A 144,179-nucleotide genomic window follows, 5' to 3' on the forward strand; every position below is an offset into this window, starting at 1 on the left:
CAGAAGCCAAACTTGGCACAAATCTGCTCTCCTGTCTCGTTCACAGTTTCTCAGGCCTGTGGCCCCCTGCAGGAAGGGGAGACCAGAGCACGGCCCCCTGAGGAAAAGTCTTCAGAAAAGTACAGCAGGCAGGACACCAGAAGAGCTACACTGCTGAGGCAGAGTGCGGCCTTGGGCCCAGGACTGTGCAGCAGAGGGGCTGCAGGGAGCCAGCATGCAGGTACACACCATAGCCACTTCCTCAGCACCTTCCCCAGGCCATGGCCATAGCTCTGGAACAGGACTCAGCGACAGGGAGGCCCTAGGGACAACCTGCCACCTCCAACTCATCCTGCACAGATGAGCTCTGGTCCCAGCTGCACCCTGGTCCATCCACCAACTCCTCACGTCACGCACAGTGCCAGTGTCCTCAGCTGGGAAGGGAAAATGAGGAAAGAGGCCTCATTTATAAAGCACTTTGGGATGTGCTGGTTAGCTGCACTCCAGAGGAGTGATTTGTTCTTCAGGCACGGCTTCCTCCCCAGCAGCAGCGGCAAGCAGGCAGGCTTTTCTGCTAAACTGTTATTTAACATTAAACACCTAATGTTAAGGTGTACTTAAACAAAATAAACCAGTGAATGAAAGCCTCACCCTCTGTAGCTTGGAGCCCCTTCAATCCCCTAATTCCCCTAACAATTTGGCAGCCTAGCTGGATTTTGCCACTGCCAGAATACCTTCACTGTCCAGCGACGTTTACAAAGGGTAGAGCAGAACCAGAGGTCCGAGTTCTCAAACACAACTGGATCAGATAGCTTGGGCTGTTACGTATACTGCAGAACCGTCAGCACATAACAAGCACCACGCCCGTGAGCACAGGCAGGCGCGCACCTCGCACTGACTGCGGAGCCAGGGGCCCAACCCCAGTGCTTGTGCATGCAGGCAGCTTCAAACCGCGCCACGTGCCGGCACAAGGTCTCATCACCTTCCTCGTGCCGTCTCTCCCACGCTGGTGACTTGAGATCTACCCTTAAAATATTTACATGCACACTTCACACACCAGACCAGACACTGTGAAGCGAGGCTGTGGGTACACATAATGCAGCTTGCTTCCTATAGAATTGTTACGAAGTAGGAGGTGAGATTATTCACATATTAGCCCTCAGTCGCCAGGGAACTGCCTGTGATTTCTCTATTCATACTTGCAGGGCAGTCACACAAAATAGCACGAGAGATTTTGATCTTGAAAACTGATGCAAGATGAAAAAAACACAATAAATCCAAACATCTGTGGCATTTCCACCCCATCCTCAGGCTGAGGGAAGCAAAGAGAGGCTCCCTGATTTTTGCTTTCCTTTTTCTTAAAACAAAAAGACAGAGTAAAGCAGCAGGAGGCCATCACATGAATGGCAATGATAAAATTGATCATGCTATCGCACAACTGTCATTAAGAAGCAGAAAACAGACGAATGAGCGTTAGTTATTGACTGGTCGAGCAGCCTGGCAACAGCTCTCCACCACCTCCAAGCAGCGCAGGACCTCGTATAGCACCGCTCAGCGCAGCTCCGGGGCTTTGCTCTGCACCACGTGCAGAAGATGATCCAGTGCCAGCAGCTGCCTAAGCATAAATATTCAAAAAATTGTATTTCTCTATTAAGAAAAACGTGGAAATCCAGACTGAAGAATGCACAGCTACATTCCAACAGTTTTTCACTACTTGCTGTTTTAGAGAAGGCTGCCCATCCCTTGCCAAATGGAAGTGCTGCAGGGCAGGCAGCGAGGGAGTGGGGCAGGGATGGTGGGCAGCTGGCGTCGGATGGGAGAGACAAAACGAAGGGTACTGGGGAGATCTTCAGAGAGGAGGAAATGCAGCCATCAGGCTGGAGCAGCCACTTGTGCAGCAACAAGAGAAGCGAGCTGAAATGAGACCTGACAACTTGCTTGGGGAAGGGTGATGTGTGGAGCTGACAGAGGATGGAGAGGACCTGGATGAAAGAGGTTTATTTATACCCAGGTTTAAAAGAAAAAAAAGCAGCAGCATCCTCTCCATGTGCTCTGGATGCATTTGGCAAAAACATCAAACTGAACAAAAATATCTGTAGATAGCCCAAGCACAGACCGTAATGTAGTCAAAGCCAGCATCAACGGTTCAGGTAACTCCAAAGGGCCACGCTCACCGAGACAAAACACCACAAGCAAAGCAAACTAAAGCAATTTGCTCTGAGGTCAATGAGATAAGAAGGTGTGAAGAAATCAAGTTCTGTTCCCTCATTTTAATCCCTTACATTTTCCTAAGCAAATAAATCATCATAGCCCAAACCACCGCTTTTGTAACAGGGACAACACCCTCCCAGGTTCCCTTTTCCCTTCCCCAGCCTCCTCACCAGCGGTGCATTTTTCTCAAACAAGTAAGAATGGGGGTAAAAATATCCCTACAAATCCACCAAAAAGATAATCCCAGCTCCTGGGACTGCTTGCACTGCCGGCGTCCCCTGACAATCTGTCACAACGAATCACTCTCCGAGGGGGAGCTGCTGCGGGATGCTGACGGACTGCAGCACTCCCAGCTCCCATTTGGGACCAATTGGAAAACATTTCACTGCGGATGCAGAATGTGCCCCAGGACAGCCTTCAGCCCAAATTGTCAGCAGAGGTCCCGGTGGCTTTTACACACTTGGCAGCCATTTCCCCTCTCCCCACTCTTCTGCTTCGAGCTTCACATTTCCACAGAGAAGAAATTACTGAACTCAACCCCACAAACCATTTCATTTATTAATATGCCACATTCTCTCCGTTTGTTCCCTGCTTTTCCCATAGCTACTGCAACGCTGTTCAGATGCCCTCCTGCTTGTGTTATCAATGTATGACCACATTCCATTTCATTCAGTTATGAGTGAAAGCCAGAGGAAGCCAATCTGACAAATTCCACCAAACAATCTTCCACCTACCTGCCACCATTCCACCCATGAAGTCCTTTTCCCTTTTGCTTCTAGACTGCTGCCTGCCTCCCAGTTCAATTTGTTCCTCTTCGGAAAGAGAAGCTGTAATTTGCCTTTTTAGTCATGTCAGAGATCTTTGGATGTACAAAGAAATAAATCAATTTTTGAGATACAATATTTCTTAAGTAGTTGAACATTTGCTTTTTACAGTGTTAAATTAGAAAGAGTAAATGGTTAATTTTCAGCATCAGGAAAGACATTGGTCTTGCTGAATGCTTTTAACAGAGAGAGGCGTACAAAAAATCACTATGCATTACACAAAATATAAATAATTGAACTAAAATAAAGCTATATAATTATATTGCCTTTTAATGGGATTTTACAATTATATAGCATTTTAATGAGACTTGAACAATTAACTCCCTTCAGCTCTTTGCAAATCTCTGCTCTAGGCAATAGCCTTGTGTCAATGTCCAGCCCCAACCAACTCCAGCGTGACTCACATCTCCGCTGCAGGATGCCCACCTGCAGGATGGCAGCGCCTGCAGAGACAGAGCGCTCTGTTCAGCATTAGCCAGCGGGGATTCCCCCACAGATGTAAGGCCAGGAGCCCAGGCTAAGGAGCCCCAACCCATCCTTTTCTTTCTGCTGCACAGTGCAGCAAGGCTGACTGCGTGGAAAAGTGTCATTTCATGAGGCTCCACCACCCCATCCCAACCCAACCCGGAGCGGGACGCTGCCTCGGGAACCACCCCCCGACACCAACCTATGCTGACCTGTTTCTTTTCCCAGAGCTGGTGAGGCAGGACAAGCCCACAGACAAACTTTCAGGAAACCTAAACCCTCCCTGAGAACTGCCTTTCCAAGTAAAACCCATCCTTTCAGTGCAGTGCTATTTATAAGGGCTGCAGTTCATACCGCTCTTTCCCTTTTTAGTTTAGCCTTTCTCTAATATTCATTATCTCACTCCTGACTTCTCGCTGTCTGCATATCCGTTGTCACCTCTCATTTGGGAGTGACTCATTCTTAAAAGGATTTAGTCAGCTGTGAACAGCCAAACTAAGTACTGTGCATGGCACAGCCAGGGAAAGAGAAACTCCAGAAATGTCTGGATTGATCTATTTAGATAAGCCACCCTGCAGACAGAGCACACAGGCAGTCCAAATAACCCACCTTGACTCTGGGAACTGCACTCCCAGAATTCATGGTCCCACCGCAGCTGCCATGCTGCAGCTGGTGAGCAGAGGCGCGGGGCCCACTCCTCCACCCCACACTGTGCCCCTAGAGCAGCAGCCACCTATCTGCCTCAACCCTAGGCAAGAAGTAGGGCATATTTTACCACCTGCCCAGCAGTAGTGTCCAAGAGCAGAAATCCTATCTCTTTGGATGCTACAAAAACCCTTCCCTGAGGAACACACCATCTTTTGCCACAGTTGGGGCTCATTGCAGGCAGGGCCGGGCTGCCTTCTAGTGGGACTCATCCGGTAGGTCTCCGCTCCTTGCTCTGTGGTTCTCCTCACCCTGAGGAGCAGGATGGTGAGCAGCTCCCAGGCTGGCTCACGGCACACCAGGTCACGGAGAAGTGGAGGGCTTCTGCTGGGGCACTGAGGGAAGAGTGTGCTGGGCAGTGCTAACATGCGGGGCCACGAGGAGCCAGCCCCCAGGTCCACGAGCGTGGGATGTCCTCTGCCCCTGGCCCTGTGCTCGCTCACTTGTGAAAGAAAAAAGAAGCCCTACAAGAAAGGAGAACTTACTTGAAGATTTAAGAGTGTGGCTGAGGATCATCAGGGCATTCAAAATGATGCTCTAGCAAAATGCATCCAGCTTCCTCCTCAGATGACTCTAATAAACTGGGAAAACCCTGCCATGCTGAATACACTGCGAGTTAGTGAGGTGCACACATAGTCCCCTGACAAGGCTGGCTTCAGGCTGCAGTCGTGTGCGGTGCAACCAAGCAGGACAACACATCACCGCAGCACCTTACTTCGCTGTGGCATGAGAAGTGTCCCTGCTTCGCCTGCTCCCACTTTTTGTTGGTTTTTTTTCCATCGGGACAAATTAACCCCACCTGATTCTGCACCACCCACATGCCTGAGCCCACCCAGCCTGAACGTACCCCCCGCCAGCCCCATAGCCATGGAGCAGTTTTCTGCAGCCACAAGGTCACGCATCTGGGGCTGGCAGGACATTCCTTGGGACAGAAAGATCAAGTCTGCCGTGCACATTTCAGTCTGCAAGATAAAGCCATCCCACAAAAGCCATCCCCAAATAGCAGTAAAAGATGGGAAGGAGCAAAGGTTCATCCTACACTTAACTTTCTTACCAGAAAAGGAGAGAAGGCAGAACTGGTTTAGATCAGGGCCCTGTTCTAGCTGAAAGCTGTATACTTGAGGCAGGCAGATAAATGGATCTAATTTTGGCACATTCCGCTTCTTCCAGATGCACCACACAGTATATCAGTCCAAACCAAAGCAGACACCAGTATAACTGGTATCACAAGAGCAATGCTGAATCCAGGCTGTGGTTTTGTTATTTACGCCGGAAGAGAATGCTGCACACAGATGCCCACAGCAGCACGGTCATTTGGATGGTGCTGATGCTTCTTTTGCCTTCCCCTTGTCCGCATCTCTTGGCACACGATATTCCTGGGAAGAAAAACAACAACTAAAAAAACCTAGATCGTGAGGGTACTGAAAAGTAAGGGTTGCATCTGCAGAGATGAGTATTTCCCTGCAGAACTGGTTCCAGAAGTTATTTTCATCCAATTAATGAAGCAAAACAAACTGTTGCTAGGCCTGAGCAATTTGCCTAGCCAATCTACTTGGTTGTTGCTTCCGCAGCTTTCACTATGAGAAGTTGGCAGCATGAGTCCCTTCCCTGAAATCAGTCACACCAAATGAGAAATAACTTCTCAAGGATCACAGACACAAGGACAGCACCCATCGCCATCCATGCTACCCAGCAGCACAGCTGGACAGGTGCAGTCAGCCAGAACGGAACTAAGCCTGCTTCCAAAAAATGAAGTGGGTTTTGTTGAATGCAGTACAGTTTGGATTTAAAATCCTTAAGGGTTTATCGCAGGGTATAGCTCCACCACATTTCCAAAACAAAATAAAATTGAGGAAAATCACTTGTCCTACAGAAGCAGGGAAAACAAACAAGGGAATGGAGAACCAATTCCTGAAACAAGAGCTTCCTAAGAGTGGTTCCGCTTTCTCCCAGCACTACAACCTGGTACTTCAACAGGCAAATCCCGTGGGTAAGAGGTGGGACAGAACCACCACCAATCCCTCTTCTCCCTTCTCCTTCTCAGGGCGGATTTACTTTTCTCAGCGTAACTAAACCAAAAAGCAGTGGGCAGGCAGCTCACCAGGGAGCTGCCCTTCCTGCTCCAGCTCTTCCTGCTGCTATTGCAAGGGCCCAGGAGAGTCCCAAAAGAGACAATGAATCTTTTCTCACCGACCTGTCGCATTGTAAGGAAATCCTTAACAACTCAGGGTGTAGATTGCATCATGAAACAAAATAAGACCTTGGAGGAGGAGTGCTTTTGAACTGCAGAACAGTGGCTGCCTCAGCACAGGATCGAGGAACAAAAGTCTGTTGGGAAGCTGAACACTGAGATCATCTCTTTGTCACCCAATAATCTGGTTGCATCTTGAGCACCAGCTCAAGATGAGCTCAAGATCCTGCCTGGTTTCAACTCCCCACACCAGCAAACAAGCACTCCTGAGCAGCAGGGGCTACTTTTCTAATGGAAACTCCTCTCCCAACTCTTACACCCCTCCTCCAGGTAATGATTCAGAAAGAGTTTGAGAAATATTCCTTGTGATTACCAATCCAGTCAAATTAGATTCACGTTGTTTCTCCTTTAGTTAAACTACACCTGCAATCCTGGCTTTAGCTCTGGTTAACCACTGTTTGTAAGCCAGGTCCAGGATCCAGAAGGGAAAAAAAAAGGATCCGTGCAAAGGGAGATCCTCTCTCAGGAGCAAACACTGCAGCCAAACAGCCTCACGAGTGGCTGCCCTGCTCACCTCCTCTGCTTCAGAGATGCCAGCACTGCTAACGTTTCACTACTGCTTCATATCCTGCTGGGTGGTTTGCCTCAGACTCCTCTGGCAGACAGCTCCTATAGCCCAGCCTACTGATTTGTGTGCTGTAAGGTCCTTCAGCTGTTAACCACGGGCCGTTTCTCAGTTTAAATTTCCCCTTAGAGAAGGGAAGGTCTGATCAGATTTCCTAATGAGACTATTCAGACCACATCCTCCATTCCCGTGCAGGCTTTAGAAGCAGGTAATAATAATACAGAAAATGAGCAAACTTGTTAGTTCGCTCCACTTTTCTGAGACACTGCATGCCAATCGCTCCTTTCTCCTCATTTGGGTCTCCCTAATGCCATTCCTACAAATGAAGGGTGAAGCAGTCAGGTTGAATGCCCTTCCCAACATACTGCTGAAATGAGCAAAAAAACAGTGTGGGTGGACTTGCGGGGAGATCAATGCCTTGCTTCCAACAAGTCCATTAATTTATCATTGCTCATTTCAAAAATAAGCTTTATTGCAGCTCAGTACCTTTTGTTTCACTGGAAATGCAGGGCTTACCTCGCCTCTCCTATTCAATGAGAGGAGAGAGAACAAATCTACCAAAGTGATGTGACAGCTCTGAGCGTTGCTAATCATACTGCAGCTTCGTGATTCTATCACCTAAGCAGTAACTGATAAAGGACACCGAGAGGCAATATGCCCTGGGGAGATTGGGAGCACCAGGTAAGTTCCTACATGCTCTGAAGTGCCCAGGGATTACCAGCTAGGCCAGAGGACCACGTCACCTTGATGGGAAACACTCAGAGCCACAGGGCCAAAAGGCAACAGAGTTCTGCTATGTAAGCCACTCAGCAGATGCCTGCCTGATTATGATCCACCAGTCACAGGGAAGGTTCCCCTGCTCCTGGAGCACACATCCGTGTGGGATCACTGCTGGGATCGCATGGGCTCGAGCCTCTGCTTCCCCTGCAGCACAGACACAAGCAGCACAGCAGCCGTACTTCATAGCTTCTTCTCTGTGCACTAGATGAGAGATGGGCCCAAGGAAAAGTCTAAAAATTAAAGGCCACATTTTCCACACCAGAATCCTCCCTTGGTTTTCAACACTTCCGAGGATCAGCTCAACATGTCCAGCACCAGTCTGGCACAAACCCTGCCCACCACAAGCCAGAGCCGTCCCCTGTGTCCTCCTGTCCAACACAGAGAGCAACCAGGCCCAGCCCCAGCCCCAGCCCCAAGCCTCCATGTAGCGAGCGGTTCCCAGCTGTCCTCCTCCACCTCCTCCTCCCCTTGGAGGCTGGCAGAAGCAGGAAATCTTCCCTGATCTTAACAAGCCCCCTGTCACGAACCCATCTTCCAAGGGCCAGGGGGAACACTATAATTAAAGGAGCAAATCTGCCCTGGTTTTGAATACGCGAGGCTCGGTGACACAGCCCAGCTTCCCAGCCAGCTGGCTCATTGTGGGGCCAGCAGCTGCCCGATTTGTCAGGCTTCGCTGCCTGCTCAGCCCAGCGCCCTGCTGCACACACAGGCCCCCACCAACACATGGAGAATCTGACTTCCCCTCCATCAAGCAGCCACATAAGCCATCCTTTAAATGGGGTCAGTGCTAATTAACCCACTTTAAGCCCCATTATACAGAAAAAAAGAATACTTTTCTCTGTGTACACAGCTTCATCTGCCTGTTTACCACCATGCTGTACAAACCCTAGCTCTCCTATTTGCAGGGAAGGGGATTTTGTGAACCCTCCACACTTGGGAACATCCCCAGGAGACAGAGAGAGGCTTCATACAACAGGAGAACACGTAGGTGGAAATAGCAGCTTATGCCACTGAAAAGCAAAAGAATTGTGGAGAGAAAGGAGCTCATTGAGAGCACTCTGTTAGGGAGGTTTGGCTCTGCACTGTTCACATAGGGACTTTTGGTTTTGGTGTATAAATATATTTATTGGAAAAATGAGTGGGTAGAATACATCTCCTGCAACCACATTAAGGGCTCTCCTTCCTCCACTGCTATTCACATACTCCGCTTTCTCCCATCTTCACTCAAAAGCCGTCATCTTCTCTCCTCATCAAAAGATCTGCACAGCCCACAGAACCTGCTGGAAAGCACATTTGTTTTGTACCATCTTTTAAGCATAAAAGGTATTTCAATGTAAAGACTGAGCACGTGATTTATTAATTGGTTGCCAATAGCTCAAACAGATCCACATGCTTCACACCAAACTTACCTGAAAAAAAAAAAAGAAAAAAAAAAGAAAAAAAACAACCAACTATACTGAGACCCAAAATTTTATGTCAGACAATATCTGGCATTTTATTTGTGTTATAAACTTTCAGGCTCTTTTAAAGCTACAAAACATTTAAAGCTTTGACTGCTTCTATTAATTCTAGTAATTTGCTGGCCTTGAACCTGAGCTCTCACCGAAGCCTGCCTTCAATGCAAAAAGACCAAAATGTGCATTGACTGAGAAACTGTTATCCTCAGACTAGAGTCCAGCAGAGACACAGCACGGCAGCCCTGACCTTGAGATAGCTGAACGCGCTCACCTCCGCTGGGCAGCGTGCACAGGTTCAGTTAGTGACCTGGGGTACCAGCTGGGATAACGCTAAGCCCCAGCACCTGAAAAACCAGAGTCAGGCCTCAGAACAAACACACATGAAGAAAGAGCAGTTACAGGGCTGGGGAGAGGGAAAGGTTCCTCCTCTGACATGCTGCTGGCTCAGGTTTCTACTTGTTTTTTCATGGACAGGAAACACAGGAAATGATTTTCTTAAGGGATGCTGAGAGTCTAACCTGAATTCAAGAGCTGAGGCTTTAAGATAAACCTCAAAACACAAACATTAACAATAAAATAACACTGCAAGATGGGCTTTGTCTCCATGAGGACTTTCCACTGGTATCCCCATGGCCCTTTTTTCAAATAAGAACAAAATTCCCAATTCACTCGGACCAAGATACTCGGAGTAACGTCCCTCCTGGCTTCCCTCTGCTATTATGTGGTCTCTCTCTACTGCCCCCTCCCTTCAACCTCATTTGTTCTTCAGATTTAAATCTCAGCTTGGTGGATTTCCCAACTAGTTCATAATATTTCTTACATTAATATTTGACATTCTAAGACCTTATGAAGAAGCCCCTGCTGTTAGTTTTTGCCACTGCTTAATGTAGCCCATGCCTGCCATGGCACACTGCGGGCATGGCAAAGCTCTAGGCATGCAGTGGTGCCTACGTGTCTTCTCTCCACCCCCCAGCTCTGTGTGTCTGGCTGCTGGACCCCAGGCATGATTTTAATGGGTGATTTTGTAAAGGTGTGACAGCTGGAGTAAAGTACTTAGCACTTGCAAAAATCAAGTCTCGTCTCCAAAGCCAACCTGAGCATTCAAAAACCATTAGTCCGATCCTAAAAAAATAATGAGACTGGCTTAGAAAACAAGATGCTTTTAGAAACAACATGCTTTATTTGCCTTATGGTGCTTCTGCATTTTGCTGCTATGTGTTCAAGTCTTCCTTTTTCCCCTTCACAGAAAGGACAACTAGAAATGTTCTTTAAATGAAAACAAAGAATCCTGCCCTAAATCATCGGAGTCCGGAGGCTGGGGTTTCAGGACAAATATCACCAGATTCGTGATAATTCGCAGAAGTGAGTAAGGGTGCACATCCCCATCAGAAGCAGGCTTTGTCGTACAAGCTTCTTGCAGGTAAAAGAGGTATGAATATGTTTTCAGTCCTCGTGGATGCTACTGGATGGATTTAATCTGTTAGTCAGGTCTCTCCCAATTACCCCAACATGGACACCTACATTCAGACTTATATGAAACATAATTCAGAGGGAAACTCTGAAGGTGTGCACACTCTTGCACTCATTTCACGCAGCCTGCAATACTGCAGGAGACTTCGTCCCTGCTGGCTGCATGAGAGAGACCTCAAGGCTCTACCAACCCTGCCAGTGTCTCCCCCACATTCAGCACAGGGTAAGCAAGCAGCCTCAGGTCTGGCTCTTCAGGAGGCCTCACCCGAAGCTCTGGGGAAGGCTCAAGGCAAGACTTAGCTTTGAATCTTACTCTTAGGAGAGTGGCAGATGGAGGAGAGCAGAACACTAAATATATATCTCACATTACGCCGAAACCAACCTAACCCTCCAGCATTCCCAAACACTACAGGGCAAACCAGCAGCAATATGTTTCTGAGCCCTAAGCTGGTAAAAGCCAACCAGACATCTGGCAGGCTGATATGTGGCACAACAGAGATGGGCTTCTCAGTCCCCCCTCTGAATTAAAACATGCAAATACTACTATACAGAGAGGGAGGGGTTTTGCTTATATCAATATATTTGCTACACTCTTTGAGTTCTACTGTTGAACTCTTCCCTGGGAGAAGGGGGATGGCAAGATGACATGCTTACTAGTGGGAGTAATCAAGTAAAAGCTTGGCATGAGATCAGAGCCCATCCTCTCATGACCTCAGACTGGTAGGAAGGTGACACATCCATCTCCTCCCTCACTGACTGAAAAGTAACACCCCATCTCCCATTTAAGGAAGAAAGCCATGTACCTACAGTCTTGTTGGCATCAGCACCTGTAAGGTACACTACTCAGCAGCAGCCTGAGCAAACAAAAAGCTCTGGTGCTGCCATCACCCTGGGACACAAGGTTTCAGACTCTTGACTCATCAGCCCGAAAGCTTTCAAGAGCCAGCATAAGTTTTCTCAAGATATTCTTCCAAGGTATAAGCCTACCTCTGCTGCCAAGGTGTTTTCTTAGAAGCAGAGCAGAAACGCACCATCATCATAACGACGCAGGGGACCAGAGGTCAGGGAGCAGGACTTGGTAGCTGTTCACTGATGCTTCACACCTTGCACTGTAACCAGGATCAGTTTTGGCTGGAGATGGTGCAGCTAAGGGCCAATCATGTTCCTCCAGAAGATCACAGGAGTTAACTTTCCTACCAATTCCACCTGTGCTGTGTAACATCAGGACACTCAGCTATCATTGCCATCAGAGATGGAGTTGTAAAGGGTACAGAGTGGGATGTACAGGCACTGAGAAGGAAAAATGATCGCAGGAGCAAAGATCATCAAAAGCTGTCCTGCTTAAGATAACTGGAGAGGCCTATCTTTGTACAGCATATTTTTGGAAGAAATATGCATACTCACTGCCTTTCATTTCTCCCTGCAAACTCCCCATGCCGCTCTAATAAGAGTTTCTGGTAAAGCAAACTAAACAGACATAAATTTTCAAAGGCGGCATCAATGCCCTAAAGTAAATAATCCTTTAAACCCCTATGCACTGCAGCACTTGCTGAGCCTGAGGCGGGGGGAAAACAAGTCAAACTGCAGCTGTGAAATATGAAATAAGACAGGAATGAGAAAACATTCCTTTCTCCTGAGGAAGCGTATGTAGAGTTGCAAGCATTTTGATCTACCAGTTCAAATTAGGCCTTGCAAATGATTTGTCTCATGTACACGCAGAAGCCAAGATGCAGCCCTTGCTGGTGCATGTAGTGGGGTCTGTAAGCAGAAGTGGCCCAGCTGGGCTGTAGCAACACCACCATGTGCAGGGGAAGGAGTGGAGGTTTGCTTTCCAAAGCGCTCATTTAACACATCTCAGCACCTTAAAATGCCTGCCCAGGAACCAAGAACCTGGCTGAGATCAGATCAAGTTGGAGGCACAGCATCTGAACCAGCAGCAGCAGCCAGTGTCTCTAGGTGCCATCCCTGTCCTCTGGCCTCCTCAGAACCGTAGCAGAAGACATCCAGTAGCTGCTGACAGGAACAAAGGAAATATGCTGTGGCGCTGAAACTACTGTGGCTTGAAGGAAACTGCATTAGGCATTCCAAAAGCAAGTAATTACATGACACTTAACTAAAGCTGTCACTCTACAGAGCTTTGCACAGGAAAACCAAGACTTATCCATGGCAGTCCTGCCATCTCTGGATACCCTTCTCTTCACAATTTCTTTCTAGCTTCTTTAGATACAGACAAACTTCCTCTTGCCAGTGTCTGTGTGTGTGCGTGTGACTTTCTCAAAGACAGAGCCTGCCAGGCTGTGATGGAAGGCTCACGAGGCTGCCTAGCACCCTGCCATCTCTCCAAGAGCTTCAGCATCTTTCTCGGAAACAAATTCCCAAAGCACCTCAACAGGTTGCAGCAGGTATCCCTACGCCTCACGTGAGCACCAGCATGCTAAGAGCACTATTTTTCCTAACCAGTCAGCAATGGAAAACATGCAGCAAATGACTCTAGTGTCACCAACTTGGACCTTCTATCAGTACTTGGTTCCGGCTGCTCCTGACTTCCCTGATGATCCTGGTGGATCCTTTCCAACTCGGGACATTCTACAATGCCATGACTCTAAGCTCTGGTAAGACAACAGTCTTACTTCACGGCAATTTTTAAGCTTTCAGTATTTCAGTGCCCTCTACAATGAGATGAAACCTACTCCAGCCTTTTAATGCAGCAGAATCACTCAAAAGCATCATTCACATTTAAATGGGAGCCTTTCCAATCAGGACACGCAAACCCAGTGATTATTGTAGTGAGCTGAAATGTGACAGGTTCAAGTATCAGCTCTGATGTGAGATGAAAGCGCCCTGACAGATGAGAGACCTTGAACCTGTAATACCTGGTTCAGCACTTGCATTAGGTCTGCATATGCATCTATAGTGTCACTTTCACAAGTAGGTGCACCTACACACTGAACAACTTCAATGCGCCCATCGACCGAAGTACCGCCAGCAGGCTGCACCTCCAGTCAGGCAGTGCCCTACTTCAGCAGAAGCCGAGCCTCCTCCATCTCTGAGAAATCCACGGGCAATCAGCCATCTGTAAGCTTCTCTTACATATTCAGACCTCAGCACAAGTTCAACACCTCAGCTTAGAAGAGTGAAAGACAACATTCCCACCTGCTTCCCCTCTGCCATTTTGCAGAAGGTCACACCTTCCCCTTGCTCACCTCTGCCTTACACCAGCACTCCATTTACAGAGGGCTTCTGGAACAAGGACTCTTCTTTCTGCGCCAAATGCAGGAGTGGCAGAGAAGCAATCCCAGAGAGTGAGGGTGAGGGATCCAAGGGTGAATATTACCTACAATGATTTCTAAAACTGTCCTTCATATCACACTGTTCAGCTCAGAGCTCCGGATAACAAATATTTTCTCCGCTATGCGTGTCTCAGGGACTTCCTTCTGCTTCTTACAACAAGGACGCCAAAGCAAAACCAGCTCTTTTTTAAATTAAAAAAAAATGCAGATACACCCAGAACTTCAAGGAGTGCATACACATTTTTCATTCTGCTAAAAAAAAAAAAAAAAGACATCTGTAATATTAAATTCACTTCTGTTGGATTTTACTTGTCCTTGGCACAAGTGGCACATATACTGAGCCCTGAGAGCCTCTCTCCTCTGTCTTCATCGCAGTGAAAGAGTCCGACTCCATACCTGCAGCACCCCAAAGAACACGCAGGACTGAGGAACACCTGCGTTAGCTCTGCTGTTCTCTCAAACACTGGAGACAGGGATGGGAAAGAACAGCATTGTACAACAATCTCCACACACAGTGTAATTAACTCCCATTTTCCCTGGCCCTGGAGTGCTTGTCTCCTTCACCCATAACTGAAAGCAAAAACAGAAAGCTCTGGGGGCAAGGGAGGGGATAAAAGCAGCTATGAAAGCTGCTCTCCCTGTTGGCTGTGTTCTGCTTGTTTAGGTAACTGGAGATGGTTGGCTTGCTGTTGATGTTTTTTTCATCACAGAGGTCACTGGAAATAAATTCTGCACGCACATCATGCTGAAACGGGGAGATCAGGACCCTCAGACTCGCAAACCCCAAACTATGCTCTCCCTGGACCACCAATAGCCCTGTGCAATCCGTTCCTTTCCCACTCAGCCACAAAGCACTCCCCCCCCAGGACACCACAAACCTGCCTCCAGCAGGGTCTGCAGCCCATCGCATTGCTTTTCCACTGCCTCCTGTTCACGCTTCTATCGTGGGGCCAGACTTGACAAGCCACGGTGCCTTCAGGCCTGGGGACCCCAACACAGTACGCCATGCCCTGCCTGCCCAACGCAGAAACACGCGGGTCCCTGCAGGGAGCTGGGTGCCAGCTCAGGACCTGCCCCGTGTAGCCATGAGGATGGGAAAGGACTCTGCTCCATGGGCTCAGCCTCTTTTGAGGCCACAGAGCGAAGGCAGCAGCTCGGAGGGATCCGGCTTGCTGGCTGCCATCAGAACATCCTGCCCCGTTCCTCACGGGAACTTAGAAGGAGCAGTTTAAGTACTCAGGTGCCTGAACAAAAGGAATTGCTTTCTAATTGGAGCCACTGACACCAAAAGAACTATGCAGCTAATAAGCACAAACAGAATCATCATAAGAGGAGACTTTATTAAGATACAACTGAGACTGCAGACATTTGTTCTGCCAATAAGCTCGGTATGCTTTAAACCTTGACTGGTTTAATTAGACTAGTTAGGGATATTTGATACCCCATCACTTTGGCATTTCTAAAAATAACCACATCATATGTCCTATTTATTAACTTTGATTTATACCAAGACATGCCTCTACTTCTCTAGGGGACATTTACGAAAGTTAAAATGCAGAGCCAGCCAATAAATCCATCCTGCACGTAAGGAAATGACTTTCCTTGGAAGCAAAACCCACCTCCCTGAGAAGCCAGAGAGGCCTTTGTTGGCTTTGCTGGAGCTAACCGCAGCCTGAAAGATGGCATCTTTGTCTAAGGGCTTGGAAAAATGGGTAGCTATCACGTTAGAGTGTATTATTAAAAGTGACAATTATCTCTGTATGCTTACAATTGGAACTTCTGATTTCATAGACTCTAACAAATGCACCGCTGCTGTTCTGGATGGCCTAGCATTAATAAAGCAAACCAATTTTGAATGCCCAAGGCTGGGACGTCAGGGACAGCAGATGGTGCCCAGGATACCCATTCTCACATTAGCATAAGAATAGCATGGAGTGGGTCACAGACTGCCTTTAAGCAAGCTTTCAGTTGTCCACACAACCTCTGCCTCCTACCAAATGAGACAACAGCATTGTTTTGGTTTTCTAGCTTAGGTAATCAGTGCCTCATTACGTAAAATGTATTTCAGAGGCAAGCCAAGCAGGAAGGAAATCCACCTTCTTTGTAACAAGTGCACTCCCTATGCACCTCATTCAAACTTCAGACACACAACAAAAGGAAATGAGCAGTACCCAATTCCGATCCACAAAAACTTATCTGGACAAATGGCTTAGAGCTCTCCAAATTAGAGGGGTTTTTCCTTAAATTGCCTTTTATTTTGTGCGCCATCAGTCGCAGCTGTAATTGCTTGTAAGCACAAATGGGAGCATTTAGAGATTCAGCTTACTCACTGAGAACCAGAATACACTCCAAATACAAAATTGGAAGCTGTGCCTCGGATTCCTTAAAATTGAATGAAATCCATGTGATTACCTGGATTCAAAAATATAATTGTCCAAATCACAAAAAAAGGCAAAGCTTCACCCCACTGCTAACTGCAGCCTCAGCGTTAAGTAAAAGCAGCAAGGCCAGGTCGCCGCAGGCAGAAGCTCAGATCAGCAGTTGGGGTATCCTATGCAGTCAGGAGATATTTTGCCCTTCTAATAAGCATAGTTAAGTTTCACTTTAAATACTGCGCTCCACCAAACGCGTGCTTGCTATCTTACTATTAATAACAGACAGAGCTTTGTGTGTTTATATGTCTTCCAAGCCGAGTTAATACAGGTTTCTGAATTAATTAATTAATAATTAATTTCTGAAAATACAATTTTGCAGTTCACAGTGGGCGCCCCTTGGACAGGACTGCTAAGTCAGTTTGATTTCCTAGTTGTTTATTAACCATCAAGAGACTGTTTCAGCCCCACTCATCAGCCACATCATAACTGGAAAATCCTACGTGACAAGTCAGTCTATCAAAAAAAGGGAAGTGCATTAACTGAGAGCTTGCCTGCACCTCACAAGTGGAGTGCTCTGCATGAAAGGCACAGAGGGGCACAGCTCACTTCCTCTTTCCCCATCCAAGAAACAGGAAGAAGAAAAGGGGAAGGGTGTAAGTTCCACTCTCCAACAAAAGAGGTTAAGAAGAAGAAGAAAAAGAAGAAGAGAAGGCAAAGAAGAGCCAAAGCAATCCATGTGGAAATCTTGTGCCCACACAGCTCTTCCTTACCATCACAAAATTGCAATCATGGCTTCACTTCCTTGAGTCGCTCTTGAGATCTCCACAATGGGAAATTTGGGAAGTGAAGACTGGTGTTAAAAATCAGCAGGATTGCAAATAGATGGTTAACCTCATTCCAAGGAAAAACTGCAAACACCTAGGGATCACTGTGCCATGGACTCGCCAGAACGGGTGCCAGCAGGCTGTCTGAGCCCTTCACTCCCCAAGCTGCTTCCTGCAACAAGCCTGCCCCTGACACAGAGCTAGCAAAAGCAAGTCACTCCACACCACAGGCACACCCCAGATTCCAGACATGGGTGATGGCGAGGCAGCTGAGAATTACACATTTACACACAACACAAACTGGCAGCAGGAACAGATAAAAATCCTTTGTTGATGCTGCTGTTTCTCGTGTAACACAGTTTTCATTCCCTAAAGCCAAGGCACTAACTGCCAACTGAAAATAAGTCATCTCATCATTTTACTCAAAAAAATACCAAGAGTTCTTGAGCATGACTGGAAAATTCAAGAAGTCGTATCTGGACAGTGAAAACATAACTATTTCTGTATCTTGCCCAGCATAATTCTTTTTAAATGAACTCCTTGAAAATTACGAGTTCTCTGGAAACATTTTACAACCGGGGAAAACTTCTGCATAAACTGGAGGATGCTTCAAGTCACTGGGTCACTGGGCTCTGCTGAATTATGGGTGACCTTCCTTGGATGAGGAGTTTGGAGGAAGGCTGAGGGCTTCATGGTTGACAGATGAAATACAAGAAAACACCACGGGCAGGGACTGAAATCTGGTTCCCTATGTAATCTCAAGCAAAGCTGCACCGGGCTTACTTTTCAGAACTGCTGAGCTTCAAGAATTTCAAATTTCATTCTATTTCCTTCCAGTCAGGTACTTTCAGGGATGGAAGTTCTAAACACAATAACAAATGATAGTTCACAACCGTGCCAGTGGAACATAGCCTACTGAAAAGAGCACAATACTCAGCACTGTTTAAAGGAGAGGAAACATGTATCTAGCAGCATGTCTTGACACTACCTTTGGGGAAAGAACCTTCCACCCTTGCAGTTGACTCCTTGTGAGTGGTTCCAGAAGGCGAGCAGATGCGGAGAGGTAGTAACACTCATTGGAGGGAAAGTGTCAACCTCTGCTGTCAGTGCTAAGACTTCTCACACTCATTGCGGAGAGAGAATGAGGGAAAGGAAGAAGACAAACACAAACATTCCAATAAAACACTGTATTTGAAGATATTATCCTGCATTTGTGCTAGATGTTTGTTGCCACAGAGCAGGGATGATGTCCCTCAAAGCATTATTTTTAAATTACCTCTAAAGTTTAATTTATTCTTCTCAGATTCCACTAAGTGGCCAAGCTGGGGTGGTCTACAGGAAAAAAAAAACAGAACTGTGGCTGAAGCACTGCAGGCAAATGTTGAACGTTCTGTAAAAACATAAACAATTTCTTGCCTGCAAATCTCCACTCTCCCTCAGATGTCTCATCTTTCACCCCTCAGTTCCCAAGATACTAGAATTTCCTCAGTTCTGTGGTTACCTAGAGTCTTCTCATGGAAACAAGCACCAAACGCACTATGAAGAAAACAAACAACAGGCAAAAATCCCCTAAAAACAGCCCTTCAGCTTATTCCTCCCTTATTTTTCCTGTACAGGCTCAGAGCCAAAGATACTCCAATCACAGCTGAGATCGGTGGTAAACCTTGTTAGCTGTTAACCCAGGAAAAATCTTAAACAAGTTTTAATAAAAATTAAATATAAATATTAAAGAAGGGAAAAAAAAAAAAAAACAAGTGACCTTCTTATCTCCTCTCTTCATTAATTAATAATATAAACAATAAGCTGAAAAGAAAAACGGACAGCTTCTCTGACCCAAAGGGAAAACCCAAGGATACGGGCAGAAGGCTTCCATCCCGTTTGTCACACGGTTGCCATGATTTGTGGGTGGTATGGCAGAAATGAAACCCCACACTGCGACAAAACCTCAAGTCATCTCTCACAGGCACGTGCTCTCCCAGCGCACGCTGTGGTGGACAACCAGCTGGGCAGGGGCCTGCCCAAAGTGCCTTGCAGAATATGAAAGAGGACGATGTTCCCCTTCAGGCCCTGCAGTTATTAAGGGGTTCCAGTGAAATGGTAGTTAAAGATCTGTCAGGCCAAAATATGCTGCACTTATGGAGCTTTTATGTTATTTGCCTCCGGATGTCTCTGCACAGAGTCAGACATTTAGCATCATTTTTATGAAGATCTCAAAGAGATAAATAAAAATAAGTTTCTATCTGGAAAAGGCCAAGAGCAAAGAGGTTAATTGAACAATCTGGCCTCCCACAGCAAGGCAATGGGAGAGCTGCGGACAGAATCCAAATCAGCTGATTACTGTCCTGTGATCCTCCAGCACTCACAGTGCTCCCTTGGAGAAGCGTTCCTTGTCCATGCGATGCCATGGCGGGGCCGTGCGGTTCTGTGAGCCCGTCCTGCAGAGCTCGAGGGACAGAGGGGTTGCTTCAGTCCCAGCCTTCTGAGGCTGCTGTCTCACCGCCTGCTTTGCTTTAGGCTCTTCCTGGCTTTTAATTTAATCTGAAAGATTGGATTCATTATTTCTTAGCAATAAACTGTTTTTCTTAAAAGGACTGACCAAAGTTTGATGAGGCCCTTGTGCAATGGAAAGACTGATGAGATATATTAAAGGGTAGGTGTGGAGCAAAAGTGAACATGAAGGCAAAAACTCCCACTGAGTTCAATGGATTACTGTTGTTTTTATGCATATTTTTCCCCATTGCTCTATCTCGTATTTCAGTGTATTTGTATAACTACATTTGGCAGAGGGAGATGGTAACCCCTCCCATGCTTCGCTTAGCTTCTCTTTGTTTGCCAGTATCACTGTGAAACATTTCTCTGGCTGCTGCAGTGTGCCCTCACGTCAGTGCTTCAACACACTGCAAAACCAGAGCTCCCACAAATAAATGGGCAGACTGAAGTAAATCAGACGTATTTTCTGCCTCCATAACTAAAACCCAGAACTCATCAACCAGGCAGTCATCCTGAAGCTGGACCAAGAACCCAACAAGATTAAAGGATCAGAAGTACATACAAAGATTGCCCACCAAGGCATCCTGGCAAGCTGTCACCAGCTCAGCCCATGCCATCCTTCCCGCACCGCGCCGCTCAGCAAAGTCAACCAGCAGAAGGGCTGCTGTGCCCCAGCCCAGCTCTGCCCACGTCGTGCACGCACCCACAGACGGTATGGAAGGGATGGTTCTGATGGCAAGAACTAGAAGAAGGGCAAGGAAGAGAGGTGGTCCTGCAAGCAGCAACTGCCACGCATGGGAGAAATGAAAGTTCTCAGCAATATTTAGCAGATAGTGCAGACCTGAGTCCCTCACTTCAGCACCTCTGTCCTAAGCAATACTTGCTTTCTTACTCCTAAAAATCTTCAGCAGTGGAGACGCTGCAGCCTCCCCGGGCAGCCTGTCCCAGAATTTAATATCACTTCTTTCTAATGATAAACTTAAGCAAAACAAAGTGCATGCTGATCTCTGAAGGCAAAAAGGAGCTGTGGTGTGAGGAATGGACCTCACAAGGACCTGTGGTATGGTTTCTATGCTGTCCCCTGGGCCACCTAGGACCAGTGATACCAGGCTAGGACAGCAGAGGAGGTGACCTTCAGACCTTCTCTAATATGGCAGTTCTTAGGCTTCCACTAAAATAAAACAGTTCGCACCAACTGCCAGCCAGCAGGTCAGTTTTTCCAGCTGATCCTCTGTCTTATTATGTAAGATACACTGTCTGATTATTGCCCTCTGCTAACCTCTACATAAATTAGCCATTAAGGACTAGAATAGAAATTATTACTGAAAATTCAATCACTGTTAACTGATTTATAATACATCATCGCATATAGGTCAAAGTGTGTTAACCTGCTTAAGCCTATCGAAAAAGATTTCATTAACACACTACACAACCTAACAACACCTCTCCTGCAGAAACATGTCCCTCCAGCACTGTTTGATACCCGTGGTCACAAGCCAGCCTGCAAGAACTGCTGCCAGCTGCCAGCAGCAAGGGTTCAATGTTTGAGAACTTCAGCAGTGCTGACACTGCAGTCTGACTGCTTGGGGCACTTTTGGACAGCATAGTATTAGGAGAGGAAATGTCTTTGTCTTATGCCATATGAATATTAAGGGATGGATCCACTCCAAAAACATATGAATCCCTTAAAGGACAACATGCCAACAAATGGATTTCAAGCAGGATGTCCCCAGAAAAACACCTAAGTGAAAGGAGCCACATTAATACCTACGTGAAAGGAGGCACATTAATTCTGCACTTATTCCAGTCCTGTAGCACCATCCCCAGTCTGTCACATAATGCTGGAACTGAAGGCATGGCTTAGCAGACTCTGATACGTCACACAGGATCCTCACAGAGCTACAGCTGTGCTCATCTTCACATCAGAGCAAACCCCATTTGGACCTCAGAGTACTTCATACACTCTCACACTGCTAACACCGGCTCCAAAATCGAGCCTGCAACCAGTAGCAGCTATAAAAACACCTCTTTCACATCTCTCCCAGTCTCGCTCTCTATATATCTTTACCCAGCAAGATGGTATTGGAAAAAAATGAGCCAGATCCTTGGGAGAGGTGCATAATGGAAGATAATAGCCAAGACATGAGATGAAACACAGGAAATTCTGATTAGATATTGGCTTTTTCATGACGACGGTCAAACAGTGAAATGGGATCAAAGAGGCTGTGGGATTTCCTTTTTTTTTTTTTTTTTTTTTAAGTATTCTTAATTAACTGATAATGTCCTGAGTAACCAGCTATAAATTAGCCCAGTCTTGCGCAGGAGGCTGTGCTAGGTGACTTCCAGAGGCCCTTCCATCCTACATGACTCTATGATTTGTCCTGGCTGTACCTGGGGACACACCACAGGACCCCAGTAAATGTTAGGACATATTTATAATACTCAAGCGGACCCTCTGCACTGATGAAGAATGGAAGCAGACCGCTGGTGCTCAGCCAGGACAAATAATAGCTCTCCCCACGGAACACCTCCAGCGGTCAGCACCCACACTGGGGAGCTTTACACTCAGAACCCTTCTCTCTGCACCCTGCCAAAACTTCATCCCCTGTGGTCTCAGCACCTTGAGGGAGGTACTCCACACACCCTGCTGGGGGTTCCTTAATCCCATTCGCAGTGAAAGCTTCTGAAACACGGTGCGCTGGAAGAAACTTTACTGCGGAGATCAACTGGAAGAAAAAATCCCACAGGTTCTCAAAATTAAGTTCATTCTACCTGAAGGGCAAAGGCTTCAACTACGAGGACAACTTTTAGAGCCTAATCTCAGAGAGCACTGTGAGAGACTGAGTACTTGCATTAACTGGAATAGCTACGATCTGATGATTTAAAGTGATATCTACTGATGCCCAGAGGTATTTTCAGGTCCAAGCTTTCTTTGCCAAGCGTATGTTTCATGCAGTTGTTTTTCCAAGCAGTGACAATCTGTTTGGAAGTATCAGGGAACATGAAATCTAGAGGTATATCGGTGTGTGAGTGTCTGCTCCAAAACCTCGGTGAAAATAACCCTCAGGAACAGCAATCAGACAGCGATGCAGTTTGGAACCAGCTGAGATGCGAATAAAAACTCACGTCAGCTGAGGATTTTGGACTTAATGCCATTCTGCCGATGCAGATATATATTCAGATTTCCTTGGCCTCAGTAGACTAAACCCGGTTTAAAAGAAAAATCTATATAATACCATTTGAACAATGTTGCTGCTGGTGGGGGCTTGGGGGAGCTGGAACAGGGCTGCTATCCTCACTTTCAGAGCGCTGAATGAAAGCACTAGAATTTACATGACCATGTTAGGAGGACTCAGGAGTCACACTTCCCACTGGAGCCAGGATGACTGCTGCCCGTGGCACAGGGACGGGCCTACCCATGCCACACTGCTTCAGCGTTGTGCTGTTACCTACCCGGCCACATTTCACAACGAATAACACACAACTCCTATCTGCAGAGAGGAATGTTTATGTGGTACACAGGCCAGGCTCCCAGCTGAGTGTAACTAGCTACAGCGATGATTGCCTTTGCAAGACTCAGTTTACACAAGAGGTGCATACAGCTGTCAGACTTCACCGTGCTGTTAGCCACGTTACAGCAGTGGCTCTAACCACCTCACCAGCTTCGAGCAGGCTTTCCCCTCCAGCCAACCAAGAAGCACCTGCTGTGTCCTGTCTCCACCACAGGCTGCAGTCACAGTGCGAGCAGGAGGGCTCTCAGAAGTTACTCAAAGGGAAGCAGAACAAAAGAAAACTATTTCCCTTTCTCTGCATACTCACAGGTAAAAGGGTAACTGTGCTCTATGGCCCATTCTCTGAAGTCTCATAACCAGCCACCCCACCTGAGCCACGTGTCCGCCAGGTCGTGCTGGGGAACCAAAGGCAAGTCACTGCACTGATTCACATGCTCCACAACAGGAACTTTTAAATCGTGTTCAGCACACCTTTAGACTTTATGGAAGGAAATGAGCAAGACAGCAGTCTTAGTTATACAGCACTGTTTGCTTTACCTCACTGCTTCTTATTCCTCCTGTCTTGTTTCCAAAAGCAAGCACACTGTGTCGTACTTTCATTTCTGTAGACGATGCAGACTCAACAATTTGCGCTTTCTCTTCCCTCTTGTGACTGGTTTCTGTGAAAGGGCAGCAGGGTAGTGCTCCAGCACCGCACGTGTGGCTGGGCAAAAAGGGGCAATTGGAAAAGAATGGGAAGTGCGGCCAAATGGCAGTGACAGGCCAGGGTCTTCTCCACAAACTTGTAGTAAACTCAAGCACATCCCTTCTCTTACACATTGCTAGACATCCATGTAATATTAAACGGAGCAAGCTTCTGGAGAGACCTCCAAAATAAAAGGCTCAGTGAGCAGTACACAGGCTTGAGGCACTCTGGCATTGAAGGTGCTCAGCTCTCCTAGATATCAAATCATATGAGGAAAACAAGGGCAAATATGAACAGAATCAGCACGCTTATGACACAATGATACAATATATATGGGCACAATAGTGCAGCTACTTCTTAAAAAGAGGCAGGGGGGAAGGGAAGCTGGGATGCGCTCCAGCAGCCAACAAGTCATCCTTGACAGAGCCCCCAACACTAGTGACCTCGTGCAACAAAGATTCTACCTGATGTCAGCACTGTCTCGGCTGGACAGCACGCACAGTCTGACAAAGCCCCTGTGCTGCACTGGAGGGACAGCGACAAGGGCAAAGGGCAGCTCTGCACCCGACCCCAGCTGGGGGCTAATGTAACTTTTGGGTTTGCTTCAGCAGAAATCCGTAGAGCCCACCTCCGTTTCTAGTGTTCTGTTCACCAGCCTCTCAATCTGCACAGTGGGTTTGGCGGTGCTCCCTTCAGCTGGGGCCCAGCTCCCAGACCCAGAGCAGCACGGCAGGGCAGGCAGACGGCTTGGGCAGCAGGAGGAGCTCCGGGCCGTCACCGGCCCCAGTCACAGCCCGCTGCGGCGGCCGCTTCCTGCGCGGCTGGGAGCAGCCGATCCGTGCCGGTGAGCCTTCAGCCCAGTGACGAGCCGGCAGCCTGCCGTGCGAAAAGCACCTCCAGATACCGAGGGGCGTCACTCGAGGCTGACCCGGGGCTGTCCCTGGCCAGCCCGCAGCCCGCTGCTCGGGGCGGCTCCCCGGGCCCGCGGCAGCGCACCGCCCCACGGCCGCCAGTGCCGGGCACACAGGGCGTGCGAGCTCCCGCCGTCAGCGCTCCCGGAGCTCCGCGCCAACCCGCCCCGCGGCCCGGCACGGGACGGCCCGGGGCGGCGCGAAGGCTCCGGGCCGGGAAGTACCGGGAGAACGGGGCGCCGCCGCCCCTCCCAGCCGCAGCCCCGCGGACGGCTCCGTGGCGCGGCGGGCGGACTGCAGGCCGGGCCGCTCCCGCTGCCAGCCGGGACGGGGCCGTGCCGGGCACGCGGGGAACAAAGCAAAGGACAGACCTGCTCTCCGGCCTCTCCCGCGCCGGAGGCCGCGCCGCTCCTGCCGGCCGGCGGTGCTGCCCTCAGCGGCTCCGCATAGCTCTGCCCGCCGCCGTGCTTCGCCTCCCCCTCCTCCCTCCTCCCTCCTCCCTCCCTTTCCAGGGGGGACAAACGAGGGCCGGCGGGACCCTTCTATTCTGATTATTCTAATATATTCTGGGGGCTTGTGGTTCCTGCAAGCGGCGGAAGTGAAACCCGTGCTCGGCCCCCTCCTCCCTCCGCGCTGCGGCGGGGCCGGGGGCGGCGGGGCTGGGAGCGGCTCCCCCCCTCAGCGCGGAGCCCCGGCGGCCCGAGCCGCGCCCTGCCCGAGCCCGGCGCGGAGCCCGCGGTGGGGCCGAGGAGACGGGGAGGGAGCTTTCCTAGGGCCGCGGCGGGGGCCGTGATGGAGCAGGCCGGGCTGGAGCCGGCTCAGCGGGCACACCTGGCCGGGTGCTGCGGGCGGTGACGGCTGTCAGAGGCGGTAGGAGGCAGCCGGGCACGAGTGTCCGGCGGCTCCGCAGTGACATCCTGCGGCGCGGGGCCACCACTGCCCGCTGCGGCCCGAGCTCCGCTCCGCGGGGCTGACGTGGACGCCAGCCAGGCCGGGCCCGCACGCAGCTCGCCCGGTCGCTGCCCGGGGCACGTGGGGGCTCGGGATACCGGGGCTGGAAAAGGTTCTTCTCAGCTGTACTGCAGAAGGAACTCCCAAGAGGCCGTGCAGACGTTCATCAGACAACCGGGACGCCCTTCCCTTGGGTCCCAGGCGCCCCACAGCCACCTGCTCGCAGCAACACGGTGGAACTCATCCCTCCTAAATTTCGGCCATTCCCCTTTCTGCCACGTGGGAAAAGGGAAATTTTGGTCAGTGATGCTGACATCTGCTTGTCAGCTGGCACTCGGGTCCTGCTGTTCTGGACTCTACAGCTCCATCTCTGTGCTCGAGTTGATGTTAAACACTTCCTCCGCGTCCCACCTGTACCTGTCCCATAGCCTCAGGACATCTGAGGTGCCCTCCTGCAGGGGGGGCTGGCCATAAGGTTGCACGTCATCCTGAGGAGTGCACATCAAGGCACACTGATGCACGAATTTGTGTCTTGCAGCTTAATTACTGCAACTCCCTATGCTTTGAAATAAAGCACAGCTGCTGTAAAACACAGCAGATGTCTGCTTAGCAATGGAGATCAGCCCGGTGCTTTGCTCACACAGGTTTCTTACTCAGAACTTTGGTTTTCTGTTCTGATATTCAAAGCCTTTTGTAACCTTCCACAGCCAGCTCCTGCTGGAACACAGCAGCCAAAGGCAAAGGGCTAGGACCAGTCAGGGAGTTTAGCTTTTCCCAGGCAGCATTTTTCCACTGTTGAACTGGTTTTGCCCCACGGAGATAGAAATAAACCAGATCCCGTAGCTTTCAGAAGTAAATGCAAAATTTCTCTCCTCGGTTTCATTTCTTCACGCAGAAACATGCAGGGAATGCCTGTCCAATAACCCCAAGCCATTTAAGCCAATCAAGCTATTCCTCTTACGGGCTAGATGGAAAGCAAGAGAAGGAAACAGCTTTTTTCTATTTTAAAACACTTGGGAGGCACACAAGTCCCACAGAGATGGGAGCCATCTAAATATATATAAAGCCACAGCTAGATAAACGCATCCATCTGTTGTAATCTAGCAGTTTCAGAAAACCAATGAAAAAAATTGACAGTTTCATGAAAGCACTGAAGTGCTATTGATACTTTCAAGTGTTTAAAATTCTTCTCAAATGTGTACAACTGTAGGAAATCAACCATCTCCTATTCCTGAGATGAACGGGAAAGGAAAAGGACTGAACATGAAGCTGATGCAAACAAATCCACAACGTAATTAATGTGAATTGCCATTAACAGTCTAACACAGACTCCCCAAAATACATGCACACGATACATCAGCACACATGTGTACCACCACCCCTCTTCAGACCCAGGGATCCCAAAGCATCTCGTAGATGGTGCTTAAGCGAAGCCATGCAACACCTCCACGCCACTTCTCCACAGGGGAGACAGAGCACAGGGGATTGCTATCGACTAGCAGGGAGTATAAAACAGCCGGAAAGGTGTAGGTGTCCAATCTGCACATATGCCTTGCTCTCACTACTAGACAGCACTTCCAGGATGAGTCTGCTTGCAGTTAGAGAAAGCTGTTCTTTTACAGACTGCACTGAGCAATCCACTGACAGCCTTGCAGGCAGAGGAGCGCAAGAAATAGTGTTTTGCTTCAACCCAACAAGCAATACCTTTTCTCAGCTCTGTGCCTGAAGAGCCATGTGGGAGCTATGGAGCACTGCTCATTAATACACCACAAATTCACACCAACTTTTGTTTGTTTCAGACGTTCGTGCGTCAGTAGAGGCAGGGGACAGGTATGGAGAACAGCCAAAGTTCCCACACATCAGGGAATTCAGCAAACATACAGCAGGAAAATCCATGCAGGAGAGTCTCCCTGAGCACCCAGTGTACCTGCCACCAGCTCACAGGCACGCTGCTGTGTTCTGAGAGCTGCCAGCAACGTAAGCTGAGCCAATAAGTGGGAAAGCAAATAAGCATTAGCCATTGAGCTGTACGAGACTGGTGGAGAATCCCTGGAAATGCTTCCCATGGAATCTGCGAGCAGGATCTGCTTCTAGGGGCCTTACTGCCTTCCCTTTATCACAGCTCATCTCAGTGCGATTCATGTCCAGTCCACCTATGATCTTCCTCTGGGTAAATCTCTGTGCCGCAATGTAACCGGAGGGTAAGAGCCTGAGGAACTGGCAGCAAAGGAGACTGGACAGGCTAAGTCCTGAAACATTCCCCAGCGAAAATACAGATACCCACAGGCCTCAGGGAGCTACCAAACAACTCCAGCAACACCGTTAACTAAAAAAGGCATCCTCTGTACTACTCTGCGTGCTCAGTTTATCTTCCTTGGGGAGAAGTACCCAATAGCCAGTCCCCTCGTCACACAAAGTCCTCACTACATATTAACACACATACTGAATGCAAGGCTCCCTGGTGGCTGTGGGCATCATGTATTGCCATGGGCAATTTAACGCTAGTCAGAATTGGCCGTGGCAGGTCACTTCTGGAGGTCATGTCTTGGTTACTATTTCAAGTACTCCTCTGTTTTCCTTTTATTTCATTTTCTTCTGGACTTTGGTAACTGATGTCTCACTTCCATTACCAGTATTTTAATAGCAATATGCTGTCAGTGTGTATAAAAATTATGTATTTCCCCCCATAAATGTTACAATATGAAAAAACAGTCTTCTGTTAATAAAACAGAGACAAATTCCCTGAGGAGGGGAATGCTCTTAAAAACCACAAACTTGAAGTAAAAACCACTCTGCTGCACTTGAAGCAATTACAAGAGAAAAATGAAGAAGACTGTTTCTCCTCAAAACTTGGCCATTTTTATATCACGCTACTGATATTCTTAATGAAAAATGGTGCTTTTATTCATTGCCACTTCTTTTGCTTTGGCCAGTGCTGTAGCCAAACATCTGCTTGTTAAGTTAGCAGAGTAAGCTGATGGTGAGTATGTACAAGTTTCCAAAGATCCCCACAGCCATTTCCAAAGGAAGTCCTGCTCTAAAGCTTTGTAAGGATGCACTTATGACTGGGGAAGACTGTGACAAAGCATCCATGTGAATGTTCAAACAGGTTCAACTCTTCCCCTAAAAAGCTTCAATGGATGGTTCGAGATGAGTTGGCAGCTGAAGGCAGCTGAGTGCAAGATTTACACTGAGTACAGAAAAAGCCACCGTGCCTGGAGAAAGCTGTGAGCACAGGAAATGAGGCTGAAAGCAGCAGCGAGGTGCAGACAGTGCACTGCTAAAAGGTTCTGTTTCTTTTCCTTTTCTCTTTAGAGAGAGGAAAATCAATCATGATTATTTTAGTTACACCTTCTGAGACTGCTCCTGCTAACATTACGTGCATACATTCTCTACAGCAGAAAAAATCTTAGGAGGCAACCCAGCTATACCAAATACATCCCAGTACGCCGAATCCTGTATATCCAGGATTAAGACAAATCCCCAAAAAGCTTGCTGTCCAAGCAGATAGAATCCAGGCACCCTGTCTCCCAGGCCCTATGCTCACACTGGCTCCACATGCTGTGCCGCCGTAACTCAGAACGGAGACTCGGGGACCTCCTGGGAGCAGGTACAAACAGGGACTGGCTGAGCTCTTGCAGCATTCCCACCGAACACCCTTCCCTTCCTGTTGATGATGATGAGCTGTCATACACCAGAGCCGAAACAAAATACAACCACTGACAGAAAACACTGTATGGCAGAAATACAATTTTGAGATCTACAAGAAGTTACACGAATAGGCATGTAAATAGGCTTAGCATCCTCTAACACGAAGCAATTGGATCCATTAGGGTGAGGAGCAGAAAGCAACATTGCTAGCAACAAAGACATCCATCACAATGTACACAGTAAGACGAATAAATAATTGCGGAACTGCTCTAAAGCAATACTTCCTTATGACCACTAAGGGACAGTGTTTCCTACTTTTAAACTAATGAGAACAGCTTATCTGCAAGTTCAATTTTAATTAGTAATGGCTAATGCCTCCTTTCAGTGCCTGAAGAGTTTCATTTTCTATGTTATGTTTGTTTAATAAGTTGCTTTTTCAGGACAGTGAATAAATAACAGGCCCATTTATCATGCTTTCACTACCACCAGCAGGCTACACTAATAAATGAAACAAGTGTGTTAGTCAAAGTAATTCCTCCTATGAGGAGGAATTATAAGCCTAAGAGAAAGGCTAGTCTAAGATAACGGGTTTACATTCTGCTTTTAATCAAAAGGCATCAATGGCTTTGCAAAACATGTCACTTTGTTTCGTTTTGTTTTTTAAATTTCATGATTCGTGTCTGTGAAAATCTCAAACTGTCCTCATCTGTATCAGTAATTCAAATAGCAGTAACCCTGCACACCGATGCTCTTTGATAGGTACTGGTTCTGCTTCCATTTATAGCAGAGACATTTCTGTTATTGACTTTACTCAGAGTGAAGATTGTCTGCTATTTTCAGAGACAAAATTTCACTACTGGTTCCATTCCTTCAGCCATATCTTGTGTTCTGGAAAACAATTTGTGCAACTTGATAGACTCCACCAGGTAACTTCTGGATTTGCGTTTCTGAAAAATACTGTGAAAGTCCTGCCCCCACCAGAAGGAAATACATTTACTGTCAGGCTGTGGCTATCTTGGAGGAAGTGAAGGTTTTATAGGAGGATACAGCAGAGGTGCCTGGTTTCCCCTCCTTTCACACTCACACAACTGAGAAATATCCATGAAGTAGTGGTTAGTGGCAACATATGACTGTATCCAGCCCAGTGCTGTACAATTTCAAGACCATTTTCTGACGTCTTGTCTGGAGTCTCACTCAAAGACAATCAAATATGATGACTACAAGATCAGCAGCTGTACAATCATGCTGATACTGTATCTGCACAGCCAAAATTCAGCCTCCTTGGGGTCTCTTCTGTGAGAGAAAGCATGACACCTCACACCCAATTAATACAGAGCATCCTAAAAAAAAAAAACAAAACCCTACAACACATCATAAGTCCCATGAAGAGAAGGATGTCCAGATTCAGTACTCCAGTGTACAATATATCTAATCTTATCTGCACAGATAATCCAGTGCAATTAGCCCCTAGTGGTGCTAGCAAGAAACAATGATAAAGCCAAGCAACAGATTTTTTTACTACCCACCATCTAACCCTGCTCTGTAATTAACTGCAGAGCCCCTCAGCTTTCTGTCTGATTAGTTCTTTCAGCTAATGAGAGGCTCCAGATTCAGGCAACATGAAGTCTGAATTACCTGCCACTCAAGGAGCAGCCTTTGTGGCCGCATGCAGCAAAGCACAGGTGCAGAGCTGCGCTGGAGAAAGGACACAAAGAGGAAAAGGGGGCCCACGTACAGACCATGCTCAGCTCCTCTGGCTTCACTCACACACACTGAGCGTTTTGGATGGTTACGCACATAGGAGCAAAACCCAGCAGTCCCTGTATGGCCATTACCCAAGATATAAAACGTTTGACTTTTTAATTAAGATCTACAATATCGATGTCACAAAATGAGTCTGAAATTACAAGAGCGGGATCTGATCTGACTGTAAAAAGCTCAGCTATTCAATTGAAGGCCAATGCTCGGTCATAACCAGAGAAAAGTTAAGGTCAGGAGTCCAAGTTCAGGAGTGGAGAAAATAAGGAGCTGAAGGAAACATTATATCCTCCAATAATCCTTGCAGGAGATATGATTTCAGCATGAAAGGATGCAGCCCGGCTTTAAAGTTTCCAAGCAGAAATCATTCTACTATAACTCCACTCTGAGATAAAAGCAGACATGTGATCTAGTAATACTGGCCTCTTTGACTGGTGTTTTTATTGGTGCTGCCCTCCATATTAAAGAAAACAAACACTCCACTTTTAATATTGAAGATAATTCCAACAGGTCTACTTTAGGGAACCTTTCTGTGCTGATCCATTCCTTGTAACGCAGTTACCCTTGCGTAGCTTTGGAAGGTGGCCTGTAAAAGGAAAGCAAACAGTGGATTGGTTCTTTTTAAGTCTTTTCCTCAGTTTGGAGGAAGTATTGTTTGTTGGTTGTTTTGGTTTGGGTTTTTTTTTTTGGTTTGTTTTAATATCGCCTCCTTCTCCTTTCTCTTTTAAAGATTCAAGGTAGAAGAATAAATAGTGCTGTGAGCTCACATGTGGTTCTCCCATTTCAGAGGAAGAAGGAGATTTGGATCCTCCTGAGACATGAAATACCTAAAGGAACACATAAGTACAAGAAGGAGCATTCTGAGTGGGTAGAAACATCACTCAGTTGGTAGTACACCAAGCTGAAACTCAGGCAACGGGATCTCAATACACTGGAGGGAAGGGAAGCCATCCAGAGGGACCTGGACAGGCTGGACAAGTGGGCCCATGTGAACCTAACGAAGTTCAACAAGGCCAAATGCAACGCTTGGGCTGGGGCAATCCCAAGTATTTATACAAACTGGGGGAAGAACTCCCTGAGAGCAGCCCTGCGGAGAAGGACTTGGGGGTCCTGGTGGACAAGAAGCTGGACATGAGCCAGCAGTGTGCGCTGGCAGCCCGGAAGGCCAACTATGTTCTGGGCTGCATTAAAAGAGGAGTGGCCAGCAGGGAGAGGGAGGTGGTGGTCCCCCTCTACTCGGCTCTTGTGAGGCCCCATCTGGAGTACTGTGTCCAGCCCTGGGCCCCAGCACAAGAAGGACGTGGAGCTCTTGGAAAGACTTCAGAGAAGGACGACCAAGATGATCAGAGGGTTGGAGCACCTCTCCTATGAGGAAAGGTTTGTGAGGATGGATAGCGACAGGACAAGGGGGAATGGTTTTAAACTAACACAGGGGACATTTAGGTTAGATATCAGAAGGAATTTTTTCACTCAGAGGGTGGTGACGCACTGGAACAGGTTGCCCAGGGAGGTTGTGGACGCCCCATCCCTGGAGGCATTCAAGGCCAGGCTGGACGTGGCTCTGGGCAGCCTGGTCTAGTGGTTGGCGACCCTGCACTCAGCAGGGGGGTTGAAACTAGATGATCTTTGAGGTCCTGTTCAATCCAGGCCATTCTATGATTCTATTCTATGAATCTATGATCTCCTGTAGTTCTCCTCTAAGCCTGACTGGTAACTGCACACAGAGCATTTCTTCTTATTATGTCTCAGCTTCTTCATTTTTTAAGAAGATAACATGAAACGCAGACAAATTTCCACATTCCTTGAGATAAGACACTGCAGTATAAGAGCAGGTGTCACTGCCAGCCACAAATTCACCAGACGAGCTGAGAGATGGTTCCTCCATCAGCAGCGTTCCTTGTAACCTGATGGGGCACATACGTTTCGGCAGTGTAACACACAGCACTGAGCTGCTGCAGCTCGCACTCCCTTCTCCCTCTTCATAATGTGGCTGGATGCTACACCAGCAAATAATCATTTTGCTCTGGCTTTATTGCCAGACAGTAATGTTCGTGTACTTACATCACGCAATCAGATATTTTTAAATATTCCTTAAGCCAATTCTGTCAGCTTGTCAAAAACCGTGGCACTGAAGAACCAAAAAGCAATCAATTGCTGACATTAATGACTTCAAGTAAACTGAAGAAAAAAATTTTCCTACCCATTAGCACAAGCCACAAAGTTGGAATGTAAAACCTCTCACGACAAATCACCAGTAAAATATTGGTAACTTCTGAATACACAGAGGAGGATAAAGCTCTTGGAGACAGAATCAGCAGGTAATTCTCTCCTTACAAACTGAGATGAATACACCAATTGATGAGACATGTTTGGTATTGACACAAGTCAGCTAAGAGTTTAAGTTACTGAATGTTACAGAATAATAACAAAGAAAGGAGAGAAGGAGGACTGGCACCAGTGTCAACAGAAAAACAAGGTGCATTTGCTGAGACAGAAGTTGGAAATACTGCCTTTCTCTGGTGCATGATCTTCAGCTGCTTATAGCAACAGACATCATCATTTGTATTAGTTATCACTGATAAATATTTGGATGAGCTGGAGTGCAAGAAGAGATGCTGTTGACTCAATCATTTCTGCAGCTGGAATAGGTCAAGTGCAACTTTGCACCATTAGTAACACCAGGCTTCCAGTTTTACACGATGGAGTCCTCATACACAGCCTGAGGACAGTTTTACACCACGTATCTGCCCATCCCGACAGAAAGAATTAACAAATGAAAACATTCAGGAAACCATCTTCTCTTTGGTATACAGCACCACCGCTGCTGCCCTGAACCATCTCCTCCTACAGAGGGAGATATTGGCTGGTCATTAGCCAGACATCAAAACCTTCCTAGGGAACTCCTCCTCCTGAGGGGCACAGGCAGATCAGAAGAGGAAAGGCTGTCTAAACACAGCGAGCCTCCTCTCCCTTGCTGGGTTATTTTCTTTGTCCCTAGGGGAGCTCCAGCCAGGGAAGCTCCAGCCTTAACAGAAGGTGGCTTGGTTTCCTCCCTGTTTTTATGGCAAGAGCAAGCTACAGAGGCACCCTTTTGATGATATCCAACCCTACAAAGTCAAATTCTCTGCATCTTAAACTTTGCTTTTGCACTCACTGCAATTTTATTTGGCTTCTGCATTTCTAACACACCTGGCACACCAGCACTCTGACCCAAAAGGTACTGATGTCAAACAGTGAAAGGCATTTCATGACTCCCAATTCTGTGCTCACTGCAAGGAAACATCAAGATCCCATACCAATACTGCATACATTCAACAAGTCAGAGATGCAACAGCAGTGGTCATTACAGACTGACACTGGTTTTGCCAGCACTAGGAGAGACAGGGACCCAAAGGGATAACGGTTTCGCCTCATAGGAGCTGGGACAGTTACTGAACTTGTCCACTGCAGTTCAGATACAATGCCTGAAGGTACAGAGAAATTGTGTGCATCAGCATTAAAGATGTCAGAACTAGAATATATTTGGACGCATGGTGGCAGAGTATTTGCAGTAGATTTAGAATAGCTGGGAAAAGGCCACAACCATATAATATCCCTAAAGTTCAATAAATTTAGCAGCAGTTAATCAGGAAACTTTGCCAACTTCAAAGCACTACCCAAAACTTGGGCCAAAACGATGCACTGGCACTCAAATGCTCCGGAAGGGTTTTTGCCTTCTACCAAAGGCTGTTGATCATATAAGCCAGGCTGTGGCCCACAGGAATAGGGATGCTGTTGCTAGAGAAGGCTGGGCTTTGGGAAAGAACCTTAGCAGCAAAAAAACTAAGGAAGCTGTGATCAAAACCTAAAATACTTGCAGTTCTGTGTGAGGGGCAAAGGATGGGGCTGCAGGGGCATCGGCGCGTCTCAGATGAAGAGCTCTCTGGGCAGTGGGTGTTGCTCAGAACAGACCTCTGCCACGCTCCCCTTCCCACCTCAGTGGGTTCCTCACTGGCTGGGGGCAGTGCCCCCAAACAACGACCCATCACCCTACATGGCCCACTGGAATGAGGGGAGTGATCCCCCAAAGCCACCACATTGTGCGTGAGCCTCCGCAGGAGAGGCGCAGCCCTGCAAGGACCCTTCCCTCTGCTGCGGGCTGATTCAACGTGCTATTTATAAGCTTCTCCCCATCTCTTAGAAGTGCGGGGGGGGGAGGATCTGTCTGATTGTATCTGTGACCCTGGCAACTCTTCACAAGCAGAGACAGCTGAGTCACTAATATTTAGAAAAATAACATAATTGACTGTATTCAGCCCTGCGGAGGACCCCTGCTGGGTATTCACAGTTAAACATTAGCAACTCGGTCATTTCTGGCAGCCTTTGTGAAGGGTTGCCAGGGCTGTAGATTCAATTAGATGACCTCCGACAAACCGATTTCCACTGCAAATATCTTTTAAAAAATACATTAAATCCCCAATAAATACAGTGAAATTGGAGGAGACAGCCCTTCCTACCTCATTGGATGTCCCAAATCACCCTACAGAGCCAGCGAGATGTCTTGCCTGGATGTCATGCATGCACGGGCTCTATTATCACCACTGCCTAATGTGATTTAGCCCTGTCTGTGGATTGCACTCTTTAAATCTGAGAATGTGACAGTGTCACAGTTGGATGCAGATTAGGATATAAAATGATGTTGAAAAGCTAAAAACATTTGCATGTATTTCTCTTTTCCTTTTCATTGGGTAGGAGTAACAGTTTTTTTACCACTACTTTTTATCCTTAGACAGCTTTTTTCCATTACTAGTCCTTGAATTATTTTGATGTAAGAAGTATTAAGATGAATTGCTAGATCCAGTGTTTTGTATTATCCATTATAATACACTGCAGCAGTGCATTACATCGAGTTGTAATATTTACTTTCTTCTCATAAAATCTATACTAAAAGTGATTAATGTACCACTGAGGAAAACAGAAACGAGAATTTAAAATTCTGGTTTATATATAGGGTTTTATGACAAGCCCTGCAGTAAAACACCTTATGTGGACACTATTTGTTAACACTATCATAATGAAATCAGCTAACACCTTAATTACACCTTGTAACCGCTTCTCAATGCGTGTAAGACATTCCTAATTCAGCTTTTAGACATCCCAATTGCAAAAGCTCTTGTCTGTCCGCTCAGACTATAGGACTTCATTTCAGGCAACATATTCTGCCTGGTAAATCAGTTCTTAACTCAACCGTTCTGTTTGCTTGGGTTTTGTACCCCGAACAATTCCAAGCAACCACCAAGCCCTCACTTTTCTCACACATGTCAACAGCTGGGGGAAAATAAAGAAACAGAGCAGTGCTGGATGCTCCCCGTGTCCCTCCAGAGAGAAGCTTAACAAAACAATGTTTTAAAATAATACATCCTATTGTGTGGGTTAGAATAAGATATGAATTCCACATCAGAAAATTATAACTGGACAAAAGCTATTATGAAATGATAAAGAGAGCCACAAACTAACATTTTCTCAAATGGCATTGTAATTATTCTTGGTGCATGGTGCAAAATAATACACTAAGGGTAGTTAGAGAGAGGAACTTTTCTTTACATATAGTGTAAATTGGGATATGGAACAGAGACACTGCACGGAGTTTAGTCCTGATTTTTTTTTTTCTGAATGTTCCCTGCTGAGCAGTGCCACAATTAATCAGGCTTTCTAGGTTTTAGTTAATTGCTGGACCCCAATAAATTGGTTTGTACTGGCATTGGTCCAGGTCTGATAATTTCACAGCCTTGGAAACTGCTGCATGTTCACACAAGAACCTTGCAAGTGGGGAGCTGGGATAAAAAGAATAAAAGAAACTCTTGTTCTGCGAGGTTCCAGTAATACTTAAAAAGCCAGCCCACTAGCAACAGCGTCTTCACTGTTTGTTTATTTTCTCCATGTGTTTTATACTGCTTTTTTTTTAACAATTAAGGGAAATCCCCCCTTTTCCTTACTTTAAACTACAGATAATTGTTCTCAAAGAGCTATTTCCAATTTCAGCAGTATCCTCTTGGAAATTTCCACTCTACTCATCCTCTGCTGAAAACTCATTGTGGCTTTTTGTGGAAGCTCAGCTGTTTTTTCCCTCTTTCTGCAGCTTTGTTTGTGTGGAAGAATCACCACCCTCTAGGGAAGAAAGGCTCAACACAGGCTGGCTGACCTAGACAGGAGAGGAACGGCCCCACGCTCTGGGTCCCACAGTCCCCTTGTGTTCTGCGGGAGGACAACAGGGTTGTCCCAGTGCGTGGGCAGAACGAGGCAGGCTGGTGTCATGGGTTGGTGCCAGTCCAATGCACCAGGGCCTGTCACGAGTAAGCACACGGTGCTGTTATCCACATGAACGGCAGCTCCACAGCCACCAGTTCATTTTACAGTTGGGCTCAGTTATGTGAAGGACTGTGCGTCCCCAACTCTCACTGGTAGCCATGGGATCTGTGAAGGCTCAGCCTCCGGCAGACGCTGGCTCCATGCTGGCACACGTTTGACTTTGTTCCCCCCAGAGAAGGCTCATTTGGCAAATTCAGTTTTAGTAATGAGTTTCAAAAGCACTCTCACACCAGTGAGTTTCTGAGGAACAGAATTACATAATACCTGAGGCGTTCGGTAACCTCACTGTTATTGTCTTTGGCTCACCGAGGCGAGATTAGCAGAGCTAATCACAGCTTTATAAAAGTATATCTGAATTGCGAATGGAGCCTCATTCAGTCGGCCTGGACTCCCTCTGCCATGCCTTGGAAAATGACTGAACAGGGCTTGTCTGGTGGATCCCAGCTGCAGAGAAACACGTCAGCAAGTGGGTTTTTATCATGGTATGGTCAGTCTGTAGGACTTGTTGCTGCTTCTCTCCTACACAGCCAGGTCCTCAGCAAGCACGAATCACCGTGATTCCTTCCAACTCCTGCACATGTCTAACCGAGTGAGATCCCAGGCAGTGATCCCAGTGGCGGGATGAACTACATCACTTGCTGCTGTTTTCAGGAACGTGAGGCACTGAGAAAACAATCCAGGTGAAGCTCCTCCCAGAACTCGGAACTGATGACTGGTAAGGATTGTTGGACGCTCCTTTGCACTTACTGACTGCAGTCATTGAGTGCTGCTGCACTCCAGACAGCGCTGCACTGCGGTACAAGCAGGAACTGTGTGTTGTGCAGGCTTCCTCCCAGAAGTGCCGTCCATACAGGAGTTAGAGATGAGCGTTTGGAATGAAGATATCCATATTTTTTGTTATCTTTAGCAAAGGAATGTCTCTCTTTGTGTGCTGAGATACATGGCGTCACCTAGTGATGTAGAGATCTGCTTTCAACCGCTTTATCAATGTTGTGCCCTCAACACCCATTACAAGATTAAGTAATGCAAAATAAATTAATTACTACCTTTAATACTAGAAAATAAATTAAAAAATCTGTCACAACTCAATTTTCTTAAAAAAAAAAAAAAAAGTAAAGTAGATGGATAAGAACAGAAAGGGGATAAACCAGAAACCAGTGGTTGCATCCTGGGAATATCACTGAGATCAGGCCTCTCACAATTTCATTGTTGTTTATGCCAGTTCCTTGGGCTCACTCGAAAGTTTGAGTGATAATTGCTTCTACAGGTCGTGGTGATGACACTGTATACATTTTTATTACTATTTCTCTGTCAGGAAACCACTGAGTACAGATGTTGAGACACACTGTGTTGAAGGAATGCTTTATACGTAGCTCATAAAGATACAAAACCCTGTACTGCTACCAATGGTCCTGCTGACTTTCTTTGACATTACAGGTATGAGAGAGATCTGTGGGATCAGAGTTAATGCTGCACACACTGCCCTGGTGATAGAAATAAATATCTCCACTGGGTTGGATTAGATTAGATTAGATTAGATTAGACTAGACTGATTAGAAACAGCTGCAGATGGGCACTTTGAGATCAATGCAAAATCCAGTGGTGTTCTCAACACATCACCCCACCGAGAGCTCTTTGTGCTTAGAGCTGCTCTTCAGTTTCAGATGAATAAGCCTGCGTAAAGGTGAGGAAAAAACTGGGCCCCACTTTGACTTTTTATGTAATGTTGCTGTTGTTTTTAGCAAGCCATATCCAAGGATCTCCGACTTACCAAATCCATCTGTCTCTCTGCTAAATAATTAATTTCCAGTGTCTGAGGACTGAAACCCCACCACAGATGAAGTCAGCGCTACAGGATGAGCAGGAGGGTGGAGAATGCTCGTGACCATCCTATGCCATAATCGCTAAATCATGCACATCTGAAGCCCTTTTTGTTTAATAGCGTATGCGAAGACTGCTTGATGAACATCCAGATTGTACTCCCAGTATGACAGTCGCAGGGCTGATCCAAACCACAAAAAGTAATTTAGAGATTATTATAAAATCCTGGGAAGAATATTTAGCATTTTAAGATACATTTTCCTAAGGGCTTAGCAGAATTTATAAGAACGCAAAAAATGAAGAAATTCATTAAGTTTAAGAACTTCCTTCCACACTTTTTCAAAATTGAAAAGTTGACCATAAATATTTTTTTTCTTGAAAGGAATGGACAAAAACAAGACAGGGAGGTAAAAGGCGGTTGTGTCACATGTCTACCATCTCTCAAAACTCCATATCTAATCCAATTAAGAGAGTTTTACATGGCGTATAAACATGTTAGCATTGGCCTGAATCTTTTATCTTTTTTTTTTCCCCCCACAAGAGCTGAAGAGTAACAGTAGAATATCTGCGTACCACGCGGCCACTGCGAGGCACAGCACAAGGAGATGGACTTCTACTCTCAGCATCACAGCTTGTTAGCTGCATAAAGTCTGTTATCTCCAGTGAGAGCTGCATGGCTGCATTTCTGTGCTCTTTAAGAACTTAGGGCACCCTCAAATTTCTAATGCCCACTCCTGGAGCTATTTTTTCCTTTTCAGACACCAGGACACAGAGCACATTGAAGCAGTGAGCTCTGCCTGAGCACATGATGGGTAAGAGCCACATCTCCAGCTTCTCTGGAGCTCTGTGTCACACGTGTGCAGCAGAACTCAGCTTCAGTCACAGCCCAGTGCTGAGCTAGAGCTCAGGGAGGGGTGGTTCCTCAGTCACGAGCCTACAGGGGAGATTCCCTAACTCAGGGCTGCGTGAGCTGCAACATGAGGCAAAGCACAGCAGGATGTGGAAAGATGCAGAGAGGACTGCATTTAGTTGTACCTATTCCTCAGTGGCACTTGGGCAGAGCTGGGAAAAGAGGAAGGGCTCAGGCATGGGTGTAGCACTGCCCATACCCAATGGCATGGAAAACTCTGTGAGCTCAGCAGGGGTTGCTCACCATCAGACCACCTGCAAACATCTCATTCACACTCAGCGTCCAGGATGCGTCACTCTGCCCTTTGCACCAACAACCGTAACTCTTGCTGTGCCTCTGTGCCCTGTATGGCTAAATCCAGCAGCAGCCTTTGTGCACGATTAAACACGCACAGCCCTGGGTGAGCAGCAGCAGCAGGAGTAAGGCCGGGGCACGCTGCCAACGTCAGGGTTCCCACCACGTTGCCATCTGAGTCTGAAGCCTGCACTCGAGAGAAAGGCTCTTTCAGCCAATTCTCTTCAACCTAGATCTGCCAAAGGGTGGGAGAAGGGCTCCCTTTGGTCTATTTGCGTGGTCACCAAAGCTCTCACACCTGAATCAGTATGTCCACAGACTGCCAAAAAGCCCCATCTCCTGCAGCAGCCTCGCAGCACACAAAGTGCTGGCATCTAACACGACTCTCGCAAGGCACACTTCAGGCCAAATAAGGAATTTCTCTTCAAAGAGTCTCTCTGCAAAAGAAATCAGGTCACTGTCTACAGAAAATATTTAATTTCTCATCACTCCTACACCGACTACGCATGAAGAGTTCCACAAAGACTTCTGCTGTCCTTACCCGCACGCACTGGGCGTTGTAGCGGCACAGGGGAGCAATGCACACGAAGGGCAGCAGCCAGAGGAGGTGTGACAGGTTGTGCTGGGGCAGGCGGGCTGTTTGGGAATGTCCACGCAGAAAACTGAGCTCTGCCCCAGCACAAAGCTACACCCGCCGAGGTCACACTGATGCTATGAAACCAAGCTCTTCAGCCTGCGTACAAGGACGGTGAGTTCCTGCTCGCAAAGATCTGCAATCTCTTTTCTAGACAGACTTACACATGGCGTATGTGCTTTTCAGCTTCTAACATTACTGCAAGGTCGCACTTTACAAGGATGTGAGCATACCTGCAGCTGTCCCTGAACATGGCTGTACCTCTGCAGGACCAGAGCTCACACCGCTCAGATCCTCTGCCTTCCGGTGCCAATGACAAGCTTATTCCTGATTCAGAGCGTCCTTTCCTTTTTCCCATTTGCCCATTCCTGTGTCATGTGGTGGCTCCCCCAAAGCCATCAGCCTGCAGCAGAGGCCACCACATTCAGGTCTAAGAGCTCTAAGTGTTCCTTTTATTTCTTAGCAACACGGATTGTGCCTGTGCGTAGCAGGGCAAAGAGTGGCAGAGCAGCACAGATGTAAGCGCAGGGCAGCGTTTTCAAAAAGCTCAACTCCAGAATGCAGCTTCTTTTCTTTCTCTTGTAATTCTAAAAGCTACAAACTTGTTTTTCCTTAGCAGGCAGCACTGGTAACTCATGGAGTCACACCAGAAACCCCTCCGAAAGCCACATGCTCTGCCCACACCGCTGCTCCTCGCACTGTCCTTCCAGGATTTCGCCCAGCCCAGCTAACGTGGGAGAGATGGAAGTTCCGCTCAGCGCTCTGCCCTCGGGAAGGCAGTGCCGCGCCCGGAGGTGTGTGCTGTGACCTCCCAGCAGCGCTCCCCGAGCACCCGCTCCCAAACCGGGGGAAATGGGCTGTAATTTGTTTCTCCACATGGTGTCTTTTCATACCTCACCCTTTTTCTCAGATCATTTGTCAAGGGTTCGCTGATCTCTTCTTATTAGTTACAGGGGCTACAACAAGACGGAACAAGAATGTTTGACCGAGCATATAATGTCATGAGTCACGGGTTTAATTTAGTCCCACCAGAATCTCCGTGTGACCCCCAAACCTTCTAACACACCAGATCAGCGCGGGGTCTATCAGCAGAAGGTGCCTGCCAAACCCCGCGGACGGCGGCTCCCGGCGTGAGAGCGGCCGCAGGATAGCCTCCTGCCGCTGCGCGGGGCGGCGGGGTGCGGGGACCCGGGGGCGGGCGCGGGGCACTGCAGGGGCGGGCGCGGCTCTCGCCCCGCCGAGCGCTGCCCCCAGCGCGGAGTAAACTCCACCCCGGGCCGGGGCCGGGCGGCGGGAGCGGGGCGCGGGAGAGGAGGGGGCCGGGGCGGGAGGCGGACCGCCGGGCCGACGGCTGCACTCCGCCTCCGCCGCCGCAGTGCCGCCGGGGCTGCGGGGCAGGACCGGCCGCCGAGCATCCTCGGGCCTCCGGAGGCGGCAGGTGTCCCGGGGCGGCCCGGGACCTCGCGGAGCGCCCGCCCCGCAGAGGTTCGAGGGATCAGCGGAGCGCCGCCTCTTCGCCCCGCACTCTACGGGGCCGGGGGCCGCCGGCGGCCGTCGGTCCCCAGCTCGTCCCCATCGCCGCCGCGGGAGCGAAGAGAAGAGCCGAGAGCCCGGCCGAGCGGCGGGAGAAGATTATGGCAACGTGAGCGGCCGCGCAGCCCCCGGCCCGAGTCCCCGCTCCCCGGCACGGCGCAGAGGCTCCCCCGGCACCGCCGCAGCTCGGAGCGGCCTCCGGCCCCGCAGGTTTGTGAGCCGCTCTCTCCTCGGGGGGAAGGCGCGGCGCTGCCGTCGGAGCGCGGCTCGCCCCGGCTCGCCCCGCCGTCCCGCTCCCGGGAACACCGCTGCCGTGCCGGGAGCCTCCGGCCGCAGCCTCCCCAGCGCGTCCCCGCCGGCCCCGAGCCCCGTGCGCCGTCCGAGCCCCGCCGGCCGGGACCCGCGGCTCGGGGCCCCGCGGACCGAAATCCCCGACGGGACCGGACCGGCCGCCGGGCTGCGGGGCCGCGGCTGCGAGAGCGGAGCGGGCCCCCGGCAGCGCGTGCCCGCTGCTGGACAGCCGCCGCTCCGCCGCTGCCGCTCCTGCCCAGCGCAACGCGCGCACCACGAGCGCTGCCGGGGCCGGGCGGTGCGGAGCCCGCGTCTCGCGTCGGTGCAGTGAGGAGATCGCTTTCCTTGTTTCTGCTAAGCAGAAAGCACACCAATAATTAACAGGTTAATCCTAACTGATTATTTAAATCTAGAATATTTTTAGGACGTTGCCCTTTGGGGAAATAAAGGGAGTGTGCTAATAGTGAAAAGTATGTGTTTATATTTGGAGTAACAACAATGCAGAAATTAAAGAGAATTAAGGAAGACATCAAAAGTCCCCATCCCATTACAGTTATTAACTCCTCCATTTCACTACCTGCAGCCTTTCTGAGCATTAGCAGTCCAAGTTTTAAATATTCTTCCTTCCGAAGATGTGGCACTGAAACGGGTATTTACTGAAGGGTCTCTGAGCCCCTTCTAGCCGAGGCGGCCCAGCTGGCCGACAGGTAAAGCGCCACACAAAGGATGATTGTGCTCCCTCTATAAATACGCTTTGCCCGCACACCCCCCGAGAGGGCCGGAGCATTCAGCGTTCCCATTTCTGCCGGAGCCGGGGATGTGCTGCTGCTGTTCTCCACACACGCGTGGTGCCCCGGGACTGAGCTGCGAGGTTTTCATTTTAAACAAGTTTTTAGAAGTTTGTTTGGCCTAAGAATGCCCTATGTGACTTGAAGATGTTGAAAGGAAAAAATGACTTACATCTTTCTTGTGAAATTGGAATATTATTCTCGGCTTCCAAAATAAATGGAAAGTTTTATTTTCTTGCTGCCATAGGGAGTGTGCTTTTAAAAAGGCATTATGTTTTTGAATGTTTTCAGATGGAATTTGCATTATTTTGAATGAGCCCCTTGAATAGAGTCAGAGCTCACTAAATACTGACATGTGTTAAGGAAGATGTCCGCTCTGGTGGTGCTTTGGGACTGTGCAGAGCACCCCTGAACAGCAAAGGTAATAACGCTCTGATAGGAGCAGGTAATCTACTCTTTCTTTGTTAAACTATCCTGGATCACAGCAGCAGTTTTAATAGGAAGGTTTTCTTCTTAAGTAGCTGTTAACTTCAGTGACTTCCCCACAGTTCATATAAAATGTACTTAATTTCTCTAAGCTATCCACCCCTTAATTCTGAATAAACATATATGAATTATTACTTCTTCTTTGGTTATCTGTCAACTAAAACACATTCGTGTGCAGTTCTATTATTTACATGAAATCTGAAGAGGTCAAATCAGTTTACAGAGCACACTGTTTGTTTTTCCAATGGTGAATCTTTTTTTCAAACTTTCATAAAACTGTGAAACCACTTCCAAGACTCTTAAAATCAAACCCAAATCTTTCAGCATTGTAAGCTGTGGACAAGTGTATTCCATACAATGAGCAATGATGAGCAGTAACATCTCTACAGGTTTCTTAACTTGGAATCTTAAGTTGGCTATCAAAAACAAATGGTACTTTAGTTAATTATTTTTCCCTTTTTTTTCATTATAAAATAAATCATCTTTTAAAAGCCAAAAAAAAAAAAAAAAAAAAAACCGTAACAGAATGGAGCTTGCAGCAAGTACAATACCATCTCTGCACCTCTCGGAGAGTACATTAAGTTTTGCTCCATGTGCAGGGGTTTGATACGGAGGACCTACTAGAATGAAGGTGGCAGTGTGCTTTCAGACTTCAGGGCAACAAAAGGGTTAACTCTAGAAAAATTAATTGTACCCAATCCCAGAACAATAGTAGCTGGGAGATGGGAGGAGGGGTGAATCACACAGTTGGGGGAGCCTGTTAGATTGCATGAGGAGGACTCTTGTCCCACAGCCTGGCCAGCACTCCTCCCTACACATGGATTTCCACGCTGCAGGGCCAAGGTACCAGCTCAGTACAAGGGGAATCTAACGATGAAGGCAGAGTATTCTGCTTTGGAATCAAACAAGACTTGACGAGATGTTGTATTCGCTTTTCAGCTTTCATGAATGGGAGTGTGGTCTCTTTTCCAAAAATGAAATGATTTGAAGCCAAAGGTGTTTCCACGAAATGAAGATCTCTGGTACAGATAGATTTTTTGCTTTGGGCAGCTTAGGATCTCTGGGTGCTGGCTGAAAGCACGTCAAAGAATTTAGGTGTATTGCTGGATTTGAGTTTAATTCATCTTTTGTTTCCAACAGCTCAAACATTCTCTACCTTGGAGGTTCTTTCTCTCCCTTTTGTTGATAAAGATGAGAAGAAAGTGGAGATTGGAGGACTTTCATTTCATCTTTTTTGGCGTGCTCTGTCTCCTGTTCATAGATGGAGGTAAACTAGAACAAGTAAAACGTAAGTAGACTTCTAACAAAGCTTTCACATTCCCCTAGCCCTGACATTTTCCTTCCATTTGACAAATGCGGTTCAGAAAAGATTTCTAAGCAGGAATGTCCTGAACTGTGGAGCTGCATTCAAAGCTTTGTGCTGTTCTTCCTCCTTCTAATCCTACATTTAGTCGAATCGGGTCACACCCGTGTTTGGGGCACGTTTTCCTAAAGCCATACAGGTTTATAAAGACCATAACGCATCAGTTGCAGAATCTGTTTTATTTCAAATACTCCGAATCGAGAGAGTGCTTAATTCTATTTTAGTGACCTCTGTAAACATCTGACAGATTATCTGGATTTTGTCCCCTGTGTAAGGCCATTGTGCTGAGGTTTTCAGTTAGTGTAAATCTTGTCCAGGACTGTTCTGCTCTGTTCCAAAAACAATCTCATATGAACTGGATTAGATACATCTTTTGAGAAAATTAAGAGCCTAAGCACTGTCAGAAACGTGATGAGAAGCACTGAAAAGAATACAAACAAAACAAAGGAATATTTCTACAAAGCCTGTCATCTGCGGGAGATGCTAGCACATTTCAGGAAGCGTGACCGGGGGGAGCAGCCGTCCCAGCGAGCGCGTCGGAGCCGCGGGCGCTGCAGCCGTGCCCCAGGCTGTGTGCGCTGCTCTGCCCACCTGCACCACTGAGCTTCGGCCTTCTTAGAAAGCACGTTGCTTGCCCTTGAGAAGTCGTTAACATTTTGGCCTCAGTGTCAGCAGCTTCTGCTTTTAAGAATGTAATGAAAAAAAAAAAAACAAAAAGAAGATTTCATTCCAAAAAGGCTGAACTTAGAGAAAAAACAGCATGCAGGGATCCTCATTCAAGGGAAGCGTGGGGTGAGGAATGAGCAGCCTCTGCTTCAGCCTGCCACTCTCAATTCCTGCATTTCATCTGTCATGCTTCTGTAGCAGGTTACTTCACAGTTGCTACTGATAATCCCTACCTCTTGTTACCTTCTCTTAGCCCAGCACGTGTGAAGGATGTTCTTGCTTAGGTTATCTCTTGGAAGAGAGGTATTGTGCTTGATATGCTGAAGTATCATCCATACAGAGAGTGATGAATTAAACTGAATTCAGACATCATTAAGGCAACAGCAAGGATTTCTCTCATGGAAATACAGAGAACAGCATCCTTCTATTTAAGAGATTTGAGTTTTTAATATGAAACTGTAATGTGACAGGGAGAGAGGGGGTGGTAATGGCTGATAACCAGATGGATATCTGCAAAGCTACCTGCAAGATGATGAGTATTTAATGGCTATTTTGGAAGCTGATGCACGTGTAAGACGGCACCACTTGTTCTGAAATAGGAGGACAAGCTTCTTTTTATCAGGTTTTTAAAATATGGAGATACTGAACATGCAGTGAAAATGCAGCACATGTATATTCCTTCTGTAGTCCCCTTATTTACAAATCTCTGCTGTACAATCTCAGATTTTCTGCACGCAGCCAGTTGCTATGGTTTTGTAATGACAAGGTTTTGTTTCCTATCAACCTGTCTGAGCAATCAAGCGCTTCGGTTCTGTTACCTGAGTGGGATGTGAGCCTATACCTTAGCAGGTGAGGGAATAAACCCACCCTTATGAACCACATTTTCAGCTATTTCAGGACTTGCAGTTTGGGAATGATGGGATGCCATTTCATTTACTTTAGATTGAGAGATAAGACACAACAGCGTGTGAAATTAAGGGTATTCCACTTCTAAGTGTCATTCTCCAGGGAAAGAATAAAAAGGAATTCTTTGCAAAATGTTCTGTTCTGTCCACAAAGATAGTTTACAGAAAATATTGCACCTGTAAAAACTCTTCTCATCTTTGGAGTGGGATTATTAATTCACAACTCTTTCAATCGTTCACTGTTTTACAGATTCAGATACATACTGTGTGTTTCAAGACAAGAAGTACCGTGTAGGAGAAAGATGGCATCCTTACCTAGAACCCTACGGACTTGTTTACTGTGTTAACTGTCTCTGCTCAGAGGTAGGACCACTGAGTTACTGATCCTACAAATTCTACTTGCTGAATTGACTGGAATCCTCTATGTTGTGTCTACAATTTAACAAAGCCCAAGCCTGTTTTTGCTAGGGAGTACTGATCATGCTACAGGAAATAGGAGCAGCGAAGGGAAAACATCCTTGTGAAGGGAAAATGTTAACAGAGGAGACCAGTGTTGTCAAAAATACTTGTGTAGGGCAGCCACAAAAACTTCTTAACAAGCCACAAACTTTGCCAATGCTGAGTGTTACACCATGAATAACTGGGCCCATTAACGACATAAAATCCTTGCACTTTCATCAATATGGAGGATTATGTTGAACCCAAATTTTGTTATGTTCTGACGTATGTACAGTGCCCACATCTTCCAAAGGGCATTTCTGTAGTCAAAGCACCTCCTGCCTTAAAGTGTTGAAGAAACAGGCTTTGGTAATAACATTTGTACAAGTCTAGGATGAAGAAAAATGAGATGATGAAAAATGAGAACAGGACACAGGGAGGAGAGAGAACCAGCTGGGAGATGAAAGCATGGGCCTTTGGTTACCATAGCTGGTGCTTGGCACTAGGATGCAGCTGTCATAGACCCTCTAAGTGTGTTGTGTAGTGCTGGGGAGGGACAGGAGAAGAAGCAGAATACGTCCCTTAGAGTACTTCATAATGAGTAACACATGAGACACGCCAGATGCTGAGTTCTGTCTCCTGTATTTAATGTAGAATACATTTTTCTTGGCTATTTTCCCCCCTTGCAAGTGTAAGATATTGGGCTCCTGTGCAGCATTTGCTCTGGGGGATCTGCTACTACAATTTTTGCAGAGATGCACAAACAGTAGTCCCGCAAGCTTGGCTGCATCTCACATCTGTGCAGCAGAGTGCATCTGTAAGAGCAAGAGCGATGTACTATGAATAGAAATCCCTGGTTATAGCAAAAAGGAGTTCCTGCTCACTTTTGCTGCTCTATGTGCAAAGTTGCAAACTCCCTCAGTCAGTGTGTGGTAAAACATGGAACTGCTGGAAGGTTGTGCCTTGGTGGGGATGAAATTCCCTGGAAGCCCTAGAGATCTGGATAGAAGTCATTGCTGAGTGGTTTTTAGGAAGATATTAGTCTGAAGAGATGAGAAGGTGCATGGAAGGCTCCTGTAGAGAACTGCATTACTCCAGGCAGACCCATGCCCTTTCAGGCTCCAGCAAATGGGATGTGCTTTATCTCTTCCCTTCTCACGTGGCCATGGAAGACCAGAGTGACAGTACAGGGCAACAAGGGAAGTAAAGAAGAAAACTGCTTGTGGTAATGATCAGGGTGCAAGGTATTACTAGGGCCTATCTCAGCAGTGAGGATGCTGAAGGATCTCTGGGATGCAGCTCCTGCTGCATGGAAAGAAGACTTCAGACAACTGCAGCATCCAGCCATTCTTGTGGGCTTTGTCCCAGCCAGCAGAACTGCCAGCAGAACACTGACCTCTATAGTAAGGGCTCCAGATCATCACAGAACTCTCAGCAATTCATAATTTTGACACATTCAAGACTACATAAAGCATTAGGAAACATAAGACATAACATAAGCACAGACCTTAAACTAAGTATTACAGCATAAAATAATGAAACTACAGTGTACCACAGACAGCAAATAAGAGAAACCTGAGTGGCACTCACCCATGATTCCCAGGCAGGAAATCAGTTAGGCAAAATATGTGTATGGACAGAATCTGGAGCAACAACCTACTCCTTCACGATTGAGACAAATGCAGCAAAATCCCCAGAGGTCTACATAGCCAGGGTGACCAGCATTTCATTTCTGGCCTCAAACGTTAGGATCTGTATGATCTCCACACAGAACAAGTAACAGCAGCCAGGAAACAGAGACAGATCTCTGGTGCATCTCTGAAAAACAGTCAATCCATCCATCCACCCAACACACAACTAATGTGTGCATACTTAAGAAAAAGGCAAGACACATTAACTAGCTAAACAGAGGCCAAATTATTCAGCCTGGGATTAAAAAAAAAAAAAAGCATTCCTGGTTGTGTGTGTGTAGTATTGTAGTTTAACAAGTTACAATTTAGGTACTCAAACCAGAATAAATCTAAACATAATTCAGTGTTCTTACCCTGATCCTCCTTTCCTTCACACGTACCACCAGCCACCCCCCTTTCCTGATCGGTGGGAGCTGCACACTTTAGGGGGCTAAAGTGAATGCTGTCCGCAGTCAGCACTCGGAATGCAGCTGGGGAAGAGCGCTGTGCTGTTACTTTGTGTGCCTGACACTAAAATGCTTTCTGTGGCCCTGACTGACAGAGGCGTGCAGCTGAAGTCCCACAGTAATCCACGGGGCTTGGACTCCCAAATGTCCCTGTGAATCTAAACAGTAGATCAGTGAAGAAGGTCTGCAGAATTTTTATCACAGCTGATCATGCACCGAAAGTAAACGTTCACCTAGGAGATTTCACAGGACTAGGAAATAAAAAGGGAGGGAGGCCATGGCACAGGTCAGGTAAGCAGCGTGGAGCCAACCAGCAGACGGAGCCGGCCCTTCTTCATGGGAGAGGCTCTCAGATGATGGTCTGCTGGGCAAGGAGCCATGCAGACCAAGGGCAGCCCTCATCCTGCAAAAAGTGGCTAGAAATGCCTACACATACAAAAGCTAAGGAAGTCTGCACCTCCACTGGGGACATTTCAGTGCTCCACAAGGCACATGAAAATGAAATGGGTTTATTCCCAACACAACCTCAACGTACATAGCCGTAGCATTATCATAGCATAGTATCAGTGTTCATGCTGAAAGATCCTTCTTGCTATAAACAAGAGCAACTCAGAGCTAAATTAGGAGGAAGAATTATAGATGGGAAATGGGAATCTGAAATGGATAGTCTTTTCTGGTTACAGGCACTGGAGAAAGAAAATTCCCTGTGTTTTAATTATAAATCAAACTTAGATGTGGTCAAATAGAATATTATGTTAATGACATGAATAATGAACTGTATTCCCAAGACTTGCTCATATTTCTTAGAAAAATGGCTACTTACCAACTGGTGTTCTTTGTCTACCGGGGAACCCATAAAATGAAAACAAAGGACTCTCCACAGTTTTCAGGAATAATTACAGACACTATTGTCTCCTGTGGTCTTGAACTAACCCTCAGTAGGGGATATCTCAGAGACCTACCATTCATTATCTTGTCTTAGTTTTGGAAATGGAATTCCTAAGCAGAAGTGAAAACAGAAAGGAAGATTGTTGCGAACCGTTTTTAGGCAGTTCTTCTGATTTTAAGGTTTGCATGTGTTTCTGCTACATTCTGACCCCCGACATAAATTCATAGGCAGTTAAAGTAGTCTGGGCTTACAGTGGTGTGACATAAACCAGAATGCTGTAAAATGGCATTTGTTTTTAAAATATCCAAACGTGGAATAGATAACACAGAGATTTGTAAGGTAGTCCATTTCATTAAAGTATTCTGTTATGTTCCACCTGCAGAATGGAAATGTACTGTGCAGCAGAATAAGGTGCCCAAGCCTACACTGTCCTTCCCCTGTGCACGTACCACAGCTGTGCTGCCCACGATGCCCAGGTAATTTATATTAATGCCATACAGTCCTTTCTGAAATAGCAGTTCAACGTGTTCAGTAACAGCAACATGAAATGTCTGTGCTAGAAATCTTCTGTGAAGTAAACATCCTTCTATATCCATTTAGATCATGAGAAGCTTGTCCTAGTGTAAAAGTATTTTCTGTGCTGGTTTCTTTTTAGGAGAAAGGTTTGGGAAGGAATTGGGCAGGCCCAGCTGAGGCAGAAGGTAGCAGAATTTTCATTGATGAGGTCCAGGGACTACCTGCTCCCCACCCTTTTCCTTATATCTAAACTCTCTCACAATAAAACCCCATCCCAGAAATTTCCTAGGTCTATGCTTGTTGCGCTTTTCATAAGACCAGGCTAAAATACAAAGTTATTTGCAATGGTTCTCTGTTAATAAACAATTACAAATTGCTGTGGCAACATACACTAATGCACATGCATTTGTATAGTATCACTGTACAACCAGCCTGGTAAAATTTGCCTTCTGCATCTCATATCCAGGCATAGCTTCGTTAGTAGGGACTGTTGTAAATCATAGCAGCAGTGCTGTGGAAGTTTATGACTACATAAATCCAATTGGATACTGTATAGTAAATTCCTCCAGACTGTACGCTTATTATAAGCTCATTATTAAGAGCCACTGTATGAAAGAGACTAGGCAGGATCTTTCATGAGGCTGTTACAGCATTCCCGACATGGCCTAATGGCTGGTAGATTTGACTGGAGCTTTTCCCTAAACGTCTGTCTTCATGGCACCCCCCGTTTCTTATAAGAAAGTATTCATGCAGCATCACAGAAAGGGGTTTTATTTGACTTTCTCCAGAGAGAGTTTCATTGTCTGAGGAAAACAGCTGTTCTCTGACCAAAACCTGGGTGCAGGGGCAGCGCGCAGTGGTGGAGGGACAGGAGCGCACTACTCAGGTTGTGTTCCGCAGGGATTGCAGTGTGCTGGTCACACTTACTGGAAAGCAAATGGCACCCACAGGTAAATTTTTGGTAGGATTCATTTGTCGTGACAATCATACACATCTATCAGATGTACAAGGGCTGCTTCAAAAGTAATGCCTCCTGTTTTATTCTGTTGGCCCACAATGTCAGAGGTGGATGTTGGCGTAGCAGAGGCTGAACCTTCCCACCAATATCCCGTTACATTTTGCTGCTGCTATGTGACAGATGGCAGCAGAGGGGCAGTCTGACAGCATGGCGTCTGACAGGGAAGTGCGGATGAAGCAAAACTGTGTCACTGAGTTCCTCCATGTGGAAAAAATGGCACCCACTGCCATTCATTGATGCTTGCTGAATGTTTCTGGAGACCAAGCAGTGGGAGTGAGCACAGTGAGCAGTGGGCAGTGCGTTTCAGCAGTGGTGACAGTGACAGCGGGGCACTTCTGCTGGTGCAGATTAGTATGAGCACAGTATGCAGGCTCTTGTTCATCACTGGTGAACATGCATAGCTAATGGTGGTGACTATGCTGAAAAGTAGCGTTTAGTAGCTGAGAAGTTGCTCTATCAAATACTGTTATTGTGCTCTTTGTATCTGTTGTAGTTTCTATGGAAATAAATAGGAGGCATTACTTTCAGAGCAATGTATATATCAATATCTGACCTAAGTATCTGGAATCCTATTTTAAACAGTGGTGAGGAAGAAAGATGTGCATAACTCCTCTGATGCCATGATAGAAATCTAAAACAGGTGGCTGAGCTGTATCCTGGAAGTGCTGCTATCTTTCTGTGGACCATAAACAGAACCAGAATGCAGCTTTGGTCTCAGAGACTGTACGAACATCAGGGAGGTGACTCCTGTCCTTCCTGTCATTTATTCTTGCATTTGTCCCAGAGTGCCAAGAGTGCACGTAATGTAAGGTAATAACAGCTGTCAGCCCCCAAGGATGGTGTTAACACACACTGCAGCAGCCTGTGCCTTTAAATGCCAGTTATTCATTCAAGAGATACAGCAGCTTCCTAAACTAACATGATTAATTCCTGCTCATCAGCACAGGACTGTTTCCCTGAAGACATTTCCTAGTGTTCTGTTTCTTTTACATTTAAATCCCAAGCAGTATGACTTCCCACATGCCTCTGCATAGTCATGGAAAGCAACCTGATCACATTTACAGAGGAAACAGACATACATCATAATTAGAGTCACTGTACCTTAATGGCTTTCTGATCACAAGGCCGGTCTCACAACAGTTCTCAGAACAGGCCTTTCCACAGCGATCTTCTCAGCCACTGATGTACACCAGCAATGAGCCTGATACCTCCAGTCTGTTTCTCCTGCCCTAGTGTTCTTCGCGTTGGCAGCTAAGTAGGGCAGCTAAGTCTCTGGAGCAGCTTGGAGGTCCCCCAGAGATTTGAATGAACTTACACTGCAGCTAGACTTCATCTTTCTGACTTCCTGGGATACTGGTTGCACTTGCTGTGGGCAGGCTGACTGTCACTTGGGCAGGCTGGCAGCCACTTTTTGCTTAGGATGTAATATCGTCATTTTTGGTTGAGATAATTATTGGACATTCTTATTTTCACTCTTCCTGTGTTCTGGGATGAGCTTCATCCCATCCAACTTTAGATAAAAATTTTCAGCATCTAGTTGATGGTAACGTTTTAGCTATGATGGTCTAATCCATAAGAAGGAAAGGCTGTAAGATAATATCTTTTATTTGCCCAGCTAGCACAGTTAGGTAAAATAATAAGATGCTAGGAAGACGAACAACACTTGTTTGCAGATCAAAAGCAGGACTGGCTTGCCCAAAAGCTCGTCTGTTTTTCCAACTAATCTAACCTCCAGTTGGCAAGGGAATCATCTAGATACCCTTTATAGCTGTTGGAAACGCACTGTCCCCTGAGAGTGATTCATCCTGTTATCCAGAAGAAGAATTTTTCCCTGGAGACGCCTGTCTGATTGCTGCCTCCACTGATTATTGAGGGAGCACAGGCAACTCGCGTATGCTAGATGCTTACTTCTTTTGACAGCTAAAGTTAAATAGCAGAAATCCCACTCTTGCTATGTAATTAATGTTTTGGGCAGGAATTGTTGGTTGAGGTTTTTTTTATATGTCTGTACAGTATTTGGTATTGAAACATAAATGCTTCTGGATTGACTGTTTTTGCTTCAATTGCTCTTTGGCACTGAACTGTTTGTCTTTCTTCTATTTGTGGGGCTGCAAACCTGATACCAATCAAGATTTTAAAACATTCTTCAATAACCCTGTAAGAGTAAGGGGCCCTGTAAACTCTCAAATCCTTCTAATCAAATTAAATTCTTGCTATTCACACAGTCTGCAGCTACAATTTTGTAATTTATATTCAAATTGATAAATTTGGATGAGCCTTTCCTGAATTGTGATCCATTATCTTCAATCTTAGAATCTAGCAATAGTCTGTGTGCCACGTGTGATGGGCTGTTAAACCGCTACCTGGCAGCAGCTCATTACAAAACAGGAGTCCCAGTAAGCTTTATTTTTTCCCTAACTGAATCTGTAATGTAGATAGATCTGCACCAATGTGTTAAGCAAAAGATGACAAGGAATCTCTTGTGATTTCAGGGATTGTTTGCATTCTGCTTTCCACAGTGATTACGCATTTCATATTTGGATGCTCTGTCTTCAGTGGTAAATGTTCATGCCTGATCTGAATAGGAATTTCAAGCATTCTTGCACATCTTGTGCCAGCTTTCCATTTCTACGTGTCCAGCACATGATGCCCTTTGTGCAGCATCTCTTGCTATGTAAGAGTCTCACTTCTCTGGTTCCCGTATTATTTTTTAATGGAAGGTGCCTAAGCACTGCCCTGTAGCCTTTCATCTGCGTTGCCCTCCTAAATACTTATTATGTGCTGTCACCCGTGTTTCCCCTCAGCTCCTCAAGCTGCATTTCAGAAATGAGTAGTGCTAATCACAGTCACTTTGGGCTCTTCCTCCTTGCTTTCTGCTGGCCTTGTAGAGTGCAACTGCACAAATAAATGCCTCCTTATTTAATCAAGCAGAGGTAATGCCAGGAGGCAGCAACTTTCATTGGAAACTGACCCTCTTAAGCACCTAAGCAGAGGAGCTGCTGAAGGGATTCCTTTGAGAAAAGTTGGCACCGCTCTCCCCTTGGAATTTGTGTCTCCTGCATCCATAGTGACACTGGACTTGCTGACACAAAGAGATGCAGTGTTTGTATCCTGTCTCCCTGGCACCAGCCACCATGAATCTTAAGTAGTTGTCAGACATATATTATGAAGCATCTTCTACTTTTCACCAGAGGTTCACCCTACCAGCTTCTACCACAGATTCACTGTCAACTTTTTTGCATCCTTTCAAAACTTATCCTTACTAGCATTGGCAAAATCCAGACCCTGTGTCTTCCATCCTTTTGCAGCTCTGAAAAGTATTTTCATTTACTATCTGAACTGGATTTTTATTATCACACCGCGTAACCAAAACAACTATCTTTGCATTCATTGAGACTCTTCTTACACATTAGTGAGGCCCAAAAGGATATCACCTGCTCGGTACTCTTTCTGACAACCCACAATCAGAGCGCTGAGCTGGGCCAAAGAGTAATCCGCTCCGGTGGATTTAAAATCATACATCTGATCATAGCAACAGAGCTTGAATTCTTTCCTTCCACCTCAGGACTGCTCCTGGCATATCAGGGGAGAGGTGATTTAGAGACTAAGGGAGATAATTCACCACCATACTTAGAGCTGGATCAGCTCTGGAGCTAGAAAGGATTTCACACCTGCTGCTCTCTGCCATGAAAATAAACTTCATGTACAGCTTCTGAAAGCATTTAGTTGCAGCTGTCTTCTGTCACTACTGTGGACAGTGCCTTTACAAATGGAACGTTTATTGTAAGTTGTATCACCTCTGTATGGAACAATTGCGACTCAGAGATTTAGAGTCTAGGTTTAGATTTTAAAAAATTGAGTACTCTCCAGAAGATGTAAATACAAGGCGGAGAATGCTGACATCAGAAGTAAAAATGCACACTGCAGGATTTAGAAAGGGTTTCTATATTCCGCTTGCTGGTTTGATTTCTCAGCAGATAAGGCAGCATGGAGAGGTATGAATCAGCCCATCTGGCTGGAGTACTTTTTAAGCTTGCTGCCCGGACTAAACACACAGGCTTCCAGGAACGCTCATGATTAGTAACACATTTGTGTTTGAGCTCCTTTGGTACTATGATTTTTCTGTATCAAATTCAAACCACTTTTCTGATGTACTTCTTATTGTTCTCTAGATACTGAAATAACAAAATGCCAGGTGGCACCTATAAAGAGTTGACTAACTGCAAAGACAAACCAAATCAGGTACCTTACGGTAGTGGTCTCAGAACATCACCTACAATGGATGAGTCTATGTCTGTATGGTAGTCCCCAGCATGACTTTCTAACACCCATTATCTCTGAACTTGCTGTTTGAGCCCCTGGAAGCAGCCTAGCTAGGACAGTGCAGAACTCATAGCAGTGCAAAATTCATCAAGAAGCAGGAAAAATAAGCCTGCAATGAGCTCAGTGCTGTCTTCACTGAGTTCCTTCCAGCAGCTTCCAGTTACCTTCCAGGAAACACACTGCATCCTGTAGCACTGATATTCTTAAAGACTCAGTCTTGCAACACGCTGTATACATACTCCTTTTGACCCAGTATAGATTACATATGTAAACAAAGAACCATGTGTATAATACAGTGCATCTTGCACTGAATTACAACCCAAATCTTCAATGTGGGCAGCTGGAATGTTCTGGAATGTTATGCCTAGCTTCTGTTCTCTACACAACTCTTGTTGCTACCACCAACCCTCCTCATAGAACTGAGTGAGAAACTCAGCCCAAACCTCAGTGAAGTCACAAAAATTTGTAATTGCCTCAAACAGATGGGTTGCAGTAGGAAAGAAAAAAATTCCATATAAAAATAGTAATATTAAAAGATGCTCAGGTAGTCTCACTGAACAGACAGCTTTCCATGCTGCTAGTAAACAAAGTTGTTACCTCCCATATAAGATGTATGTCTATTGACTGATGCTACACCATCTGAAATTAGAAACACTTCATATCCTGACTTCCAGACTGAAACAGACTATTACAGTGATACTCAAGATCAAAAATTTTTATGAGTAACTTGCCAAAGTGCATATCATCCTTCTACAAATATTGCCTGAACCAGTATGCATGGTTCAAATACCTAAGCACTTCTTGAGAATTTGGAGATGGATCTAGACTTCTTGTGTGACTTGTGAAACTCTCTGCTGTCCAATCCAATCTCTGGTCTACCATAGAAGATCTTCAAGGTTCTCAACTCCGACAGGTTTCAATCACACAAGACCTTTTCCATTATGTTAACCTGTCCCTCTAAGTCCCTGAGCAGAATTTCTTCAGGAACTGTTCTGCCAGAAAGTTTGCTTTCCATATTATCCAATTTTTTCCATATTATTAGATTTGAGACCATTGGTCATGCAGTAAACAGTCTCTGAGCCTGTGACTTCCTTTCCTCCACACAATGTGAAAGGATTAAGGAAGAAGGCTACAGGGAGATTGTCATGAGAAGAATGATATGCAGATAACATTTCATTCTTTAATGATTCTTAATGAAATTTCAATCTGACGGCAGCAAACATTATAGCTATTGAAAGTGGATAGCTGCTGTATTTTGAGACAATAACAACAAAAAAACGCCTTGCAGACCACCCAAAGGCTGAAATGTAGCCTGTGAGATGTAAAAAAAAAAACAAAACAGAGCAACAACAGCTGTCATTTTACAGAAGAAATTGTGGAGAAATCTTATAAAGTTCATCACTTGTGATACCTGTAAGAGATTTTGATACTGAATTCTTAGTCCATTCCACACAGGCAGTGGGAGCACTGTGTGTGATGCGTGATGGGCTCTCAGGCTAGCAGGGATTCAGGAATGGTGGGGAATCTCTGTAGAAGTCACTGGTTCAGAATTACTAAACCTTGTCAGGAATGTTCAGATGAAAAAAATCAAAGACAGCATAAGCATCAGTAAAATCAGGTATTGGAAGTACAGTATTATAAGAATAATTGTGTTTCCCTTCATAGAGCCTTCACGAAGCTCAGCTATATTCATTGATCATTAGCATTGGTGGAGTTCAAACATCTGACCTAAGCGTCACCTACAAAGTCCAGTCTACCAGTGATGGAGTAGTGTACCACATGTACAGCTGAAAGTCCTTGGCAGTGTCTCCATACAAAACACAATGCTAATAATGTGAGGAAAAAGAAAACTTAGTACGCAGAAAGAGTTTTATGCAGAATCACTGTGAGAATAAAAGAGTAGGGAAATTTAAGTAATTATCAACATCAATCAAACAACTGCAATGCTTGGAAGTCCTACTGGTTTTATTCTTTATCCATTCTACATTGTCCACAGTTATGGAAGCAGCTGAGTTCTCTGACAGATACTATCAAAAGTTAGACTCTTGAAAATCCTGACCATCTGAAACCATAATTCATGCTTGTCTGAGTTACTTATCCACAGAATAATATCTAATTATTCTGCAACAGATGCATGGCAGAGGATATATAAGTTCATAACCACCTTTTCAGTGAGTCCTACTAGGACTGCTTTATTGACACCAAGGAATAGACAACTGGCACTTGAATAACAGTCAGCTGGCAAAAATATTTCTTTGAAGCTACAGGCACATCTCACATTTTAGAACAACTGGCCGCATTCTCAGCATCCTGCCCACAGGTCTGACATAAGCCTCAGTTCATGGAAGAAATGCTGCACATTCAGTTCCCCTTCGGTGGTGTTCTCCGCCTTCCCTTGTTACTTTACCTCAGCATCTGGATCCCTTAAGACCTTCAATCCACGCTTTCACACTGCTTGCAGGCCCTGTAGCTCCACCACCGCCTTCACTGCCCACCTTTCCACTCTTGAGATGATGACAAAGAAATCAGAAATAACCTATGACCCAAGCTCTCATTGGTCATAGCACAGAAGGCCACAGAATATGTATGCTAACATGCACAGCAGCTGACAGCAATAACTGGAGAAATACTATTCTTTATCAATAAGAGTAATTTTCAAGTTTTTCCAGTCTGCATTTGGTTCCCGTGGGCTTAGGTACGGTTACTCCACATAGGCAAACAAGTTGGATATTCACATCTGGAATCTGAAGGATGCACAGAATGCTGCACAGTGCCAGAGAATAGTGAGATGTTCTGTTTTTTGCATAGTCCCAACAGTGGGTTACTGCCAGATAGTTCAAATAAATAGCTTATTTGAAAATAAATTTTATTTGGAAATATAACAATATAGGCATTCTTAGGAGGCATTTATTTTTTTTTGTATTGACCTGGGCTCAAATAATTTGGTTTGATTTGTAATTTGCCTTTGTTACTGGCTTCATAAAGGAATGTTTGCTATCACAGCCAGATTGAGGCTATGACTTGTTCCCATTCTGTTTCTTTGAACATTAAAAGTTCAAAAATCTATCTGTAAGTCAGCATCCAAATTGCACTGAAAAATAACAACGTATCTGCACACATGGATGACTGGACTAGAACTTCCATTCTTTGGACTGATATGATAGGGCAGGGTAGGCTGCTCAGAATTTTTCCAAGACAACTTCCAAAAGCTTCAAAAATGCTTCAGAGAGGGTTCAAAGTCCAGCAAAGCTTAATTCAATTTGTTTCCTTGGCTGGGAAAGTGACAGATAGAGTCATATAATAGTTCAGCCTTAGACCAGGAATTAAAATGGAGCAACCTAGAAAGTGTTATAAGACTCCTTCAGAGTTTTGCTGAGCAGTTTCTTTATGCCGCTATAAAAGAAAACACAGGAAATTAAGCTGCAGAAAATATATTAAAATAATGTGAAGAGCTTGACTTTAGCCCTAGAAAGTTAAAAAACAACCAACAGCCTTTTGAGGGTTTACGGTGAAACTACATCTTTGCCTTGAATCCGTATGAAAGTTGATGCTGTCTAGATAAGGTGCTACTAGTTCCTTCAAGCAATGAGTTTCATACGCTCTCTACCAGCTGACCATATTGAAGACTGGCTGCTGCCATTACCTCTGAATTACCTTGGAGTTTTTAGAGCTTAACACAGTTCTTGAAGTTATTTTAATGTAAAGCATTTTGTGGCTTAATATCTTTGACACCTGCATCTCTGAGAGGCACATATGGATTTTGTTTAGAACTTGTGTTTGCAGTTTTGGGATACTGCACAACTTTCCAAACCAAATTTATTGTCAGCCACTGCTTTAAAAGTCATACCACTGCACTGTTTTTGTTGTTTTTTAAAGTGACCTTCACACATCATCTATGCTTCTTTAAATCATACATTTATAAGATTTTGATGGTGATGCATTGCTGAGGAAAAAGGCTGATCCACGGTCTACTGTAGTCAATCAACAGCTTTCCTTTAGATTTGATAGTTTTTTGATGAAGCCTTTTATGAGAACAGATGCAGTTATTGACTGCGATACAGTCCGCTCTAGAAATGCTAAGGAGCAAGCTAGAAATATGAGACAGAAGATCAAAGAGGAAACTGCCTTTATGCTGTACCACACAGAGTAGGTGTTTGGGCCAAGTTCCAAATCTCCTTAGTTCAACGGACTTCAGATCAGACCTTGGGGTGACACAGTCATGTGGAGTGGAAACAAAAGCAGTAGAGGGAAGAAATTAAGTAAAGGAATTTTTTATAGGAAGGAAATCCATTCGCTCTCTTACACTGTGCCATAATCCCCCAAGAACCTCCAGCCACCAAATAGCTAGGTGAGCCCTAGGAGATAACCCTGCACTGAAACAGTGGGCAGCTTCTCTCACTCTAAGGTTCCTGTATTCTCATGAGATGATGGATCGGGATTTAGTTCTGGTGATAGAACAGCTTTACAATATTTGTGTTCTTTACCCTTCTCGACATGATAGTGGTAAAAACACTTGCTCTTTCAGCACCTGTTGGTTTTGACCTTATACAGCCAGTTTGCAATGGCAGTCTGTCAGTTTAGTTGTACAGCCCTGAAGCTTCACTAGCAGCAGATCAGGAAGAAGTAGTGCTGATAAGTTTCATGCTTTTCTTAGGCAAGTGTATGCACGGATAGCAAGGGAAGTTTGGCAAGTGTCTGGAAAAAGGAAAAAGCATGCATTATCCCAGGTCACCATGATACTTGCCTTTCACAGCGCTCTGTGCTGCTTATAAAACAGAGATCCCCTGCCTCCTCTGTTTTCTTTATCCCCTCTGCATTTGGCTGTCTCTTACCAAGAAGCCCTGGCACAGCACACACATACTAAGGTGGCCAAGACACGACTATGGAACGCCTCCTACACTAAAGGCCTTTTTTGGGAAATGAACCACCCTGGCAGAATAAAAATCCAGATTTCCAGCTCTGTGCTTTCTTGCACAGGCCCCTCTGGTACAAATGCATCAGAAGATGAGCATGAACTGAATCTCTGTGTACAAAGCAAACCTACTGCTGTCATTTAACCTTAGTTTCACTGCAGGAAAATAGGCAAGTGCTCTGTGTTATATGAAAGCGCTGGTATTTGTGAATGAAATGCACTGCATAAACACAGATATATATTATTTATGTGATCCTTCTCCAGTATAAACATGAGGATCTTTTTGAAAAGAATATGTTAAAAAATAGTTTGGATTGAACAGAGCATCAAGGTTAGTCCAATCAGCAGAGTTGTTCCAGATTTATTCAATGTAAGTAACGTCAAAATCTGTCACCCTTCTAGCAAGCTGCATAATCCCTGTCTGCAGGATGCTTCCCTCACTTACTTAAGTGTTAGGCTCTGTTCTGAGTTTGTAAGGATCAGATTATCAACACATATTCATTCCTCTTTTCCATATATGTGTCTCACAGTAAATAGCTGTTTCATATATGTAATAACCATATTCCGCTGGCTTATTGCATAGCAGAGGGAAGAGCCTAGTACAGAGGATTTCTGCCTGGAGGCAGGTTTCTTTATCCTCTGCTTGGAGTGTCACTAGCACTTAGCTTCTTTCCAGGACTGGGAAGAGCTTTGGCTGAACCCCCTGGAACACAGACACCAAGGCAGCAGGAGTCAAAGTACTCATTACCACTTTTTTCAGAGCTCTGATTGCTTAGGTGACAGGATGAATCACAGAATCATAGAATTGTTAAGGCTGGAAAACACCTCTAAGGTCATCTAATCCAACCATCCATGTACCACCGATATTGCCCACTATACCACATCCCTAAGTGTCACATCTACACATTTTTTGAACACAAGGATGCTTCTAATTAGAACAGCTGCATGATTGCTTGCATCTATGCATACTATTCCAGCTGTTTTTCAATACTGCTGTCCCTAAATTGAAATTAAAATGTGACACCTTGTTTGTTAGAGTCCCAGCCTCTAGATTTATTCACTGAAGAGCACTTCATTTGACCAGTGATTCTATAGTTCATTTCTTTCAAATGGATCCCAGTGATGCTAATCTATGCTGTGGTGAGAAAGATGCTGTACACCATGTGCGGAGAGGATATTATTACCCCTGAAGTTTTATTACTTCACCAGAAACTCAAAAAAAAATAAAATAATAAAATAAAAAGCCAAGAACTGCGTTTGCTGCTGCCAGTCCCAGCTGCACCTTCAGATAAGAGCTGAAGTCAGGATGGGAGGCTTCCTACCCAGGACAGAGCTACAGTCAAAAGCGACAGTGCTCGGGTTGGCTAATTTTGGGAAGTCTTGCACCACACACAAACACAAAGTGAAATCCATTCTGAGACAGATGCACAATCCCTATGAATGATGGCCCATTTTGTCTTAAAAATATTTCACTGGCAGAGGAAAACACTGCATTTTTCACACCAGTAGGCCTCTAGCAATTGTAGCCTGCATTCTGGGAGTAGTGGAAGAGAGCTAGAGAGGTAACAAAGAATGCTTCCAACATCTTATCTGCAGCTCTGTCCTCCCTGCATTTATGCTTCCAGCTCTTACCATGAATTGCTATCAGTGCAAACTGGCTTTTTATTCTACATTGCTGCACGGACTTTTTTCAACTCAGTTTGTAATCTGCAACTTCACCTGCAAGATTTTACCCAGAAATGCACTTTCCTGCACATGAATAAATGATCCCATTACTGTTTTTCTGAGCTACTTCACTTCGTATTTTGGGGCCTCCTGGGATTTGTTCTTCACAGGTTCCCTGCAACCTGACACAGCCATTGTGTCAGCATTAGCATTGCAGTAAAAATCCACCAGTATAAATACTCAGTAAGTAAGAATTAGCCCTGAATCTCTCTACTGACACTTGTGTAAGTTACTGTAGAGAATGGTTTTGCTTATAGGGAACAGACCTTGACTCCATGACGGTGGAGAAGTAACAATAAACTTTTATCAGGGAGACCTAGAGGTATGTGCAACTCCTACACAAGCAAACAATGTTCTGAAAACAAATCTGAGGTCACTTTAAGTGCTGCCCACTGTGTTGGACAGCGTGTGGACCTAAGCTGAGTCAGGTTTCAGGTATTTTTCAATAAGCAAAATATGGAAAAGTACTCTCATACTCTAGTTCTGCTCCCCTTTGGCACTAGAAATGCTCATGATCGGCACACTTCCAAGAATTGTTTCATTTTGATTAAAGACCTTCATAATTGCTCTTTGTATGTTGCTTCTGAACAGTTATCCTGCAACTCTCGTGCCAATTTTAAATGTCAAGGCGAGTAATATGGTCTCACATGATGTTATGTTGCAATTTGGGGTGACTTGATTTCTGTACGGAAGCACAGTGTGCGGTGGCCAGTTAGCTGGTGTCCAAAGACAGCTTCCTGCACCGGGATACAGCCTAGAGAGCTTTGAAGTAGCTGTTGCAACTAAGCTAATTCCTTCAGTTTTCATCAGTAAGTACTTAAGTCCGCTGGGAATATAAGTGATTATGCAGGAGAGATGTCAGTGGGAATACAAGTGATTATGAAGGAGAGATGTCACTGCAAACAGTGGCCCCTGAATTATAGCAGGATTCAATTTCTTGTCTAGTGAGCAGGGTTCCAAAACAAATCCACGTCTTCTTGGTCTGTACATGCTTATGCTCCATGTTGATTCAGAAAACATGTTTCATAAAATCCTCTCTGGATTGAAATTCATTATCTATCATCTATCCACTTACAACAGACCAGAGAGACTATCTGCAGAACAGCTCCCAGTATGGTAAGTTTCTTAAGGCATTAAACCTCATGATTAATTTCAGATTGTTTAGCACTTGCTTGTTTTTATAAGGGTGGTTAATAAAACAGACAAACTGCAAAAACCAAGCCAGGCTGAGTGCCTAGCATTTCTGCTTGATGTTAAAAGCCTATCTTTTTCAGTAAATGACACTAGGTGACTCTGAATGTTGCAGTTCAAAAATAGTTTCTAAGTCAGCAAGCCAAGAGTCTGTAGGATTTTTAAAAAAATGATCTTTGCCAGATGTTCTGATACTAAAATAAGCAATAGTGAGAGTGTTAAGGAAAATACTAACAAGAACAGCCACAATATTGTACAAGACAGTATCACATGGAGATGCAATAAAAGCCCACAGACCCTTACTGAGTGATGTGCAGGGTGCTGTCAGACCCTGCTAAGCAGTATGCAGAAGCCAGAGTTTTGCTTACACACCTTTGCCTAATCTGTACCATCTCCACTTCGGGAGTACACTTGGTTACCATTTCCATCTAATATTGGTTGCAGATCAGACTTCATGTCATAAATAGCTCACTGATTGTCAAGCCACGACTATACTGACTTAGAGTTCACTTTGCCAGTTTGTTAGCAAGTGTATCTGTATGTACAGAAGGATCCAAGTTGCAAGGCTCACTGACTGTAGTGAGGCCTGGATCCTGAAAGCCCTTCCTCAAGCAAGTCACCCTCTGGTAACATTTCCCAAAAGGTTGGTCTGCCTGTAGCCAGTTACTGCTTTTCACTGCCTACACAGAAATACTTTCAGTGATGTTACCACTGATCCAAAGAGCAGGAACCGCCAGTGGAATTTGTCTAAGCAATTCAAGGGATTAGCTGCAGATAACTGATGCTCTTCTGCTTCATATCCAAGTAAGGATAAAGCATCTCAGGAACAAGCTTTTATAACAGTCCAGGAAGAAATACAGATGTAAGCAGAAAAGGCTAAAAGATGCCATTTTCAAAGTTGCGTGTGATCCACGTGACACTGTTCTGTTGCTCCCAGGAGACTGAAAGCTCCAGAAGCCAGGAAGCCCCTGGAAGTCTTGGCTAGGGTCCGTGCACATCATGCATACAAATACCTCCCCCCAGTTATCCGATGCAGGTTTCCATGAAAAATCTGTGATTGAGCCAGAAAATCTCCACTGAGCCAGAAGATTTCTGTGGTTTATCAAATTCATATCTAATTCTGTTACGTCAGAGACTGTTAGGAAAGCACTGGCACTGCACTTCACGTTAAGTTAGTGTCCCTTCATGGCAAACATTTTCCCATTACAGTTTCTTCATGCTTCCTGTCAAATGGACAACAGTTCATACAGTAAGCAAGCTATAGCTATATGCAGATCTAGTTCAGAGTGAGCGTTTATATCAGGCTTTACTATAGATCTGAATGGATTGAAAATCTTGTTTTTCCTACATCAGCAGTTCCTCCCAGTACAAGCTTCCATCTCCCCAATCAGAATCCTAACGAGCAGAGTTAGAGCAAGCACCTAGGCTGAATCCTGAAGACAAGCTTTCTGTTGGCTTCACTGAGGCCAGGATTTACCCTGTGTGTATGACACACCAGTGAAAAACAGCCTAGATAGACAACAGAAGGTGGAGAGAATCCCAAGCCTGGAAGAAAGGAATTCTTGGTATAAGAATTCAAGCATTGTCACCACAGTATCCAGTTGCTTTTTAAAAAAATCAAATTTTTGAAACAAAATCAATTTTTGATATGGTTGCATTCTGTTGCCTGCTTGTAAAACCTGAAACCTTCAGCCAGGCTCAACCTTTAAAGACACCTACAGGGTCAGTTCAAATCCATAGCAAGTCATGTGCTCAGCCTAGGCTGCACATTTTAGCTCTTTGCTGTTACCTAATGCTAAACCTGTGATAAGTCAGGCTATCCATTTTACTAACTCATGGTCTTATCTTGAACCCTCTTAAATCACAGGCAGTGCAAGCATAGCCTGTCAACCTCTATTTTCCTCTGCGCCCTTGGTGATTAAATGGCAGTCACAAAAAGAAAGATACTTCCTTTTCCATTGATGCTATAACATCTTTAGCCTATGTTTTACATTGCTTCCACTGACATGCTATGAATGCCAGAAATAATGCCACACTGAATCTAGTTAATTAAAAGGATTCATACAGATGGTTTGCCTGGTACTTTATGGAGGCAGCTAATTAAAGCAATGTTAGTCAGCACTGTTAAAATGCCAGATAAAACTTTAGGAACACTCGTGATTAAGAAACAAGGTTTACAAACAGGGATTTGAGCAATGCAGGGTGTTTGCAGCTAGTTAACCCAATTCTTACTTAACTTAACTGAGGCACAGAGTAATGCATGCCGATATCAACATTAACGGCAAGATTTTTCAAAGTTCCAACCTGGCACTTATTAGAAGAATATACAACGTCTACAATTTCACAATCTACAGGAGAATATGATACGAGAGAGTTTGAACTCCTCTAACTAGCCATGATTTAAAGAGCACTAGAAAAGAAACCAAGGCAAGCCCTAGTTGTGGAAAGTCACTCAGGCTGATTTTCTCTCTCCAGAAGCTATGTACAGGCATGCGATACAAAGCTTCCTTGCAGCTTCAGATGCTGTGTTTGGAGGAGATAAATTGTGCTCGTCAATATGCTCTCTCCAGTATATGACTGGATGTATTTTTCTACAGTAAGAATCATGCGTTCTCAATCTGAAACTTCTAAACCTTGTTTTATGCAACCAAATAGCCCCATTCATTTAATGCGCTCAAAGATAATCACATGCACAGGTATGTTGCAGCATCAGGACCAAAAACAATGTCTTACTGCCTGTTACTGAAACTGACTTTTCTTGTAATTATTACATCAAATAAGACTTCCAAATAGCAATAGAATTGCCTCCCACGTTCCAAAGATAGTCAGGCATACGTGTGCTTTGGGCTGTATGTTATGATTTAGCTGTTACAGGCCTAACCTCTATGATCAACTTCAAAAGAAATCCAGATGAACAAAACTACATACTCCAACCACCTACTGTTGTTGGCCAAGCACTTGCATTAATAGCTCTGTTGAAAAAGGAAAGCTTGTCTTTACTAGCATCTGCATCATGGTTGAGAAAGACACAGCCTCTTGATTCTTGATACAGAAAACCTTCCTGGCTGCAATAACTCCATTCCCAGCTGAAGTGTATAATTGCATTGTAACTCTCCCGGTCCTCTGCTGATCTCAGATGGCCACCCCAAATCATCTCAGATACATTTCTAATAGTCTCACTTGATTTTCTACCCCTTCTGTGCCAAACCTGAAGAGTCTCAGAGAGAGAATTATAGTTACCAAGGAGTCTATCTATCTTCTGTGTGAACTCTATTATTAACCAAAAAATACAGCAGCAAATTCTGAGATGGTCCAGAGCAAGCCATCCTATTACTATCTGTCCTTTTCCTCCTTGAATAATACAGCAGTCTAAAGCATCATCTTTTTAAACAGTTGAGGAGATTCCTTGTGATCATTTAACCCGACAGTGTGGGAAACTAAAGCAGAAGTCAGAGAAAGCATGGGCTATGTAAGAAAAGGTTTTTTTTCCCCTCTACTATTTATCTTCTTCTAATTAGAAAGGCAGCAATGGTTCCTCACTCAGCCTTGCATTCCTTGACTCAGCCATCATATACCAGAGCTGTAACCCTGTAATCCAACAGGAATCCTACAACAGTTCAAATCCTGCTGGAGATAAATAATTGAGGATACGGAATAAAGAGAAGTATATAAATTAAAGTTTACCATCCTCCTTCTCTTATTCAAAAGCTACTATTTAAAGGCATTTGAAGATTTCATAGTGAGCTGAGCAATGTGGCATGTACCAAGGTAAATCTGCAGTAAAATTTACACTCTCCATCCAGTATTCTGGTGAGTCATAACGAGTCATTCAAGCAGCAGTCTTTGCAAACATCTGCAAACCACAAGCCAAACACTGTCTTTGGACAAGCATCCTACATGGGCACAGTACTGCCCGGCATGGGCTGCATGAACGGGCTCTCATATCCAGGCAAGAACCATCTGTATTCTTTCATTTCTCCTTTAATTTTCTTCCCAGTTCACCTGCTCTTCCAGTTACCTGAGGTACAGAGGACAAGAAGGGTTTATAATTCCTTTTTCTGCTTTCTTAAGCTTTCCAAGACATTGCGGTGGCATAACTTGTGGGAAGTGGCACGGTCCTGAAAATTGGTTTCCAATATTTGTGCCTAATGAGACTGGTGATTAATTTGTTACTTGAATCTTTTGCTGATGACTTTCAAATTTCTCTTAATTAGAACATGCATCTTGCGATTCCAGAATACGCATTACTAGTAAATCAAAATACATTGCATTTTTATGCCAAGCACGAGTGTCAAAGCTTTGTGTAGGATGTTGGCAAGGTACCACTACACGTCTTTGACTGCACTGAAATAATGCTGCATTTGTTGCTTCGATGCGCACTCTGAAGAGAAAACAAATATCAGGCCCGGGTCCTAAATGGCCCCTAAGTGGATAACTTCTGCCTTTCTCCCACAGGTTCTTTGCTGACCCACTAGATTTTCAAATGCTGCAGTATGTGTACGTTCCACAGTCAGATTTGACATTTACCATTCAAAAGATAACTAATATCTGATGAAACCAATGCAACAAAACATATGCTTTTATCAAAAACTCTAAATGTCAGTGTTTAATGCCAGAATGTATCACCAGAAAACTGAGCTGAGAAATTTGCACTCTGTGGCAGCATAGTTTCTCAAAAAGTAATCTCCCCAGTTTCACCTGATAGATAATAAAAGGGACTACAGCAAAACCTGAATTTTCAGGTCAGGTTTCTTTTACGTGAAAGTCCAAACCCACTGAATGAAATTTCAGCTGCATTCCTAGAAATCTGCAGCGATTCTGGCTCCAGAGAACAAACACTCCACTGTTACTTCCATAGAGCTCTTGTTCAGAATGCCTCTTCCCATGCTGAGATGCTAAATTCATGCAAATGTAAATGTATTAGAGCCAAATTTGCTGCCCAGTATGTATCAAGTGACTTACATTTCATAGGTGAAGTATAATCCCTTCGCAGAGTTTGTCAGCTGTGTGATAGTTAAACAGTCTAGGGAATGTTTTAGCATAAGATACGGATAACTATAAGTCTAAGAAGAAAATTTGACCCATGTAATGCAGAATTCCATATGATCTTGAGTTGAAACAAGAGGTTTCAGGATTGAACGGACACTGACATCTTGTGCACTTCATTGTATGCACTCAGTTCTGCAAACAAAATGCACTGATTCACACATCTCACCTTGTAATGTATGTAAGAAAAACATCAGCTTTGGGTGGCTTTTGCAGTCTGTCTTTGAAAACTTTTGCCCATTCTGAAAACAACAGCAACAAAGGGTGGAGGCCATTGGGAACAAACAGTTATATAATATGTAGTACAATTATTCTTAGGCCTGTTTGCTATTAACAAAGTTCCATCATCAGTATCAACCCTCCTGTACACCTGTGCTGTGGGTAGTACTGGAGCAGCTCTGTGCCTGCCCTGCAGTATACCTGGCTGACCTGCAACTAACTCCTATGTGCTACAACACTGCAAATCATTTATAAAACAATACCAGTCCTAAGAAGGGGGAAACAATGCTAGAAAGGTGTTACTGACAGTGGAATTCTGTGTGGATACAGGACCTCACACCTTCTACACTAAAACAACAAAAGCCATGTAAATTTAACAAGTGAGCACATAACTGCACCTGCCTATCCTAATTGTAAATGCTGTGGAAGACAGGGCAAGAGAAAACACAGCAGCATGTGAGATGGCAATCAGTGCTGGCCTTCACAATCAAATCAAAACCCAAAGATCAACTGGGACAGTCAACTCAAAGTGTGAATTATGAAAGTTCAGCAAAACAGCAGCATGATAATTTCACTCATATTTTGTAGCATGACAAAACTTGTCCTTTTTTAATAAAGAGAAACAGGGGAGCAGGGAAGCCTGTACTTGCCATACTGCTAGTTGTCAGGACAATTTGCATGAAGTGTTCCTTTCCCATTGCTTTCAGAAGATTCCCTGTTCTCAGTAAGCAGCAAAATCACTGGGAAATCCTGTGAATACAATGGCACCACTTACCATCACGGCGAAATGTTTGTGGCGGAGGGGCTTTTCCAAAACAGGCAAGCAAACCAGTGCGCCCAGTGCAGCTGCTCAGTAAGTACCACAGCTCGTCAGAGCCCTGCTCAGTCTGAGCTTCATTTCACCTTTCCAGAAGGCATGGCACTGAAATGCACGCAGTCCATAGCACACAGTAGAGGCTGGGAACTGGGAGTTAATGCAGAAACTCGCGAAAGCGCTACGAGCCAGTCCGTGGCACCTGGTAAATGCCAGGCTGCCTCCTGCTCAAACACAGAGGACAAAGCTCACCCTGTCAGACATCTGCCGTAGGTAAGCGTACAGTGCAAGGCAGCAGGAAAACAACTGCTGCTTGGCATTTATAGAACTCCTCACTTCAACCTGACTGGAAAGTACAGCACTGAGTCACAGAATGAAACTGGATTCATTTGGGCTGAGCTGATAAGAGCCCCACGAGCCGGGACTGGACAGCTCTGTAAGTTGGCACCCGGCCCCAGACCCATTCCTGAGGTGCCACCAATTTAAATGCAGCATATTTGAGCAGTCACCCAGTGACTCTTTGGAGGCACTTTCTGAACTGAATCATCCCTCTCAATCCAATCCTTTGATCAAATTATCGTCATATTCAGTATTAATGACAAACTGAACAGGCCAACTAGTGAACAAATTTGTGATGGCAGCTGTCACTGCCAAGTTCTTCCTCCAGGTCAGCAGTATGACACAACTTAGGGAGAGCATGGGGAAGAATTTACACCAGGTGTAAATGTTAGACAGATTTGAGGCCTATAGTAATTACAGTTATTTCCCTCTCCACACTTTTACTTCTTTACCTTTTCTCCTTTTTGTAAAACAAGGGGATGTCCCTCTGCATGACAATACATTTAAGAACCGCTATTCAGACTCTCCACTGGTTTAATATTCTGCTTTTGGCTACTCGAGTGGCATATATATGTAAACACCCATACTAGATTTAAATATGTCCATAGAAGTGCATATACGGTACCATATGAATTGGTGACTCCTTCTAAATGCTCCTTGTGTTTTACTGGCAGGAAGGAAATGTGTACTGTGGGCTGAAGACCTGTCCCAAATTAACTTGCCCTTTCCCAGTTTCTGTTCCGGAGTCCTGCTGTCCAGTTTGCAGAGGTAAGTGTTACACATGCACAGGACACAGATTGGCATGTACTCCTTCCCCTGCCTGTGCACCAGCACTGTCACTTAGGATGCTGTCTGCAAGTTTCTCATTTACTCACAACCCAATGCGTGTGGGGAAATTAAACGTCAAATTCCAGCAGAGCAACATTACTAGCTTTGTTTTCCTAAACTGAAACAAGGAAAGAATGCACTGATGATAAAGTTGCATTCCAATGACAGGACAATCAGGGCTTCAAATGATGAATTTAAATAATTGCCATTGCTTTGGATAGACAGGTTTTGAAGTAAAAAAAGAGCTTCTATCTGACGAGTTACAAGACCTGCTCAAGTTATACGAGACATAAGAATTTCAATACAGAGGTTAATTTCAATTCAGTTTAAATTAGGTGTCAATCTGTATTCAGCAAACATTGGTATTTTATTAGCAACTCCATTTTAGATCCTGTAAGCATGGAGAACTTGGTTACAAGGAAGCGTACTGCCAGCCTTACCAGCCCTTCCAAATGTCTGCACTTACATATCTGTCTGTAAGCCTGTCTAAATATCTGAAGATTTCTAAATGTATTGTACCTCACTATTGGTACTGTGGCATTTGAATCACCACTTCTCAAGTATCTAAGCACCTGTGGCCAGTTCTCAGAAGCGCAGGGAGCCTAAGGCTGCCTGTGGTTTTCAGAAGCGGCACTCTGGACCCAGTCCCACAGTTCTGCATCCATCTCGTGGTTGAGCTCATTGCTGTCACTGTCCTCCCAGGCAGAGTAAGGATGAGAATTTCTATGTCAGGTTTCAGCTTCCCCTTAAGTTAACTGGAAACTTCTCAAAAAATGCCATAAGGTAATGGAACCACGATGGATCTGACTGAATGAAATCAAGTTAACTCCAGAACTGGAGACACAGCTGCATCAGCACCATGGCTCTCCCAAGCCAGGATCACGTGCCACTGCTGCTATGGCAGCTGTCCTGCCTCAGGGGCCTGAGCTTGTGCCTGTGCCTGGCACTGCTGTGTGCCATTCGTGTAACCCAGCAGGTTCATGATGTGGCAGTACTGCACTGTGTTCCAGAGTAATTGCTTAGCACACACAGAGCTAGGCTTCGAGCCACTAGCAAAACAACTTTATCGGTACCTATATCTGAATTCCAAGGCTGGGATAAATTCCAAGGTCAGCTCCACAGTAAATGATTTCTCCTACTCTTGTACAAGTTTTCCAAGAACCAGATATCAGTTCAAGTTGTTCCATGGCTTGTCCTATCAAGGAACACCTCTAAATATGTCTTTAACAACTCTCATAGCCACGTTCTGTCTCTAGCCTGAAACTGACGTTTCCCTGCTGTAATGTTCACGTGGCTCATACTAGTTATGCATGTATTTATGAAGCTTGTCTTTACCCAGAAAACAGCTGGATGTTACTCCTGAATAAAATTGAGAGTTTCTTCTTCTTTCCAACTTTTTCTGTGAATCACATGTTTGGCTGTGGGGGACCAGAGGCTGGCTCTGCAAGACCCTCACACTGATTCCCAAGAGCATTCATTACTTCTGCATTACATGCACAGATTGCAAGTGCTCTAGCAAAACCTCTTCTATTTAAAAGACAAGTCAGCATGCCCTTGCTTTGTTATGAGGGTCATTAGTGTCATGAGCCTTAATTCTGTACTACTTTTATGGACCCAATTCAAAAAAGGAATGCTCCAACATTTCATACTTTCTACATTCAAATACAGCATCCTGTGAGCTTACATGGGATCCAGACTTAGTGGGCCAATTTCTCATATATAACATCTCTGCTGTAACTCAGTGCAGTTAATTCACTGGCTTCCATGCAAATTGTGGATCAACATTTTTTTTTTTAAATGAAGCATAAATAAGGAAAAAAACAACCATATATAGGGGTATAAAATGTGCAGAACTAAGTATGGCTTACATTTTCCTGACATAATAGAATGTAAATTGTTAGTGGCTACACTTCTGAGTCGAGTTACAGTCAGTCAAGTTACATACCCACTGAGCAACAGTGACTGCACTTGTGGGTCCCCTAAGCACACAGCAGAGGGAAGGTCACACAGCCTCGCCTTTCTCTGTGAGCTCAGCTAAGCTCATTTCTCCTTGCCTTTGTTTGTGATCACATAGGTTCCAAGATATTTGGGAAGTCATCTCTACAGAATCTAACACAATCAAGTCAGACTAAAGACTGACAAACTTAGCTGTGAAGCTGGACGAGACTTTTCCCCTAGGTATCTCCCAAATCCTTGCACAGTGACTCCCCTAACTGATACTGCTCTACTTCACATACAGGAGATGGAGAGTTATCCTGGGAGCAGGCCGATGGAGATATCTTCCGGCAGCCAGCCAACAGGGAAGCTGTAAGTGTGACCTACGATTTAAAGACACATTTTCCAGCCATGCATGCCAGTACATTGGGGAGAAAAAAGAAAAAGAAAAAAGAGGATGTTAACAGGTCTGACAAAGCATATGAATATCTACTGCAGCAAGCTCCTTAATAAATTCAACCTGAATTCATGAAGAAGTCTGAATTACAAACTCACACGAGCTCCTGTAGGCTCTAGATTTAGTCTTTACTGTATGTGCTCTATGAGAATAAAATTCCACAGTATTTTGTTTGCTGTGCAAGCAACACTTCAAAATCATAATTACAAACTCTTATTTCCTAGTTGACATATATACATATGTATATTTACTTCAGGGGCTTCACTGCCTCTAGGGTTAACAGTAACCACTAACAACTTACTCAAGAGAGGCTTTTTGTAACAGCACTTGGAGAGAACATGAAGAGCTTTTAAGCGTTAGGCACACTACGCAAATACATGAACCAACAGGTCTTTGGATTAGTGAGAAGAATCATGCCTCATAAAATATCTGCTGTAGTACACACTATCCCTTCATGCTCATGGGTATTTCGGAAAATAATTCTCTGAAAATAGCCAGCTCTTTTGCTCTAGAAAACACACTGTGCAGACTACTTTCCTCTGCAAATCAAATGAGATTTCCCAGTCTGCAAGACAGATTGAAGTAAGGTTCTGCTCAGTCTGTGTAAAGATGGCTAGCCCTGGCCCAGCGTGAGAGTTCAGAGCAGCTGCATGCAAACAAGAAGCTGGATGGTCATCCTGCACACGAGTTCTGCCACTGCAGCCCAAGCAGAGAACAGTTTTGATGAGGAAAATTAGACAGGCTCGCCTGTTGTTAAAGCAGACATAAGTAAAGAAGGCGTTTAGCTCTGAATTCTATTTATGATAAATGGAGCAAAATGGGGACTTCTGGATTGTGATTCATCTCCTGAGATCTACAACAGGCCAGATGGGTCACATTTGAGGAGTGCCTCTCTGTCCACCGACTTGATTAGGGACTTCAGATAGTCAATTTAGATATGGCACCTACACTGACTGTACAGTCTGGTGAGATGAGGTTCAACTGCATATGTGTCATTGACTTCATTACCACGTTAAGTACTTGCAAAACCTGTGCGGCTTCTTTTTGTATGGTGCCATTCCTTACACTTAAGGCCTGTTTGTTGATAGTGGCAACAATCATTGCCCGTATTAAGCTTCTAGTACAGCCTCTTTCCTCATGCTCATATGAATGAGACATTTACTTTCCTGCTCTCTTTCTCCCTCCAAACAGAGACACTCTTACCACCGCTCCCACTATGAGCTGTCACCCAGCTCCACCAGGCAGGCAGTCAATGTTCCACGATTTCCCAGTGCCAGGAGTAACCGCGGAGTCCTACCAGATCCCCAGCAAGCATCAGGAACGATAGTACAAATTGTTATCAACAACAAGCACAAGCATGGACGAGGTAAAGACAAGTATTTCGTATGGTATTACTCTGGGTCAGCCATTTAACACCTACAAAAAAGTCTTCTCAAAATATACAGCAGAATCTTGGAAATTCACACTGGTATCAAGAGACCCAATGCAAATCAGAGGGTGAAAGCAACAGACTAGTAAGGATATGAAATAAGCTCTTAACTGAGGTCAGTTGTGCCTGCCAATACAACAGTGCATTTCAGTCTGCGTGGGCACAACATTATCGTGTTGCTCTCTGAATTACTCTGTGGTATTGCACTCCATAATTCAGAAAACATGCTGCTGTGACCAGCAAAGTGAGCACTAAGTGCCTCAAAGGACACTACGATGCCCTTAGATTTGCTAACTGGTTCACATAGTGACTTGTCCAGTAGGAAACAGACTGCGGTTATGTTCTTTACACCGTCTCCTATTTTGTAACTTTACTAGCTGCAAACTGCATATATTTAAACTGTCCCACAAGCCCCAGGCCCCAGGCCATAAAACTTTGCTGTAGAATTAGAAGTTTTCTGCCTCGGAGGCTTAGCAAATTATTCCAAAGAAAGAACATATCATGACTTCCCCCACCTTCAGCTGGTTGTCTGAGATGCGGGGGGTCCTTTTCCTTCTCCATGTCTAACAGTAGAAGCAGAGCAGATAATTAGCCTAGACTGGATGTCTGCGCTGTGACCAGGCAAAGTTAACCAAAGCAATGAATCCCTTAGTGCCTTCTGATAATACAAGTTATTACATGATGTGGGCAGCAGCTTCGAGCCCCTATTGCAGACCTTATACAAACATGACTGCAGCATTCCTACTGCATTATAGGACAGACAAAAACAGAGGGAAAATATCTGTTGCCCAGTTCATGGGACAGCGGGTACTGTACAAGCAAAAGGGCAGGATGCTCAGTTCCTCCAGTGGGTGTACATAAGCCAGCTGATGTCTGCAGGAACAGGTCTAAGAAGCCATAAAATAAATAGCTGTGAAAGTGAATGTTCAGAAAAGCAGTTGTCCACAAACGCCAGTCAGTAGGCACTCAGAAACTACCCACAAAGAGTTAAAAGCCCATGTATTAGGGCCAACTAATCTTTCAAGGTATTAACTAACAGAAGGAATGTTGGCCATGGGATCTTTATTATCCACCTGAACAACCATGAAAAAGCATTCAGATCATGCCAGCGTTTTATGCTGATTCTAGGAGCAGAAATCTCCACACAGTGCAGTATCTTTGACGTGTAATTCACACATAAAGACATCATCAAAGCAATTTCTAACTGATTTGTTTCAGTAAATAAAAAGCATACAGATGAATAGCATATTTCTGAGCGCAGTATTGTAACTGCCACTACTTCAGATATTCACTGCCCGGAGAGTGTCTGAGTGATCCCCTTGGTGGAAACCAGAATGCTGACCATGTACTTTCTATTGTTCTTCCCCAATTAACAAGTAATGTATTAATTAATGCATATGCCCCTTGAGACACAACAAACTAAAAAGTAAACACACAGCAATTCTCCTGACATGCAAATATCATGTAGTTGTATGGATACAGATTTATAATTCTGAGTGTGAAGAACACTATAAAAACAGGGCATCTGGGAGCTAGAAGTTATATGCCATATTTTGGCTTCTACTGGAGGCTTCATCTGCTACCCCAAACTGCTCTGTGCTAAACAGATCCTTTTTTGCTCATGTTTTCAGTATACAGAAAACACATTATTTGCTTTCATGTGAGAAACAAAACTGTTTTCCACCTCTAAAATAAAGCCATGTCTCAAGGAGTTAAAAAGTAGCAAATTATAAACGAAATGATAACATAACCCCAGGAAAGACAATACATTACAAAGAACACTCACCATAAACCTCAGTAACTCAGTAAAGTATAAGCCAGTTGATCACATCTGTTACCAGTTAGATGTAAATTTCAGATTACAGATAAAAATTAAATTGCTTTTGAAAGTTACAGGCAAAATAGGAACATATTTTACAAATGAAAACATTAATAAAAATGATGGCATATTAGAAGAATTGGAAATATTTGCAACATACCCCAGCTTCACTTTAGTTGCATTTAGAATTCAGGTGATGCCCTTTCTTTCACCTTGTTAGGATTAGTTTGCATTTTTCTTTGTGTTTATAAAATATTTAAAAAGAAAGAAGTAAGGTTTATAGGACAAATGCAAACATGGTGTAAAGTGATATAATCCCCATTAAATGCAGGGTGACCCAAACTGGCTTCTACAAGGTAGGAATTTTTCCACTCTCCTTTTGCCAGCTGTATTTCTCTGTCTCTCAGGGGCACTGATGAAAAAAATACTCTGAGATGCTTAGATGCTCTTGGAATGAAATTTCAGCCACACAGACATCCTTTCAAGTTAACATTTTCTTGTGATTCCAAAGGCCAAATGTCCCTATATACCTATAACATTCATATCTCTACAAACGACATCAGACTTCTTTCTGTAATATTCCATTGCTTTTGCTCTGTGTTGTGTAGCAGAAGTCCCATGTAAGTGCAGTATTAAAGGTCCAGGTGGCACTAATCCATCCTGTTGATAATATGGCTCTCCCTGCAAAAGCCACTTTCAGCTAATGCCAGAAATAGTTGAGCAGATAACTTGTAGCAAATGTCATGATTTTGTCCACTGCAAATTCAATACCAGAAGCCAGAGCCAATTTAGCAGGCTATGTCCTGCATGTGTACTGAAGGAGTTGTTAGTTTTATAAGCTGGTTAATGATGCACAACTGAAATGCACGTGCTGGAGCGAGGTGCTCAAATACTCGACTCAGCCACCTTCTCCATTGTCCTCAAAACAGTGATGGACACTGGCATCATGGGATTTGGAATCAAGGCCAACCTGCTCAGAAAAGAGTGATCACAGGCTCTGGCTCATTTTAAGTGGCAAAACTCTGACTGAAGCGAACAAGTAGTGAAGTGAGCCAGTGACACTAACAAATTAGGTGTAGAGACACTCCTTTAAACAAATGTGCAAGAATCAAATGAATATTCATGGAGGAGCAGCCAGTGAACGTACCTTTTCCAGTTGTATTTTTTCTTCTTTTTCTCTTCTTTTGTAGTTTGTGTTTCAAATGGCAAAACATACTCCCACGGTGAATCTTGGCATCCTAATCTCCGGGCCTTTGGAATTGTAGAGTGTGTGTTGTGTACCTGCAACATCACCAAACAAGAATGTAAGAAAATTCATTGTCCAGAACAATATCCCTGCAAATACCCTCAGAAAGTAGAAGGAAAATGCTGTAAAGTCTGTCCAGGTAAAACAAAGAGTTGATCATAAACCACTTTTTTCTGTGCATATCAAGGGCTCTGGTCACAAGATCAGATGAAAATAGCAACAGCAGTGCCCACGGTTCTGATTTACATGCAAAGATATCCATGTGAGACACACAGAGCTGCCTGCCTAGCCCTCCTGTTAACTGTTGTTCCTCAAATGAGGGGCTTGCTGTGTGGGGCACATATGTTCTCATCAATCCTTGCCTTTCTCTCTACTGTTAGCGTGACTTCCTAACACTCATTTCCAAAGAGAATATTACAGAAACACACATGGTTCACTACTATCAGAAGACTCCCCTATTCTTTCCCCACTGCAGTACTCACAGAACGTGCAAATCATTGCATTATCTCTCTCCCATTCTTGTCCAACTTCTAATTACTATTAGAATAATTACAATTTCCCCTTACATGTCCTGTGACTTCACCAGGCGATCATGAGATAACATGCCGTGTGGCTAGCCCAGGCTTGCACTGAACTGCTGGCTGGCCACATCCCTACATGGCCCCTACTGTTGAGCAAAATGCATATGTAGGTTCTCCCCCCACCCTTTTCCTCAATAAAGCATTAGCTTAGGTTTCTTTACAATCTCCAACCACTGATTTTCATTACCGTTTAATTACCTCTGAGAAGTCCACTGTTATTTCAAATATGCTTGAAAAGTGGACAGTGGTTCAAAAATCTTGAGGATTCTCACAGACCAATACAGCTCATTTCTTTACGAAACTGGATTATAAATACAAATACTCTCTTACCAACAGAGACAGGCAATGGGAACCTAGCAGAATATAACACTATTAAATGTCTATGGCTTAGCTGGAGATGGATTTGAAGGACTTTATAAGTGAACATACGGGTTGGACTCGATGATCCTTGTGGGTCCCTTCCAACCTGGGATATTCCATGACGCTATGAAAACCCTAATTTTAAACTAAACCTGCTTGGTTTAGAGCCAAGTAATTTCTGGAAGACTTGTTTACAGCTGTAGAATGTGTTTTGGGCTTTTTTCTTAAACAGAAGAAGTGCCAAGTCAAAGCTTTGACAACAAAGATTACTTCTGTGGGAAAGAGACCTTTCCCATCTACGAATCCGTTTTCACAGAGGAAGGAGAAACCATCAGAAAAATTGCAATAGAGACTGAAAAACCACCCCAGATAGAAATACACGTGTGGACAATCAGAAAAGGTGAGTTGAACAAGTTATGTATTTCAAAAGTATATCATCATTCATTAAAATACCAGAGCAACTTAAATTCCAAGCATCTAGAAACTGCTGTTCTCTTAGCTATTCTGGATACCAGTACCACAGCCACGCCCGCTCCTCCGTTTTGCTCCACAAACATCATTAATAACACCCAAATTTCTAGTTCTGCAACCCCCCCGGCCATCGTTGTGAGCAAAACAACAGAACCAAGTCAGGTGTCAGTAATACCGTGTGTAATCTGTGATAGAGAAATGAACAGCAGGGTTTGAACCAAGTGCTTATTTAGCTGGACCAAAAAGTTTTCCACTGAAATTACTGTCTATCCTGTCTTCCTTAGTGATATGTAACTGCACTCATGATGGCCTAGAATACTGATAATAGATGTATTAAGGGTGAAAGCAGTATATTTTATTAGATCGGTAAAATTAGAAGAAAATTGAAAAGCTTTCAGATTTGCACTACTACAAATTCTCAACAGTTAGTACGGAAAAAATATTATCTCCAGCTCCCTAAAGATCCTATCTACTTAATCCAATTTAAGAAAAAGGATGTGATCCCCCCAGGAAAACCTCATATGGTGCAGCCCTTTCCACAGAAGTGATCTCCAGAATGCACTTTAAAGCACAAAGCCAGACCCCAACTGTGAGCAGAACAGAAGTCGCAGGGGGGCTGATGGTTAACAATTACTTTATGTGTTCAAGAAGCCACAAAGCCTTGTGATGACTTGTCAGTGATGTCTGCTAACTCATGACAGGCAAAATGGCAGCTAACAAAAAAACTGTACTGTTCTTTTTTTCCAAGACACTGTGATTTTGGCTCCTGTTGTAGTTTTACGTTCACCCATGCTAAGAAAAGTTTTAGCTATGTCGGAAAAAAAACAGCTAATTCTCGCACCCCTCAGCAACTCTGCAGTCATAAATCCTCTGAAGATAAGCACTGAGGTAGCAAACAGACAGAACAGGCTGAAAATCCACACTGTTGGTAAGGATTATTCCACAGGGTAGCTCAAAACAGCAGTAATTCTACATAAAGGCTGGGCAGCACCCTGGACTTAAAATAATGGGCACGTTTCCAGTAACAGCCACTTCTTGTGTCTTTGCTGAAGGGATTCTGCGTCACTTCTACGTTGAGAAAATGTCCAAGAGGGAATTTGAAGAGCTTCCCTACTTCAAACAGATCACAAGGACAACCTCCAGTAAGTAAAATTCGTACCTCTTCAGGCTTCTGTTCTCCATCTGCACAACCTTGAAAAATACGTCAGTTTACCCAGTGCAGTCAAACAGCCTCATGTTCCTCCAGTACATGGCTTTGTACAGAATCAAATAATCAGAATACAGCAATATAAAATGAAGGTACATATAGCATGCTGTGTTAGTCTCCTGCCATTGCGAGAAAACAAATTGGCTGTTTTCTGCTTATAATGCCATGAGTCTGCAATACGACTGATGTCAGTACAACAGCACTGCTTGGCTTTATTTAAGCCTATATACATACATGTGTTGTACTTGAAAGAAGCATTTTCTATGTTCTTAGTAATATTTTTATTATTAAAATTTGTCTTTTGAAAAGGTATGCAATTAATTTATCAGTCTTGATTCAATTTCTTTTTTGTATTTCATCCAGCTTGGGATATAACACCTAATTTGACAATTTAATTAAGGTATAGGCATTTTTAGTTACTAGTCCTTTTGCACTACGAGTTGTCATTTTTTCTGAGGTTCCAAGTAGGCAGGGAAGTATTTTGCCCAGGAACAATCTATTCTTGATAATACAGGCTAAGAGAGAAGTAGACTCCTCTTCATCTAGAAGGTTTCCTAATTTGTTCCTTTTGGCCTTCTCTGCGCTTGCCAATGTTATCTGTACTGTTGCATCCTAGTTATCAGGACTGGGAGCAATTCTATTAACCTTAGCAAAACTATACCAGAACACTATTATCTGACACAGTTTGCATAATACGAAGGTAGCTAGAGTTCACGCTGCATGAAACACTGACTTCTACATACTTTGCTTTACCATCACATTTAAATTTTTATATCACTCTTATAAATCAGAGGATCCGATTTCATAAATGGTTGAAACAAATAGTACTACTTGTTTAAAGAAAAGGATGATATTCAGGTCTTTGTTTATTATTTATAACAAAATTGCTTTTCACGGAATATGTGACACGATTGTAAGATACTCCAAATATTTTCCGTGGGAGGACTGGACGTGCTCTCTTTGACCACTGTGAATCAGTTTGTCTGGAGAATGCTTGTAAGTGACTCCAAAGTTCCCTATGCCCTTCCTAAGTCAGTGTCTTTCTCCTTTGTGTTTTTGTTTTCAGGCCAGTGGAAAATATTTAGCGAGGGAGAAGCTCAGATCAGCCAAATGTGTGAAAGCAGAGTGTGCAGGACTGAGCTCGAGGATTTGGTAAAGGTTTTGTACCTTGAGAAGTCTGAAAAGGGTCACTGTTAAGGGAGACAGCACTGGAAGGAGAAACACAAGAAAACTTATGAAAACTTGGATCTGCAGCTGGACTGCAGGCTTATTTTGCTTAAGTCAACAGTTGCCCTAAAAACCAAAACTATAATGCAGTAATTATTCACATCATGCACAGCAAATTTGCTGCTTTATGTGTAGTGGTCTGTGTCAATCGTTCAAATATCTCCTCCAAAAGACTAGGAGGCTCTGTGTTCCTGGTGGGGGAAATAGAAAGAGAGACTGTACTTTCCCAGAGTTGCATTTCTTTACAAGTTAAAAAGAGAAAACAGAACGTTTTTATTATTTGGCAAGTTATTCAAACTAATGAAAAGAAGGACACCTAATAAATGTGCAGGAGCCATGGAGAGCATTATTTCTTGTGCTGAGCTCATAATGGAGTTGAAATGGCTTGTGGATTTTTTTAAGTAGTGGAAGAAAAATACAAGTGCTACAATACTTGTGTTGGAGACATAAAAACCAGATTTAAACTAATGAACTCCTAAGCAGCCTGCCTTTGGGATGATGTCTTGTAGCTGAGCAAACCGAGTCCATAAACTGAACAGCAGGTGTTAGTGGCAGTCACTATATTTTTGTAGCAACTTGAGCAAATGTTCACTTTTAAGTGGTTTTCAGTGTTTCCACCACCCACTTCTCTAAAAAATGTACATATTATCTCTCAATGACAGCCCTAATAACTTCATTCTTGTGGGCCCGATTAACACATGGTCTTGGCTGGTAGACTACCTTCTAAAGCAATGCTGAAGAAGGTGGTGAAGTACTCGCAGCACTTTCAGAACTCCTAGGGGGTTGCACCTCCCAATTAATAACTCCTTCACTACAACAGAGCTTAATTTATTTGTTCTGGTTTGTTACAAAGCTAATCTCTAGCTTCAAGGACAGATTTCTCCCATGACAAATACCAAACAGCTACAGCAAGCCTCTAGAACACAGTAGCCCTATGAAAACTCTTATCTTTGTGAAAAAGAATTTTGAGATATTCTGTTAAATTTAGTGTAGCATGTCTACAGTGTTTAAGAAAGGTGGCTCTCATCTGCCAAAAAAAGAAGCAGAAGGTCATTGTTTTGAAAAAATATTTTCTCTGAAGAGTCACCAGAATGCTGCACTGCCCCAGGGCTGCAGTGTTGGGTGAATTCCCAAGAAGCAAATGACTCTGCCTGCTTTGCCTCCATTTTCTGCTCCACAAGTGGGAAGGAACACTGCTGTTCAAACACACACTAGGAAACAAAGCTTTATGGAAACAGTCTGAGCCAGGGGCTGGGTCTTCATAGGGAGTGAAGTCACAGTGACTGTGAGGATTTTGAGGTTTGTCATTCTGCCAGCAACAGCACTGCAGGGGTGTACCCATTTCTAAAGAGATGGAGTTGCAGGAGAGCTCAGCACTGAATGCCAAAAGCAGGTTTCAAGCAAAGCTTCACCACCCCAAGGGGACCAGGGCAGCTTCCCCACCCCAAGGGGACCAGGGCAGCTTCCCCACAGCTCCCCTCAGCCAGGCTGCCTCGTGCTGCCCGGGCCCTGCTCTGCTGCGGGCAGCACAGTGCAGGGCTTCCCAGCAACGAGGAGCAAGTGAGAAGGACAGGCTGGAAGTGATGGAAAAGCTGGAGGGAATTAGGAGAATAACTCATCGAGCATTCCAGGACATTGTAACTCTTAAGAGTCCTGCATATAATCACCACATCGTCCCTAGGCCAGGACAAAGTGTAGCTAACATATAGGAACACTTCCCTCCCTGCCAAATGCTCAACACAGCCCACCATGTCAGGAAAACATGCTAAAAAGGGAGCGTGCAGGTGGATTTGCAATAATAAAACACCCTAGTCTGAAGTCAGTAAGAACCAAACCTTGTCAGGATGCACTGAGGACAGCTGCTCCGGAGTGGGTCCTACACAGCCGCAGTCCTGTCAGCAGAACTGCCCAGTGAGGCCGCAGGGAGCCTGGGCCTGGGTCCCCTCCTGCCCCGACCTGCTGCAGGGCCGCTCCTCACGCTTCTCCCCTCACTGTTGGCCCCGCTTCACCCTTTCTGAAATCCCCATTCCCCGAGGCATCGCTGCTGGGCCCAGCCGTGCCCTCGCGGCCCTGTGACAGCCCAGGGCAGCCCCAGCCAATCCTCACAGAGCCCCGCGGGGCTCAGACACCACCACGGGTAACACGCTATGTGCACAGAGTCTGAACGGGCACCTGGCCATAAGAAAGACAAAGAGATTTGTCGCATTGAGTTTCCATGGTGTCATAGCACCCATAAGTGCTGTGCAGGTGTTTGGAAGAGGAGCAGGGCATCCTAACCGAGGTCCTGAGGCCTCACTGCACCAGAGGTCACTGCAACATAATTAACTGCAGAAGCACCAGCAGCTTGGTCTTAGCAAAACCCACAGCATGTGGCATCTATTGGGTTAAAATGTGCTGTAGAAGTGCTAGATCTCACTATAAAACTTCTGATAAGCCATGAATTATCCTGATCTTTCCTTTGGTGAAGATGCCGTGAGGAAGACATCCTGAGGAACTGTAGCAATCTGGTGGGAAGAGGAGCAGTTGCCTTCTCACCTCATGGGCATAGTCTGTAGCAGTAGCTGGTGAACAAAGACTGAGTGGAAAGTGTAAGTGTTTGTTTAAGAAGGCAGCAATCAGCTTTTTGTATTTGTGACAGGACTAGTGGAGTCCAGATTGTGTATTTATTTTATAATAAACACTTTCTAAGAAAAGCAAAAAAAATCATAAGCATCATTTAGTAAAATGCAGTGTTGCATTTTTACAGATTTTCGTCACTTCAGGCAATAAAATACACAGCGTCATCATGCTTTCAATTCTCTTCATGGGATGTATGTCTGTTGCGGTACTTATTTATGTACTTGTATCACTTCAACCTGGTTTTATAAGTTAATAAACTCTAAAGTTGTTAATAAAGCAAGCCGTTCTGTGTGTGATGTTGCTGGGTCTGTTACAAGAGTCCTTTCCATCAGAACACAATCTAAGCACGCCTGCTCTGCTCCCTCCTCCTCTTGCAGCAGCCCCTTCCTTCCCAGGCTCAGCTGTCTGAGGGGTGGGAGTCACTACCAGGCAGGACTGCACAGCTGCATTCCCACTGAATGTATTTTTTTGATTTCGTAACGTCCAAGTCATTTTTTAGCACCAAACTAAACAGTTTTACTTCTTGCTTCACCCCTATTCCCCTGTCACGTAACAGATGATCTCTAACCCTGTGTCATTCCACAGAACAACGACAGGGGCAGGGTACCAAGGAAGAGCCTAGTCAGAGCTGAGCTCTTCTGAAATAACTCTGAAGGATACCTACACAAGAGAAAGAATGTGACAGCCTAAGACTCACATCTTTGTACACTCTCCATTAGGAAGAAAGGTCAAACCATTTCACAATTCAGATGATGAATACTTCCAAAATAATTGATAGCACATGAGGTATTTGCGTAACATTGGTGTGCTCTGGTGCCTATTGTGTTATCCATCTAAGATAAAAGCCAAGATTTTGGAGATTTATTGTGGGAGGGGTGAAAATTGACAAAGTTAATCCTTATTTCCCTTTATTGCTTTTGTTTGGGGGTTTGAAAAATGTCTTCATCTTCTCCACTGAGGTTTTGGACTATTTTACTTCTTGGGTAAAGTATGTCTGCAACAACATGAGTATATGAATGTGAACCCACAATCCTGCCCTTCTCACATAACACCAACCCAACTGTGAGCAAGAATGCAAAGCAGCCAAAGCAAAAACAAATAATGGAGTTTAACTCGAGAAAACAGCATTTAATGTAGGCACACCGGCTGTTAGGTCAGTTTGTTCAAAAAAAAAAAAAAGCAACGAGCTTCATTTCACTACCACTCAAAGTAAAATCTCTCACTCTGTCCTCAGCCGACCTCAGCTCAAGAGACAGAGATAGTCCAGCACACCAAGCTTTAAGCACAGCTGACTGCTTCCCCAACAGCACACACCAGCAATTACTTGATCTCTCCACCAAGATCAATTTCATCTCCTATAGATTACTTTCTCCTGTTTCTTTCTTCACGTTTCAGAATCACAACACCAAGAAAATTTAAGTCAAGAAAAAACAAAACTAAAACTACACCCCATTCCCACTGAAGTAAAAAGAAAAATTCTCAGTCTCTACAAGAAAAAGTCCCTGAAGAATTCTCAGTCCCCGAAGAACTCGTACTGACACACACTATAAAGGCATTAAGCATATTTGAGCGTGCTTCAGTGTTTTGTGTGTACCAAAGGAACATTTTCTACTTTTCACGCACTCCTAGCCACAGTGCTCCTTAGCCAGCACTGCTACTCAGATCTGTGCAAACTGGGATGGGGCAAATCATCATTTTAGCCTTATTCTGGGTCCTAATTTTAGAGGTATAAATAGGAGCCAAGTGCTGCTTAAGGTTTATGTACTGGTGAATATTTTTGCTCTGCATCTCTAAAATGGGAAGATTCAGGCTTTCCCATTAAAATATCTAGCTTGACTTTAATATGGTATTCATTTTAATTTCCTCTATTAAAATGTCATGCAGAATTGCCAGCCTGCGTGCTGTTGAAGATGCAGTTGAAGCACAAACTTTTGTAGTGTACTGAGGATGCAGTAGGAAATTCCATAGCAGCATCAAGCAAGGAAAGTGACGTCCTGGAATGTTATTCTTTTCACTGGTTAAATTACCCTATTTTTAGTTATGATTTTATAAATAGCTCATAAACTAATAGACAACCATCATCAATAATCAACCTCAACAAAGTTCTTCCTAGAAGAATGAAGATTTGATTGCAAATACAGTTATTTAGTGAAAAAAATTCTTAATTTATTATGCATAGCTCCTAATGACAAAATGTTCCAAAAAAAGCTGTATTTCAGTGCCTGAGTTTAGGTTCTTAATTCTGCACTAGCAGAAGACATTTCCTTGCTTTGAACACCATAATGTCTATTCACATAAGCTAAGTCTCACTAAATCTTTGCAGTTAGATCAAGCCAGACAGTGGCATCCTTTAAAAAATAGTCCAATGACAGCACTAAAAAAAACCATAAGAGGATGTTTACAATCAGGACTCACTATCCAGTAAGTTTAATATGAGTGGCTAACTCACCACTCATATTAATGCAAAACAGTTGAAAAATCACACAAGCAAATCCTACCAGTAGCCTTTTTCACTTCACACCATGTACGTGACTATAAACAAGTTTAAATTAAAAAAAAGAAAGTTATTTTGAGCTTCAGCAAATGTGCTAAATTTCTGGAAATAAAAACCCCGTTGCTATTTTGTTTGAAAGACTTCGTTTGTAAGTTACGGATTATTTTCACAAGCAAGAGGAAAAAATGCAGACTACTTAGGAATTGAAGGAAAATTCAGCCTAGAGTCTCTTTTCTTTTGCAGTCTTAAATAACTAAAAGACTCAATTGATAATAATTGTCAAAGCCTTGCTTTTTATACAGTTACTTAATAACTTAAATCAGCTTTTCCCACCCTGCATTTTCTGCTTAGCTCCAAGTCAGACATTTTTCAGAGTCTTTGTACTGATGAGACCCTGCTGAAGAGACCAGGCTCTTCCCATGACATCAGCTTGCAACAAGCTCCCAGTTTCTTTCTCGTCAACATGTGCTGGGAATTATTTACTCCATCGAGATGATGCCCATGATGAGATCACTCTTACTGAGAGACAGTTATTATAACTGCCACGCTCATGATGACCACAGCTTATATTAATAAATGGAGCGCCTAACAAAACATAATACTAATAATTCACTTTTCAAGCAAGAAGTTAAGCAAACCATAGAGAAATTGAGGAGCAGAAAAAACACATGACAACTACAGAACTGCACTTGACTGATCAGCACTGAAAAGTGGAGCTCTGTAAGTCTGGCTTCTCCATCCAGCTTAATTCTTAAGAGATGTTTTGTCTTTTTGCTAATTATTAAAATGTTGAAAGGTACATTTGCTAGAAGAGTACCTCTAGAATGAATCTCCAGGAACATGGGTCTGCTGGAAGATTCGTAATGCCAGGAATCCAGTAACAAGCAAATGGGGTTCTCCAGATTTCTGGTTACACAGATCAAAACTACCAGAAACCCATTACCTGCCGCTGTTCTCTTAAAATATATTTTCCTATAACTCCACATCATAGTCATGATAAACTCTGAAAGTTTCAGTGAAATTCAGTAGATAAGATACATCAAGTAGGATTTCAAATTAACAGGCCAAATTCTGTGGAAATCAGCATTCTATTAGCTCTTTAGAGGAACATCTGACCAGACAGAGGAAGAAGCACTTCAGTCTGGACCAAAGGCAAAATTAGAAAAGTGAGGAAAGATGTGACAACATCTGCTATAAGTGTAAGGAGAAAGATTTTTCTCATCTTCACGTTTTCCTCTTAAACTGCTATTTTCAGAGCCATTGCAAATCTTTTGTTGCTAGTCCTGCTGGACAACCTGTGAAATCATATCAGGTTTCCAAGCAGAGGTGCCCAGGGCGCTGCTTGCTCAAAGGATTACTGAGGACAGTAGAGTTGTCACCACTCTCCGTTCTACTTCAGGGCAGTGGGATGAACACAGCATTTAAGGACCAGTCTAGCTTTTATTTCCATCTCACAACACACATCCAAGGACGTTACTTGTAATTAAAGATCTCTCTGATCTCCTACATGTCAGGCAGTCAAAATGAAATACGGGATCTCATCTGGGATTGCCTCCACAGCCAGCACATCTTAAAGTCACTGTTTTACTGATCTGGACTATATTACCTAACATATATTAACAAATACACAAAGTCAAAATCAGTATAGACATCTCCCTTGTATCAAAATAACCCGATTTCTATCAAGTGTCTCCTCCTTTTCAGCTTCCTCTTAGTCCTAGACTTAAGGACACCTTCTAAATACTCCGGGAAATTTTCAGTAAAAAGAGTCTTTGTGACCAAACCAAGCAGAACTGACGTCTACCTCCTAAGAACTTCCATTGTCCTAGTGAAGAGAAATTCTGAAAAATTCCAGCTCTGCTGCCCTGGAAATCAAAAAGGGTCCTAATGTGCTTCTGCAAAAGCATGGGAAAAGCCAGTCTGCTGCTGCAAATAGCATAACTTATCATCACGAACTGTCAACTGAGAGAGAATCCCAAAAGAAAGTTGGTTTTTAGGCTTGGGAGACCTCAGGATGATGTAATGTTTGACAATACGCTTTTGACTTAGAAAGGGTAATCCAAAAATTAACAAAGGTAGAAATGTATTGAATTAAAATATTTTAATGATCAAAGAGTTTGCCTTTCTGACAAAGCTTCGGCTGCAATATAATCAACGTTTCTCTTCTGAGGTTTGACTAGAGCATAGGAGATGCCAAAATCAAGGAGGAAATGAGAAAATTGGACATAGCCTCTGCAAAATGAACTTTGAAGCCAGGTAAGATGGATTGATGTTCTTTACTTGCATTTTGCTCTACGGACTAAATACTTGATATCTCTCGTTTCTCCGTTGTAAGATCTCATTAGCTCCTCACTGGAAGCACAGCTACCACAGTCTGTCTTGTATAAAACTCATTTTTCCAAAATAACAACAAATAATATAAAGTGAAAACAAGCTTAACACAGTGATGGAACTCTATTATGAAGTGAATAGGTGCTCCCTGTGCCAGTCTATTTAATCACAGTCTAACATTTTAATTATGTCTATAGCTAAGGGGACTAGCTTGCATTGGCTTAATTACTCTGCATGATAATACGAACAAAGGGCCTCTGTTAAAGTAATCAACAAATATTTTAGCTGGCTGAGTTTCCTCAAATGTTCTAAGACCAATGAAAGATCTGATCATTAAGCATTTACTGCCTGAGAGCTATTTTAAACCTGTTCCCTTCATATCACAGCTGGTCCTTTGAGTAGCCTCAAATTCTTTTTATCTGAAAGCCCTCGTAAGGCAGAACAAAAGAATGTCTCTCGCTTGGAGCGAGCTGCCTGTGTCATCTGTGTGATGTTCTCTAGCAGGAGATGTCTATCTTAATGAGCTTTTGGCCAGGAACAGCGCTGCCACTTTCTAACTTTTGTCCAGTTCACAGGACTCCTGATGCAGGGTGCACTGGATGTGTTAGAATTGTAAATGAGCCCCAGCAGTTGCACATTTCATAAGGATCCCACAGTAACAATTAAGCAATAGTCTCTGCTGCTGCGGGCCTCTCCTGCCAGCTAATTGACCACGACGGGAGCTATGCAGAGAACCACGCTGAAGGCAAGGACACATAACAGAAGTGAAGGTTCATTATCTGGCAATGAAAAGGAAGTTAGCACCAGTGGGAACTGGGTTTTAAAAGACTGAAGGTTTAAGGCTTTCACATTTTGGAGGCATCTGTCATTTATTTCTTCTTTGCCCAATAGAAGCCAAGAGCTTTTAAATACACTCCATTCTCATGAGCCCTGGGAATCAGACCAGTGGAGGCCATGCACACGCTCCAAACCTACCCAAGGACACAGCAGAACAGTGTCCAAGAATGTCAGAAAGTTGCGCAGACTTTCTCTTTACTAAAATACCACAAAAAATGAAGGAAATTGACAGCCATATCACAGCTAGGGAGTACCTTCATGGCACCCTGTGGGAGCTGAAGTCCAAGCACTTTACGATCCCACTTGTGCCTTTAATCTCTCCCAGCAGCACAGCCTGCTCCATGGCACATGGGGACTCACCCCTGCTGTGTCTGGAGCGGGACAGCTCACCTGGGGGAGCAGGGCCAAGGGGAAGAGAACCACACGAGTCATCAAGCATCATGGTGGGCATTTATGTAATTTCTGTGCTGAGTCATTCCTCAAATATCCACTTTCTCATGAAAAAGGAACCTTCCCACCCTCTTCCTTAAACAAATATGCCAAAATGTTGGTGATAAATCTAGCAGGAAAGATTTAGTAAGATCTAAAAAACCTGTTAATTATTACATCAGAGGCAGATTTACTAGAAGGAGAACAGGGAGGTCTCCTTTACTTGCAGACAGCCCAGGAATATACATTTCATACATCTGACTGAGCAGAAGCTATAGCACTATGTCATCCCCACTTCAAGACTGCAGCTAATTCAATTTCAATTCCACTATAAGTCAGTGCTCTGCGATATCCCTCCAGTCCGGTACAAACACCTGTTCTGCACTCCCTTCTGCTTTCTGCTGTACCCAGTTGTACCCAAATCCTCCTCCCTGCCCCCATCGCTCCAGTAATTTCCCTTAGCTCTTGCAATCTGCCTTGCCTTCCAGTTCTTCTGCCCTCAGACTGCAAAGCCCATTCCTTTTCAAGCATCTTATTTATGCAGTAGATCATATCAATGGAAAGGCAGTGGTGATAGATAATCACTTTGAGTAAACTCATGCAAAAAAAAAAATTGCATAACTGAAAGGAGAAGGTGCAGTGCCACTATTCTGTAACGCAGCAAAGCGCCTCTAGGTGACAGCTAAATTGTTAACATGCTACATCATTAAACAAGGCAATGATAAATATTTTTTAATTCACATTCATTCATAGTCAAAGCCATTCTAGAAGTAACGATTGCCAGGATCTTATTTCCCTCATCTACATTCTAGTCCAGTCTCTGAAGCTTTTCCCTTACCTCATCTGCATTTTTCCTCATTATTTTCTGTTTCTACAAATTCAATTAGTTTTGCCCAACAACTCAAAAGCGCTAAAGGCTACTGGAGAGCAGTGGGGTTTTTCTGACAACTTACTGGCATGGTTGTTAAAACATAAGCCTGAAGAATAAAATGCAGCAGAACAGTGAGCGAAACTCCTACAAGGCCCCCATGGTCTCAGAGCACTGGATGCCTGAATGGTTACTCTACTCTCTGGCTAGAGATGGTAAGCAGGAAGGAAGCAAAGGGGGATGAAAAAAATCTTTTACAGTTTTGAGCAAAAGGCAAACACGAGGAAAGGATTTACAATGGAAAAGAAAGGGTGAAGAAACCACCACATCAGCCTTGTTTTGTCCATTGCTGGGTAACTACAGCCAACTGACTGCAGATTCCTGAGCAGTCTCCCATACAGCTCTTCACTGTCTGTCCACATGCAAGCCTTCTGCTGTGGTCTTGACTGCCATTTTTGTCATGCTTCTGTAGGAGAAACCTTATTTCCAGACATACTTCCCCCACCACAGTCATTGGAATGGACTATGAAACATTCATAGCCACATGCCCGGGCACAGCACAAAAACAACATCCTTAAGTTGGTCACAAATGGCAACCTAATGGCATAGCAATGGTATGATGCCTTTTGGAAGGGGTCTGACCTGCCAGAGACATACCGGGCCAAACACAGATTTTACAGCTCACATCTCAATGTCATCAGGCAGATGATCCCCAGCACGTGCTGAAACAAACAGCATCTCAACCTTCTTCATGGCCTCACTCAAAAAAATACAAATCCCAGAACTTATCGGCATCATCAGATTTCCTTTTTTTTGTCCGAAAGCATCTACAGAGCTCTGAAAACATCAGAACCTCATCAGAAACCAAATGGAGAACTTTTTTTTCCCCCCATACTACAAACTCCAAAAACTGTGGCTAACTTAGGAGTTTTCTGACTGAAATATTTCTATGCTATTCAGTCATTTATTAATACTCTCATCAGAAAATAATCTGTCTTAGATACTTTCCAGTCTTCATTTGGAACTATCTACAGAATTGGTAACCTTTGGTTTCTGAGAGAAACAATTCCAATTATCTGTAGCATGGATTTGCCTCAGTACACGGCAAAAGTCAGCAGAAGGTTTTGGAGAAGAAATGGTTTGGATGGAATGTAAGAGTATTACTGAGTTAAGATCAAAAAAGTTACCACTAGGAACCAGCTGCACCCCAAGACATTCACAAACCCTTGCTGTGCTCCTTCAAAACTGATTAAAAAATTTCTTCTGCCAGCATAGTTTTTGAAAATACTACTGCAGGAGACTGCTGATGTCCAGAGTGTTAAAAATAGATTAGAAACTTATGGAATAGGAGAAGCAATAATTAAAACACTAATCATTTCACTTTTATAATAGGGCAGCAAGAAAGAGGGAAATCAGAACTCATTTCTGGCAGTATGCACTGTTAGCATTCTGGCATCATTTTCCATATACACAGATCTACCAGAATAGAAACAACTATTAAAACAGTTTTTAAAAAAAGAAACTCGCTTTCACTAGTGATAATAACACTTCTCTCCACCCTGAAAAAGCATCCTTTTATTTGTCAAGTCAGGAAAAGAGGTCATGACAGTTTTCATAAAATTTGGAAGATTTTCAGGCAGCTCTAGCAGTGACAGCTGAGAGACTTACAGCCAATGTATGGGGAGAAATGGGAAGCTCTGCACTGAGGCATTCCCTGCTTTCCTTTATTGCATTTTTGTAGTATTTGCATTTTACAAGTTTAGAAAATAATTCAAACATATGGATATTCAGCTCTAAAATTATGCTTTTCAGGCAGCTCATGCTTATGTTTCTCCTGTTTGCCCTTCCAGATCTTTACTACTAATTTCCATCTATGTCAATTAGTTTGCAATAACTCTCAGGCTACAGTTTTCTGATGAGAGAAAAAAAAACTTTGTGAAAAATATGACGATGATCGTGCTTTTCCCCACTTAGCTTCCTTTTTCAATCATCTCTGTTTACTTATAAGGGTGTGAAAGCACAAAAGGGGAAGAAGCAGGTCAGCCTGGCTCCAGTGTCCTACTGGAAATGCCTCTTGACTCCTTCCTGCTCAAAGCAGGCATTCTGTGTTCAAAGGTCCAGCACCCAGACTTACCATCACTTAACTAACAGATTTTCTTAAGCCTCTGCTAGATTTTTAGCAGCATCCAACTTGCATAGGTGGCTCCAAAAATACTACCTCCTGTTTATTTCCACAGAAACTACAGAGACGAAGACCACAATAATATTATTTGATAGAGCAGATTATCAGCTACAAAACACTACTTCTCAACATAGTCACCGGCATTAGGTATCCATTTTTTCCAGAAATAAACAAGAACATGCATGCCGCACTTGTAAAAATCTGCACCAGCGAAGGTGACCTACTGCTTCACAGCTGCTCCCATTGTTGCTAGGAAAATGTTGCCCACACAGTCCATCTTTCATCATTCTGAACAGATGGAAGTCAGAAAGCATCAAATCCAGACTATAGAACAGTCCAACCAAGACTGGCAATGTGCTCCTTGGTCTTCAAGCTGGTACAAAGCCTGGCATTACTGTGTTGCAAGAGAAAGGTTGTCTTCTTCTCTGGCCTGTCTCTGGAAGTTCGAGCTTTCACCTTAGTGTCACAGTGTACCAGCCAGAGTTCACGGTCTGCCCAAGTTCCAGGAAATCTTGAAGGATCACCCGTTTCCTATTCCAAAAGACAGTGCGCATCATGCACCTACTGAGGGCAGCAACTGTAACTTCTTCTTTGATGGAGAATTCACATGTCACTACTCCAAGAACTGCTATTTTGACTACACTTGAAGTGGTGACACTATGTCTTGACATCAGTAATGATACAATTCAGGAAACTATCACCTTCAGCCTCATGGTGGTTCAATAGGTCCTGACAAACTTGCATATGGTTCTTTCTGTCCCTGTGTGAGCATTTGTGGGGCCCACATGCTGCAAACTTTCTGATATTCCAACAGTGCCACCATTGTTTCCAATTCACTGAAGTTCATGTTCAGCTCCATACACAGTTCCCTCATTGTAATCTGCCAATTCATAGGGATGAGCTTCATTTCATGGCGTGATAGCTGCGCATGGCCATCCAAAACATGGCTTGTCTTTCACACTTCTGTCACCACTGCTGAAATGTACCACTCACTGTGCTCACATCCACTGGTTGGCCTCCAGAAACATACAGCAAATGTTAATGAATGCCAGTGGGTGCCATTTTTTCCTCACAGAGAAATTCAATTCCACCCCTTTGCTTCATCCGCACTTCCCTGTCAGACGCCATGCTGACAGGGCCTCTGCCCCTCTGCTTCCATGTGTCACACGGCAAGAAAATTTAATGGGATATTGGTGGGAAGGTTCAAATTCTGCTCCTGTACCACCAACATCCGCCTCTGATGCCTTGGGCCAAAATAATAAAACAGGAGGCATTACTTTTGGAGCAGCTCTCATAAATCCTTTAGGAAAGTGAGAATTTTCAAGAAGTTTGAGATCATAAAGACAAACGACTGTAAAGCTGAGTACCAAAAATTACACATCCTTTGATCAGGGTGGATTACTAAGTGTTAGAGAGAGCCAATAAAGATTCTCCTTCCTGAACACACACACAAGTGAATCTTTCTTTACATTAGAAATCCAATGATGAAAGTGACATTAAGGTCAAAACATCTTCCCCTGGTTTTGTCTCTCTGTGTGTATTCCAGCACTGCTGCATTCATTGTGGGTTTCTCAGCCCCAGGAACAATATCTTAGAGTACTCCTTGGCACACCTATCGTGAAAGGTTAAGTAAATGGATAGATGAAGTACGGAGTCACTGTAGTCACTTTGAGAAGAGCAAACCAGGACAATATTTATAGGGTTTGGGGCCCACATTTCCAGTTTGAGTTCTGAGTTTGTGCAGCTTCAGAGTCACCAGGCAGAAACCTCGGAGCATTGATTCTCTAAAAATGAGTCTTTCCCCAGTACCTCAAATTAGATACCCAAAGAATAAATAAATCTTCAGCACTAATATTCAACTTCCTATTTTCACTAGTAGCAGCTTTTGCAAGGATAATTTAATTCTTCTGTTTCATCTAGCATTGAGGCTTGTAAACTCCTTTGAGGATGCCTACCAGGAATTCATCAACATGAAGGATATATACTGGTAAGATCATAATCAAGTCAATCAAGGGGAGAAATTCAAAAGCTTTGCCACTAAAGGAATCAAACATAAAAGCCTCCCTGGGGGGAAGAGGTTTATGTACCATGCCTGGCCTATGTTAAGAAAATTAAAACTCGTTTCACGACATAAAAGAGCCAAAGTGTCAAGTCACTAAAAACAGTTTCTAGTACAGATGGCCTTTTCCAGACTGGTTTATAGGGGAAATCAGATTTATAATACATTTTAAAAAACAAATCTGACAAAAACATAACTAAGGGATATATACATGGAAGGCAGCACAGAACATATATTAAACAAGGACAATTTAAATGCAGTTTAGCAGCCATCCACATTGCTATAACTAGGGATACTTCCGTTTATATTCATGGCAAACTTTTGCTTTTTTCAAAGGAAATATTTGCAGAACAGATACTCCTAAGGAAACTGGCCTAACATAAAGAGTTGAGGTTGGATCTTATTATTTCTCAGAGTCAGTTCAGATGGAAGAGTACCAGTGCATGACAAAGTGAATCCAGACTACTGCCAGATATGTGTGTAAAGAATAGAAAACGTTCTCAGGTTTACTACTTATTAGTTCTGTTAGAATACACAGCTCTCCCCTTCCTTCTTCCTTCCCTGGTTCAATAATTTTGTTTTGAAAGCCTGTATTTTTAAGATGAAATATGTTCCAAATAAATCATTCAGAGCAGGATGGAAGGAAATCGGTTTTCTGAAGAAAGCTGTTAATGGAGCATCCAGAAAAGGAGAACAGAATATAAATGATTGTTACAGGGTACAAGTTAGATTTAGGTTGGATATCAGGGGGAAGTTCTTTACCAAGAGAGTGGTAAGGTGCTGGAACAAGCTGCCCAGAGAGGCTGTGGATGCCCCGTCCCTTGAGGTGCTTGAGGCCAGGTTGGATGTGGCCCTGGCAGCCTGGTCTAGTATTAGATGTGGAGGTTGGCAGCCCTGCCTGAGGCAGGGGGGTTGGAGCTTATGATCCTTGAGGGCCCTTCCAACCCAAGCCATTCTATGGTTCTATGTCAAACAAAAAGGTATTATTTCTCTTACATGCAAAAAGGATGATCTACTAGTTCCTTTCCAAAACTGCCTTCCCCTTTTGAAATTGTCTTATATAGAGGAATCCACAGAAATGAAACAGAAAATTTAGCTGCAAAAAAAATTGTGCACTTTCCATTTGAAGAAGTAAGATGATTTCTAACTTTACGCCAGCAGTGCTTAAGGAAATGCAGCTACACAACTGGGTAAACATCTTATTGCCTCTAAGAAGAACCATAAAGAATCTGGTGGAGATTTTTCAAAGCTGCCTCAGGGGATGGATGTCCAATCTCCATTAAAATTAATGGAAATTGGCTCCTCAAATCCAGTCAATGGCTTTGAAGAACCAACTCCGGGGGTTAATGCATAGTATCAAAGGGTAGGGATGAGTTGAGTGGTTAACTGTATCACATGGGAGTCACTTGTTTGCTTGCTTGTTTCTCTGAATAAAAAGGAAGCAGAAGGGAGGAAGGCAACAACAGCAATAACAACGAATGAGCATAAGAAGAAGAAAATAGATAATGGAGACTGAACTAAATACCCAGGCAGATTTTTTTCCAGTGGACTCTGCAGAAGGTTTTACAATGGTAACTGGAATTCCTCGACTGAACTCAAGACTCAAATCTTTTCTGGCATGATGATACAATTTAGCAAGTAATTATTGGCTAGAACAAAGTTATTTAAGTTTGCCAGTGTTCTCATTTTATTCTCTTAAGGTTGAAAAGAAGCTTTTAGATATCCAGTAAGAAAGAGTAAATGAAACATCACCAGTTAAGTTGTGAGAACTTCCAACTTGCCAAATAGCAGACCTCTTAAGACTGAAAATTTGGGGGAACATTAATAATACTGAATACTTTGCAATTTCCATTAGAATTAACAAGTATTTTTTAATTGAAGACTGTCCAATCCCTGAAATTACTACAAATGTTCATCAACTGCTGTTCTTAGTAAGTATTATCCAATCAGATGTAAAGGTAGCAATTTAAAAATAAAAGGAAAATAATTAACTCCAAACAAGAATGTCTAGAACTCATAGACACAGGAGATAGACAAGGAAGAGCTCCATTGGATTCACTGAAGCATTGATTATATGAATAAAAACAACTCTAGCTCCTTAAGACCGGAGCACCAGTACCTCTGTAGAAATTTGTCATCGTTTCTTTAGGTTCTGTTCCCAAAAATACATCTTATACAGCAAGACATTCCATTTTCTCAGTCCCGCTCACCTCGCGGCCTGGGCAGTGGCACTGGCCGACAGTGAGGACAAGGGGCATGGACTGAAGAAAGCTGCATGGCTGGTACAGCCAGCTCCCTCAGTCCCTCTGCCTCGTTGTACAACTTGAAAATAACACGCTTTTATTTCTTTTCCAGGGAAAAGCCTCTTCCCTAGAAAGACTCACACAACAAAAGATGAAGTGGATTACTCTGAGAATCACCCAGACTGGCCACATCCAGAGCATTTTCCCTTTACCTCCAAATGCTGAGAAAGGCTGTTGTTTGGTGCAGTGCAGAAAAATACGTGCAAGCTGAAATGAGAGCTCTGATGGTTTTAAGTTTCCCTTTCAATTACCTAGCTCCTGCCTTTGCAGACAGCACACACACAGAAGTGTGTCACCCAGCTTTCCTCCTGACCTCTAGCTTCAGGGTTTCCTTTGTACAAAGTAAACTGAGAATGAGTCTACGCTTAGGTACCAAACTGGGGTAGAAGTCACCGCAAAACATGAATAATGCTCGATGCTACCAGAAGTAAATTAAGCCTGACTAAACAAGCCATGCAAACAGGGTAAAGTCACACTGTAAGATGGACTTTCACACAGAAGGCAGCTATAAACTGAGTGTGGCCTGCAAATCAATCAGCCCCCTGCCTCTACCTAATGAGACTTTTTTCTTTATTGCATTTTTATAGACTTATAAAAACAGCATAGGATGGATTATACGGGCCGTCTGTCTGCCCTGTCCATCTGTCACCACGCTGTGGGTGCTCACCCCAGCAGAACAGGATAGTACCTAGCAGGGGTTGCAACTTGAGGAAATTTAGGACTGATTCGGAGACACTTAAAAAATGAACAAAACAACACTTACACGACCTCCTCCCCACCAAAACCCCGAATTCCAGCACCACTAGTTCGTAAAAAGGACTGTAAAACCCAAGTGAGTCAACAGGAAAACTTGCCTACAAATGCAGCACAATACTTGAACAGCCTTTGTGGCAGTGCTCGTGTGAATGTCAGTCCTAATTCACGTTAAAAAACCAGACAATTTCTCAGAACTCCAAATGGAACATAATTAGTTAAAAAAACAAGTTGTGTCTATTTGGGTAGGATTATTTGAAAGTTCGAGGATAATGACTTCACTTAACATGCATTAAACAGAAGACATTTTTGGAGCTACTCCCATACAATCAAAGCTTTCCTGCTCACGTAACTCATTTTTGTGATTCTTTATTTTGTCAGTGTTGCTGTAAACAATGTGCTGCCCATGGCAGGGCGGGGAGACGAGAGATTGTTTAAGGAAAAATAGTCATCCCTCCGCAGAATTTTGTAGTTACATTTACCAGCTGCATAAGTATTCTGATAAACGGCCAAAAAGGGTTACCATAAAACAGTGCTCCTTTAAAGTTTTAATCCCTATTAAAGAAAATTATCTGGACTCTCTCCAGAAACATTTTTGGGGGGAGAAAGGGGTAAAAGCTTCCGCAGAAGATCAAATGTTGTTGATTATAAATTCATTACCAGCATAGCTGCTAACTTCAGTAAATTAACAAGGAACTTTTATTACATCCAATCAAGGTCTTGTTAAAGATAACAAGTTCTTTTCATTCCTTGTATTTGTATAACAGTCACTTCTCTGGAACTCATCAAAGCTCGTTGTGAATCCATGCCAAAGTACCACTCTCTCTTTTAACAGCTTTAAGAAAAATAATGAAACCTTATGATCACAGTGAAGAAGCACTGATTATGTTAAAATATTCCAAGATAAAAGATTTGGAGTTGCAGACAAAGCTGCCATAGCATCAGCAAAGACAGTGATATTCTACAGCAGAAAAGTCTTAAACTGATGAGTTTTTCACGCCTGTTTTTTATTTCTTTGTTTGTACAGAATAAGCTTAGCTAAACATCCTCTTCATGAAATCTGATAGTGTAACAATGATCCATTGTGGTTTCACTTTAGAGCAGGCTTTCACTCAAATATTAATTGCTAAAAAGCTGTTTTGCATAATCAGTTTAACCATATGATTATGTTAAGAATCTTTATCAAATAATCAGAAGTGGGAGAGAAGAATACTTTGCTTTGAAGCTCTTCACTAATAATACGTTTTACAGCAAGTTAAGGATTTTCCAAAAAATAACTACATCAAAAGCAAATGTCTTGGGACAGGCTATTGAACTGAGATCACTTTCTTACATGCCACGATCCAAACAAATATTTTTCATCCACTTCATTTGTCTGCCGTCCAAGTTTAGTAGCAATGAAAGAAACCTTTCTAGAAAACTTTAAAGGAAGTTGCAATACGTACTGAAATTGATGCCTGGACAAGAGGAGTCTAATATGTGATGCCTGGGTATAAAACTTACAGCTATCTCTACAATAAAGTATGATAAAAGCATACATAATTGATGAGATTCATCATTTAATAAAATGCAATGCAAAACAGTTTTTCTTCAGTCCCATGCCCTAGCATACTAAAAGAAAATTAAACCTAAAGGGTAATATATGCCTTTCTTAGGTACAGCAAATAAAAAAGCCTTTCTATATACAGTAAGATACTTCCACAGTATTTTTGACTGTACAAAAAAAACTTAATCAGTAGCTTATTGCTTATTCCTGAGATCGTTTGAAGCCCTTTGTTCTACTGAGCTATTTAAGAAGGAATTTTCACTGAAAGTGCAGTTCTTTTGTTTATTTCTTTTCTATGTCTCTTGGCCAGGAAGAGGTACTCATGCACAGAGAAGCTGAACATGAGGATGGCCATTTCTTCTCCTCCCAGTAGGATACAAGTTGTATCTGGGCAGCCTTCCATCGTCTGTTGTCCCGGCATAGAAGTGTTTGAAAATCCTCTGTAGAGACGTAGTCCAAAAGTCAAGAGGTGAAGCTGAGAGAGCAGCCACCTGCAGCCTTTTTATATCTGCATAATATCAAATACATTCAACTTAAAATGTTCTTGGAGAGCTCTTGCATCCTGTAATTACCATGTAATGCATCCCTCCTCTCCAAAGCAGCCTAAGGTTCATTGGCTCTGGTTAGATAAAAACGATCATTGTTAATCAGGCTAACATTATGTAATGCGCTGACAGGAAGCCTACGGAGCAGCACAGCGGTTTGGAGCCCAGGCACTGCTTTGACTCAGGAGACTCAGTGCTGGTGCTGCCACCAATTTTCAGTGGAGCCTCAAGCAAGTCCCTTCGCCTTTATGGGATCTCCTTTGTGCCACGAAGACAGAGGGGAAGAGCTCTGTCGTGCTGCTGGCTGGGTGCTGTCAGCCCTGCTCTTAGCGTAGGCCTCTCAGCTGTCCTCAAACACGGACAGAGATGCAATTTCCTCAGAGTCCTGTCAGCAGCAGCACCAGCCATGCCGTGCTTGCTGTTCTGCCAAGGCCTGTGTGCAGTCCCGAACAAACCTAGCTGTATATTTGGGCAGCTACACCTAAAGTGGTAATTCACCTTTGTGCACAAGCAGAGGAAACCTCATATACAATGTGAGCCTTAAAAGATGAAAACCAGTTCCCCCATACACTCCCACCTGCTTACTGAATGTTAAAAACCTGGCTAAAGTTGAACTGCACTATGCTGTACTGCTGTTTCTGGAACACGAAGTGCTCCTTGCAGATGAGACCTCCATGACGTGCCGCCCTGTTACCGCAGCTCAGCCTCTCTCCTACAGCTTACAGGCTCTCTGCAGAATGCAGCAAAGCAATCCTTGTGTTCTCAAAGTGTGTTCTTTCTGCCCAAGGATGCACAGCACAATGAGATCTTGTAAAGAGGAAAGAGAACACATCAGATAACTAGCCTAAGAGGCAAAGTCGCTGGAAAGAAGTTGTCCATAAAAGATAAGGGACTGATGATTGAAGAGGAATCATAGAAAAGAAGACAAGTGGATTGTGTTCACAAAAAGTTCCTCTTAAATGGCCATAAGGGTAAATTGGTCCTTTGTACCAGAAATCACCACAAATTACCTTACTCTTCTTTATAGCATATTAGCATATTCCTCTTTATGTTTAAAAAAACCTGCTATCACTGAAGTCTGCCGGTACCTGATCTGTATCACCTAGAAAACCCTCTGCCAGCTTTCCCTTTAAAAGCAAGGACTTGCTATAGCAGCAGCCAAACCTGACAGGCACGCTCCTTCGGTTGTGGCCTCTTTCATTCCTTAAAACAAGCAAAATGTCAGAAAAGCAACACCGCCGCAGTCAGCACATAATAATATATTGAAGCTTTTTTCTCACAGCAGCAGGCAGAAAGAACCACTAGCAAAAACCATGCAACTCTCCAAAATAAATACCGTATGAAGATTTGCTTTCTATTTAAAAAACTTAAGATGCAGCACTCTATGAGCAGAAAATACGTAATAATCAGTTATATAACAGGACAGGTAACAAGACCCATACATTCATTTCCTCCTGTGAACCATAGATTTATTTTACTGACACAGGATACATAAGTATTCTAAACCATGTACAAGTCAGCAACAACGATCTCCACAACTGATATTTATTGTATTCAAATTCTAATTGAATTTTGGACTTCTAAAACTGAAAAATGACCTGAGTGGTTATGGAAAAAATTTTCATTCTGGTACCTACAGCAATTCCACATCATTAAATATATACTAAAGCCCTCATGTTGTTTTTTCTATCCTTTCTTCATTTACTTCGTTTTTATACTTGCCTTTCATCCCACTAAATTCATTGGCCAAATTAGTCAGTCTTATCTGTTTTAAGAATCATTTCGTAATTAGCCAAATGGAAAAAAAAATCAGGTTGTTTCCAATTCCCTAAAACCCAAATCTAATCCACCCACTCCAACATCTGCAGACAGTATGCGCAGTATGTCTCCTCATTAATATCAATAATGCTAGCTGTTAATACCTACATACAATAATCTTTTGATCTATACAGGAACTATTTGTATGGCCTAGCTCTGTACTCATTGCTGTGGCAAAACTAACTTTAAAATCAAAGAGAGCTTGGCTCAATTAAAGCCTACCAGGAAAGAACTCTTCTATTGCTCTTGGCAGTAAGTACACTGGAAGAATCCCAGTAAGAAGAGGCATTGTATTATGGAGACATACACCTTCACATTCAGCAGCTGCAAGAAGGTGTCTCAGCTCTGTGAGTGAGTCCTGTTCGGGTAAAGCAGCTACTGGTGGCAACATACAGAGAGATTTCTTGCAGAGCCAAAAAACGTGTTGGTAGGAACCAGCTGAGTTCTGCTACAGTTTGAGTCTCTCCTGCCATTTCAGAAGGGACATAATTAAGCAGTAATAAAGTGTGAGGAAAAATTAAGGACTGTCAGTCTCAAGCATTTACAAAATAAATCAACTTCTTCCCTAAAGGAGGAGTCGAATCAAAATGCAGCCTTTTTTAATCAACCTTGAGCATTTTTTTTTTAAATAGGATTTAAGTCTTTGAGTTTTGTGTTTCTGAGGTTTTCTCACAACAAGAGGCTCAATAACTTATTTTGAAAACTAGGATACTTGCAGAACCAAATTATTGTAGCAGCTGAGGCTTTAAGAAAAAATACAACCACCATAATAAAATTATTAACATTCACCGCAATATTTCTGTATGTTCTACAGATTTAGTTGAAGGGCAAAGGAAAGGACATACCTGGTAAGAGAGAAAATCTGTTTTCTGAAATATGGAACATCTTTTTACAAGGTTTATCCCTCAGTTGGGTGCATTTCATACACTGGAAGTTTTCATTTTGTATTTACAAAGCCCTGAGTACAAGGACCTGTGAATTCTGCTTTGCCCAATTTATTTCATAAGAGATATGAGCAGGAAGGTGACTGCTGTTGGTTTATATGGTTTAGAGACCTAGCTCGCTCCAGGAACATTCTTTCGAGCAATGTTGCTGAAACCATTCCAGACAAAATAGATACAGGAAAATTTGGTTTTCTATGACAAAAGAGTGATGACAGCATTCACATAGCGAAGGCTGAGCAGACTACATCTCATCAGTTGATGGTTATTCCCAGAACATGCAATGAAAAGGCAGCTGTTCAGTAGGAAAAAAAACAAATTTGAGTTGCATAAGTAAGGTGTGTCATGATCAAAAAAAGACAGTCTGGGGACCAAAGTCAGTGTATGACTAAATACCAGACAAGAGACTTCCTATACATCCTTGTTGCAGATTGTCAAATTGTAAGACTTGAAGCAAAAATGATAAGCTTTAGAAATTTTAAAATAGGACTTGGAGAAAGTAATCAAAATTACTCTTAATGGTTAAAGAAAAACTCATTACCAGTAACTCTGACACTGAATTTAGTTAAAGCATGAGAAAATTCTAGAAACCTTTCTTCAAAAACAATTGCCAACCCAGAAAGATAATGCAGTATCAAAAGCATATGTCTATTCAATATTAGAAAATTGAAAGGGGAAGAGGTATGGGACAGATTCCCCCTTTCACACAGACACTTTTATAGCTGGAGCAACTCTTCAAAACTGCCAGTTATACTCATTTCCAGTTGAAGGTCAGTTTTACTTACTGCAATATGAAAAAGACCTCTGTGAAAATATTGAGTGTCACTATTGCATGGGTGTTGGCCTGGTTGTTACATAAAATGCAAGAAAATGAATCTGCCTGCTGCCATACTTTTTATTCATCTCCATACTCTTTCACGGACTCATATTCCTCCTGCCAACCTGGAGGAGAGGAAGCTCTACGTTTTCAGCCTAGCATCAGCAAACTCTCAATAGCTGCCATACAGTGGAAATTTCACAAAACCTGATGATCATGCAGGACTCCCTACCCAAGGGACAGAAATGGTTGCTTCTTATCCATAAGTAAGTCCTCTGTATCCTGGAAGCTGTCAGTGAGGTGGCAGGTTTGTATTTGGGGATATTCATAAAAATTTGGTTTATGTACTCTGTAATCGCAACACGCATCTATAAGAACTTCTGGTTTGGAGTTGCATTCTGCTTTGAGAAAAGGAAGAGTGCTTTCCCTTTTTCAGATTCACAAGGAACAACTGCTGGAAATGTAGTTATTGACCAGATTAAGACTCATAAATGAACACAATTACAAGAAGCAAATTTTAGTTACCACAGTAAAATGGCATATAGTCATGACCATTAGGGGATAAGACTTGCTTGCTCAATAACACAGAGAAGGCCTTGTCCAAAGATTGTACCAATGGAATTAAAGCAACACGATCCCTCCGGTGTGGTTTTAATTACATAGGCACTAATGGAATAAAGGTGATTCTTACCTCTGGAGGATAATCTACTTTTATTCCAGAAACTGCATCTGAGGTATGACTAAGCATTAGTGGATAATTTTTATTAAAAGTAACTCAGACCGATCTATCCATACCTCTAAAAAATTACATGCACTCCCACTTTCTGTTCAGTGCTTGCCAAGTACCAATACCTAGAACATTCACTTTATTTTTTATGTTACATAAACCATGCTTACTCAGACATGTTATCTCCTCAGAGACCTAGCTTGCCAAAGTCACTTTAAGTGCACAAATACAGGGTTTTTTTTCCTGGGTTACAGGCTATATTCTGAACTATTAAAGCAAAGAGAAAAAATGTGTTTGATTATTAGTATTTCATTATTATACTCTAATGTGCATCAAATTTATCACCAGATTCAGGGAAAATAGATGAAAACATATGCTCTTCATTTCAGAAAACATGCTTATCCAATTCAATTCCAACTCAAAAAGAAACAGATACTGTCAACTGAATAAAAAATGATAAAAAAAGCGAGGAAAACAGACTATTTACGAGAACTGATCAGCCACCGTTTCTCATCTACAACTGGAGTTTCTCAGCGTCTCTTTTTGGCTCCACATTCACGAGTTTTCCTGTCCAGGTCCCAGTGGGTAGCTGAAAGGCTGGTTATTGCCTCTCTTCCTCTGGACTTCTACCTGAAATCCATCCTGCTTGTGATATTTCATATTTCCAACAGCAATGGGTGAAAACTCAGGATTTTCCAGGACTGAGCAAGTGACAATAAAAAGCACATGAAGATTCCTCCTCTGAATCGTCGTCCAGAAGAGCCTACTTTTCTCCTACCTATATTACTTCCATCAATCTCTTCTGAAAGAGAATAGTCTAGAAACTCTGTCCCTAAGGAAACGTTTAACTCATTAAAACAAACTCTAACCAAGGGAAACAAGTCTTGTCTTCTAGGCAGTTAGATGGGTTAATGCTCAACTCCTATACATATTTGAAGAACTGGACACTGTTCTTGAGTAAGTATATCAGATTCTAGGCAATAGCAAACATACACTTAAAAGCACTGAAAGGCACATCAGGAGGAATACACCAGAGGTGAAAGAAGACAGAAATATCCACTGGTAAAAGGGTCTTTCTGTTAACAAAACAGAAACATAAACCAGGCCAAAACGACTGATCTGTCTGCCTTTTGGCTCGATTACACCACAGTAAGTTGGTATGTTGCAAAGCCTGGCCAATCACTCTCAGGGACATACTGACAAATAATAATTTATGTGATAGTACTTAACTTACATGTTGTATGTTGATAGATGTAACACAGCCTTCATCTGCTATCTGAAAGTATATGGAAGGCACCTATTCTGAAACTCTGAAATACGCTGCAGACCAGCTTCCCAGCTTCTTTCTTTCACAGAATCACACAATCACCAAGGTTGGAAAAGACCTACAAGATCATCCAGTCCAACCATCCACCTATCACCAACAGTTCTCACTCAACTATGTCCCTCAACACAACATCTAAACATTCCTTAACCCCTCTTGGGACGGTGACTCCACCACCTCCCTGGGCAGCCCATTCCAGCACCTGACCACTCTTTCAGAAAAGTAGTATTTCCTAACATCCAGCCTAAATCTCCCCTGGCGCAACTCGAGGCCATTCCCCCTCGTCCTGTCACTAGTTACAAGACAGAAGAGGCCGACCCCCAGCTCACTACAACCTCCCTTCAGGTAGTTAGAGAGAGCGCTAAGATCTCCCCTGAGCCTTCTCTCCTCCAGACTGAACAATCCCAGCTCCCTCAGCAGCTCCTCATCAGCCCTGTGCTCCAGACCCCTCACCAGCTTTGTTGCCCTTCTCTAAACACGCTCCAGGGCCTCAATGTCTTTCTTGCAGTGAGGGGCCCAAAACTGGACACAGTACTCGAGGTGCGGCCTCACCAGGGCTGTGTACAGAGGGACAATTACCTCCCTGCTTCTGCTAGCAACACTATTTCTGATACAAGCCAGGATGCCATTGGCCTTCTTGGCCGCCTGGGCACACTGCTGGCTCACGCTCAGCCGAGCATCGAGCAATACCCCACGGTCCATTTCCTCCACACAATCTTCCAGCCATTCTGCCCCTAGTCTGTAGTGTTGCCTGGGGTTGCTGTGGCCAAAGTGCAGGACCCAACATGTGGTCTTGTTGAACCTCATCCCATTGAGGTTCAACAGCCCAGCAATCTATCCTGTCCAGATCCCTCTGTGGGGCCACGCTACCGTCCGGCAGATCGACACTTCCTCCCAGCTTGGTGTCATCCACAAAGTTACTGAGGGTGTTCTCAATGCCCTCAACCAGGTCATCAATAAAGATATTGAAGAGGGCAAGCCCCAGCACCAACCCCTGGGGAACACCACTTGTGACCGGTCGCCAGCTGGATTTAACTCCATTCACCACCACTCTCATTAAGCCTTGACAAGATAGTGCCCTGGTTCCCATCAGAACTTTTTATGCCATGGCACAAACAAGAGGGATCACAACAGCTCAAATAAAAAGCTTTCCCATTTAAGACACTGGAAAGGTGTCTATCTGAAACCCCACAAAGACATACATCAGGTCCACTATTATAATGAAGATCACAACCTGAAACCACAGCATATAAATAAAAGCACAGGATAAAATAATTATAGCAATAATTCTGCTCTATATCAAAAGGGACAGTATCATGGAGAGAGATTTAGAACTTCTCCATTAAACTCTGGTATTTAACATATCAAATCTAAACATTTTGGGGAATAGAACATAGGAAGATTAATTTTCCATTTCCTTTAAGAAAATCCCTCTAGGTTCCCCTTAAAACTACCAGCATTTCTACAGAATACATTTATAAAGTGAGGCAAGAAGCCACCGGGGCTGACATCCTACAATTTGCAACACCTAAAACAGTACTCCTAAATTCATGTTTAGAGAGAAGGGATTGTTTTATAACCACTCTTATATTCTGTGGTTAACACTACTCAAAGATTACAATTGAACCCCCCTTGTAGGCATCAAAACAAAAATGTTTTCTTTTCCAAGCACTCATATCACATAGAGGCTTTATTAAGTTGTCTCCACATGGGTTCCAGAACCCAGCTTCAGTCCTCAGAGAGTCTGCACTGCTGAATGTTCTTTAAAAGATGAATGTCAAAAAGGCATATTCCTTCCTACTCCACAGTAAATGGCTTCTTTGAGGAAATGGAAGTATTAACTGTGATACAACTACTCTTTTTAAAAAAAAAAATTCTTTCACAAAGAGATCACTGCTTCTAGGACCCACAGGCCCAGATATTATTCACAGACCACACACTGGGAGGAGATGCGCTGACCTCAGGTCTGTTACATCATATTAGCGTTACTCCACCCAAGATCTGAAGAGGCCATTTGGATGAAGTTTCAGAAGTTATCAAGAGGAGCCCGCACAATAAGCCACAAACTTGGGCTGATGCAATTTTGGAAATCTAAACAGTGCTCAAAGGGAGGCCAATTTTTCTTCCTGTTGATCGTCTTTTGGATTTGTTTTTAATTTATATTACAGATTCCCCATTCTATTGCCAAGTCCCATAGAAATGAGACAAAACATGTACCTGTAGTCATTTATCTCATCTACCATTTAAAGCAGCCATATAAAAATGCCCTCCGGAAGGCAAAGCCTCCTGAACCCTGTGAGCTGGATGCGAGGCTCTGCCTCACACAAGCAGAAAGCCCAGGCTGCAAAGCCTGACCCACAGGTTCTCCCACTTGTTTTGTGAGCTGGCTTCCACGTTCTCTCTTCAAGAGGCCCGAGAACAAACCGAGCAAGACTAAGAACCGTGCTTTTTTTTTTGTTTCTCAGTCCACTTACACACACATCCTTTCATGTGTCCGTAGGACAAAGGGTAGAAGTAACAGAGAGCATTAATGGCTTCACTGCTGTTGACTGATATTAAAGCCAGGGCAGACGTGGGCTTTCGTTAGAAAGCAGCTGCACGTATATAAACCACAGCAATCTTAATCCAGAGAGTGATGGTGTGAAAGCAGACCTCTTGCAAAAGCAGATAGCTTTAGTCTACATTTGTCTATGTTTTTAGGGGGAAGAGGCTTTAGCAAAATTTTATGCAGGAGCCCACAGGAGAAGGGAGGGAAAAGTATACATACGTTGAAAAATCAGAAAAAGGCATTAAGAATGTAAACAGAAAAGAATAAAAATAACCACATAGATCAAGTTACTCAGCACCAAAACAAAACAGTAAAGTTTTCCATTACCTTTCACAGAATCGAGCTCTCCCACTCTGAGCAAGGCTCCAGCTGTTCTCTTGGCTTTCCCTTGAGCGTTGATTATGCTATGCATCCTGCAAATCCCCACAAAACATGCATTTGTTTCTAGAATATCCCAGCTCTTTAGCAACTCAGGTACCCAATTTGCTAGAAACACCACAGAGAAAGAAATCATGAACATCAAGTTCACACAGTTAATTCTGAGCGTGGTCCACTGGGTAGAATTTGGAGGTTCCCTCACCAGGAAGCAGATGAGTGCAGAGGAAGCAGTGGTGCCAGACAAGGCAGGCACTACATTCTATCCACAGCAAAACCCCGCAGCTGCTCCCTGACAGTAGGATGAAATGGAGGTTACTCATTTAGGCCCAGAAAGCTCATTAAGCCTGGAACCCAAACACCAACGTATACGCCTGAGTACTCCTGAGAGAACAATTTCTTGCACTTCTTATTATCCAGATCGGAGCGCTCATGCCCTGCTCCATCACTTGGTCTGCTTATGCACCGTAAGTAGGTGCAACACACTCACGTTGTCAGCTTCTCTCAGCTCTAAGACTCTAGATCTTGAATGGGATTTGAAAGTAGAGAAGAGGGTGGGCAACATATATATACTGCCAACACATCCCACATCTCTCTGTCATGATGATCGTCCACGTGCCATCTAGGATGCCACCATCCATTAACTTTCCCACCCCACCAATATGGATCACTTGGAAGAGAAACCCCCAGCCCTCAAAATAAGAGACTGTAGAGCAATGGAAAGCACAGCAATAACAGCAGAGCAGCCAGGTCCTAGGCTGCAGCAAGTGAGGACTTGCTCAAATGCAACAGCCATGGGCACAGAAGCAAAGGAAAAAAGCTGCTTACCTTCAGAAGGCCTCAGGTGAGCAAGGATCTCCAGGAAGATCCCCTTGCCTCCACTGCCAACACTTAAATGAAGTCTGGGAAGTGGTGGATCCTGGCTCCACCCCTTCCAGTCACTCAGGTTCATTGCATGCACCTGAGCTCCCCTGGGTTGGCCCTGCCTTCCCACCAGGTGCTCCATCACTGCTTCAAACCATGACTTAGCATTTCCACTACAGAGATGGAAATCCTACCAAGAACTGCAGCAGCACTGGAAGTTCTTCTTACAAGGCTGTAGCTGTGCCTCATGAACAAGAAGGCAGCTCATACTAGCACTCCTGTAACAGCTATGACATACCTGATGTCCAGGCAATGCACTGAGCATTCTTCCTACAGCATCAGGAGGCAAGCAGAGATCTTTAAAAATAGTAAAGCCAAATTCAGTTTGATTAGCAAGGTCTCATAGGAATAGGCACTCAGCTGTGACAAATCTCTTCAGCTTTTCCCCACTGAAAAGCCATGGTGGGAACTCAACACTGAGAAAACAAGATGCTAGCAGAGTTGAAAAACCTCTGGTCTTTCATATACTTGCACAATTGTGTATGAAGAGCCTTAGGATCTTCGTAAGTGTGCATAAACATGGAAACTCTCATCATCCACACAGTTCTTAACTGGACCATTGCTTGATGAAGGTTACGATGCACCTTCTTTCATTTATGTGTAAGTACCAAACTTCCTTCATTCCCTAAACGTCCCAGTAATGGCTTCTGGCATCTGTGCGCACAGAAAACCAACTAGCAATGTATTTAATAAATTGCAGCTTCTTCAATTCAATTTGTCAGCAGGAAATAGCCACTTTGCGTGTCTGTGCTTCAGGGATCAATTGCCAGCATCTGATACGTCACTCGTAGACCTTAGAGGTGCTGCATCAATCACAGGCACAGGGTGAATAATTTGTCAGTTAACAGCAATGCCTCCAAAAGAAATCCTTCCATCCCAATCTTCAGCTACAAAATACTGTGCTGTGGCCATTTCTTAACATCCATGCTAAGCTGCAGTTACTTTTTCATGTATCTTCTTTTGCACAAAGCACATTGAAGCGGAGAGTGATAGCAAGGTCAGATTTGTTTTGGAAAAGTCCAAAAGCTTTTCTGCAGCACAGTTATTAGGAGGGCTGTGAGAAGGCCCAGTGGCAATGATATATAGATAAACATCTGCATTCCTTACATACCACAATCATTTTTTGCTTCAAGTAGAACTTCACACTTCCAGTGCTGAGCAGACTGTGCATGTGTCAATTAGACACCCACATTCTCTCTCCCCATTTGGTGTCAGGTATCCATCTGATAATTTGCTTTTGTACTATGAAGAGCCATGACTGACTCAGTGATCCTTTCTTTAGATTTGGCAAAGCTCTCTTGCACACTGAGCAAACACTTAGTCCCCTTACAATACTATGTTAGCTGACTCTTTAGTCAAAAAGTATTCCACTGCCATAGAGTTGCACTGCAAAGACCTCCAGCAATTTTATGCACTGTCTACATAAAAAATAAATAAAGATTGAATTACATTCCTGAGCCCAGGATCCTCTTGCACTATATGAATATAAGTATTTAATTTGGCTTTCCCTGTTTATATTAGTTTGTTTTAGTTGCTCTGTGTCTTACTCAACCACAAGAACGCAACATAATTTGACTTATTCAGTACTGTGTCTTTGGCTGCTCTTTGCTTCCCTGAAAAAAAGTTTTTAAAAGAAAGTCTAAAAGTGTTTTTTGTTCTTCAGTTGTGAAACTAAAAACTAGACAAACAACCCAAAGAAATTTCATACTGAGAGCCTGCAAACAAAAGCAGAGTTTTTTTGTTTTTTTTTTAAATGAACTGATTGTAGCATTAGTGGAAGACAGCAGATTGCCAGCCTGCAGAGTCTGAAGTCTGCTGCTCACTCTGGAGAAACATGCTGGAGATTAGAACAGTGCTGAACCCCCCAACCCCCAAACTCTTTTGACAGCATAAGTTGGTTTATAGTAGGTATGGGGCAGAAGAGGAAGAAACCACAGGACAGTGATGTGGTGACCTTCTCTGGGAAGGTTTATTTCAGCTTGGCAGAACTGGGAGGCGCCAGAAACCTACTTCAGTGCCCTCTGTAGGAAATGGAAAAACTGCTGTTGGCTACAGAAGGAGCAGGTGCAGGTGGTAGGAGAGGCTCAGGCTGTCTCAGCACCATAGAGCCTCAAGCCCAGCAGCGGGGCAGACAGTAGCAGACCAAGTGGATCCTTCACTGCGCCCGTCCATAGTTGGTATCAGTAGATCCTACCTGGGGGCTGGGGACTGCTGGTCAGCCATGAAGGCTAGTGGATGAACGCCTGAGCTGAAACCACCTACTTACTTCGCACAGCTGTCCAGCAAGGTCCAGAAGCTCTGTCACTAGGAAGGTCATTCTGAGAGCAGCACCTGGCAGCTGGTTGGACGAGTGGCTCTCTAGCTGTGGGCAGTTACCTACATGGGGCTTCATGCAGAGCCAGGCTCCAGTTTCAGCAGACCTGGGGAGTGGGGACCATATGCAAAAGCAGGTCTTTCCATTTAGCAGCCCAAGCCAATGAACTGTCAGAAGTTCAACACCTACAGAATTTCTCACTGTCCGTTCATCCTGCCATTTCATTACACTACAGATAATTCTATGATTAATTTAGCTATGTAAAAGCAAAGAGTTTCCAAATTACAGGCTGTGTTTTTATTAGAATACATTTCTGGTGAGACAGAAGAGGCCAGTAGAAGCAGAGTTGTTGCTGGTGTAAGCCAGTTTGCCCCATTGGTTTCAATGGTACTATGCTATTCTGCATTTCTTCAGAAGCTGGCTTTGTTTTTTTTTTTAACTTAATTTAGAACATTTGAACACTTGTTTTTTGTCTTAGTGGAATAAATTTGCATTAGCATCAATACCTATCGTGACCAAGTAATGACATAAATCCAGGGAGTATCTTAAGTCTCAGGTGTTCTCTGACTGATTTCTCCTTTCTGCATTCAGAGGCTGGAAGCAGGACGAGGGGAAAAAGGAGCAGCCGGGGATGAGGGACCATCCTGGACTCTGCAGGAGGAACTGCTACTTGAAAGCAAGGCTTTGAAGGAATGAGGGGAATCCTGGGGTCCATGACACAACAGGGGAGCTAAAGGAATGACCTTGGTCTCAGAGATCTTGAGGGGCATCAGTAAAGTTTAAAGGGAGAAGCCACAAAATCTGAGGCAGTAGGAGAGAAACTTTATGACAAATGTTAATTTTGTAATCTTCCCCCCTTAGATTCACCATCATCAAAAGGCACATAAAGGTCTCCTAAAAAGACACCGAGGATTCCCCAATAGCCTGCAGTTTGTCTAGGAAGATAAACTCTGCATAACTGATCACTCACAACCAGTTCCATGTCAAGAATGCCGGCAGCTTTTCAATGCAAAGTGCATGGTCAGGGTCAGGGCTGGAATGTGAAGTCCACCCCCCCCCAGACACAGGCAGTGTGCTGGGAGCAAGTCTAGCCCAGGGGAGTGTGAGGCAGCCCCACAGGGACTTGTGCCTATTTCAGTAAAATGTGGTAAGTGAACAACAACCAAAATAAATCTCCAGAGGAAGCAGAGAGCAACAGTACACCAAGCAAGCTCTCAATAAGGAGATGTTTCTAGTTTCAGATGTGCCACCCAGAAGTCCCAAATCGCTTACCACATTTTTGAATATTGATTTTCCTGTGCTGAGTTCTGTCTTAAAAAACTGTATCTAGCCACAGAAAGCTTAATTTTATTGATACTGTAGGAATTTCAGATCTTTACATTTTATAATTGCTTATAGTTGGAAATTGGGTTGTACAAGCATTTGAAATGTAAATTTATTCTAAGTCTTGGTCTAGTGGTTGGCTGGTTATGAGCAGCATGAACAAAACTGATTCTATACTTTTTTTTTTAATGCATTTACAGTAAACATAGCATCAGCAAAATAAGGAAAAGCCAGAGAAGGGCAACAACATAAAGCAGAGACACACCCTTCTGAGACAGAATGCAAAGCAACACCCACCAGCAAAAGCTGAATTATTTGTCACAGCTTTTATATCTAACCATTCTCTGTTGCAGGGTCTAATGCATAAATATTTTGTAGATGCCATCTTCTGGGGAGGTGGGAAAAGAAATTAATTGTATAATATTATGTGCTAAATAACATAACTTGGGAAACAATTCCTAAATCTCATAATTTCTTTACTTATTATGTTGGCTGTTGCACGAAGAAGAGTGAATAAGGTAACTGTTCACTGAAGCATTTAGAATAAGCCAAAAAGAAGCAGAAGAGATATAGATACATGAATGTTAAGATCACTGAGACTGAAATCAAAGTAGAAATAGCTTTGTTAACTGTCCCATGATCATAAACTGACACAGCATTGGTATCGTTTCCATCCTTGAGAAGTACCAAATTTCAACTCAGTGGTAAGATGCTTATACACCTACAGAGGTCATACTCTCATTGTTGATGCAATGCTGCCCTCTAGCAATTGAAAACCAAGACACAGGATTCACGAAAGTTTTCTCACAACACTTTGCCTTTCAAAAAAGAGTTTGTTGTTTCACACATCTGTGCTTGTAATTGCATTTTAAAGCTCTCACTTGGTGAAGTTTCTATAACAGTGGCGTTTCTTCTTGGTAAGGAGAAACAGTAAAACTGGCTACTTCCTTGCACTGGTGAAAATGAAACTTCATCTTATGTGCAGAAAGCCACTGCTTTATAAAGATACATACACCTGACTAGTCTTTGTCTCCATTAGAGTGCCTTAATGCATCAGCAAATCAGACTCCAGCTGTTTGCCTCCTTAGTACAAACTGCACTATACGAAAGGCAGACTGGTGTGAGTGCACTCAACCATTGGCTCTACATGCTTCCAAGGACTATGGTGGTACCTGGTCATTTCTTCTAGCATTTCATGTCCAGGGCACATTCCAGTTCTAGGCTGCCACTGTCATACCCAACCACACCAGACCACAGCAACGGGGTCTAACACATTCTGCCCGTCTCACATGCGCTCCCTGTAACTTGGGGTCACTCTGCTGCTACCTCAGTGCACTTGGAAACCGCAATACCAATGAAATACACATTCACTGAAATTAAAAATTAAATCAGTAACTTTTAAGGGTTGTCCTAAAACAGCCATTTATAATTTCAGTTCTTCTTTGGCCTGGTAAAATATGTCAAAATTCCCAAACTCTGCATTGATATTCAGGCCTAGGCTAGCAAGGCACTTAAGCTTATGTTTATTTGTATAGAGTAGCAATTTCTCACCACTGAAGTCAGTGAGTTACAGATACACTTAGAGACTTTTCTGAATGTCTGCCATAAACAGAAGTTGAGATTCTAATCTCTGATTCTGTTGAAAGATACTGAAAAATGTTGTCATTTAGAAAACCTTGTTCCAATTATAACAAACCCAAACCAGCTCCAGACTTAAAGTGGAGAGAGACATAATTAAATAATTTGATTAAATGGCCTCTGATTACAAAAAAATAAATACAAGTTTTCTGTTCGATTAAAAAAAATGCAGTCTCAGGGAAAGCATGAGAAATGCGGCTAGAATAATGAAGGCAGGCTGCAGCCACTTGGCTAAGGGAGGCTCTTCAGCTACCTCAAAGACTATTCTTCACAATAAAGCAGAACTGCAAAAGAGGAGCAAGGGTCAGGCATCAGTAGAAATATACTCCAGAAGGCAAGGAAACTCATATTTTACAGAGCATACTCCCTATGCACATAACAAAAGATCACCACTGTCCTGAATTCAACTGAGCTGAAAAGCATTGAGAGGAAGACATCAGTAAGATGCATCTGACTCTCTGCTTCCCTCCCTGCCACTACCCAGGCTGAATGAAACTGCTCCAGGCTACGGCAGCACAGTCGGGCAGTTCAAGATGCCCGTACCAACCTACACGTCCTTCTTCTTGCTGTTCAGCACGGCCTAAGGGGAAGGGGCACGACTACCTGCAGTAGCACACTTGCACTCGAAGATCTCAGCTGTGTATTTGATGAAGCTTTTGTAGTGTCCACAAAGGACAGCAAAATCAATCATTTAATATCACAGATTAAATAAACATAAAAGGGGAGATGGTGTTGTGATATATGTGTTCCTTAGGGACACCATGGTATTGAAATTTAATTTTACAGTAAACGGCTACATTGTATCTGCTAAGAACTTCCTATTAAACCCAAAGCACCTCCTCTAAACTTTTCCCCATACATTTAAACCTCAGAAGGGGTTTATAAGCAACACTACCAAAAAACATGGTGCCATAGTGTAAAAATGTTACATGGAACAAATCCTCCACTTCTGTTTGTTTATGGAAATATTCTTTTCCATTAACCACAGCACAGGAATCCCATACCACAGTCTTTGAAACTGATTTTGTGGAACTGCTTTTAAACACTACTTTTGAGTCTCTGTTTTTTAACTCAAGGGACATTCTTAAAATACCATCAAATTGTTTTCCTTGCTTAAAATGAATAACAACACTATTTTAAATGCTCAGCTTCTTGTCCACACCCAGTTTGCTGACAGGTCGTAATTAGATCCAAGAGGGATTCACAGTGAATAATTTTTCAGTGTGTTATAACCAAGAATTGCCCAACAGCACAGTTAAGCCTTGGGAATCACTCTACAGTCCTCAGGAACAATACTTACTGTAGTCTTAAGAATTTTTCTTGAGAAAAGATCCAGGGATTAAAGTGTTGAAGGAAAAGTATAATTTTAAGAAACCCTGCTGGCCCGTTGACCCATCAGATAAAGTAGCGTTGGAAGTGGCAGGCTGTTAGGACAGGAATGTAGGAACCACTGGACCCAACCAGACCACTGCTTCAGCTACTGCAAAATCCTGTCTCTGCAAATCAGAAGATAGTGTATGCAGGTAGAAACAGGGAGCCCTCGGACTGAAGAAAGGCCATGGGACCTTTGATACAGAAATTGCACTTTATCAAAAGAATGGTTAAATATAGTCTTAATATAGGCCTAAATATAGCCCCAGTGCAACGCAAACTTATCTTCACATTCATAAGTCTTTTCCTGAGTCCCTACGTGAAAGAATGCAGGCTTTCCTGTAGATAGTACTGTTAAACCAAGAAAAACAAAATGTCGAGACTACATAGCCACAGAATTGGCTTGACTTCTTCACTCATAGGAAAAATACCATGAGCTGATAAAAAATGCCACCTCTGTGGAGAAATCAGGCACAGTGCAATGAGCTCTGAGGGAGAGCAAAGGTAGCAACAAGTCTCTGAGGCGGACAGAAGTTTGGGTGTGGTGGTACACAGTGAAAACTGGTTTGGGACATTGCCAAATCTCCCCAGTTTCAAAATGTACCAGAAGCAAGCTATGTATGGAGAAGCAGCACAGGCTTGGTCATCAGTCTAGGTCCTGACGTATTCTGCCAGTACAGCTCTTCACAAGACATTTGACTTCTCTCCTCCACTTCTTCATTATGAAATCGCTACTCTAACTCAAAGGGCTGCTGTGGTACTATTTTGTCATGCATACTTTCCCAGGATGGAAAATTAGAAATACAAAAGTATGTTTAAACAAAAGAAACCTTTAAGCCACCTCAGAACAGAATTACCACACTGTAGACTCACAGCAACAATGAGAGAACGGCAATGCAGCAAATTTTCCCCCCAGTCAACATATCAGACAGAACAACAGTGCTGGGCTCCGGGCTGCAACTTTGCATTTTCAGTGGAACCTTTCCTAGTTTTTACATTTTAAAGTCAAATCAAGTCCAAAAAAAAAAAAAAAGCCCACTTTTTGCAGAAGCCCATGCATTTAGAAACCGAGCCAGTTTCTACAAGACGTCTCTCCTTCTCACCAGTGTAAATCTCAAGAAAGAATATATTAATTATCTAACTCAATTGTACTGATCTGCAAGATTAACTCTGAGAAAGATTTAGTATAAACGTTAGAATTATTTTGACTTACAGCTTTACGATGGAGCAGAATCAGGGCCATTTTGCTTGCCATATTCCCTAACATTCAAAATAAAACTTTTGGTGACAGGGTTGTTAGTATCCAGGAGTTAGTTGCTTTGGAGTATTCTGATTTATACTATTGTATATAAAAAAAACTGAACAAACATAGTAATGCTGAATTGAATACTTCATAGCATAAAAATAACTGTCATTTTGATGGTTGTTAATAGCAATTTCTTACTGAACTCTCTGTTTGCTAAGGCAAACCTGCAGTGCTCAGGCCAAGCAGACGCAGAACACATCAAATTAGTACCTTAGAGCAATGAATGCAATAAGATGTTTCATAATAAACTCAGGGAAGCAAACTATATCCCTGACATACTCTGCTCCCGGACATTGCTGAGGCAATTGATTCCTTTATGCCTCATGTGAGAATCACCAGAGAAAATCTCTGCAACTAGTCATTAATCACTCAAATCATAGCAGAGTCAGAATTTTTGCAGTGATGCCAAAAGAGGTTGTGGAGATTTGCAGTGAAGACTGTCGAGCAATACGGTGCCTGGAGGGAGGGAAGGGCTGTAGCTTTCCCATCGTTGGGGTTTTCTCATTTTCTTTTTCACTGATTATGACAGAATCTTTACAAGGATCTCACAAAATCTAACAATCAGTCCTCTGAAGAAAATTAATTTCACAAGGAGGTTTAACAGTACTGGCATCTTACCTGCAGTTACAGAGGAGTAGACTTCCCTGTCCCAGCAGTAGTTTCTGACCAACCAAGGAAACCAAAACACGGTACAACAGTATGGGGCTGGAATAGAGTAGGGTGGGATGTGATACAAGGATAGTACACTTGGCAGGGGAGACAGGGATTACAAGTGGGTTTTAAACGCAGTGGAAATGTCCCAGACAGTAGGAAAAAATGCAAAGAGAAGAGAAAAAATAAGAGGAAATGTGAAAAGTTTCCAGCAGATAACAGAAAATGTCTGTGTCCAATTAGCTTTAGCTAGAATAGGAGACATACGACGTAGCGAGTGCACATGATTCAGTTCTAAGGTACAGGAAAGGGCCTTACTTTTCAGGTTTCTGTCATAATCAAGATACTTTGTATGTTTTTTGCACACTGCCTTAATAAACAGTGCTAGCTACAGATTGTTGTACTGAAACAAAGAAAAGACATTTGCAGTAATGAAATCCACTAACCTCAGGTTGCCATACACTAACAAATGGAACCTCTTCTGTTGAAACAGTTCAGCTAGACATACCCTTCAAGGCACTAACATGTATTGGTATGGTAGGCCCTGGACACTACTGATGCCTTTGAAGACATACCAGAGGGGAAAAAATGACCTATATTAAAAATAAAGCACACTTACAGAATCACTGGAATGCCAGCCAAAAGTTCATTTTTTTTTCCCTTTAAGTAACAATGTGAGTTCCCCTTTAAAATTCTCACAGTGCAGAGTAAGATACTGCACTCTTCCGGCTGATTTCACCAGGACTGGCATTTGAGGCTTTTTTTCCCCCCCAAATCGTGGTCACAGTCAAAAAAAAAAGTCACTTTTGCACCTTGTACTCACCTACATTGTCATAAAAACAATTATCTGTCAATCCACTGGAAATTTTCCTGCTTTGGTGAGTTATGTCCATCAGACCTCACTGTGAAATTCACGATCCAGAGAGTTCTCTGAACAACAGACTGGCAGAAGGGAAATCTAGTTGGTGACATCATGCCCCAGTGAAGTGTGTACAACATTCACTCACGTTTCTCAATTTATTTGCTCAACAAGCTTCTGCAGCAGAGTTTTCATTCACAGCTGTGCTGGTCTGTCAGCCTACTGCCATGGCAGAAACAGGACTTTGTTTCTCAACATCAGCCAATACGCAGAGCCAAGAACACTCAACCAACACTGGCAGTTGAAATCCATATCCTGATGGGCTTACAGGCACGCTGGCAGATGGTTTGCCGATCACACTACTGATATGACAGGCTCAGAGCTCAGTCAGCCTGGCAGGGCACCGCTGGTTCCACTCACTTCTCCCCTTCTCTCCAGGGAAGCAAAGGATGAAAGCCAGTACTCGGTTACACTGAGCACCCAGAAAAGCACAAGTTGTGTGATACTGAAGAAATGATAGAGCTGACAGAAGGAAGAGCGAGAGCATTCGACCATTTAGCTCTCAGGAGTGTGTTAGATACTTCATACTATAATGAAATAAAGCACCTCATATAGAGATCTACTTGATCCATACATCCATCTGATAGACACCATAAGCATGTATTTCACTATAAGAATGATGAATGTATGCTAACGTCTTTGTTTCCCTGCCAAACCGCCCATCTGCTCTCTGCTCAGAAATCTGTCATGCTCTTTTCTTTTCATTTTTGTCCCGTGCTATATTTAAGATTAAAAAATAAAAAAATAAGCATTATCTCATAATTTATGTTCTAGACTCTCAGTACTAATAAAATTCAACAAAGAGAATGGTTCAGAATCCCAAGTTCCCAGTTGTTTGAGACGAAGCACGGCTTTATTGTGTTGCATTAGCAACCTCATTACAGCAAGGAGAGACAAAAAGAGTGTTTGAATTAATGACCTCATTTGTGGAAAAGAAAATCTCATTTTTTAATGCGTAATTTATCTGCTAACACACAGATACTGGCCTCTAATGATAGTCTTATGCTGATGTATCGCTAGCAGTGTACCATCTGTGATGAATTACCTACTAGCTGTCATTATTATTGGCTTTAGGTTTATTAACTTACTGAAAAGGTGCCTATAAAGTCTTTTGTATCATCCTGCTGCTTCAAAGACAGGAACAGGTTTGCATTAGGAGTTTTTAAGGAGATTAGTAATCAGACTTCTTGAGCTCACCGTGAAATTTATGAGGTAATTTATACCAACAGTAGGTAAGCGTGAGCACTTAATGCCATTTGTCTGAGAGTGAACGCTGCAGCGTGAGAGTCGTAACTATTTAGGCCATAATTTCTCATGCTCTGCATTTGCTTTTGGTCAGCAGAAGCACTTCAGAGAGAGTACAAAGGGGATGACCAGCCTGCTTCAGGGATTGTCTGCTCTTCCAGCTTCTAGAACATGTCAGATTAGAGCAGTCAGAACTGCAGATTGACCAGAAGATCTGATAAAGCATCTTTTTGCCCAAAGCACCTGCAAAAGGGAAGATCATAGCTATGCATTCTCAGCTGCCCTTGTACATGGGTGCCTTAAACACCTATTTATTTCCATAGGACAGACTCCTAACTCCTTAGCTCCAGGGAACTTCATTATGAGTCTGAAACTACAGCAGCTAGCATACATTAAATATATTCACAAACACAAGCATTTTCAAGAGAAAAGGCTCAGATATTCCTAAAGAAGTATAGCTTCATCACATAAAGTGGACAGTCCTATCAGAACCATTAAGTGCTCGCACATCACTGTGGTTGAAGCACATTAAATATGTTGTTCTCCTTAGGACGCCATTATTCCTTGGCATGACTTGAAAATGTCATGCTGAAACAAAAGCACATTCTGAAGTAAGGGCAATATTGAGCTTTTCTCTCAGATGCACAATTGTTTTTCAAGCAGCAGCTTCTCATAATCGAGTCCCATGTGGCTGAACCTAACCCAGATACAGTACTGAAAGCTGTTTCCCTTTTCAGTGTCAGTACAAAGAAAACCAAGGACCAGTTCTCAGTTCTTGCTCTGGCAGCTCTAATGCTGTCCTAAATAGGTTACTGAGGATTACTTTCGGCACTGTTTGGGAAACTCATCTGGCATCAAGCCAGCGTTCCCAGCATTGTGCCAACTGCTTCTTGTTCTCTTCTAAATCAGGGAAGTAACATCAAAAAGTGCCAGGGAACAAGCTGAGGAGTGGGGCTAAAGCATGCCACACCCCAGTGATCTGCATAAGCACAAAGAACCCATAGTGAACAATTACAAGTCACATAAGTGACTGTAATTTCTTCTGGGTACAGCACAAAGACAAGAGTGCCTCCTCCAAGGCTGTGCCAAATGCTCGGGCGATTTATGAAATTTTGTCCATAAGTAAGAATTTTCCTGCAAACGCTGGAAGTGTTGTGTTATCCTTTCTTCTGCAACACTTTACCTGAAATCCTTTTCATTCTGTGGGACTATAAATGGCTTCAGGGGGGTATTCAGCGTACACCACACGCCAGACCGAGGTTTCCAGAAATTAGAACTGGGCAGTTTCCAAGATCTCTGCAAAATATCAGCTTGTCTGACTGCTTTTAAATGTATAAAGTACAATGCTGCTATGAAACACTGTCGCTACATCACAGATGTTGCAGCTGAAACAAATTTTTTGGCCATATTTCTTCTCCCGTCTCCTACAGCAGAACTTGCCTCCACGCTGAACTCTTAAGGGTTAACTGGCATTGGCTGGAGGAGGGGGAAATCGGAGGTCAGCTCCTGTTCTGACACCAGCGAACTCCCAAACTCACAAGTTACTCCTTAAGCATGTGGTTTCATCGTAGGTTCTTTCTGCCAGCGATTTCTCACTTTAATCACACACCCACAGCAACCCAGATCTTTAAATTCAGCAATTCTTTCTCAGGTTTCAGCAAGTCATTGGCAGCCTGAGCTATTTTTGGGATATTTTCTCTACTGCAGATGCAGCTTAGGAAAACGCAGGGAGCATGCTAAAGACCTGCAGCTATTTGCCTTGTACAATTTGCTCATTTCTCTTTATTTCTCTGTTTTCCTGCACTGATCACTTAAAGGACAATCTCTCTTGCAAACAAAATCCCCGGAGCCTGATTAGAGGGACCGAAGGCTCCCAGACACGGATTGCCTGCCAGCCACAGCACGGTAAGGACATGGACACTTTTGGCTAGCCTTGCATTGCAGTTTTTTAAGCTTTGCTGAACGTTTATTTGTGTCCATCGCTTCCAAATCAACACTGCTGGCATGGCAGGCAGTCTCCAGCTCCTGGTCTCCATTTTCATTCCCTAAAATCCTCAGCGCTTGTAAGTAACACGTTTATACTCACTGTCTCTTTGTGTGTTCTAGAAATCAATGACTGACACTGATTTTGATCGGTTCCAGAGTTGTTCTTTCTCCTTACAATTTAGCATCTTTTAGAGATCTGTAATTTTTAATCCTGATTGCAATTGTGGATGTTTCTATTGCCTGATCTTCCCTACTGTAGATATATTGCTAATCTCATTATTTGGCTCTACAAATAATACGAATCAGGGACTCATTTTATGTACTGTAAATGGAAACATTTTTTAAAAGACCTGCTATTGCTGATTTACAGTTATATACGGATCTTTCTTGTCCTGTGTGCAGGTTCTGCTATAATACCTTAAAGCTGCCACACAGCAGTGTGCTAACGTTACAAAGACAAATGCACTATAAAACCAACGCAGCAGAGTTGTACTGAAAATGAATAGGTTTTATCATGCAGTTCTTTCTATATGGACTCACAGAAATGCATGAAGCGAGCTTTGCAGGAATGGTGAGATACCAGTTTTATAGGACATGCTGTTTATTGAAATACTTGTAAAAAATTTTTACTGCTGCGGGAAGATGAACACAGTTCATTTCTAATGAATATACAAACCAAATTCTGGAAATCTCTGGTGACAGAAAGTGGGAAAGGGATTCTTTTGATCCTTTACTGCACTTGAGGCTCTTTAGAAAACCGGAATTGTTTCATCTCATCAGGATTAGTAACATGATGACTGCAAAATGAGAATCCTCCTGAGGGCTTAATGTACGTTATCCAAATATTTGACTGCATCTCAGTGTGTGCTGTCCTATTGAGAGGTTTTTGAAAGCCTGACTTTGCACTGGGGGTGGGGGGGGGGGGGGCGAGTCTCTGATAGAAACAATCAGAAGCTGTCTGCATCTGCTGCCAGAACAGAGAGGAGCGTAATGGACAAATGTAGCCCCGTTACCTTTCCTATAAAAATGTTCACAGAAAAAGCAAAAGTTAGCACAGCCTTTGAATCAGTATTTTAGGAGGTTTTTCTATCTTCACCTTTTCCCTTTAAATAAGGGAGATTTTTTTGGTTCATTTTCTAGCCTGCACATGTTTCATGAGGGATTTAGAAAACTGAGTGGAAGGATGGGGGAAAATGCTGTAGGTGCACAAGTGGATTGAAGGTCTTTTGTTCAAAGACTTTCAGACACTGTATTCTTATTTAAGGTTTATTTTCCAGCACTGAAAAAGTTACCATGTTGATACCTAAAGAATTAAAAACAAAGCAAACAAACACCACCACCACTCAGCAGTCATGCAGGATATAATGAATTAAACTCAGAGCACTAGAAGCCAAAAGGAAAACTTCAGCTACTATTAGTAGGTTTAGAATCAGGCTCTGGAGATGGTATTTTTGCTTCAAAAAGTGCCTCATCAATTTTGGTAGACAGTTTCTAAGATACTATGTTCCCCCTGAACAGCAGACTGATCTCGGAGCCTGACTCTCCCCTCCCACTGGCAAACCTTAGCCTCATTTCCACTGAAGTCATGATACTAAATCAGCCTAATGAGATGGATGAATTAGTCCTTGAGTCCTCGGTTCCATTTTGCTCTCAATCCCAAATGCTAGCACTCAGCTTGCTGGAAATCTTGAGACTACACATTTTACAGAGAGTGCAAGCAGAAAACAGTGATTATGGTCAGATGTGTTTATGCTCAAACTTAGCAAAGCAATTGATTGTTTACTGTTAACAGAGGAATTGCTATGTCATCAGGCTACAGGGCACGCACGTAAATCTAGAATCCCTTATTTCTCAAAAAAAAGTTATGTTCAGCACAAACAGAAGTGAAATGAAGTTCTACTGACAGGACAAGTCTGGGCAGAATTTAATGTTTAGGAATTAGCAACATAAAACTCATTATAATCATATACTTCCACAGATAAACTATTCATGTGTCACATGTTTGGGCTCACTTCAGAAAATGTCATTCTAAATTATGCCACTGAAAAAATATATATTATTAGAAAGACAATGAATGTTAGAAAGAAAATAATCTGGATAATGAAGAAATAGATGCCATCTAGGATATATTAACTTACTTTTTAAACAAACTGTTGTATACAGGAGCTCTCTGATTCAATAAAGAACATAAATCATGGGGATTAACAATCTCCAGATGTTCCAAATTGAGGAAACACTCACGCTGCGCTAATACATTCATTTTGGCTTCCCGTAGGCTCTTGCACAGCCCTTTCATACAATATCTCCAAGCGAGGATCAAGAATAGCTCCTCCCTGCTGCGTAACAGGGATCATACTTCCAGTGCGTAGGCCACATCCCCAAAAACACAGATGCAGACCCCTTGACAGGAGCAGAAGAAAGGCTGACTGTCAAAGGACAGATGGAAATCACCTCCTGCCCCTCCACCACCACTGCTGTTCAGGCAGCACACACTTGCTCAGGTCACACCACGCACCTCTCCCTACCCACACCCTCCTCTGCCAGCTGAGGCCATCTCACACCCTTAGAGCAGCAGATAACTTGTCTGACTCCAAGGGTTTGTCAAAAATGGCAGATTTAGGGGAAGACGACAGCAGTTGTCCACACTGCATTGTTTTTTGTGTGTGCACATATACTTTAAATGAGCCGCACACAAGACACTGAAGATTAACTGACTCTACAAATGCACTAATTTATAATTCAGCAGCAGCAATGATGTGAGGCACTCTATAGCTCATAGTTGATGGCCTTTGCCTAGAGACAAGTATATGCAAAAAGCTTATGGCTATCAGGAAGGGCAGTGGCTAAAGTTGAACAGATGCTGATTTACACTAGAGCTTGTTCTGGAGGCAGAACATGAATGTAAAGCACAATTAGTCCTTCACTGAACAATCACAGAATTTAGTCTCTCCAGTTTTAATGACATCCTCAGACACACACTACAGCACTTCAGCACAGCCATGGTAATTGCTTATATTCTCTACGCCTAAAATTCTCCTGTCATTTTATTGTTTCCAATTTTAGCTTAAAATTCAGTTCTTAAAAAAAGGTTTAATTGATCCTGCACTACTCTGCAAATAGCCTCCAAGTGCCTATAAGTCTCAGCGTTCAGTCAGTTCACTGACACGCAGTAAATTTCTATGCTGCAATGACCTGCTGAGATGGCTGAGCCCATCATTAAAATTGAAGGAACAGTCTTCTTTTCTTGACTGTTACTTTACACCAGATTAGTTCTACTAGATGCAGTTGAGGGACTGAGTTAAAAGAGGAAACACCATCAAAAAGTGAATGGCACACGAATTCTTCAAGGATTAGGTTTTCATTTTGATAAATCTCATAGAGAAGGGCTCTGCAACAACAGCCAGTGTGCTTATATTAGAGACAGGACAGACTCATGACATCCTTTAAGTACCAGTGAGTCCTAACTTAGAATATTCTATAGTTCTGACCACTCATGTTCCAGAAAGATGAAAACATATGGTAACAGTGAGCTGAGGCTGTAAGTGCTATTGGCAAAGATGGGAGCAGCTGGGTTAATTATTCAAGAGGTACAAAATGTTGGCCCAAGAACAAGCGGACATAAATCAGCCATAACTAGAATTAGGAGAACATACTGGAGCAGTAAGACTGGAGCATGAATCCTATCTATCTTTTTAAAGATAGCATAATCAATTATTTTCTAAAAGCATTGTTTTGCAAGTCGCTGCAACTCTACAGTCACTACAGGGTTGTTTTCTAAGTTAGTATGATCCCCTGGATTGATAATAATACAAGGGAGGTAAGAATCAATACCTGGATGTAATGTCTGGATGAATGGATAGGTACTATAATTTACTCCAGTAGATGTTGCTCCTTTTCCTATCACATGTATTTCTGTACAAAGTCTAAGATAACACTGGTGTGATAACATCAGTCTCTTTCTTTCAGGCACACAAATGAAACCAGCACTTTGAGTTAGCAAGGAATGGATAGAACAAACTTGTTTTTTATTGATATTCTGAAGAATGCAGGAAATCTGTTATGAGGCTGCACAGTTTAGGGTATATTGAATGCTTTTTACCTGTAAACAAATATCAATGTTAAGATTTTTGTTGATGTAGTCTACCCAGACTTGAGCAAAGCCTTTGACACTGTCTGCAACAGCATTCTGCTCAGAAAGATGGCTGTCACAGGAAGATGGTGCAGAGGAAAAGGACCTGGGGATGTTGGCCAACGCTCAGCTGAGCGTGAGCCAGCAGTGTGCCCAGGTGGCCAAGAAGGCCAATGGCATCCTGGCTTGTATCAGAAATAACGTTGTCAGCAGCAGCAGGGAGGTGATTGTCCCCCTGTCCTCAGCTCTGGTGAGGCCACACCTTGAGTGCTGTGTGCAGTGAGGGGCTCAAAACTGAAAGAAAGACACTGAGGCCCTGGAGCATGTTCAGAGAAGGGCAATAAAGCTGGTGAGGGGTCTGAAGCACAGGCCTTATGAGGAGCAGCTGCAGGAACCAGGATTTAGTCCAGCATCAGCTCAGGGGAGACCTCATGGACCTCTACGGGGGGACTAGAGGGAATGGCCCAAAGCTGTACCAGGGGAGGTTCAGGCTGGATATTAGGAAAAAACTTATTCTTGGAAAGTGTATTGATGCTTTGGAACAGGCTGCCGAGGGAGGTGATAAAGTCACCAGCCTTGGAGGTTTCCAAGAAGCATGCAGACAGGGTACTAAGGAACATGATTTAGGCAGACAGCATTGGTGGTAGGCAGACCATTGGACTAGATGATCTTAGGAGAGTTCTCCAACCTTAATGATTCTATGATTTTTCCACTTTTGCTCAAAAAAAAAAAACTGACCCAATAGCTCATCAGAGGGAGGAGACAGAGCCTGAGGCGGGTATTTTCATTTTCCCCCCCAAATAATTAAATTGAATGCCATATGGGTGAAAGAGTGTATAGTACAGATCTGGGCTGATTTGCTGCTTGATGCCAAAGCAACAGAGCTTTTCTGTCAAAACTATGCCAGAGTATCAGAACTCAGCTGCTGTGTAGCTACTACAGCTGCCACGCAGACTGCAGTAGGTTAGACTTCTGTACTTCAGGGGTCTTTTTACAGGCTGCGGTACCAACAAGAGAATGCTCTAAGTAGCATTTCTTTTGCAGTCAGCCTTTAGAAATGGACGGCTGTTCTTTACAAATTAACTTTTGCAAGATATCCTTGCAAAATTTATGGCTGAAATTCCATCCCTAAAATTGGAATCAGTCACTGCAAATTTCACAAGATTCAAGTGTTTATATTATCTTGAGACTGTAAGGCAGTGAGCTCCCACAGCAGCAGTAGGGAGTACAATATATCAAAGAGATGCATTTAAAGACAGCATGTCCAAGGCTACATAAAATAACAGTGACAAGAAACAGTTCATCCGCAGCCACTGGGTAGTTTTACTTTAACTACATGGAGAAGAAATAAATCCACTGGATGAAATGACTAGATCTCTGGCATTTAAAATAACTTATTGCCATGAAATAAAAAACTGTTGAAATAGGTAAGCTAAATACTTTAAAACATTACCTGTATGAAGACTTAGTTGAATCGTTTCCAAAGAATATTACTTAAAACTATTTAGGAAAACAAACCATCGTCATTAAATTCAGTGACAATGCTTTGCAGTCTGCAGGATGGATAGTTACACTGTCTGATGCCATGTTTTGCATTTCTAAACACTGGCTCCAGTTAAGCACAGCTGCAATAGACTCCTTAATTTTTCCCCGTCACATCTGTCAACCCTTTTTCAGTCAGCTCCAATGGAAATTTCTCTAATCCTGCAGATTCTTGAGCGACTTTGGTTTCACGATGTGTGATCAGGGCAGAAATCATGATGAGAACCATTAGCAAAGGCATCTGAAAACAGTATTCATTCCTGAAAGTTCAAGCCCAAGCCAATAAGACAAATCACCAACACACACGAATGACACATGCAGAACCCAATTCCAACCTCTCCTCAGTAGGTAATGTCACCTCCTCTACCACCATCTGTTAGAGATGAAAGTCACCAGATTTATCTGAAGTTGAAGTGTACAAACTCAATGTAATATCTGAATGAAGCAATGGTTTAATAAATGTAAACATCACTTTCAAAAAGAAAAACAAATGTAGGTAAAGTTCTGCTCTTACTAACACTGTCTCACATTTACCCCAGAATATTTCTGGATGTGACTGTGTCTTTCTTGATGCCAGACAGTATTCAGCTATCCTCAAAATTTGCAGGCAAAAGAAAAGATTCAAATGAAATAATTTTCTGTTTGCAGAGGACAATAGTAATAATCTGAGGCTATTTAAGTATGTGAAGTCTTTCAGATATGACAGTGATCTAGTCATATCTAGTAAATTAACCACTTTAGAGTTAGATATAAGCAAATAATAATTTCAGCCCTGCAGAACAGGCTGACCTCACACAAGCCTCATATTTAGTTCTTTCATGCAGTTTGTCTGTGCTGGTATTATTAATAGACACACTAAAATGGGAACTTCACCCTGGCTCAGCTTTGACTCATTGAATGGCCTTGGGCACCACATAACCTCTGTCTCCAGTTCGCTATCTGCATAATGTGTTTGTCTATCTAGTGACTTTTTACAGAAGCATGGGAATATAAATGAGGCACTTCAGAGTTTTTAGATTGCAGTACACTGGCTCCCCTCATAACCCCTGTGTATTTTTACAATGTATTTCCTGAATTTTAATACAGACTTGTCTTTTTCATCAAGGCAACTAAACTGTTTAAGCAGAAGGAGGAACTAGCTAGGACTTCCAAAATAAGCATCCTAAGATTAGTAACTTGAAGAGAAAGGAACCACAGCCATATAAAGCTTGGATTCTCACAGTCCCAAATACCTTTACTTGTTGATGCTTTTAAATAAGCTCTTTATGGTCCAAGGAAAAAAGAAGAAAACTTTGTTTCCTACCTTGAGAAGAAATAACAGATATGTGGATAGTAAAATTTGTACCAGAAGGAAGAAACTGTCAGTTATTAAACGGGTAGCAAAAAGAGTTTTATTATTTTGGAATCTGATCTGGTTCTGAGTGCAAGACAATCATATTCACTTTACTGCACCAGAGGACATAAACCCTTACTGCAGCTGAGATCACAGATTAGCAATTGAGTTAAGTTATAAGCTTAGTTACATATTCTCCTGTTTTCCACTTAAAGTATTCTACACTGTGACTCCTCTGCTCTGAGTACAGTCCTTTCTGCCCCAGAAAAAGACCCCCTCCCCTCAAGGAATGCCCTCAGGGGACTTTTAAGACATTGACATGCAATACTCAGATGTTCATTAATGAATGGCATTACCTTTAATTATTGAGCAGTGAATTGTTCCTCCATTTCAGGCCCTCTCAATTATGAGATCCTGGAGCATGGCTCTCTAGACAGCACAGCTCTCAGGGAATGGTAAATGCTATTCCATTTCTAGTTATGTCACTAAAGCGTAGTGAGAAAAAAATAAGTGTATTACCCCAATAGGGCTGCATGTAGATATGTATGAATGCATAACAGATGCCTGGAATTGAATGTGCCTTGTCTGCCCATCCATAAGGAAAGAGAATTCAGAGCTCCAAGCTAATTCACAGCTTGTGTTCTTGTGGAATTTGGCAACAGGACAAGGAATAAGAACTCTAAAGCTGATCTGATCCCTAATAATTACAAAAGTATTATGACATAACTACAAATGTTGTTATATACTGCATCTGAAAATGCTATTTTAAAAGATAGTTCAAATGAGAGTGCAAAAATAACCAAGGTTGAATTCATTGGCAATATCCCCATCAACTTCAACAGGACATTTACTTGTTCACAGTAGTTGTGATTTCAGGTTCATCTCCCTCCAATAATTAGGACTGAGTTACACCAGCCTAAAACCTACTCTTAAATGCAAAGCAAGCAACTCTTAGGAGCTGAGAAAAAGGCTTTTTTTTTTCCATGAAACTATTTGCATTTGGACAGAATTTCAGAAAACATCATTGAAGCAGCTTACCCATAAAAAAGTTCTTGAAAATAAAATTGAAAAAGCTTCAGAGGCAGAGCAGCAAGACGCAGACCATCTAAATTGCTCTTTGATACCCAGATAACCAGAAAGCAAGACTTGAAAGTTGCTCAATGGTTGAAGAAGATAATGCATAACATACAATTCGCAATGGAGAACAAGAAGATACTCCACCCTAACGTGACACAAACTGTAGCAGCAGCAAAGCTAGAGGGCCAGTAGTAGCCCACAGCCAAAATAAGAGTACTGCAGCAGTTCTTGATCCTGGAAAAAAAAATCACTTATTCATAGGTAGGGCTATCTTTATAACTGCTGTGATGATAAAGCATGTATTTAGGTACTTTACTGTATTATCTGAGGGATTTTGCCACAGAGCAGCTCTGCAAAGGGAAAAGTGAAAACAACTGAAGCAGCGAAGTGGCCCATTATATCTTCTCAGAAGAAGAAACAGTGAATTATTTATGATTAATGTGATAAGCAAAACCACTAGGTTTAGAGCTTTGCTATAAATACATTTTTTGATGCAGTTATTGATTTACCATTTAATGATGGTTGGTTAAAGGATGAGGTTGCCCAGGGTCTGTATCCATTGCCATTACAGGACAAGTGCCAAGGACTTGTGGATAATTGCTGTTCACCAACTTTGATAAATAGCATACATACTGCACCCATACTTCAATGACTGGTTAGGTCAGGGTGTGTTCTTTAACATTCTGAAAAACTGAAACAAGAAAATCCCTGAATCAGCATTTTGTACATGAAAATGTATAAAGAAATACGAGTTATAGAAGTACACAACTTGAACGGTAGTTTGGGAACTGCTAGGTTGTATTCAACAGCTATCAACTGTATTTTCATCCACTGTAACTATTGCTTTGCATAGAAAAGGAATAGACTGAGCTCCACTGCCTAAATGGCACTGCAAGTTTCTGCCACTAGAGCGCGTCAACGCATACATGAAGATTAAACCTCTTACAACTCCGTATCATTAAACTCCAACTAACGCCATGACATCAGACAAAGCAAAGCAGCACCAGCGGACCGTTCTCATGATCTCCTTCTTGGCTATTAGAACCTGCCTTAAAGGTTATGCTGTGGGAAGGTCTCACCTCCTCGCTCTGCTTTCGCTGCACATGAGTTTTGATACAAATACTGAACAACACAGACACCCAGAAATAGTCCTGCCAATTTTAAGATTGATTACACTGGAGTTTTCAGTCCAATGCCAGTGAAATATCACTTCCAGGTTAAGACTTCTACTTTGGCTGATTGTGTGTTTTTCAGTACAAAATAACAGGGTTATTACATGGCTCCAATGTAGATAAATCTGTTGCTCCTTGTTTCTCAGTGCTAGATGTGTGCTGAACAGCTGCGTGTTCAATCTGCAGAATAAAATAACAACAAAATATATTCCTAGGTGCAAACTGAAAATCTGCTGTTGTGCTGAGAATGTGGATGCTCTGCTGTATTTAAGTAAAGCAGTTTGAAGAGAGTCTATAAAAGTCCCCTCTTTTATAGTAAAAAAGAAATCAGAACAGTTAAAATTAGAAGTGCGTAGGCATAAAGCATTGCCAAGATCAAACAGAATATGTTCAAATGTACACATTTAGAAATGCTAAAAATCAGGTTCTGCCTCCATACTTTGCCAAATCAGGGCTTGGTCCCTTCTCCATCTGTAACCCCACACTGACAGCACACCCTTCCTCTCTTTTTGTTCATTTTTGCCTCTTTGGATTGCAAACCCTTATTAGCTGTTTTGCTTACACAAGCAGTAGTCTTTCACCATCCAGAGTGGAAAATTCTTGAAGGAGATTCTAAAGAATAGTCAGTAGGATTGGGCTAAAGTACAACAAACAACAAAAATAAAACCCCACCACAGGTGTAGATAGGAGACCTGTGGGACAACATTCAGATCTATAACCCCATATATCTTCAAGTGGGTTTCTGAATGGAGACAAGCAGCAGTTGATTCATTACCTCCCTTAGGTCCTGCTACACCTTTCCTTTCGCGGAAACATTTCGGCCCTACAATCTTGGGAAAGGAAATACTCAAGAGGCTCCCTAGGCCTGTCTGCCTCCTGACACTGTGTTCTGGTTGCTGCTGCAGTATTCTGGCAGGGCCCTTCATTAACCATTTTCTAGAATTAGAGTATGAAGGCCAGAAAGCGAACTCACTGCTTCTACAAGAACACCCAGGAGAAGGTATTTAAATTATGACCTGAGGCAGAACAAAGTTGATTTATGTCAGGGATTATTTTTCTCTCTCCAGTCAAGTTAGGCAGCAAAGTTGCATAGGCACAGACATGCAGCACTGTTTTGTGCCAGACAGACCCTGACAGCACCTGAGAATGAAGGACGCTGAGCAGCAGGCAGACCTGTCCTCCTGCAGCCCTTCCCACAGCTCCTGCATGGAGGGTTCCCAGCTCTCTGCTCAGGCAGGTGCCAGACCTACCTTGCCTGCACCTCATGGGCAGCACTAAGCATAGATACGCTGCTCGCACATTGCCAGTGAGCAATTTCTGCACAGGAGGGATAGGGCTCCTGCATCTACCCCACCACACCTGTCCCAACAAGGCAGAAAGTGGAAAGATGCAGAGGTCCCCATTCTGCATTTGTTGTTCTCATACCGATGCTAAACATCTTTGTGTGTTGAGATCAGAACGGCTCACCTATGAACAGGTGGGATCTTTCTCCTTCCTTTTAAAGATTCAAACCCATGAAGGAACATGTTCTTCCAGCCCTGAGACCTCAATCCAAAGCCCGCTACCATCAGCATTGAGTTTAAGAAGTCTGCATCAGGTCCTAACCAGTTCCCACTGCAGAAGGAAAAAAGGACAAAAAAAAAGATCTACCTCTGGAGGAGGAAAGGCTATTGCCTCCAGACTTTTTTAGCTTAGAAAAAAGGCAGTGTAATTATAGAGTTGTATTAATACATGAAAATGTGTATTCCATTGCCTGAAAGAACATATCTAATATTTTGCATTTAATTGTCACGGGTAGAGGGGGAAGATGAGTAAAAACGTGCCAGAATAAAAAAAACAGAGCAAATGTTTCTAAGCAGAATACTCAAATAAGTTTTGAATTTTAAAATTCTCTCGCAGCAATTGAAATACAAACGTTGCACTGCATTTTCGGTGCTTGAGAGTCAGAACAATTTCGCTACAAAGCAAAACTACATTTTCCTGTACCACTGCAACACAGGCAGCAGCGTGCAAGCTCATAAATAAGAATTTTAAATGCATTTGTATGTTAATAAATGTACCAATATCTATATATCTGACGTTTAACCATCTGGTGAATATAGTTCCTGAACTACAGAGGGTGAAGAACTAATTGCATTCTCCTGATCTTGTCTGTTGCCTATGAGCAGCATATTGAGAGTTCCCTAGAAGTGAGGAAGACAATACAGCTGGAAAAGGAAGGATTTCTATCCAAATGCCATCAAGTAGCTTGAACTTTATGATGGGGTTTTCATGTTCTTTGCTTCTTTTTAAGTTTTCTTAGAAAAATGTCACTTATTTTAAAATAAGGCCTCCATACTTTTGAACAAATACAGTGAGAATCAGTGAGCTATGTTGTTACAAAAAATACCATTACAGGAAAAGTAGCTGAAAGGAATAGTTCTTGTAGCAACTGCATACTTAAATCTCTTAGAAATGTCAGAGAGCACATCATCACAAGAGCTAAGATGCAATTTTACATTATTTAACACAAGCGTAGAGATGCCATGGATGTATGTTTTCCTAAGGAATCCATCTCTGAGTTCTTGTCATCCTCAATCAGAGCAGCAAAGAGCACTGTGACACAAGAGGGGGTAAAGCAAGAGTGAAAAATGATAAAGGTAACACTTGTATACATGCTTGCATCTAAGTACAGTGTGTACATACTACCTTCAGAAGCTTTATTACTTTCTTAGCACAAGTTTCTCTGGCAAATTTTTACTTGTAATCAGAACAGAAAGATTATATATTATTATTTATATTTGTTAAGCCTATGTTCTGCCTACTAGCATTCAAAGTGTTCTTGGAGTCCTACATTATATTTGCTCCCCCCATTATGAGAGCAGTAACATATCATTCCTAGGAGATGATGAATCCAATAAAAGCAGATGACATTTGCACAGCCGTTTGCAAGAAACAGAACTATTTTTCTATCTGCACTTTACATAAACAAAGCTGATAACAGCAAACCTTCTGGTGAATGAATTATTAGCAATTAGCTCTAATGTGCGTAGTGCATACTATAAGGACATCTCAGTGGTAGACAAGTTTGATTTGACAGGTTTTTTCTAGTAGTAAAATAACAGGCTGAGGTCACTTTAAACAATTGTTTGAAATGCAATGTATTATTAGTATTTCAATCACTGCCAATTGCCTTTTCTTACTATAATTACTAGTTCATAAGATTTCAAACAGATGTATTTTGCTGTATGCTGCAGGACAACATACCACAAATTAAGATGATTCAAATTGAGATTTGTCTTACTGCAAGCACATTCTGAAAGCAAGGCTTTAATCCTAATATCAGTTATTTAAATAGCCTGTCAACTGTAACTGTTTCCTCCAAAAATAAAGTGAATCTTCTCTAAGTTTCACCCTTCCTTCTGAGAAGTGACTGCTCCTATGATTTTGGGCATACCCATTCCAGCACATCTTCTTTCCTAGTTTTCCATAAGGTGACTTAGTAAGCACCATTGCCTGATTTTGTCAGATCTAGTTTACAGCTCTCTGCAAGCTTCATGGAGTGTACACCCTTCTTTTACAGAAGAGCTTTCCAACAGGCCACCCTGATTTTACCTAGCAAATTAAAAGCAAAAATTAGAATAACAAAATAGCAAACTAATGCATTGGTAATGAACAGAAAACTGACTGACGGTGTTTCCTTTCGCACACTGGATGACTAGCTGTGGGCTTCCTGAGGGAGCATATGGCTGGGACACCAAAGGCCACAGACTACGTGACAATGACATCAGTGAATTGCCCAACATTTTTAAAGCAGGCCATCTTTTGATGGTCTGACTGAAGTGGTTAGAGTAAGATAATGCCTTCAAATTTTTCTAAGTGAAAAGTACCCACATTTCTCATTGTCATCTGTTCAAGTCCTATCACTGAATTTCTCTACTTGTACACTCATTATAATAATTGGACTTCATTTATAGTATTATTTGGACCTGTTGGAACACATCCAGAGGGGGCCCACAAAATGATCCGAAGGGCAGAAAACCTCCCCTACATCTCAGAGGAGTTGGGCTAGATAACTGTTAAAGATCCCTCCAACTTAAATGATTGCGATTCTGTGATGAATAACAATTACCTCAAACACTGAGGATCATAAAGACACTAATACTAAATGCTGTATAAACAAGTAACCATCTTTCCAAAAGATGTGAAATGTTTTAAAACAGAAACACTGAAAGCTTCATAACAAATGAATTCATAATATACTGGTTTTGAAGAAAACCAAAACTAATGAACCTCTAAACTTTTAAGTTATCTTTCCATGTGAAAGATATGTGAAGGATAGTTACCATACATGGCTATTGTTATTTCCTTGGGTCTTTGAATTTGTGAAGTATGAATACGATGGTTCATACCCCTTACTTCATATGTAGTAGATAGAATAGGCTTCCTGCATTGTCCTCATGGGGCCTTTCAGACTTGAAACACTGCATTAAGGCAATAATTGCAATCAAACCACATACTTAAACCAGTAATCCACAGGACTCAGGAAACAGTTCATTTTCCTGATGAACAATTTGTTTTTAATGTATTGGCTTTAGATATAGGTATTTTTCTTCTTCCTCTGAAGCACCAGCTCAGCCCTAGCTGTCTGTACACAAGCCCAAATGCTAGCCACCCAGATAATATCAGAGCTTCAGATACTGCCAACAGACTTGCAAAATTAAAAGTAATGTAATTCAGCAACATATAAATCATATTCTTCCACTACACAACTCACAAAGCTCATCTGGTGATTCTTGTTCTGAAGCAGGAAAAAAAAATCGTTCTGCCTTCATTTAATGGTTTCTCAAATAATTCTGAGCTTCATATAGCCCAAACAGCTTTTCTGATATTTTTGCCCTAGTAGGGACAACTACATGCAGAGGACTACAAAGAAGTCCTATTAGGTTAGATAACTCTATTTTGGTTAATGCACTTCTAGTCTTTTTGATCCTTTTTATGACTGAACAGCAGGATCCTCAGCCACACAATCCTCAGGCCATTCCCTTGGCGCATCCTCCCTGCTCTGCCATTTTGTTTCTACAACTCTTTGTCCTCAAACACACTGCCTAGGTTAATCACAGAGTCATGACAAACTACAGCTTCAGACCTCAGAGTATAATACAAATATGATCACATTTGATATGGCTGCTTCACTTATTGAGGTTAGCACAATGTAGTTCATGGCAACTTGGGATGCAAACTTAGGAAAATATGGTAACATGGGTAATGTAACTATAATATCTATACGTGAAAGACCTTGTGCACTTATCTCTTTACCTCTGTACTGTGAAGAGGAATATATACATCATGTATGGCATTACTTCTCTACTCCTTGGAAAAACCAAGGTTTCTACCCTTTCAGGTCAGAATTCATATAGAAAACTCAAGTCTTCTTCTACTTACCTTCATAAAGCCTATGAAGATTACATGTAAGACTTGGCAGGCAAGAGTTACAAATCTAAGTGCTCACTAAAAACAATCCCAATTCTATCTATTTCTGATCCCTTGTCTATGTCCTTGATATAGGTAGTATAAGGAAAGGTATTTTACTCATCTGCCTTGTCTTCTGTGACTTCTCTGTGATATCGTTTAACTCTTGCTCTCAGCATCTCCTACTTCCCTCTCTGGCACACAAGGTAACCTTCTGGGAGCCTTGTGCTCTTACAGTCACCACAGAGCAAGGGTTACAACCCATAGAAGAGCTGCCTCCCACGAGGCTGTCAGCAATATGCTAATGTGACAGCTTAGTAAGTATTTGAGACTGTCACTTCCAGTAAAATAACTGTCCTGAGTGGTATTCATCATATATACAGCCACATATCCCTCAACAGAAGAGCCCTACAAAAAGCAAGTCTAATACATATGTCAAACAAGATGCCCATAGGAACTTATGACACAAGTACGCATCAGTAGACTCATGCCCTGAACCATTATTCTTGGGAAACAAGCTTCCCGCTCCTTTGTTTCCACAAAGGAAGTCACTGATAAAGCTGTGGAAGATGGTCAGACATCTGCATTACATACAGCTTGGTATATAGTTTGCAGAACAAGAGAAAGCACTCAAAACCAAGCATATTCAAATCAGCTCAGCTACTTCCAGCAAGAGGTATGCAGGGCAAGGCCTGGCCTTTTTCTCAGCCTAGATGATTCAGGTTTCCAACACTCCTAGAAGTTTCGCTTAACAGCCATGAATTCATCTGAAGAGTGATGGCAATTAAAGAAGTGTAATCTGTCATTCTTCAGGGGTTTATTTTACTTGATAATGCACTAATACACTTATAAACACAAGAATGAAAAGCATACTTTCACATTTAAGCCATCCTACTTGGCTGTGCCACACAACTCAGGCTGTTGGAAGACATAGGGGAACACTGCAAAGTTTTTAGATAACAGCAACTTCTAGTTAAGAAATGAAATTGAATTTTGACCAAGTTACAGCACGCATAGCTTCTCTCATACAAACACAAGGATGAGAAATTTTTGGCTAGCACTCATTTTCTCTGGCCAGCCACTTCCCCAGAGCAGCAACTGGGATTGATGCCACATTTGACCACACCACACCTTTTGCTAGTATGATTTATACCAGTTCATAGAATTAAGCATATAAAAAACGCTCTTGCAAAAGCATTTCTGGCAGTAGAAATACAACATTTTAAAGCTGCTATCAACATATAAAAGCTCTAATAAATAAGCAAGCAAACAAACCACAACAAAGCCCGCACAAGCTTTTTTTTTGTGACATGACCTGGCAAGGCTTGACTGAGATCCCTTCTGAAGCAGGCTTAAGGTGACATTGGTGCCCCATTGCTGTCTATCTGTAATCTGCTACCTGCAACTACCACTTGAAGAGCGCCTTTCAAAGCAGAGTGTGAGCCGAGTCACCGTAAAAAAAGAAAAAAAAAAAAGAAAGAAATCCCTTATACCTTGAGACCAGTTGCTCCGGCTCTGGCCGGGCCGGCTCTGAAGCAGCCACGCTCGACGACAGACCGTTAGTTCCAGGCTCGCGCGGTTTAAGTCTCCCGCCGTTGCCCTGGCAACGCCCACACAGGGCAGCCACTCCCGGGAGGGCTACACAGCGCTGCGGGCCGCTCGGCCTTCTCGGTGCTTCCCCAGCAAAGAACAGCTGCTGAACCCCTCGGACCAGGAGGTCGGGGCTGCGCTGCTGGCTGGGCCGGCTCTGAAGCAGCTGCACTCGATGACTGCTAGTGCTACGTACTAGTATCTGTCACTGTTTTTAATAAACTCTCCTCTGAGATGTCCCTATTTCACCAAATAAGTTAAATAACCGGGGCTGAAGTCAGACCATGGCTATAGGGTGCTTCTATTTGTTACGTTATTCTACCTCACTAACATTCTGCCAAATTTTGTATTTTCTAATTAGAACATAGACATCCTGTTCTTGACAAATACATGCTTCCTACACTGGTTTCTGGATGCTAGCTTAAAAATATTTTTTACATGCATATCCCAAATTCCTCCATTAAAGACTTTGCCGCTGATTCATAAACATCCGTGATCCACATTCCTGTTCAGCCTCTCAACAGAAAGATAACCAAGTCTGGGCACACGTAACACAACAGAAAGCACAGCAATGGCAGGAGAGCAACATCCTAGGCTGCAGCAAATGAGGATCTGCTCAAATACAACAGCCATAAGCACAGAAATAAAGGAAAAGAGCTACTTACCTTTGGAAGACCTCAAGTAGACAGGGATCTCCAGGAAGATCCCCTTGCCTCCACTGCCAACCCTTAAATGAGGTCTGGGAAGGGATGGATCCTAGCTCTGCCCCTTTCAGTCACTCAGGTTCATTGCATGCACCTGAGCTCCCCTGAGTTGGCCCTGCCTTCCCACCAGGTGCTCCATCACTGGTTCAAGCTGGGACTTACCATTGCCACTGAAGCATGAAAAAGTTGTAAAATTGTTCACTATTGAGGTTCATGATAAATAAGAAAAAGAGCAGAACCCTCATTTTCTAAGAGATGCAGAAATTACTTTGTGTTATGTATTATATATATCAGCAACAAACAGGTTCATTTCTTCCAGCCTTGCTTTGCTAGGATCTCTTGCAGGTTCAACTACACAAGTTCTTAAAAACTTTAACATCACTATTCCAAATCTAATTCCTTCCTTCTGCCCAACATGAGAGTCACTAAAAGGTATTTCTAAATAGCTATCCACTTTCAGATACATCTAAAGTAGAAATCACACAGGGTTTTTACTGTTGAAACCTTTGTAAGGCATGATTACTGCCATGGGAAGTTTGAAGTAAAATTCAAACAAACAAGACAAAGATATTTCTTCTATATTGTACAGTCTACAGTCTGTAGATAGTTTAGCAAGATAATTAGGTTTTGAAGAGGGACTAAATATAGACTATAACAATTATTATTGCTGAAATATGGCCTGTAAGTGCTTCTGTTTGCCAAAAGGCGCCATTTCTTTTAAGTCATTTCTGTTTCCCCACATACTGCCAAGTGTATTTTTCATGCCTTAAAAAAATTTCTCACAATAATGAGGAGACCTTTTCAGAGATCCTGCAAAGTTAATTGAAGCAAGATAAGTAAAGTTAATTGAAGCAAAGAAAGCTCAATACCAAGGTGAAGTCATCCTCACTTAGGGTTCATATTTACTGGGGGTAGTCAAGCTAACAATGCTACCAAAAGGGAATAAAATTTGGTCTCAGATTTAATGATTTAGAAAGCAGAGAGAGTGTGTTAAAATGCAGTTCAGGGGCATAGTCTGAGAGAGTTGATGAGCCTTAGGTTTTACTACTCATATTCGCCTATATGATTGGATGCTGTATATGATAATGCAATATTCAGATGTTCAAACAAGGTTGTGACACTGCTGTATAAACCATGTAATGCAAAAGGATTTAGCCTCCACAAGGTAAGCTGTCAGACATGTAGTTTTATGCTTTTAAAGATTTTACGAAACATAACCTTTCACACAGAATGAAGACTCAAAAGAACAAGATCAGGTTCACATTTACAGTCTAGTTTGGCTTTATTATTTTAATTTTTTACATCCATCTGAAAATCTCTATGGTTAACTCATTCTGTAGCCCTTCCCTACATTACAAATTTGCTGTTTTCTGTTCCTACTTGTAATCATGTGTTTCTCTTTCTTCAGTGATTCTAGTATGGCACATTTGGTCCTTATTTCTTTCTGTTCACAATATTACAGATGAAGCTTTATTAATAAGTTTGATTTCTATAGATTCATACCACCTTTTTTCAAACCAAATCTCTGCACTTCTTTAGGCTTAACATACTGCATTTAATTGAAGAATAATTACTGTGGACCATCTTGAAATTGCTGCCTTCTCAGAGTCTATTAAAGCTCTTAATTTATTCTGGTGTTAATATCTTTAGATACTTGATTAAATAGTAAAGAAAGAAATGTCTGTTCTCATATAGTGAAATGATAGACTGCAGATTAGTAAAAGCAAAGAATGCCATGTTTCATTTTCATTATACTATGGTATTTAGGACTGAGCGTTTTCTCTCTAACAATGAGTTAATCTCTGTGCTGCCACAATTTTTGAATTTTGCAGATGATTAAACATCACAAAGGATAGATTCAACCTCTTAGTATAAGAAATGACTACATAAATGTATAACAGTACATAAACTGTATGAACTATAACAGATTGCAGCAGAATTGCCAATGAACCAATGGTTGAGAACCAGGTGCGAAGGCATGGCTAACCCAGGGACTCAGGTGCAAGCAATTTAAGGGTTAGCAGCTGAGGGAGCAGCATCTTTCTGCATAGAGATTGCACTCCTCTTGAGCTGTCACTGGTTGTTGGAAGGAGTGAGCTAACTTTTCTTCTTCGTTATCGTCTATAGTGCTTATATCCCATTAGAAGGCGCTGTCATCGCCTTCTTTTGGTGTATGTTATTGGTGAGCCAGCCATACCTTTAAAGGTACCCCATCACAAGACCCTTAAAAGTACTAAAATGGCATTTCTAAGTGATGTAATGGGATGACATTGTTGTTTGAATGGGGAAAGACCACCCCTTTGAATGAGATCTTGCCAGTACACATCCCAGGATTCTGAGGATCCTCATATCATGGGACTGAGTTGAAAAACTTGAATGACAGGTCACAGTACTGACGGGGGAAAAGCCAAATCCAGTAATTCCCCTAGAAAAGGTCTGAAACATCTCTTTAGAAACTACCAGAGACCCTGAACAAGAGAACCTACATAAACAAGATTCTATAAATTAAAGAACTGAAAGGTCAGATCTTGAGGTTCCACTCAAGCTGGATCCCTTTGAGATCTGACCGATTGTAACTCAATGAAAAATGCAGTATAGACTGGTGGGAGTGCCCCCCAACCAGTGGCCCCCAAACCATATTACATATAATGGCACGCCCATTCATGGCAGCCAAACTTATGGATCTAATACGGCAGTTTAGGCAAAAACCCAGAGAGACTGTACCAGCATGGCTGCTCTGGTTATGGGACTTGAGGGCAGAAAGCATCATAGTAAACAGACCAGAAATTTCAAAACTGGTATCCATTCCTACTCACCCTGCCCTCAGGCAAAGATTATAAGCAACAGTCCAACATAAAGAGGAAAATCATTCATTAATTCAATGGCTGATGGCCACGTGCTGAATAACATGGCCAAGAAGGCCAATGGCATCCTGGCTTGTATCAGAAATAGTGTTGCCAGTAGGAGTAGGGAAGTCATTGTCCCTCTCTACTCAGCCCTGGTGAGGCCCCACCTCGAGTACTGTGTCCAGTTTTGGGCCCCTCACTGCAAGAAAGACATTGAGGCCCTGGAGCGTGTTCAGAGGAGGGCGACGAAGCTGGTGAGGGAGCTGGAGCACAGGCCTTATGAGGAGCGGCTGAGGGAGCTGGGATTGTTCAGTCTGGAGAAGAGAAGGCTCAGGGGAGACCTTATAGCTCTCTCTAACTACCTGAAGGGAGGTTGCAGTGAGCTGGGGGTCGGCCTCTTCTCTCTTGTAACTAGTGACAGGACGAGGGAGAATGGCCTCAAGTTGCACCAGGGGAGATGCAGGCTGGACATTAGGAAATTCTACTTTTCTGAAAGAGTGGTCAGGCACTGGAATGGGCTGCCCAGGGAAGTGGTGGAGTCACCGTCCCTGGAGGAGTTCAAGAAACGTTTAGACATTGTGATGAGGGACATGGTTTAGTGGGGTTATTGGTGGTGGGTGGATGGTTGGACTGGATGATCTTGTAGGTCTTTTTCAACCTAGCTCATTCTATGATTCTATGGCCAAATAAAAATGATATACCTTTAAATACAGGTTTATGGTCATCTATGGAAGACTTACAAAACTACATTAGAGAATGGTACGAAAGGGCTGTCTACAAGGATGCCTTAGAAAGTCTGAATCTGATAAAATTTTCAGCAGG

General features: G+C 43.2%; 2 protein-coding genes and 1 long non-coding RNA gene across 7 annotated transcripts in view; 1 reads left to right on the forward strand and 2 right to left on the reverse strand.

Moving 5' to 3' along the window:
* The window catches only part of PAK3 (p21 (RAC1) activated kinase 3), a 110,244-nt gene extending 85,055 nt beyond the window's left edge, over window positions 1-25,189 (reverse strand). Inside the window, exon 1 of the mRNA XM_021406417.1 lies at window positions 25,166-25,189. The gene's annotated coding sequence lies outside the window, so the exon portion shown is untranslated. The remainder of the gene's footprint in view (window positions 1-25,165) is intronic.
* On the forward strand, window positions 42,516-85,219 carry CHRDL1 (chordin like 1). Of its 4 annotated transcripts, none has more exons than XM_021406421.1 (12): window positions 42,516-42,904; window positions 45,400-45,547; window positions 47,444-47,556; window positions 51,040-51,133; window positions 70,318-70,460; window positions 71,435-71,528; window positions 73,828-73,895; window positions 75,172-75,346; window positions 78,419-78,613; window positions 79,648-79,815; window positions 80,939-81,028; window positions 82,160-85,219. In XM_021406421.1, exons 2-12 carry the CDS (start codon window positions 45,451-45,453, stop codon window positions 82,288-82,290), a joined length of 1,368 nt encoding a protein of 455 aa, XP_021262096.1. In that variant the 5' UTR covers window positions 42,516-42,904; window positions 45,400-45,450; the 3' UTR covers window positions 82,291-85,219. The 4 variants fall into 4 exon arrangements, with proteins under 4 accessions (XP_021262096.1, XP_021262093.1, XP_021262094.1 ...); XM_021406418.1 differs by having other exon boundaries at window positions 42,517-42,904; window positions 70,315-70,460; XM_021406419.1 differs by lacking the exon at window positions 42,516-42,904 and adding an exon at window positions 44,988-45,102 and having other exon boundaries at window positions 70,315-70,460.
* LOC110403314 lies at window positions 75,353-110,738 on the reverse strand. Of its 2 annotated transcripts, XR_002441615.1 has the most exons (4): window positions 110,665-110,738; window positions 109,789-109,874; window positions 78,376-78,509; window positions 75,353-78,198 (listed from the first exon to the last, which is right to left on the reverse strand). It is a non-coding gene; the product is annotated as an uncharacterized LOC110403314 (long non-coding RNA). The 2 variants fall into 2 exon arrangements; XR_002441616.1 differs by lacking the exons at window positions 75,353-78,198; window positions 78,376-78,509 and adding an exon at window positions 99,808-101,249.

The sequence above is a fragment of the Numida meleagris genome, chromosome 8 (assembly GCF_002078875.1).
Source record: "Numida meleagris isolate 19003 breed g44 Domestic line chromosome 8, NumMel1.0, whole genome shotgun sequence".
In the NCBI taxonomy this organism is placed as follows: Eukaryota; Metazoa; Chordata; class Aves; order Galliformes; family Numididae; genus Numida; species Numida meleagris.

Coding starts and splice junctions, on each gene's coding strand:
- CHRDL1 (XM_021406418.1), top strand. CDS start 45,451: ATGAGAAGAAAGTGGAGATTGGAGGACTTTCATTTCATCTTTTTTGGC. Junction 47,557..51,039: donor TTAACTGTCTCTGCTCAGAG/GTAGGACCACTG, acceptor TTCCACCTGCAG/AATGGAAATGTACTGTGCAG. Junction 71,529..73,827: donor CTGCTGTCCAGTTTGCAGAG/GTAAGTGTTACA, acceptor CTTCACATACAG/GAGATGGAGAGTTATCCTGG.